This window comes from Centroberyx affinis, unplaced genomic scaffold (genome assembly GCF_046629955.1).
Source record: "Centroberyx affinis isolate AG114_WGS23_722 - 3 ecotype Tasmania unplaced genomic scaffold, CSIRO-AGI_Caff_v1 ptg001895l_1, whole genome shotgun sequence".
Classification (NCBI taxonomy): domain Eukaryota; kingdom Metazoa; phylum Chordata; class Actinopteri; order Beryciformes; family Berycidae; genus Centroberyx; species Centroberyx affinis.
Window position 1 is genome coordinate 16,440 of NW_027280262.1, and position 143,339 is coordinate 159,778.

General features: G+C 41.2%; 11 protein-coding genes across 11 annotated transcripts in view; 10 read left to right on the plus strand and 1 right to left on the minus strand.

The window, feature by feature from the left end:
• The first annotated feature begins 1,009 nt into the window (after positions 1-1,009).
• On the plus strand, positions 1,010-4,938 carry LOC139653198 (acidic mammalian chitinase-like). Its single transcript, XM_071530172.1, has 11 exons — positions 1,010-1,034; positions 1,172-1,198; positions 1,930-2,134; positions 2,287-2,343; positions 2,466-2,631; positions 2,731-2,855; positions 3,354-3,477; positions 3,657-3,839; positions 3,955-4,071; positions 4,162-4,294; positions 4,688-4,938. Exons 1-11 carry the CDS (start codon positions 1,010-1,012, stop codon positions 4,936-4,938), a joined length of 1,413 nt encoding a protein of 470 aa, XP_071386273.1.
• Positions 4,939-9,995: 5,057 nt separating this feature from the next.
• Positions 9,996-13,929, plus strand: LOC139653197 (acidic mammalian chitinase-like). The gene is made up of 11 exons (XM_071530171.1): positions 9,996-10,020; positions 10,158-10,184; positions 10,915-11,119; positions 11,272-11,328; positions 11,451-11,616; positions 11,716-11,840; positions 12,339-12,462; positions 12,646-12,828; positions 12,944-13,060; positions 13,151-13,283; positions 13,679-13,929. Exons 1-11 carry the CDS (start codon positions 9,996-9,998, stop codon positions 13,927-13,929), a joined length of 1,413 nt encoding a protein of 470 aa, XP_071386272.1.
• A 2,889-nt stretch (positions 13,930-16,818) lies between these two features.
• Positions 16,819-22,473, plus strand: LOC139653199 (chitinase-3-like protein 1). The gene is made up of 11 exons (XM_071530173.1): positions 16,819-16,855; positions 17,271-17,297; positions 17,390-17,594; positions 17,752-17,808; positions 18,048-18,213; positions 18,936-19,060; positions 19,167-19,284; positions 20,171-20,353; positions 20,686-20,802; positions 20,898-21,012; positions 22,226-22,473. The coding sequence occupies exons 1-11, from the start codon at positions 16,819-16,821 to the stop codon at positions 22,471-22,473; spliced, it is 1,398 nt and encodes a 465-aa protein (XP_071386274.1).
• A 5,941-nt stretch (positions 22,474-28,414) lies between these two features.
• Positions 28,415-33,292, plus strand: arfrp1 (ADP-ribosylation factor related protein 1). Its single transcript, XM_071530189.1, has 7 exons — positions 28,415-28,782; positions 29,579-29,666; positions 30,279-30,361; positions 30,677-30,758; positions 31,259-31,329; positions 31,461-31,561; positions 32,250-33,292. Exons 1-7 carry the CDS (start codon positions 28,690-28,692, stop codon positions 32,335-32,337), a joined length of 606 nt encoding a protein of 201 aa, XP_071386290.1. The 5' UTR covers positions 28,415-28,689; the 3' UTR covers positions 32,338-33,292.
• A 10,766-nt stretch (positions 33,293-44,058) lies between these two features.
• On the plus strand, positions 44,059-57,423 carry stmn3 (stathmin-like 3). The gene is made up of 5 exons (XM_071530184.1): positions 44,059-44,136; positions 50,973-51,068; positions 52,266-52,441; positions 55,007-55,198; positions 57,100-57,423. Exons 1-5 carry the CDS (start codon positions 44,118-44,120, stop codon positions 57,157-57,159), a joined length of 543 nt encoding a protein of 180 aa, XP_071386285.1. The 5' UTR covers positions 44,059-44,117; the 3' UTR covers positions 57,160-57,423.
• Positions 57,424-59,292: 1,869 nt separating this feature from the next.
• On the plus strand, positions 59,293-80,883 carry LOC139653204 (3'-5' exoribonuclease HELZ2-like). Its single transcript, XM_071530181.1, has 21 exons — positions 59,293-59,381; positions 61,548-62,015; positions 62,409-63,047; positions 63,720-63,903; positions 64,725-64,832; positions 67,883-68,397; positions 68,518-69,150; positions 69,796-70,594; positions 70,779-70,854; positions 71,031-74,409; positions 74,646-74,731; positions 75,615-75,752; positions 75,834-75,989; positions 76,101-76,245; positions 76,339-76,470; positions 76,565-76,757; positions 77,416-77,562; positions 77,711-77,920; positions 78,106-78,262; positions 79,002-79,169; positions 79,446-80,883. Exons 2-21 carry the CDS (start codon positions 61,687-61,689, stop codon positions 79,559-79,561), a joined length of 8,310 nt encoding a protein of 2,769 aa, XP_071386282.1. The 5' UTR covers positions 59,293-59,381; positions 61,548-61,686; the 3' UTR covers positions 79,562-80,883.
• A 4,984-nt stretch (positions 80,884-85,867) lies between these two features.
• LOC139653210 (serine/threonine-protein kinase 35-like) lies at positions 85,868-98,403 on the plus strand. Its single transcript, XM_071530187.1, has 3 exons — positions 85,868-86,461; positions 88,634-89,369; positions 94,553-98,403. Exons 1-2 carry the CDS (start codon positions 85,954-85,956, stop codon positions 89,350-89,352), a joined length of 1,227 nt encoding a protein of 408 aa, XP_071386288.1. The 5' UTR covers positions 85,868-85,953; the 3' UTR covers positions 89,353-89,369; positions 94,553-98,403.
• A 14,988-nt stretch (positions 98,404-113,391) lies between these two features.
• LOC139653205 (CCN family member 5-like) lies at positions 113,392-123,257 on the plus strand. Its single transcript, XM_071530182.1, has 5 exons — positions 113,392-113,462; positions 117,828-118,044; positions 118,565-118,813; positions 120,277-120,518; positions 122,297-123,257. Exons 1-5 carry the CDS (start codon positions 113,406-113,408, stop codon positions 122,585-122,587), a joined length of 1,056 nt encoding a protein of 351 aa, XP_071386283.1. The 5' UTR covers positions 113,392-113,405; the 3' UTR covers positions 122,588-123,257.
• Positions 123,258-123,360: 103 nt separating this feature from the next.
• On the plus strand, positions 123,361-125,469 carry LOC139653209 (P2Y purinoceptor 1-like). The gene has a single exon (XM_071530185.1). It carries the CDS (start codon positions 123,554-123,556, stop codon positions 124,592-124,594), a length of 1,041 nt encoding a protein of 346 aa, XP_071386286.1. The 5' UTR covers positions 123,361-123,553; the 3' UTR covers positions 124,595-125,469.
• A 4,223-nt stretch (positions 125,470-129,692) lies between these two features.
• On the minus strand, positions 129,693-130,979 carry LOC139653200 (fibronectin type III domain-containing protein 11-like). Its single transcript, XM_071530175.1, has 2 exons — positions 130,857-130,979; positions 129,693-130,502 (listed from the first exon to the last, which is right to left on the minus strand). Exons 1-2 carry the CDS (start codon positions 130,977-130,979, stop codon positions 129,693-129,695), a joined length of 933 nt encoding a protein of 310 aa, XP_071386276.1.
• Positions 130,980-134,647: 3,668 nt separating this feature from the next.
• The window catches only part of LOC139653207 (serine incorporator 1), a 10,982-nt gene continuing 2,290 nt past the window's right edge, over positions 134,648-143,339 (plus strand). Inside the window, exons 1-9 of the mRNA XM_071530183.1 lie at positions 134,648-134,925; positions 138,345-138,506; positions 139,466-139,659; positions 140,688-140,767; positions 140,929-141,066; positions 141,205-141,374; positions 141,609-141,699; positions 142,287-142,488; positions 143,091-143,321. Of these exons, the coding sequence (XP_071386284.1) occupies positions 134,887-134,925; positions 138,345-138,506; positions 139,466-139,659; positions 140,688-140,767; positions 140,929-141,066; positions 141,205-141,374; positions 141,609-141,699; positions 142,287-142,488; positions 143,091-143,321 (1,307 nt within the window). The 5' untranslated portion in view covers positions 134,648-134,886. The remainder of the gene's footprint in view (positions 134,926-138,344; positions 138,507-139,465; positions 139,660-140,687; positions 140,768-140,928; positions 141,067-141,204; positions 141,375-141,608; positions 141,700-142,286; positions 142,489-143,090; positions 143,322-143,339) is intronic.

Sequence of the window (143,339 nt, forward strand, 5' to 3'; positions counted from 1 at the left end):
GGTGCGCACCAGAGAGCACGAGAAAGTTTCCTGTGGGCACGAGAAAGTTTCCTGTGGGCACGAGAAAGTATACCGTGCTCACGAGAATGTATTGCGTGCGCACGGGATAGTTTCTGGTGTACACCAGATAGTTAGAGTTTCCCGTGCTCACGAGAAACTCTTTCAGAAAAAAAAATCCTTAAGTTTCTGGTGTGCACCAGAAACAATCCCGTGCACACGCAATACTTGAGCACGGTATACTTTCTCGTGCCCACAGGAAACTTTCTCGTGCCCACGGGATAGTTTCCTGTGCGCACCAGATAATTTTCCGTGCTCAAGTATTGCGTGTGCACGGGATTGTTTCTGGTGTGTTTCTGGTGTGTCTGGTGTGTTTCTGGTTTGAATCATACGGAGCCCCTTAGGGGCTCCGTATGATTCAAACTGATTGACTCAAAATTTATTCTATCCTACCAGGAAAAAAGAATCTCACTAGCAGCCTAAACAGTGGCTAAAACTGGGCCGCCATAAATCAACATCAATCATCAGTCACTTCTGATTTACAGTGCTTATCTATAAAATATTATGACCCAATAATGTTTAATCTGATATCCAACCCACCTCGTGTCATCAAAACAGTATAAAAAGCAGGTTATTACTTTTGCTCACCGGTTCTTCCTTTGGTTGTTCTTAATCTGGTGAAAGTCCCAAGGTAGGCTAAGAGAAGCAATTCAGTTTCTTATTAATTAAAATAATAGAATTGGTCATTTATATCTCTACTGAACCATTATATGTAAAGTCTAATTTTTGTTTTAGTTTCTTTATGGGCCATGTAGTCCATGTTTGCTTAAACCAATTTAATTATTGGTTCATTATGCATGTTGAAGAGATCTGAATGCAAAGGTTCAAATATTACAGAAAAATTAGTCCGAATTCTGTAGAATTTTGCCTCTCTTTGCTAACATGTTTAAACATCCTTCTTCATCTTGTTGTGTTACAGTAAAAACCTGAAGCTGTCAGCTTAGAGATCAAGATGACCAAGCTCACCATTCTTGCAGGTGACTCATTGTTACTCATTACTATAACTTTGATGTTACTCATCTTCTGAAAACCAGTACAGAATTGAACCATCTGTAGAGTGGGTGTATTATTACAACCAGTTTTTGACATCAAGTGTCTCTCTCTCTTTCCATAGGCCTGTGCCTGGTATTATGCCAGCTGGGTAAGTGATGCTTGCCTTACATGTATTTTCAAACAAATAACATTAGTATTCTAGTTTTCACTTTTAGTTATGGATTGCCAACAATGTCCAAGCATGCAAGTCGTGCAACCTCTTCATATTTGTCTGAACATACAGTTATTCTTTCTACTTCAGACATTAATCAGTAACTCAATAAAAAACAAGTCCAAGTTGTGCACCGTCCCACAGTGCATTCATGGTGATGGCATATAGATCAAATTAATGATCAGTTGATTAATTAATGATCAGTTTATTAGAATGTGATCTTCTTTACTGCTTAATAATTGCCTGTTAATATTGAAGTGACTTGTGACAAATCACAGTTGGAGGATTTTCTAAAAAGAAATGTACATTATAAGTAAGAAGTAAGTTCTCCTCATCATCAAATCTCATTTGCATACAAAGAGATTTTATACAAGTTATCTACGGTGTGAAGATTTATGATTCAATTTTCCCAACAATTCATCTTCATTATATCAATTCTATACCTCTCAATAAAGAACAGTGTTGATTTGCACAAAATGACTTTTACCTTTTACCAAACAATGACAGTGTTTCATATTACCCAGCTATAGGGGAAGGAAGCGTCCCACTTCTGGTTGCCCTGGCTGAATTTGGCTGATGAAGACCATGTTGCTGTAGCAGCTGCACTATGATAAAATAGATCTCTGACATATAAATGACCCAAGATCTGATTTCTCCCTACAACACAGCAACTGCCTCCCAGATGGTGTGCTACTTCACCAACTGGTCCCAGTACAGACCTGACCAAGGGAAGTACAAGCCAGAAAATGTGGACCCCTTCCTGTGCACCACCCTGATCTACGCCTTCGCCATGATCAACAGCAACAATGAGCTGATCACCTATGAGTGGAATGATGATGTCCTCTACAAGTCCTTCAATGGCCTGAAGGCTAAGTAAGTGGCCTATAGGGAGGTGAAATTTCAGTTATCATGACAGCACTATCTTAGAGTACACTTTAAAATGTGTTGTTCTACCAGGCATAGAAAACATTTGGTGCTACATAGAGAATGTAATAATCCTCCTCAATAATGTCTTCTGTGTTTAGGAATCCTCATCTGAAGACTTTGCTGGCCGTTGGAGGTTGGAACTTCGGTTCAACCCAGTGAGTATCCAAATGGTGTCAATATCTCTGATTTGCTCTGCGAAAACATAATTTGATTTTCAACTTTTTGTGAATTTACCCCCATATATGGGTCTTATTACAACTGATTTTAATTCCTCCAGGTTCTCCATCACAGTGTCCAATGCAGCCAACCGCCAGCAGTTCATCCAATCTACTATCAAATTCCTGAGGACTCATGGATTTGATGGTCTGGATCTGGACTGGGAGTACCCTGGATCTCGTGGAAGTCCCCCAGAGGACAAGAGGAGGTTCACTCTGCTCTGCCAGGTGGAACATTGACCTTTTAATCTCATGTTGAATGAGGACCAAATTATTAGTACTGAGTGTACTAGAAACTGTCTTATCAACTGCTGTGTGCATTTACAGGAACTTGTCGCTGCCTATGAAGCTGAGGCTGCAGCCACTGGCAACAACCAGCTCATGCTGACTGCTGCAGTGTCTGCAGGAAAGGGAACCATTGATGCTGGATATGAAATCGCTGAGATTGCCAAGTGAGTCTTTTGGAATGGCCATTACTTAAACAACAAGGAATGGAAATTATCAAAACAAATGATATTGTGTGTGGTTGCAATCACTCTTACAGTTTGCTGTCTTTGGTCTGACTCATGGTTGAAAAGTTTGAAGTCTGTGTAACTTCAGCTAAGCTTGATGGACTTGTCTATGCTCTTCTTCTCTGGTGTTCATTCCAGTTAAGAACAAATGAAGAAATAGCTCAATATCCACATCAATCCAGACTTCATTTTGTTATACTAGGTTTTCCAAGCATGAGGAACTTTTGGCTATCATATGTCAACATTCGTCTCCATACACCCATAACGTTTCTTGTTACTGGTCCGGATTACGTTCTCAGTAACGAACCGCACCGCAGAGACAGCAGAGACCTGCATTTTCAGGCATCTCAGTGCAGTTAGTTGGTGCCACCCGAGTTCAAATAAACCGCTCCAAACATGCTTGGTGTGAATGCGGCCTGTGTTTTCATGTGTCTCCAGATATCTGGACTTCATCAATGTGATGACCTATGACTTCCATGGAACTTGGGAGCAATTCACCGGACACAACAGCCCGCTGTTTCGTGGATCCCAGGACAAGGGTGACCTTATCTACTTCAACACTGTAAGGATATATACGAGTGTACTAAACCAATAGAGCAAGAGGCATGAGATGAAGAGATGGAATTGGCACATCTGTGTCATGCATGTCTCATATGTAATATATGTCTAAAACCTGATCACAGTAGGCATGGTCATTTAAACCTCAATTACAACCTTTTTCTCTGTTGATTCTTCCTTTAGGACTACGCCATGAAGTACTGGAGAGACAACGGCACCCCAGTGGAGAAGCTGAGGATGGGTTTTGCTGCTTATGGTCGTACCTTCCGTCTGACATCATCAAACACTGATGTTGGAGCCCCAGCTAGCGGCCCTGCATCAGCCGGACCATACACACGTGAAGCTGGCTTTTGGTCCTACTATGAGGTAAAGTCTAGATACTGAAACGTAACTGGTCCACTACAATTGGTGATGAATCAACCTAATATGTAAAGTATGGATAAATTGTTCTCAGTTTAGTTTTTTTCATTGCCTTTTTCAGATCTGCGGCTTTGTGAAGGGCACCAAAATTCAGTGGATTGAAGACCAGAAAGTTCCCTATGCCACCAAGAACAGTGAGTGGGTAGGATTCGATACCAGGGAGAGTTATGAGATCAAGGTAGGTGGCACATCAATACCATATTTTCCACACATCCAGATCATATCCAAGGCACAGATGTATCATTCTCTATCTGTTTCCACCCCGCAGGTCCGCTACCTGCAGGAGCAGAAGTTCGGCGGTGCCTTTGTGTGGGCGCTGGATCTGGATGACTTTGCTGGACGTTTCTGTGGAGAAGGCAGCCACCCTCTGCTCTCACATCTCCACAAACTTCTTGATATTGGTAAGTCTTTGAGAAAATTTTCCTTGTTCCAATTTTTGTTTGAAAATTGTTTGAACTTCAGTTCAACTTCAGCTCACTGCTGTTTAGGAAACAGTGTATTTCTTAAGTTTCGATTCACCACTTCACTGTGGGTGAAGAAGTGTCCATACCGGACACCAGAATTTCATTTGAGCAAAGCGAATCCCAATCCAGGGGCAAGAGACATTCCTCTCTACTACAGTTTTCCTTTTACGCTTAAGATCATTTATTTTTCCATAAGAATATTGTGTAGTGCAGCTTTGTGTCATAAAAAGGAATTGCTACCGCTTCACATGCACCACAACCACAGTTCCTTACATTCACACAGGCCTCAATGTAAAGCTCATCTTCCTTTCCATTCTTTTCTCTATCTAGAGCTGCCCCCACTGCCCCCTACCACCACCCCCAAACCCGGCGTTAGCACCCCCGCCCCTCCACCCACCACCACCACCGCTACCACACACGCTCCAGGGACTGGCTTCTGTAACGGCAAACCAGACGGCTTGTACGCCAACCCAGACGACAAGACCACCTTCTACATGTGCGCTGGTGGCATCACCCATGTGAGGCAGTGTGGACCTGGATCCATCTTTGATGACAGCTGCAAGTGCTGCGTCTGGCCCTGAGCAATGAGTGGAGAAAATGTGTGACGATGCAGAATGATAAGCTCTTATATCTCCTGTGTATATAACCATTTACTGAAATGTTGTATAGATACAATTCTTGTGAAATAATGTGTGTATATTTTCCAGATTGTAAGCAAAAGAATTAAAGTACTTTTGTACTTATTGTTTGTATGTTTAAAATCTACTGGATTCTACATGTTTGAAAGTCTAGCACAGAAGGCGGAGATGAGACACCAGTCAACATTATTAGCTTCATACTGACACTGGACTCCAAAGGAAAATTACACTTGCCTTTTTATGATCATGAGCCCCGACAAGAACTATCAAATCTGTTCACATCATATTGTTTGAAAGTGATGCTTCAATCTGTAATGTTATCATCAACCTTCAAAGCCCCAATCCATTTTGACCAATAATATATATTGTATATATAAATATTATTGAAAGGTGGGACATAAATTTCTTAAAATAGGTAATACATTTTTTTGCAAGTGTCAACACGAGAAAATGTAGGTTTATTCCAGTGTTCACAAACAATACACATATACTGTAAACAAAAACAATAACAGCTTATAACAAGTTATATACATAGAAGCACTGCCGATACAACGTGATTTATTATAAAATGCCAGAGTATGTGTTGTCTATACCATCATTAAACCAGACCAATGCCAATCTCAATGCAGCAGAGTTTGCAGTGCAGTAAAGTGTGCTGAGGCAAATGTCTTGCATAATTGTGTAATAGCTCAATCAGAGTAAAAAAAAGCATTTCTTTATTTCCCAGTGTGCACAATATAGCTACTAAGGATTGACAGAGATGAACAATTAGGCATAAAGTAAGGAACTCACATTTAGTGCAAATTAGAGGCCTATTGTGCAAGGGCCATATGTTGTAATTGCAACAGTCTTTGAGCTTCTTTTCAACCAACAGCAATATTGTATATTGTTATCGGCATCAGAGGAACATGGTCATGGCCGTTGTGCTGTGATTGCACAGTTACATCCAATAATGTTCCTTCTAGCTTTCTGAATCTCTAGGTGAGCTGCAGGTGAATAAATAACATAAAATTCCTCTTTTGATATACATACATGCCCACTGGGTCAGCAGATCCATTGTCTTTTCTGTGGCACATCTAGCTACGTGTGTATTAAACTAATGTGTTGTGGAGAGTCCCTAGATGCACATCCAAGTTTATATAACAATCATAATAAGAAAGTGGACACCATATGGTTGGTAATTCCGTGACCTTTGTTATACCAATAAAGACAATATAATATGACATGTTACTGATAAGAGTGATTTCTATGAGCACTGGAAAGTTCATTGGACAAAGTCTGCAAAATCACTGGCATAAGTAATTGCTCAAGGTTATATCCCTGCACAACTTTCCCTGCTCAAGTGTGTTAGCCTGGAATGAAATCCAAGAAGAGTACCCATGTGCCAACCTCTCACCCCCTTTCCCGTATCACAGTTTACATATGGCTGTATTACTTTATGCTAAAGTTCGTAGCATGCATAATCTTTCACTCATCGGGATAGGCTAAAGCTAGAGAACGGCTCAATATCTGTAAAATTGATCCCCCGGTCTGGTCTGTATGGAATGTAAGCTGCTGTCCTGTTTAAATGTACCATTTAAATGCCAATAAAGAAAATAAACATGGTCACATTGTATGATGAACGCAAATATGTTGTTTTATAATTATTAGCCATGTTACTGTGTAATAGGTGAAAATGAAGGGTTACCCCAAAACTCAATCTTGTGACCAGGTTCTCCATCGTGGTGTCCATTGTAGCCGGCTATCAGAATTTAATTCAGTTGGCTATCAAATTCCAGAGGGCTGAATTTGATTGTCTGGACTGGGAGCACTGGATCTCTCGGAAGATCATTACTATATTTTCACCAAAATGCAGTGTAATGTTTCTATCCCTTTTTTGCTCTCTAATTTTTACCTCTCTATTTCGCCCTGTAGGTCGACAACCTGAAGGAGATCAAGTTTGCTGGAGAAAAATTTTGAGCAATTTTCTGTACTCTTACTTTACATCAATATATATATATATCATAATATTTTAGCCTTCAGTTACCGCAGCAGCAATTGAAGTGAAAGAACTTAAAACGCTTGAAGTACATCGCTTGCACACCAAAACACCCATTGCTGAGAGTTTAACAACAATGTCAGTGGCAGAGGCACTCATCATCAAGTAAGTGCTTGTGGAGTTTTTGCAGGAAAACTGTTATAGAAAACAAATAAAGATTCCCGCATTCCAAATTCACTTCTGCTGTGTCTTTTATTGCCTGTTCACGTTTCAGTCTTGATACCGAAATTGATACCGAAATTGATTCTATAGGTGATGTGATGGGGATCGGAATCTTTCCCAGCACCGTTTCAAGGAGTGCCTATGGTGTGTATGTTCCATATTTATCATAAAACTAGCAGTTAACCATATGGTCATGGAAAACATGAAAAAAACTCTACTGTTCAAGTAGCAAGAGAAGCAATATAAAATAATGTAAAATATTTGACATGTCCCTCCAAACATCAAGAAGTGTGACACCATTGGTGATCTTTTTACTATATGGAGCGTTGTAAAGAGATATAGGCCATTGGTGTGTCATGAAGATATTGTTCATTGTGCTTCATGTTACATATCAAAGTGACAGTTATTTGACCTACTGTATATTAGATCAAAGTTTGCGATATCAGTTGTTAGTTAAGTAGAAAACAGCACAATGTAGGGCAGTTCGACAAGGTTAGTTAATTCAGATAAGGACTAATCCTTGGATTAGAAGTACCTGGGTTGTTTCCTCATACATTGGACCGACATTATCTATTAGGCAACAGCCACTTAGTAATCACTGATTAGATTAGTCTGGTGTTTTGTCCATTCTCAAACAAATATCCTATAATACACAAGACAACAGTTCATATACATTATTCCAATACATTTTTTTCTATGATGTTGTGTAACAAAAAACAAACTGTTCTTAGTAGGCCTGTCTTATAATCAAGCAAGCTTAAAGGGGAAAAACACTCTTAATCAGGTAGAAACTCTTGGACCTGCTCCGTAGACCCATAGACAATAAATGATGCCCATGGTTCTGAACCAGAACTTGCCACCGCATGTATGTAAATTTAAATTTGCTAGCATCTATCACAATTTGTTTAACTGTGCAAAAATGTTGGAAGAATTTGCCTTGTTTGCTTCTAGCGGAAACTATGCAATATCCAACAACAATCACTTTCATTTCTGCCAGTCTATACATTATTCTAATTATTATCATTGTTTTTGTTGTTAATATTGCTAGTATATAGTAGTAGTGTTAGCGTTATTAGTGTTCAGTATCAGTATCACTTCACAATGCCGGCTACTTTTCCATCTAAGTGGAAACTTGCAAAGATCTTATATAAATCTTTATAAATACTAAACCAAAGACTATTTCTCAAATGGGGTCAATCATCTTTAACAGCAGTGATGTCTGACGTCAGGATAATAAATAGCTGTCAATCGCATGCAACTTTCACTCACATACCTCTTATTAACAGGGTCCATGCCCTTTGTTTTTCCATTGTGGTCAACACAGTTGTAAAAGTTCTGAGTGACATCTATGACCTGAATGGGCTTTGTTCATTCCAAGACCTTGAAGAAACATATTCTCTCCCTGGCTCTGCTTGGTTTCTACATCTCAAACTATGTACAGCATCTAAAACATATGGAGTCCACTGGGATTCACAGCTTTGCACTCATCCTCTAGCTTATATGGTTCTTACGGAGCCCCTAAGGGGACATCAGAGGGGGACACCAGAAACTATCCCGTGGGCACCAGAAACTATCCCGTGGGCACGAGAAAGTTTCCCGTGCGCACGAGAAAGTATACCGTGCTCACGAGAAAGTTTCTTGTGCCCACAGGATAGTTTCTGGTGCGCACCAGAAACTTAAAGATTTTTTTTCTGAAAGAGTTTCTCGTGAGCACGGGAAACTATCTGGTGCGCACCAGAAACTATCCCTCGTAAACTTTCTCGTGCCCACATACCCCTCAGCTACGGAGCCCCTAAGGGGACATGGGCAAAAAAAAAAACCTTTAAGTTTCTGGTGCGCACGAAAAACTATCTGGTGCGCACCAGAAACTATCCCGTGGGCACAAGAAAGTTTCCTGTGGGCACGAGAAAGTTTCCTGTGCGCACGAGAAAGTATACCGTGCTCACGAGAAAGTATTGCGTGCGCACGGGATAGTTTCTGGTGTACACCAGATAGTTAGAGAAAGTTTCCCATGCTCACAAGAAACTCTTTCAGAAAAAAAAATCTTTAAGTTTCTGGTGCGCACCAGAAACTATCCCGTGCGCTCGCAATACTTTCTCGTGAGCACGGTATACTTTCTCGTGCCCACAGGAAACTTTCTCGTGCCCACGGGATAGTTTCCTGTGCGCACCAGAAACTTAAAGATGTCTTTTTTTGCCCATGTCCCCTTATGATTCAAACTGATTGACTCAAAATGTATTCTATCCTACCAGGCAAAAAGAATCTCACTAGCAGCCTCAACAGTGGCTAAAACTGGGCCGCCATAAATCAACTGTCACTTCTGATTTACAGTACTTATCTTAGCAAAATATTATGACCCAATAATGTTTAATCTGATATCCAACCCACCTTGTGTCATCAAAACAGTATAAAAAGCAGGTTATTACTTTTGCTCACCGGTTCTTCCTTTGGTTGTTCTTAATCTGGTGAAAGTCCCAAGGTAGGCTAAGAGAAGCAATTCAGTTTCTTATTAATTAAAATAATAGAATTGGTCATTTATATCTCTATTGAACCATTATATGTAAAGTCTAATTTTTGTTTTAGTTTCTTTATGGGTCATGTAGTCCATGTTTGCTTAAACCAATTTAATTATTGGTTCATTATGCATGTTGAAGAGATCTGAATGCAAAGGTTCAAATATTACAGAAAAATTAGTCCGAATTCTGTAGAATTTTGCCTCTCTTTGCTAACATGTTTAAACATCCTTCTTCATCTTGTTGTGTTACAGTAAAAACCTGAAGCTGTCAGCTTAGAGATCAAGATGACCAAGCTCACCATTCTTGCAGGTGACTCATTGTTACTCATTACTATAACTTTGATGTTACTCATCTTCTGAAAACCAGTACAGAATTGAACCATCTGTAGAGTGGGTGTATGATTACAACCAGTTTTTGACATCAAGTGTCTCTCTCTCTTTCCATAGGCCTGTGCCTGGTATTATGCCAGCTGGGTAAGTGATGCTTGCCTTACATGTATTTTCAAACAAATAACATTAGTATTCTAGTTTTCACTTTTAGTTATGGATTGCCAACAATGTCCAAGCATGCAAGTCGTGCAACCTCTTCATATTTGTCTGAACATACAGTTATTCTTTCTACTTCAGACATTAATCAGTAACTCAATAAAAAACAAGTCCAAGTTGTGCACAGTCCCACAGTGCATTCATGGTGATGGCATATAGATCTAATTAATGATCAGTTGATTAATTAATGATCAGTTTATTAGAATGTGATCTTCTTTACTGCTTAATAATTGCCTGTTAATATTGAAGTGACTTGCGTTTGACAAATCACAGTTGGAGGATTTTCTAAAAACAAATTTACATTCTAAGTAAGAAGTAAGTTCTCCTCATCATCAAATCTCATTTGCATACAAAGAGATTTTATACAAGTTATCTACGGTGAAGATTTATGGTTCAATTTTCCCAACAATTCATCTTCATTAGATAAATTTTATACCTCTCAATAAAGAACAGTGTTGATTTGCACAAAATGACTTTTACCTTTTACCAAACAATGACAGTGTTTCATATTACCCAGCTATAGGGGAAGGAAGCGTCCCACTTCTGGTTGCCCTGGCTGAATTTGGCTGATGAAGACGTTGCTGTAACAGCTGCACTATGATAAAATAGATCTCTGACAAATAAATGACCCAAGATCTGCTTTCTCCCTACAACACAGCAACTGCCTCCCAGATGGTGTGCTACTTCACCAACTGGTCCCAGTACAGACCTGACCAAGGGAAGTACAAGCCAGAAAATGTGGACCCCTTCCTGTGCACCACCCTGATCTACGCCTTCGCCATGATCAACAGCAACAATGAGCTGATCACCTATGAGTGGAATGATGATGTCCTCTACAAGTCCTTCAATGGCCTGAAGGCTAAGTAAGTGGCCTATAGGGAGGTGAAATTTCAGTTATCATGACAGCACTATCTTAGAGTACACTTTAAAATGTGTTGTTCTACCAGGCATAGAAAACATTTGGTGCTACATAGAGAATGTAATAATCCTCCTCAATAATCTCTTCTGTGTTTAGGAATCCTCATCTGAAGACTTTGCTGGCCGTTGGAGGTTGGAACTTCGGTTCAACCCAGTGAGTATCCAAGTGGTGTCAATATCTCTGATTTGCTCTGCGAAAACATAATTTGATTTTCAACTTTTTGTGAACTTACCCCCATATATGGGTCTTATTACAACTGATTTTAATTCCTCCAGGTTCTCCATCACAGTGTCCAATGCAGCCAACCGTCAGCAGTTCATCCAATCTACTATCAAATTCCTGAGGACTCATGGATTTGATGGTCTGGATCTGGACTGGGAGTACCCTGGATCTCGTGGAAGTCCCCCAGAGGACAAGAGGAGGTTCACTCTGCTCTGCCAGGTGGAACATTGACCTTTTAATCTCATGTTGAATGAGGACCAAATTATTAGTACTGAGTGTACTAGAAACTGTCTTATCAACTGCTGTGTGCATTTACAGGAACTTGTCGCTGCCTATGAAGCTGAGGCTGCAGCCACTGGCAACAACCAGCTCATGCTGACTGCTGCAGTGTCTGCAGGAAAGGGAACCATTGATGCTGGATATGAAATCGCTGAGATTGCCAAGTGAGTCTTTTGGAATGGCCATTACTTAAACAACAAGGAATGGAAATTATCAAAACAAATGATATTGTGTGTGGGTGCAATCACTCTTACAGTTTGTTTTCTTTGGTCTGAACCATGGTTGAAAAGTTTGAAGTCTGTGTAACTTCAGCTAAGCTTGATGGACTTGTCTACGCTCTTCTTCTCTGGTGTTCATACCAGTTAAGAACACATGAAGTAATAGCTGAATATCCGCATCAATCCAGACTTCATTTTGTTATACTAGGTTTTCCAAGCATGAGGAACTTTTGGCTATCATATGTCAACATTCGTCTCCATACACCCATAATGTTTCCTGTTACTGGTCCGGATTACGTTCTCAGTAACGAACCGCACCGCAGAGACAGCAGAGACCTCCATTTTCAGGCATCTCAGTGCACTTAGTTGGTGCCACCCGAGTTCAAATAAACCGCTCCAAACATGCTTGGTGTGAATGCGGCCTGTGTTTTCATGTGTCTCCAGATATCTGAACTTCATCAATGTGATGACCTATGACTTCCATGGAACTTGGGAGCAATTCACCGGACACAACAGCCCGCTGTTTCGTGGATCCCAGGACAAGGGTGACCTTATCTACTTCAACACTGTAAGGATATATACGAGTACACTAAACCAATAGAGCAAGAGGCATGAGATGAAGAGATGGAATTGGCACATCTGTGTCATGCATGTCTCATATGTAATATATGTCTAAAACCTGATCACAGTAGGCATGGTCTTGCATTTAAACCTCAATTACAACCTTTTTGTCTGTTGATTCTTCCTTTAGGACTATGCCATGAAGTACTGGAGAGACAACGGCACCCCAGTGGAGAAGCTGAGGATGGGTTTTGCTGCTTATGGTCGTACCTTCCGTCTGACATCATCAAACACTGGTGTTGGAGCCCCAGCTAGCGGCCCTGCATCAGCCGGACCATACACACGTGAAGCTGGCTTCTGGTCCTACTATGAGGTAATGTCTAGATACTGAAACGTAACTGGTCCACTACAATTGGTGATGAATCAACCTAATATGTAAAGTATGGATAAATTGTTCTCAGTTTAGTTTTTTTCATTGCCTTTTTCAGATCTGCGGCTTTGTGAAGGGCACCAAAATTCAGTGGATTGAAGACCAGAAAGTTCCCTATGCCACCAAGAACAGTGAGTGGGTAGGATTCGATACCAGGGAGAGTTATGAGATCAAGGTAGGTGGCACATCAATACCATATTTTCCACACATCCAGATCATATCCAAGGCACAGATGTATCATTCTCTATCTGTTTCCACCACGCAGGTCCGCTACCTGCAGGAGCAGAAGTTCGGCGGTGCCTTTGTGTGGGCGCTGGATCTGGATGACTTTGCTGGACGTTTCTGTGGAGAAGGCAGCCACCCTCTGCTCTCACATCTCCGCAAACTTCTTGATATTGGTAAGTCTTTGAGAAAATTTTCCTTGTTCCAATTTTTGTTTGAAAATTGTTTGAACTTCAGTTCGACTTCAGCTCACTGCTGTTTAGGAAACAGTTTGTATTTCTTAAATTTTGATTCACCACTTCACTGTGGGTGAAGAAGTGTCCATACCGGACACCAGAATTTCATTTGGGCAAAGCGAATCCCAATCCAGGGGCAAGAGACATTCCTCTCTACTACAGTTTTCCTTTTACACTTAAGATCATTTATTTTTCCATAAAGATATTGTGTAGTGCAGCTTTGTGTCATAAAAAGGAATTGCTACCGCTTCACATGCACCACACCCACAGTTCCTTACATTCACACAGGCCTCAATGTAAAGCTCATCTTCCTTTCCATTCTTTTCTCCATCTAGAGCTGCCCCCACTGCCCCCTACCACCACCCCCAAACCTGGCGTTAGCACCCCCGCCCCTCCACCCACCACCACCACCGCTACCACCCACGCTCCAGGGACTGGCTTCTGTAACGGCAAACCAGACGGCTTGTACGCCAACCCAGACGACAAGACCACCTTCTACATGTGCGCTGGTGGCATCACCCATGTGAGGCAGTGTGGATCTGGATCCATCTTTGATGACGGCTGCAAGTGCTGCGTCTGGCCCTGAGCAATGACGTGCGAGGCAAATGCTAATGCAAACATCTAACATCTGACAAATTAAATTACATCAAGTATTAATCTGTTGCTAAAAGGTATCTGGGAATAAAAAACTCTGCTGTATTAAAAGAAAAAAAAAATTGTAGATTCGCAATTAGGTTTGTTCACTTTTTTCACTCTGTTGAGAAAATAAATAAACAGTTTTTCTGCAAAATGTTGATGCAGTCTTTCTTTTAGCAAATTCTAATCTTAATGCTTTAACTGATAAAAAAAGAACATGTTATTACTTTTGGGATATTTTTTCCCTGGACATTTGCATTTTCAACCACTGCACAGTTTCCTTGTTGGGAACAAACAGCCAACAACAGCCTACAACAGTCAAACTGTTACACAGAAATGCAACAAGCAAAGTTAGAAAACCAGGTTTATTTTCTCTTTCTCTTCTTTCACCTTGCAGACTGTTTTGTCTTACTACCAGTCTCTGGTGACAAAACAATAAACCACCTATGTTTAACAGCATGCACAAAATACCGAATAATACAATTGTGTGAATAGTAACCTCTCTGTGAAGTTCTCCATGAACTGTTTTCTAGTAAATTGCCCGGATTGACGTTTGCAGTCAACTGACTGTTTTTCATCTCAAACCAATGGGTGGACATCATGGTCAAGGACTCTTCACTTCTGTCCATAGATTCCCCTTTGATGATGTCTTTCCCTCAGTCTTTCATACCAACATCATCTTAACTACTGGTCCTTGTGAAATCAGCAGAGATATTTCTTTGAGACATGGGAGCCAAAATGATGGGCAACCTAGCATTTTTATACATGATCCTAATCATGATGGGATATTAACTGCTTAATTAACTAAGAGACCACATCTGTGTGGATGCACCTGCTTTCAATATACTTTGTATGCCTCTTTTGCAAAAGTGTTGCCTTTATTTTGCATTTACCTTCATCTCTATATCAGAAGGCCTTGAAGTGATTCAAAATCAACAGCCACTGGCCAAGAATTAGCCGGGTTAGTTCCAAAAAAAACCTGTTTGTTATGTAATTACAGCCATGAAGTTGGCATTTATGAGATATCCAGTAGTCATTGTGAAATAATCACAACAGCCAACCTGAGGCTTCATGCAAAACATGTTCAAACACTGTTCTTTATTTTGCACTTCTTCAAAATATGTGGAAAATCAAACATGTCAGTCTCCTTATGTGTGGAGATTCTTTCATGCTGACATCTAGAAATGTTCATATATGACAGAAAACAATTTGTCAGTCTAAGTGATCAATTATCTAAGATAAGTTTTTTTTCTAAGATACGTTTTTTCAGAAATATTGATTTTGGCGTACTATAATTCCAAAACTTTTGAGCACCAACGGGCTCATGTCCTAGGATTTACTTGTTTGGTCATAAATAATTCTTTCCAGATGGCTTTTAGGGTTGGTATAAAATATCATAAATGTTGTGAGATGCGTCATAAATTTTCTTCCCTACAACTGACTGGGCTTCATGTTTCCAAACTTATTCTCTGATGTTGCATTCTATAATGTTACATGGGGTCAACTTTCATGATGAGTTTATTTAAGCAGTTAATAACTCACGATGGGCATCCAATTGATGTTTCTACATGGCTTTTGCTCCAGCAGGGCCCTTAAGTCTCTCCACAATGTAGCAGTGGCCCATAGAGGTTTATTTGAGGACGTTAGGGGATTCACATTGTCAACACACAACAAAGGGTGTGAGTAGGGTGTGAGAAGTATTCAACCATAGTGAAAGCTGAGTCTCATGACAAATCCTCAGACTGTAGCTCCCCAAGCATCGCTCAAAGGCTCCCAGATATTGACTGACCTCCTCATGACGTCATTCTAGGAGATTTGAATTATGTTTTGCCATTTTGTATTGAACTGAGTTCATGATAGTAGAATTTTCCACCACACAAGATTCACACAACAATTCCTCCTTACTAACAGAATGCGTAATAAGATCAAATGCTATCAAAATGCTAGATTGAACAATAGCTGTTTTTCCATGCATCTTCCATCAGTAGCCTATCCACCCTGTTTTTGCTGGTTGGTCCTGCAACTTTACCCTTGAGGTGAAAGCATGACAGTTTAGTATAACATCTCCTTTTTCTTGCCTGCATACGTCTGTCAAGCACTATGTCACCAACAGCATATCACCATTACACCGATGGATATTAAAAGATACAGGTACAGCGTAGGTGTTGCGTTTCATATATGGGTTCAATGTCACAAGTGCTCTAGGTGAAAATATTAAAATGGGTCACTCTTGTTTCTGTGGACAACATAAAGAATAATAGCAGTCTAATCCAGTCCTTCCTGTTAAGGGAGAAGGGCATAAAGATTTTATCATTATTAACATACAGATTTCTATACATACTGTGAGTTCCGAGTGGCTGTTACAAATATTACAAATATATTTAATGCTTCAAAACAATGGACTGCTGTTTTAAAAATGTATGAAAACCTAAAAAAGTTATGTCATGTAAAGTTTTTTTCAATTTTCAGCATTGTAATTTCATTTTGGGGCTGAAAATAGAAATGAAACCTCTTAGTATGTACGTGTATACCATTTCTTCCTAAATATCACTCTTTTGACGGCTTATGGTTGTTCACGTCACTTTTACATCCGATATGCACTGTCCAACAAAAGACATGTGACTATAACTCTGCCATCACACCCAGACCCAGACACTGTCCAATACATCACACACCTGTCATTATGTCTCTGCAGAGAACAAGTGTATTATAAGGTATGCTGGGTAGATGTTGCAGCCAGTGGAATACTGAGACTCGTAGTAATGTGAGAAGTAGCGCTGGAGTGACGTTACCCCATGTATCCATTCTGTCTCTCTTCCACGGCGTGAGCTGCCACACGATGGGACTTTCCTTATTTGCAGAGCTCAAACTGAGAAGCAAGCAAAGACGACTGAGATGAATGCAGGAATAGCGAGCATAATTGGTGAGAATTCCCTTTGTTGTTTCTATCTTTCCATTAGTCTATTGTGCTACTTGTCTATTGTACTCTATTTCTTAACTTTATTTTTATTATTATTCAGTGGGTTTTATTTTCCATATTATGTTATGCTCATTCTATGTCTATTTTCATGCATGTAATTTCTTTGTTGTAAAGCACTTTGAGCTGCATTTCTTGTATGAAAGGTGCTATACAAATAAAGTTTATTATTATTATTATTATTATTACTTTTTGCAAAAATGAAAAATCAATCTTGTGTTGATGTGCACATTAAAAAAACATATATTTATGCAAATTGAAATACAGCCCATTTGCATTTAATTGAACTTGAATCTGAATTGTGCCTCCTACAGTGGCCCTGCAACTCTTCATTCAGATCGGTGAGTAACATACTTTCCTATTTTGTTGCATATAGGCAATAATGGGAGGTGTTGTTTCATTTAACAACCTATACATTGTTTCCTCAACCCAGCAACCACAACCAAGCTGGTATGTTATTTCACCAACTGGTCGCAGTACAGAACTGGAGTAGGGAAATTCCTGCCACAAAATGTGGACCCTTACCTGTGCACCCACCTGGTCTATGCCTTCGCCATCATCAGCCATGCCAATGAGATCACTGAATATGAGTGGAATGAGAAAACTCTCTACAAATCATTCAATGAGCTCAAGAACAGGTAAGAATTAAATGTTCAAAATGTCAAGTTCTCTCTATATGTTGTATGCCTACAGTAGACATGGTGTTAAAAGCTAAAGAACTTATATATAGTCAACCAGTCAAGCAATCAATCATTTTCTTTCTCTCTTACTCGCACACATGTAACCCATGAGCAGAAACTCAAGGCTGAGGACTTTACTGTCGGTCAGAGAGGGGAGCCATGGTGGATCCCAGTGAGTCTAATCTCTGTTGATAATTCCTTATGAAAGTCTTCCATCTGGTGATGGAAGGGGAGAATGTCGATAAAGTAGTATTATTTTTGTTAAGTGCATTGGTTTGCAATTATAAGTTAGGGTTATGCTGATGTATTGGTTTGTCAATATATTGGGCCAATATTAGCCTTGTATTCAAAACCAGATCTGTTCCAGTCAGTGTCGTCCACCTCTGATCAAACTATTGTCCCATCACTTAGGTTCTCTGTCATGGTTTCCAGTGCAGCAAACCGTCAGACATTCATCCAGTCATCAATTAAGTTCCTGAGGACTCATGGATTTGATGGTCTGGATCTGGACTGGGAGTACCCTGGATCTCGTGGAAGTCCCCCTGAGGACAAGAAGAGATTCACTCTGCTCTGCAAGGTGCTGGAGACTCTCTATTACTTTTCTCTAGAGTCTGCAGGATACCAGCTGATCATTTATGTTCTCAACTAGAGGTCTGATACCTTGTGCTTTATATTTGTCCTCAAGTATTGGATGTTGACTCTTTGCCATAAAACCCAGTCTGTACTCCATAATCTGCAATGACAGTTCATAACCTAACACGTTTACATCTAGCGTGATACGGAACAATGTAACCAAATCTAAAGTTGACTAGTTAAAAGAGCATTTCAGGTAATTTTTTGTATACTGCGGCGCCTAAGGCAGACATATAGAGGCCCACCCTCCTTTGGAAAGGTTTAGGCTATTCCCAATTGAGCAGCCTCAGGTTTTGTTATCTGTGTCACACCAGGCAATTTCCATGAAACGTGATGTTCAACACTTGGACACTTCCTTTCATTCTATTGTCATTCATTCTCAGACTCATAAAAGCCACAAGGACGGGACTGAGACTGGGAGGGGGGGCAGTGCTGGCTTGAATAACAGATTTTGTTGTTTTTGCGTAGTGTTGTAGTGTCATAGAGTTGGATTGTATCCTGAGGAAACCAGGGAAATGGGATATCATAAAAACATTTAAAAGTCCATGGTTTTGATGTCACATCACTATCACTGCTACCTGGTAAACCTGTTTGCATTAAAAAACACCAGCCTTATCCTTTAAGGTAACTTCCTAAATTCTAAAGTGTATTTTCTTGGACTTCTAGGAGCTTTCAGAGGCCTATGAAGCAGAGAGTAAAGGAAGTGGGAACACACGACTGATTCTCTTCGCAGCAGTGGCAGCAGAAACAGATGTTATTGATAAGGGGTATGAAATCGCTGGGATGTCCAAGTAAGGCTTACATTAATAATCAGAATAAAAGTTAATGGTTTTGTCATTAGATGATCACATGTTCTTCCAATAACACCTCTTTGTGTATGTGTGTGTGTGTGTCTAGGTACCTGGACTTAATCAGTGTTAAGACCTTTGACCTCCATGGTGGTCAAGATGGAGTGACAGCCCACCACAGTCCACTGTACCGGGGAACACTCGCCACTGAAAACAATGCCAACATAGTAAGAAAACATTTTATGTAATAAATCATCAGGCAACGCAAAGGGGTGCTCTGCAGGGTTGGGGCTATTCATGAACTGCATGGTAAATAAAAAAAAAAAAATTAGTTCCTGGAATTGGAATTGCTCTAAGGAAACAGAATTGGAACTGAATTGGAATGAGAGGAAACAGAACTGAGTTCCATTAAATTCCATTAAACTCCACTTGTAAGACAATTACAATTACATGTTATGTATCAAATACCACCTGAAAAGAACCATTTCATGGTATTCAATATTGATAATTTATAACACTACATGTAATCTCAGATATGTGGAAAGAAAAAACAAAAAAAAACATGGAATCACAGAATTTCAATGATTTAAATTAAACTTCCTTAAATTCCAATTAAATTCCAGTTCTGTTCCCTGTATGTTTTTTTTTCAAATTCCAATTCCTCAGTTGAATTGGAATTGATGAGTTCATTCATGAACTGACCCCAATGCTGGTGCCCTGCGAAGAGCCTTTCTTGCTATCTGTCAACACTACCCTACTGTGAAGTCCATGGGATCTTCTAGGAGTGGTGATGCCATTTTTCAAGAGACTTGACTGTTTGTTTGGATCCAATAGCTTGCCTTGAACATAACCTGGTCCAGAACAGGTTAGCTGTGCAGCCTAAGTGACCACGGGGATGTACCCCCACTTAAAAGCTTTCCACTCGCATGAGACCGAAAAGTCAGTTATGCTCAAAGTTAGCTCATTAACCCACTAATCTTACCATCTTGCCACCCATTAATTGAAAGTGAGACAAGCCCCAGGTCGATGCTTTGCTAGGTAAGATCATAGTAGAGCAACTCCCCAGGTAAACAAATAACCTCACTAACAGCCCTTCCCCTTCTTCCCTGCCAGGATTCTGTTATGCAGTACTGGCTGGACCGAGGAGCCCCAGCAGGGAAGCTGTTGCTGGGCTTCCCTGTCCATAGCCGTTCTTTTACCCTCTCCACCACACTCACAGGCCTGGGTGTCCCAGTCAGTGGCCCTGCCACCCCTGGGCCCTACACCCAGCTGATTGGCCTCTGGTCCTACTATGAGGTAACAGGAGCTGGGAGCAAGTCTATCCATATATAGTAGAGATATCAACATAATCATATCAATAGCAATATCAACATATTACTACTAGTGCTACTACTACTACTACTACAACTACTACTACTGCTTCTACAGCTGCTTCTACTACTGTTACTACTACTACTACTACTACTACTGCAACTACCACTACTGCTACTACTACTACTACTACTGCTTCTATTACTGTTACTACTACTACTGCTACTACTACTGCTATTACTACTACTACTACTGCTACTACTACTACTACAGAAGTATATTGCCACACATATTTATGCCTGTTGTTTCTTCCCTAGACCTGCACCTTCCTAAAAGGGACTTCAGTCCAGTGGATTGATGGTCAGAAAGTTCCCTACGCTGTCAAAGGCGGTGAGTGGGTCGGCTTTGACAACCAGAAGAGCTATGATGCCAAGGTATTTGACCCTCTTGTGGAAGGGAACACAGATATTTTAAAAAAGCCCCTGTAGATTTGAACAGACACAGTGTCTTTCCCCCGTTCGTTTTCTAGGTGGCCTATCTGAGGAGCAGGCAGCTTGGAGGGGCTGCTGTGTGGACACTGGACATGGATGACTTCTCTGGGCAGTTCTGTGGGCAGGGTACATATCCACTGATATCACATCTAAGAAGCCAACTCAATAAAGGTAAGGCCACCATACAGTCTTATACTGCTACTGAAATATTTATAAATTTATTTTGTTTATAAGCTGTGGATTTCTTATCAGTGTTCTCTCTCTTCATGAACTCATAATATCATCTAAAGTACATCAAATGATCTGTCATGACAAGTAATACTAATATAAATTTACATTTACTATGAGCTGTAAATGCTTCGTTAGCCATACTAATCTTCATACTGATTAAACTGCGATCAGATACAAGTGCAGTATGACACAGTGCATATGCATTTACATTTATTATGGGCTGCAGAAAAACTGTTGCATGACATAATACATTGTAACAGACAAGATTTTGGATCAGGTTTCAACAGCTCCATTATTCACTGTGTTCCTCTGAGGAATTGTATTAGCTCAACTGACAGATGAAAAAAATATCTTTTGGATAATACCAAATACATGAATGTAACACTGATGTTAGGGCTTTAATATAGAGGCTTTGCAGTTGCATCACAAATGTTCTATCAACCATGTCTGGTGTCATCATGGAAGTGTATTGGAGAAGTAGCTGTGTGCAATAATGGCTAAATGTAAAATAACCAGGCTAGAAAAAGAGTGCGAGCTGAAAAGACTGTTGTGGTGTGACTGTAGATCCATTCAGTAACGTTTGCTCCTTTAGACTTAGCTTCCTATAACAGCCTCATAACCTGGCTATACCAGATTCATAATGAATTGTAGCGTATTAAGACATTTTCTGATCCCACTGTGATGTCATTCTAATGTGCTTATGGTGTGTTATATACAGTATGAGCCCCAGTTTTAAATATATTACTTAGAACAGTCCCATAATCTGCTAGTGCCAGATTCATGATGTGTTATAGTGTACTAGGACATTTTCTGATGAAGTTATAATGTAATATGTTTTTATGAGTCACATATGATGAGCAATTCAAGTAAAGTGGTACCATTGTTTTAGATTTTTGACGTCCAAATAGAGTGCCAATTTGGTCTCTACTATAAAGATAAAAACTACAAGATTAAATTTTGTCTCATGTAGGCTAAGGTATGGGAAATGGCATACTTACATACCCAACTGACAGCCATGATTACTCCACAATTAAAGGGAATCAGACCATGCAAACTAACTAAATATGTACATTGAAGAGTCCACTTGATGCATCTCCCCAATATATTTCTTCCTAGACTGGATCCCACAGCAAACAACTCCTGCTGTCCCTCTCCCCACCACCACCACCTCCTCCTCCTCCTCCTCCCTCCCTCCTGACCACACCCAGCCCACACAGCACCCGTCCCAGATCGGCGCAGAAACACCGGGCCACGGCTGCTTCCAAAACATCACCGTCGTGTATCCCAGCGGCGGCTTCTGCGCGCGCAAACTGGACGGACTGTACCCGAGATCGGAAAACCCAAAGACGTTCTACAAGTGTGTGCGGCGCAGGACGTACGTAACGAGGTGCCACACCCTTGTGACGGAGCACAGTAAGGGAGGGCGAACAACGCCTCCGGGAAGATTAGTTGTGGTCAGCCTTGCAATAGCCACGCTATTACAGATGTTAGGTGTGTGGAGTAACAGGTGATTTTGTTTCGTACTGGACAAAGTGTTTGGACACTGGTGTACTGTGAAGGAAGTGAGATGCTATGAGACTGTGGACAATTAGGAGAATCCCCCAAAGAGCATCATATTCAAAAGGTTTTTTTTGTTTTTTTTTTCATTTTATTGTCTCCATTTACACAATGAACATCATTAAATCATAACCATATTAAGTTTGAAACATAAGTATAATTACTGTAAACAAACGAGACCATCAGCAAGAAAACCGTCAGCCTCTACCAGCCTCTACACTGTATTATACATTGTGTGCCACCATGTCAGATTTGGCGGGAAATCTGCTGCACTGCTTTACACAGAGTTTTTTGCTATGAACATAGCAATTAAATAATGAGTTATAGTTGGACATTAAAAGATCCAATATTCATTAAAAAAAAAGATACATTCAATAAAATGGGATTACAGGTAGGTAAATAAACAAGTCAAAGTCACAATTTTGATATGCTTGTATAAGAGATTATTAAATTCACCCCTTCCCCACCGCTGACCGCTGAGTATCACATATTTACTTTTCAGCAAATCCCTAAAGCCACTGGAGATCTAATGGAGTATAATAGATAAGAATGGAGTATAACAAATTCTAAATAAGAAGAATAAATAAGTGAATTAACACATAGGATCAGTATGGATCAGTGGCAATCTGTAGGATCCATGGTTGCATCTAATATACTTGAGTTTCAGGAAATAATAGGATACAGTCAAGCGTGATGACATAAGCATAGTTTATTGGCCAGTCATTTTTAATGTGTTCAGAAGGTATTCTAGTCAACATCACTCTTCATCCAACCTGCCAAATCAATAGATGCACGTCAACGTGAACCTCAACGTGCTTTGGCGGCAGTATCGTGGGATTTCCAAAGAATAGATCACTGGAATGTGAGTCTATGTGTGACAAAGATTTTATAAATCTATGCTGGTTTTCACACAGCGCTTAGCCCAGGGCTAAGTGCCTTCTTAGCCCTGGGCTAAGAAACGATTCACACAGGCAAATTCCAAAGTGGGTTAACCCCGACTTTTCAGGGTATATATATATTACAGATGTTAGGTGTGTGGAGTAACAGGTGCAGCGCACCATCAGACGGCTAGGACCGGCGGCTGATACTGACACGGATATTTAATAATCGTTGAAATCACACATTGCTCTTAAAAAAGTATTCCACACAATCAAAGTTAGTTTCCATGGTCCAACATAAAATAAGATCATAAATTATAGCCTAAATTGTATAATTTTCATGGAGTGTGACTGTATGCCAACCAGTCTACTATTTGAGTAATATAGGCACAAATAAAATAAATGGATATCTGATATATGCCAAGGCCAGCCTGTGATGGATATCAATTTAATTTCAATAAGACATTTAAGACAAAGATGTTTTTTGGAAACGCTTTTATTTGGGTTTTGTTGCCATCTAGTGGACTTCAGCTTGGACTGATAAGATATTCTTCACCTGAAAATACATGAAAGGTTTCTAGGTTTTATAAACAATGTACATTTTAATTTGATGGCCTCATTCACAATCAGGAATTGTCTGAATTTAAAAAAATACAATTTTAATTTGGTTAAGGGTGTTGCACCTATTTCTCATGTTCAAGTGGCAGTATCATAAGAATTATGAGACTTTGGTGCAGTTTTATTTTCACACAGCTTGTCAGGCCTTAGTGAATGGCATGATCACAACAACAATGGGATCTCTGCATGAACCTGGAAAATGAAAAAAATGAAAGACAAGGTTAATTGCTAGGGAACCCAAGCAGGCCTGGCACCAGAGCAAATCTGTAGAGAGGGCATCTGATTTACATGGGGGGGCCCACAAATGCAAAAACAAATACGTGCAATACAGAGCTACACCAGACAAGATGAAAATGAAAATAGTCTACTCATCCACCCTCCGTGCCTCCTTGTTGATGCTAATAAAGCTGGAGATGCTGTTTTCCTGTGGAATGGAATCTCCTCAGCAAATGGTCCTTCCACTCATCCCTGCATTTCTTAGTCAAGTCCCTTTCAAAACCTGGTTGAATCAGGTGGGCTTTGCACATATGAAGCATGCTCCTTCGGTGATCGGTAAAGATGTTTTTTAACGCTGAAAACGAGTTCTCACGTGGCAGTGGAGGCCCCAAACGTTAAAGCAGACTTAAACACCACCATGACAGTTCTAGGCTAGTCTAAGCTACTCACAAACTCTCGAATTGGCCGGGCAATGGCAGTATCACTCAACACCGTTTACCGACCCACCAACTTGCTTGAAAACTCGCAAGTGATGTATTCTGATTTGTGATAGGTCTAAATTTATGTCAATCACAAATAGCCTATATGACACGTATTTGATTTAGTTTAACAATATCTTTATTTTTGGATTGGACTTTGAATCTAAACATCATATATATCATAGCATTAAAAAAAAAATCACTGCAAGATTCCACAGAATTCCTCTTGAAATGCCCCTTTGATGTAGGAAAAATCCCAGTTAAACTCTCCAATTTTCACAGACAGAATATAAGAATATAGAATATAATACATAAGAGAAAATCAATTTTCTCCCAAATCCTCTTTAGTCATGATGTTATCTTTATTAAACAATTCATTAATGGTATGGGTGAAGTATACAACTTTGACGACTTTATAACCAAATACAATTTCTGCATTACAATTTACAATTTCCCATTTGGCAGACGCTTTTATCCAAAGCCACGTACACATGAGATTTGAATACAACACAAGCAAGGTTCTACTCAGGAGACAACAACGAGAGTAAGTGCCATAAAGCTAAGTTCTGGTGCTGCAGGACATAGGTGCTACGAGGCAGTGCATAGAGAACTGAAGCCATCTCTCTTGGTTTGATCCAACTTGTTAGGTTCTATGGAGACACCCCCTCGATTTCTCTACTAGATTTTATTGTTACAATTAAATTAGAGGGAATGGATATTCTAAGCCCTAAATGCAATAACAAATACTTACGGAAACTTACTCTGGATACATGTGTTCCTATTTGTAAAATATACTGGAATCCGGCTTTGGGACAGATTCTTTGGGATAAGGTCTTCACTGTACCAAATAAATATTGTATACTAAACAAAGCGAAAGAAGTGTCATAAACTTAATCACAGAATGTTTCCTGTAAAAACATATATTGTAAAAAGATTCAAAGTTGCCTCTGATGACAAATGTGTATTTTGTAATTCTTGCCCTGAAATAATTGAACATTTATTTTGGAAATGTTGTTATGTTAGAGAACTTTGGAGTGGACTTCAGGACTTCTTATAGACAAAACCAACTCTGAATGTCAATCTCACCAAAAAGGACATCCTTTTTTATTTTCATAAGGACAATATGGCAATGAAATCTCCTTTATAATCAATCTCCTTATTTTATTGGGAAGATACCTGATTCATAAAACAAAATGGTCAGCAAGCAAACCTTCTTTTAGTATTTTTAAAACTGACGTGAAAGCCTATTTTAAAACAATTGAAAAAATTAATAGCCATAAAGCGAAGAAAACAAAAAGGATCTTTAACAAACATGATCTTTCTTTTATGTAGGCTAATACCCCCCCACACACGTCAATGATGATAGATTGAATTATTTGGTTCATGTGTTTTTGTATTGTGTATTTGTATTGTATGTCTACCATTGCATGTCTATCTGATTCATTCATTCAGGATAGTCGTAAACAGGATATGGTGTATGGAACATTTAATATCCTGAATATAAATGTAAATAATGTATTTTACAATTTTCTCATGACAGTCTGTCCATTGCTCTGGTGGTGGATAAATATCAGCACATAAGGGCGTCCCAAAGAATAGGTCCCAGGCCGCTCTTCTGGATCTGCTTCTAGATGCCTTTTTTGAGGTACTGAGCTGTTTGATTCATCTGCTGTTTGATTCATCTGCTGTTTGATTCATCTGCTGGAACCATGACTGCTGCAAGATGCTGAAACACTGCTGTTCTCTTTCAGGCATCAGAAGAGGAAGTCCTGGGTTCAGACGACAATTAAACAATCAGCTCAATTCATTATATCCATTTTATTATATCAATTATCATATTAATCAACCTTATCATATCAGTCATTATATCAGTAATTCATTATTTCATTATTTCAAGTAATCAATAAAGTCATTTCTGCAACAGCAGTGGAGCCTCACATTTTTATCCATTTTCAGCTCATGGTAAAGCAGTGATTGGTCTTTCCTAATCACTGGATTCTTCTTCAAATGTGAGACTGTCTTGTAATGCTTAATACCCCTGAGGATGTTTCACCCATTGAAAACGGAACATGTAGAATGAAACGTATTTTGAAAGAAATGTTTACTTTACCCTACATACAGTATAACAATTTGTCTTGGATCATCTCTTAAAGAAGTCTTATCTGTCATCATATTGTAGTTCATTGCCCTCAGTTACTTTTCTCCATCTTACCTTGGTTATTACATTTTACATTCATTAATTACATGTTTTTCCAGTCACAAGCATAGTCTGTAAACTGAGAATTTCGAGACAAATAAATATAAAATAGTAAGTAGGTGCATAGAACTGCATAGCTACATGTAACTGGTTAACTACAGCAATGTTATAGTGGAGCATAGTCATCATCCCATGCATTTTTCTACTTGTGGGCAATCCTTTATCAACAAGGACAGAGAGCAGAGAGGAAAAGCAGTATAAAGTGTTTGTGCTGCTTAAGCTGACCTTTCATCCTCATATAACTGTACAAGTTGTTCTAGGAGCATTTGATTCATATAAAAATAACAGAGGTGTCCTTATAATCAATCAAAGCTTCCCACAGTAATCCAATATCACTTTCAACTCAAACCCTAACCTCTAACATAAAATGCATCATCTCCCAAACTCTATATTGTTCCACAATATAACTGAACTTTGCCTTGTGTTGTGAGGCAAACTCAAAAGGTTTCAAGCAAAAATGACACTGTTCTGTGATTTTATTGAAAAGGTAAAAGAATATACAACCCCATGATAATCAAAACATGGACCTGAGTGTGGCAGATGTGGATGAAATCAGATTTGGGACAATCTGAACGATATCTTGACCACCATGCAAAGGCAAAATGGCATTGCACTGATGATATTGCACTTTCTGGAACATTCCACCAGGGGGCAGCCAAGAGAAATAGTGCGCAGCTGCCAACATCTTCCTCAATTCTCATAACCAAGGATATCAAAGAGCCAAGAAGTTAGGCTACTCAATAATCATCATGGAGCAAACAAGTCCACAGAAAACTGCAACCACGGCATCTTGATGGCTTCCAACATAACGTGAAAGTAGCAAAAAATCCTATTTAAGCATGTATTAAACTAGGGTAAAACCTTATATACGTATAGGCCTATTCATAATCTTTTTATTATTATTATTTTATTATTATTTGTTGTCTTGCCTATTAGGGCGGTGATGTTAAATGTCATTAATATGGGGAGACTCAGGTTCGAAGTCAGTCTATTTTTCTTGTAGATTTTTATTTTTACCATGGCCTTCTTTGGCTTGCTCTGTACAAAATAAAACATACTATAATTTTCTGTTATATTGTTTACATGGCCATTTTTCCCCACACACAAAATGATCTGTTTTGCAAATCATTAATTGTATTCATTTATTTATTTATCGCCTTTACTTGTTCTAGAGAACCAGTGGAAATAACCAACCTGCTTACGCTCCCTGTAACGCACAGAAACACCGAAATCCTCTCTGGGAAATGTCGTTCTAAGCGAATAGAGTTCATGGTAGACACGAGACCTACTTCATTTCCCATAATTCCCAATTCCTCATTTCCTACCTGGGTAGATTACACGTAGCATCCCTGCCGAAAAGGAAGAGAGAAACGACGTTTAACAAAAAAAAAAAAGTAGCTGCGTTGTTTAGACTCATTTTATGTATCTGCTATCGATAGTCCCTCGTGTTTTTAAAACGTCTCACTCCGGCTTGGTCAGCCATGAGACTTCAGTGGTCTCTCTCGCTCTTTTTGGCCTCGCATGTCAGCTGAGCTACCTAGCTAACATTGGCCAGAGTTAGCAAGTACTTGGGTTGTTTACAATTTCTTTCAAGATGTATACTTTGCTATCTGGATTATACAAGTATATGTTCCAAAAGGACGAATACTGCGTTTTGATCCTTGGACTGGATAATGCAGGAAAAACGGTAAGTTAGGAAACAGTCTGCGTTACAAATAGTACAAATAGTAGCTAGTTGGTTCGCCACCTAGCCCCATAGCCATATAGAGTCCCTTTGGGGCTAGTTCGCCACCATACTGATGCTGACTGTTGCTTGGGCTTATATTGTCTGTGTGGTGCTGCTGTCATCCGTATTTCTCTAGCTATTAACTTAGTTCATCCCGATACGTCCCCTTGTTTTGTATGGAGAGAACATCAGACCAGACCATTCAGAAGTCCGTCCACTCAGTGTTGTCGTTCTTTCTTTCAGCAGTACTTCCCTGCTATAACATGACTTTAAACCTTTTACGAATCTTTATGAGCCACTGTTCAATTCGGCATAGGCCTACCTGCAGATGCACCAACCATAGCAGCACTTGTTCACTAAAATGTCAATTTGGTTCGCCTGTTATTTCCACAATCTCCTTCCACCAGAAAACACCGCGGTGGGAGGTAGCGAGCAGTGTGAACTCGTTTTAAAAGTTGCAGATTTATTGAAATTGAGCTCTTTTTTTGTTGTATTGGATGTATGCCGATTTTACCAGTGGAACCTAACGATTCCAAAAAGGTCTTAATTTATGTTCCACCGGGTATCTATCTTTGCCGATAAGCAAACCCATTAAACTGACAGACTTTTGTTTATTTGGTATGGCGTTCTCTCCACATAGGGCACCAGCAGACAAGAAGTTATGGCTTGTGATTCATTGTAAAATAAATGTGCATACCTGGACTTTTTATTCATAACATCATTGCTTTGCTAAGCCTACTGTTGTCTTTTCCTGCAGACCTTTCTGGAACAGACCAAAACGAAGTTCAGCAAGAACTACAAGGGAATGAGTCTGTCAAAGATCACCACTACCGTTGGCCTGAACAGTAAGGGGTTGTTCCAATCCATTCTCAACTATGCCTCTCATGAACAGTGTTGGGCTTGTTACTCAAAAAAAAAATTCAAATTCTCATTTCAAAAGTAATATTGTTACTGTACATATAACTCCCTGCGAGCTGTAATTGTTAATTCACCGTTACACCTCCAAAATTGGCGATTTTATCCTCTCTTCCCTTCTAAAATCAGGATCAGTTAGTTTCCTCTCTTGTGAGTGATCAGGAAACCAAACAGTGTTGATGTCCAGTGTTCTTGTCGTCCTTTTACTGGACGAATATAGTCAAAGTCAACTTTTCTACCATTTGTTATCTGAGCTAGTTTTCAACTGAAAGAACAATGACTAATTGTGACCAAAACAAATCTTTAAACTGATATTTATCAGTAACTGCACTGTTATCACTGAATTTGAAATAGTGTTACATTACTTGTTACTGGAAAGTCATAATATTTCTGTAACATGTTACTGAGTTATGCGTTACCATACAAAACTGCTCATAAAGCTTTCAAGGCTTTAAGCAGGTTGTCTTATTGTATGTGGGTTAGCTTCCTCCGAGTGCTCTCATGCTCAGCCAAAGTTGTGGATGTCTAACCTTCCTTCACAGTTGGCACAATCGATGTGGGCAAGGCTCGCCTAATGTTCTGGGATCTCGGAGGTCAGGACGAGCTCCAGTCACTGTGGGACAAAGTAAGCAAAAGTACAACACTGTGATATCCTTACTAGGGTGGAACAATTTACCGACTTCACATATACTGCAGCTCTGGGGTGATGGTTCAGTATGTTTTCAGCACAGTGGAGGGAAAAAAGCCATTTCCAGTTTAAATTTAACATGTTCACCTTTCAAATAGAACTTTCCTTTTATGAAATTTTATGGATTGCAATCAGTATTCATATTAACATCAGTGCAGAGCTGAAAGTGTCATTTGTGTTCTCAGTCAGCTGTAAAGTTGATGAGTTTTTAAGCCCAGAACCCTGCTCTGATATCCTGTTCGTATCCTTTAGTACTACGCTGAGTCCCACGGAGTGATCTATGTGATCGATTCAACTGATGAAGAGCGTCTGTCAGAATCCAAGGAGGCCTTTGGTGAGTATCATGCAGTAATACCTTATGCAGTGGCCCTATACTGTGTGAGTATCTGTGTTTGCCACAATGTTCTTTTTGACAGCATTTGACAGCTTTTGACGAAAATGGCATATACATTTAGTCAGATTTTGAAAATGCAGCCACTTCAACATTTCAACCTTAGAACAGATAAAAATACCACACCACATTATACATAATCAGTCAAGTCCAAGTAATAAAAACATTGTGTGAGTGTGCTGTACTGTAGCTCTAATAGCCGAGAACTTTACCTGCATCAATAAACCTTCAAACATTGAAAGAAAAATGGAGTTTAATGGATCACTGTGATGTGACAGAATGGGCAGTACAACTTTCAAAAACCTGGGAAAAAGTCTGCTGTGCTGTTTTGTGTTTCTATGCGGTGAATTTCCAATATCATGGGACAGAATATTTGCTTGTCACAGTCTTTGTTGATGAAACTGCAAAAAGCCATCGTCAGCTCTTGTTCTCGTCCCTTCCAGAGAAAATGATCAGCAGCGAGGCTTTAGATGGCGTCCCACTCCTTGTGCTGGCTAATAAGCAGGATGTAGCGGTACAGTATAGAACTTTTTTTTTTTTTGGTCACTAACTCACCCTTGGTAAGCTAAATATATTGTAAATCAATTCTTTGGCAGGTCCTTGTGCTCTTGGTAGTTAGTCATGTCTTGTGTCTGTCCCTTTCAGAACTGTATGTCAGTGCCGGACATTAAAACAGCCTTCAGTGACTGTGCTCCAAAGATCGGCAAGCGAGATTGTCTCGTCCAGCCTTGTACTGCCCTGACAGGGTAAGACTCTTATACTATTTAATAATATTTCCTGGTATAAAGGTTAAAGTACCTAAAAAAAAAAAATACTGGAGGTAGCCTATTCCTTGCCAGCACACATACAAGGGAATAAAAGCATGGATTCCCCCAAAAAATAAAGGTTAAAGTATTTGAGATTAATTGGCCTGACTTGTCACTTTTGCCTTTGAAACAAAGATGGTGAATTGTATGAATTATCTTCTTATCATGAAAGCTGTATGGTGGTAAGTAGGGCTGCAACAAACAATTGTTTTGATAATCGATTCATCTCATGATTATTATAGCGATTTAGCAATTAATCGGCTCCAGAAGAAATCTAAACAGTGCAGCCAAGTCGCCATCTACGCCAGGTGATAGAAACTGAACTTATCATTATCATTACTGCTACCGCTGTTTAGTCCACACTGGCTACAGTTGGCACTGTGCTCAATAAATGATTACCACATTAATTTTGAGAAATCCTGAAAATTGTTGCAAGCATCAGCCATTTTCAAAATGCAAACAAAAAGGGAGCGAAGACGTGGGCTTGAGTATCTTAGACGACAAATCAACCACAGAAAATAGTTTTGGAGCGGTCTTTATTGTCGACGTGGTCAATAATATTGAATGTTGTGTCATAACTAACATATGCAAGAATGTGTGCGAGCAGTAAAAACCTATTCTGATGCAGGGACGGGGTCAACGAAGGCATCGAGTGGATGGTGAAGTGTGTGGTGAGGAACATTCACCGGCCGCCAAGACAGAAGGACATTACATAAGAAGTCAGCTGTTCAGCAACACCCAGCTCTTGACACTCATCTTGTGACTGTGAGTTTCTCCTTAAGGACATTGAATATAAACCCTGGAGCTGCTCAACTTTCCTCTCTCCTCGTGTCTGAGCCACCGCTGTGAATTTGAGCAGTCAGTCTGGGTCTCCAGTTTTTCTCTCCAGAGTTTATTATATTATTATGCATCATTTGAGATGTGCTTGGACCGGGGCGGAAAGTTGCTACACGTTTTGAAGCAGCGTTTTGTTTTCTTCTGCTTCATGTGTGAGTGGTTTGCAGACCTTTCAGCAGCCACTAAACCTTTGTTTTTAAGGTTCGGTGATATGATGTCAGTTTTGTCATCCTTTATACCTCTGTGTAAAATATTGATGGTCCCATCATCGACCTATATGGGAGGAAAAACTGTTTTCATCACCTTTTTGAAGTGTTAATGTGCAAAGACACTACAGATTGTTGGGTAACTGGACAGGAGATCTATAGTAAGTAAATGCACAAAGAACCTCCTCCTGTAGTCTGCTGGACACATTCAAATACTAACTTTCTAATCTGACCTGACCTGACCTATGTTGGATCACTTTATACTGGCAGTTTAACTTGATATATAGAAAGTGATAACAAATCTGGAAGGGATGTCCTCTTTCTGACATTATCGTAATAAATTTCAGATTTCAAAAAAGCTGAATCTGTCATGTTTGAATTTTACTGTGTCTGCAGCAGAATTGCGCTTTCCATGCTCTGTCACCCCTTGCAATCCGGGATTTTCTAAATTACTGTCAATTACATTTTTATCTAGGTGCAAGTATTTATTGAGGTACAATTTTAAATTCCATATGAAAAATAAACTACCCACACCACAGAAAAGTAAGCAACTGTTCTGTTAGCAGAACCATCACGTAGGAGTCTGTGATATTTTGTACTGCATTTAAAGGGTTTCATTACAAGATGTTGAATTCAATCATAATCATATTCATAGTTCATTGTTCAAACAAAAAATACTGCTTTATGTTTCACAATTTCTCAAATATCTATTTTATATGCCAAGGGCAAAAATAGCTTAACTTCAATAATATCCACCAGTCTGTTTCATGCCAGCAGTGATTGTGTTAGGGTTGATATCAAAGCTCATCAAGTCAGACAATTTTATCTTCAAAATTTTTTCATGTCAAAATTAAACTTTTTAGAGATGTGATAAAATCATAATATTGACAGTTATCAAATTGTACATACAAAGGACAGCCAGAAGAACAAAAGTTCAAGTTCAGTTTATTGTCACATGTAAATAAATACAATGAAATGCTTGTGCTACGGCACACTCAGTTATCCAGCAGTTACCATCCTCACAATATAACACAGACATAGCAATGGCACAGTAGACATGGCACAGTAGACATTAGACAGTAGACATGACTATCCAACAGCTACCCCACAGATACCACCCACACAGTACATGTAGTATAGACATAACAATGGCACAATAAATATGAGAATATACTATACAAGTTATGTTCAGTAGTGCAGTATGTGCAAAAATGCAATAAATGTAAACAGTGAAACCAGTAACTGGAGGTGAAACATCAAAGATACGACATGGATGTGAGCTGGTTGAAATCAAAACAGAGAAATGACTGCAAATATGGATGATGCTTTGAAAGATTACAGTTCAGTATCAACGTTCTAATTTGTCATGACAATGGATCCTGCTCATATGTATGTTCATTTTGGCTTTCATACAGTAGCAATGTGTACAGTGCAGCGTACTTCAAGGTTGTATCCTAGGTTCTGTTTGTTCTCTATATGCTCCCACTTGGTCAGTAGTGGACAAAATATTTCTTTGTTATCAATCATGTTCCATCTTGTTGCAGCATTTGAGAAATATCTCACAAACAAGGTCATTTCTATCCTTTTCTGAACTGAATTCTCCCCTTACCTAAAAAATAATGTATGTAATGTTGTGAGATTTGGAAAGGAAAATATTGTTCCAAAAGCTTAGCTAACCTTAAGATGATGTTTGAGTAATCCATCATATGATGTGCCTCATGTTGAAACAAAAACTATTTTACGGCAAGTGTTACAAAAGTCGTCAAGGTGTCTATGCGTCTGTCCTTGTATTTCACCCCTTCAGTGTCTTCAGGTCCGCTGACGATAGGTGGCAATATTTTGATTTTATGACGCCTTCAAGTCATATGTAAAATAACATGATTATGAGTTCGGCACACATGAAGGAGGAGAATTGTGAGTGGGAAAGTTGGATTTTCAATGCTACGTGATGCTGAGGTGGCGAGTTGTGGCTTTCACCTTTTTAAGGTAAGAGTCACATTCATACAGTTAAACACATTCACAACTGGGAACAAAGTGGAGGTCCTCAGCTCTTGGACAACAGTGGCAGTGAGGAGCTGATTGTGTTTCGAAACAACTTGTCCCGTCTCCACAGAATTCAATAGACAAGGTTAATTTCTGTGTGCTTTTTGACTGGCAACTGATCATCTCACCACTGATATATCTGATTATGTGTTTAGATAAATACATCTTACTTGGGCACTTGCTAGCGTATCTAGTAGAAGCTAATTAGTAGTGGCTAATAGTCACATGTTAACATTAACATTGAATGCTTGGCTAAATTAGCTTTCTAGTTAGCTAGCTAATAAAGCCATAAACCAGCTGTTTGTTCAGGTTAACTGAGCTGACTCTTCTCAAGCTACAACTCAAGAGTGTTTTAGAGTAGAGATTAGGGCTAAAGACAAGACAGTTTACTGTAGATTTGTTTCCCATTTAAGGTTACTGTGACACGAAACTTAAAATTGGAAATAAATCTACCTTAAAAGACTATTCACTTTTACCTATTGCTGAATAGACATATACCCGCAGCACAACAACTGGTTCTTCTGTCAAATCTCCAGTGGACCTCCATGATGGCGCCAGAGGTGGTTGATGTAACTGCAGAGCTTCTATGGATGGCTCAACACAACTCTACTGGAGTAACTGGGGGTCAAGTGCCTTTCTGAAGGGCATTTTAGTTGTTGAAGGAGGGGAGAGTGTTACTCATTCACTTTCCCCGTCCAGATTGTCCCTCGCTTGTGAATTTTATAACTTCTTGTGTTTAGGGTGTGTGCGCCATGTGGCTAATGTGGTAGGAAGCATGGCAGACATGTCAGCAGTTGTTGGTTAACAACATTATTAGCTGATGAGCCAATTCAAACTTTAATTCCTTGTTTCACGCACATTCCCCTCCCTTCATGTTGCTGCTAAAACACCAAATAGCTCTTGAAAATACAAGAAGAGTCAGAAATCAAGCTAGATTTGACATGTGATAATTACAACTTTCACACTAGTGGCAACTAGCACTTTTTATGCACAATAATGCATAAATACTGTTTTGTTGGTACCTGAGTTTGAGCAAGTGTGACTCCAGCTCTTAGCTCTGTATGAGAGCACCATAACACATCATCATTTAAAAGTATGGTTAAAATTTCCCCAGAGTGCATGAACACATGATTCCAATAAAAAAAATCTTTCCCTTGGAGCACAAACAATATTGCCCTCTTAATAGATAAGAAATTCTTTCACACTTCAGTGGTCCCACTGAGTGTGTTTCTGCATCCCAAAACATTTTACACAATTCAAAATTAGCTATAGGGAAATCTGTAAAGCCCACACAGCTTAAGGTTTGCAAAGCACTATCAGACAGGTTATGTTTTATCCCATAAGAACAATCTATTTAGACTCTTGCAGTGGCTGGAGTGGATCCAGGTAATCCCTCTCAGCGATACTTAACTGCTGTCTCCGTGGTCAGCAACACCTGGAATGGTCCGTTCCACCTCGGGGCCCTCCAGTTCTTCCGCTTGGAGCTCTTCACCACAACCCAGTCTCCCGGCTTCAGGTCATGTAGAGGCAGGGTTTGAGTTATGTGGGAGCCAGTGGGAGCTGAGCTCCCATAAGGAGGGGTCTGAGCTCCCATAAAATCATACATCTGTGGGGGTCGCTAATACATTACCAACAACCATTATTTTAATCACAAATAATGCATTTTTCAATGTAATGAGTATTATTTACGTTAACGAGATAATTAGGCTAAAAGAAACATGTTTTCCAAAAGAACTACTCACCATATTCTCTCGTGAATGACAGTATAGCTGCACTTCACCATTTGTTTGTTTGTTGTGTGTATGGGGTGTGTGCGCCGCACACACCATGATAAAAAAAAGTGGGCTGCTGTGTGTATGTGTCTGTGACAGTGTTGGACCCCGTAATGAGCAGTGAAGTCTCTCTCTCTCTCTTGCTCTCTCTCTCTCACTCTCACGGAAAGCACACCCGTTAGGCTATTATTTATTTATTTATCTCCGCCCCTAACGTTAGTTATTTTAGAGACCCCCACAAAGCTCAGATTATAACTCGAACCCTGTGTAGAGGTGTAGTGGTGTGCTGTGGCAGGGCATCCTTGACCTGTCTATGGATAGTAGAAAGCATAAAGGAGAGATTTGCATAATAACACAACATTTCATCTTCACATAGGTCAGTTGTGGGCAGTTGTCTGCCCTGGGGCCCTATCCCCATGTTCTTTTTCCACAGAGTGACCTCCTCTTTTGATGCTTTGCTTTGCAGTTCCTGTAAGTCAGCGGCTGGTGTTACAGGCTGCTCTGACTCGGCTAAGCAAATGGTTGTTATCTTCTGCATCTGCATCTGCAGCTGCATCTGCCCTTGCGTTTCCCTGTGAAACAGAGTCTGTTTGGCTAGTGTGAGCCTCACATTTGCATACTGCGTCCTGTGCAGGCAACTGGATAGCTTCAAGCAATTCAGACACTAGTTTGTGATGTGCAATTCGTTTTCCTGTGGATGTTAAGTATTTTCTGTGTTTCCACAATGTGCCAAAATCGTGCACTACTCCAAAGGCATAACGACTATCAGTATAGATGTTAACTGTTTTGCCCTTAGCCAACACATTGGCTCTTGTTAAGGTCTAGTTTGGCTGCTTGTGCCGAGTAAAATTTTGCCAGGCAGTGGTTCTGCCTCCAGTGTGTCATGTAATGTTACTACAGCATAACCTGCTGCTTTAGGCCTGTGTCTGGGTTGCGAGAAGCTGATCCATCCACAAACAGCTCTAAGTCAGCATTCTGTAGGGGAACTTCCTGCATGTCCGGCCTGGGGGAGCAAACGTCAGTTATTGCTGCAACACAGTCGTGGGGCTCGCCATCCTCTGGAGTTGGGAGAAGAGTAGCAGGGTTAAGTACAGTGCATCTCTTAACAGTTATGTTAGGCATTTCAAGCAGTATTGTGTTATACTTCAACCACCTGGCAGCAGACAGATGTGCGGTCTTTTGTTCAAGCAGTATGATGGACACAGCGTGAGGAACTAGGAGAGTAAGATCATTATAACCCACCAGATCCCTGGATGCTGTGACTGCTGCCTCTGCTGCAGCTACTGCTCTAAGGCATTGTGGTAGCCCTGCGGCTACAGCATCAAGTTTGGATGAGAAGTACGCTACTGGTCTCATTTTACCCCCATGCTCTTGTAGCAGTACTGATGTCATAAACCCTTGTCTTTCGTCTACAGTCTGTATGAACGGTCTGGTCATGTCAGGTAACCCTAGGGTGGGCGTTGTTTGCAACGCCACTTTAAGGTCTACAAAGACTTTTTCTGCCTCCGGTGTCCAGTCAAGTCAGGGTCAGTCCTTTACCGTGGGCTATTCCTGCTAATGGTGCTTCTATTTCTGCATAATTTGGAACCCACTCTCTGCAGTATGACGTCATTCCTAGGAAACTCTTAACCTGTCTTTTAGTTTGTGGTTTAGGCAGCTGTTGTATGGCCTGGACTCGATCAGGGGATAAGGTTTTGCCCTCCCCGCTTATGTCATGTCCCAGGAACTTTATTTTGGGTTGCACCCACTGTAATTTACTCAAGCTTGCTTTGTCTTGTTTGCATGCTTCCTCTGTTGGAGAACACACCATCAAATCATCAACATATTGTAACAACGCGCTTCCTCCTGGCAAAATCAATGAATCTAGACATTCTTTTAACGCCGCGTTATAAATCGCAGGGCTTTCGGTGTAACCTTGACATAGGCGCGTCCATGTCCATGCTTTCTCATTACCCTGAAATGAGAAAGCAAACCAGTACTGCGAATCTGGATGCACTGGGATGCTGAAAAATGCATTTGCCAGGTCCACTACTGAGAAAAATGTACTCTCAGGTGGAACTTGTGATAAGATGGTGTGTGGGTTTGGAACATTAGGTGCGGGGGCGTGCACTGCATCGCTTACTGCTTGCAAATCTTGCACGAAGCGCCACTCCACAGGTGCGCCTTCAGCTCTGATCTTTTTAACAGGAAAGATCGGTGTTCTGACAGGAGAAGTTTTGCATGGTACTATTATGCCGGCTTTCACTAGTGATTCAAAAACTGGTGTTATGCCATCTATGGCTTCTTGTTTTAGCGGGTATTGGTGTTTACATGGTCTATAAGTTGACTTTGGCATTACCTCAACCGGTTGAGCTCCAATTAATAACCCGACATCATATTTGTGCTGGGCCCACAATGTCCGTGGCACACTAGATAATTCAGGTGAATCTGGTGTTAGGGCTTGTAGCATCATCATTATGTGAGGCTTCCCTTCTGGCACCAGTTCAACAGTTCTTTTAGCATAAAAGGTTGTTTGACATCTTTGCCTATAGGTGTAAAAATCCTCATTGTACTGTACCCCAGGTGTTTTAGTGTTTTTCCAATATTTTTCTTTTCTACACCTTTTAACCCATGGGCCAGTGGAATCCCATACATTGAAATTTTTATTTTTCAGGGCGTCTGTCAATATGACCCCTGCTGCACACCTGTTTGGTCCCCAATACAGCCAATCTGTAGTTAGCTTATCTCTCTCCTGTCCTTCTCTGCACCAATCTTTTTCAAAACTTGCGTCTGTTCCTTCTGACACGTGCGCAGTGCAATGTAACTTTTCCTTTTTCATGAAATCTGTTCCCCTTTTGGAAGGCATGTGTGTGTGAGCTTGCTGTATCAGGAAATCATTCACTGACCCAGGCATGTTATCTATCAGCTGCCATTCATAGGCGTGCAATAACGGCCTGGGATCGTATTTTACCATTTGACAAGTTTGTTCTACTCTAGAAATTTGAATCCCTGATTCAGTTGCTATTAAGATTATTCCCAATCGACACGTTAGGTCTCGTCCCAACAAATTGATGGGGCAACATGTGGACAGCAAAAAGGAATGCTTTAAGCGTCCCACAAATTCATCTTCCACAGTTAGTGGTGTGGTGTATTTTTCTGTTACCCCGTCCCCATTAGCCCCAAGTGTCATAGTGGATTGCCCACTAAGTTTGGGGGGAGATATTTGACCCTTTTTAATCACTGACTCGGTAGCCCCTGAGTCTACCAGAAATCATTTGACCTGAGACCATTAGTGTCATTTTGGGCATAGCCTTGTAAGCTGTGTTTGTCAAATGGGTGAACGTTTCCCTGACCAGCGTCACTATTTTCTTTTTGTTGTAAATGTCCAATTGCCAATTGAATGAAGTCACATTCTGGAAATGTTTGTGTCTGTGTTTGGGTGTTCTCACGTGTCCTTGTTTCTGCAGGTTCCTCCCGACCCGTCCCCGACTCCGCGTCCCGTCAATCCCCACCGTTGTTCTTCTCTTCTTTCTTTTTCTTTGGATAGTCTTTGGCCCAATGGCCCATGGAACCACAGATGAAGCAGGCTCCATTGTTGCCAGGCTTTCCTCTGCCTTTTCCACGGCCTCCACCTCGTCCTCCCCGTCCCCCTCGACTTTGACCTCGCCCTCTTCCTCCTCCTCTGCCTGCTGCTCCCTCTAGGAGTGCTATTTTGGCCATTTGGAGGCGTTGTTGATCTTTTGTGTTTTTCAGTATGGACTACATGGGATTTCAATGTCTGTCAGTCGCCCGGTGTCACAGTTCACACAATGTGTGCGAACATGGTTTCGCCCTTCATTTCTGACATTGTCCATGGCCTGTAGACCAACATGGCTGCTCCATCCGAGATGGGGGGAGGCAGGTTAGGTCTGCTGGGTCCATCGTTAGGGCCCCGGGGGAAACCGTAGAATATGGAGGGGGATGAATGTTTTCTTGGTCACCGTAGAAAGGGTTGAGGCTGGGACACACCCTCGTCGGAGTTGGTTCAACACCTCCTGTGGCCCCTTGGTTTTCTTCTGGCTCTGGTTCCTCAGGCGGTGGCGGTGGTGGCTGGGTCCGCGGCGGAGCTGGGTCGAGGTCGGGATCTGCATACTTCAGACAATGAGACAGTTTAGTTTGACCTTTCCCTGCCTCAGTTCTTCTGTCCCTAGTCACAGATTAATTTTGCCACTCCATAAATGCCTTCCGATCAGCTTTAAACGGCTGGTGTTTCTTTTGGGGGGTTTTTTCTTAGACATATTATTATGCGCATCATTACTTTCCTGTTCCCTTTGTTCCAACATTTTCTTCAACTGTATTATCTGTCTCACACTGAAACTTCCCCCTGGGGAAAAAGCACACTGTTTTACTCATAACGCCAACTGTCCACAACTGCCCGGAAAATTATTTTCCATAAACTGGGCATTTGGACCATTTGTATTCTCCCTTAATTTCCTACTATTACTGGATCCCATTTTAGTCTTTTAAATTTGTGGTCTCCTGACCAACCAGTACTGTACCAGGATAACTGCGGTGTCACGGCTCCGTCCTCAGGCTTCAGGTTCCCCTTCTCCACTCTGTTTGTCAGAGGAGGTTGGGTGACAGGGAGTCTAACCCCGACTGTACGTACAGTTTCCTTCCATCAGCACCGGGTCGATTCACTCGAGCTATCCTGCCGACAACGCCAAGTTTGTTGTGGAAATTCTGCAGTAAAGGAGAGCACCAACGAACTTGTCTTTCTGGCTGTTTATTTTAGCATTTGCAAATGGGCTCAAGCATACAGAGAACAGAGGTCTCCACAGCAATGAGCAGTGATCTGCTCTTAACTCAGTATATTTATACATCTCCGTGAGCCTGGAAAGAAACGAACTGCTACCGAGTATGGTCTCTTCCTCCTCACTATCTGTCTGCCTCTGACAGACAGGTTCACCTCAGACAGTCGAACAGTTTCACCCAACTCCCAGCCACAGCTTCCTCTTTTCTTTTATCAGCAAACAAGCTGAGCGCAGGGAGTGTGGGGATCCTGCTCAAACTGGCTCTGCTCATGCAAAAGGAGTTGTGACCTGGTCATGACCCGGTCACACAAGTTATTATACAGACACTCAGTAGTTTTCCACTCCTACAGCACAGTCCAGTCTAAGTTGTATTTTTCCAGCACACACTTGAAGGCAACATCAACTGCAGTGCAGTCCTATCAGTAGTGTACTTGCACCTGAAAACAATTTCCCCTCACTTGGCCATGTTTATTTAATCAGGCAGGTGATTTATTGTACATAATGAAAATCGGTGACAATTTTTTTTTATTTGGAAATGTACTTGTAATATGTAATAAGTAATAGCAAAATAAGCCACTGACAAAAACACAGCCCTTTGTTTGTTTGTGCAGTATGATTATATGAAGCATTAATTAGTAATTAGAAGCCACCTTTGCACATTCTTCTTGTCAAAAAACAGGCGTACGCACAAACGAGACAAGACATTTTATATTTTTAATTTTTCACTCATGAGTTGTGTCATATGTGCTGACTAAAATCGAATATTGTGGACTTCAACATGATTTTGTCTTTAATTCCTAACTCGCACTGATCAAGTGATGGAAAACGATGTAACAAATGAACATGAGTCATTTTTTTAAATGTCAAATGTTATTTATGCTCACTTACATCATTTCATGTCCAAGTAACAAGCTCTTACTCATATAAATAAATACAAGCTATTTTGAAGAAGTTATGAAGAAATTGTGTCAAGACTTTCAAAATCCATTAGAATAAAAAGTTGTTTTCATTGTACCCCACTGAGAAAATCTTTTAAGACCCCCAAGATGGATGCACTCAATTCCTTTAACTCCAATTGACAGCTCAAAATTAGCATGGTGCATTAAACCCATAAAATATAGGCTAGCAGCATCTAAAAATGTTAATTAATTATATTCATCCTTTTTGGTTTACTTAAAACCCACCCTGTGTTATTACAGCCGGCAGGAATCAATAGGCCATTTGAAATGGTAATGCCATTTCTGTCACACACACATGCACCTGTCCTATTCCCTGGAGTGGCTGTAAATCCATGCTGTGTCTGTGGCGCTGTGATATGCGATTAATCAACATTACCATCACTTACCACATCAATAGGGAACCGCTGGGCTGCTGGCCTTAACACATCCAGTGTAGAAGGGAAAACGTAAAAGAGACAAAAACATGATGAAACGTGTTGGTTTTGACTCAGATCTGTTTTTTAAAGGGTGTTAGAAAATGTCCAGTAAGACTCACCCAATGGTAGGATCAACCCCATCAACCTCATTTAAAAATACACTGACTGTACAAAATATTAGGGACTCTTGCTCTTTTCATGATGTACACTGATGAGGTGAATCCAGGTAAAAGCCATTATCCCTTATTGATGTCCCTTATTAAATCTATACTAATCTAGAGGAGAAGGAGTTGGAGAAGGACGATTGAGCTGTGGATTGTGCAAAACGGGCTGCAACTCAATATCAGCAAGATAATGTTTTGTCCATTCAGTGTATATTCAAAACAAAGGTGTTTCATCTCAGTCTGTCCTCAGCCTGACTGCGTATCATCCCAATCTATAGCATTGACTCACTTACAAGAATTGAGCTATCCGTGATGTCATGTCCCGACCCTTCTGTCCAGATCACCTCTGACCTCTGACTCCCTACAGACCCTCTTTACTGTCAGTGTCGGTCTGAGAGGCTTCCCACACGGCCCTCCCCCGCCTCCCCCTCCTCCATCCCGAAAACAAAGAGAAGCATCCCCACAGTTTGATTCTCTCACCTTCCGGTCGCATGATAAGACGCGGTAAGGCCGTGGAAAATAATCTGCTTGATCTGCTTATCCCACAATACGATATAAAATGGCATTACAAAGTGCAAATAATAGAATTTGGATGGAGAGCTTGTGAAACTGTGATGGTCAAGCATCTCATTTGTGATTACTACAGCAGAATAACATGGAGCTGATATCACCATTCATTTTTGAATACGACGATACGTATTGTCACATTTTGGCTTTGCGATATATTGAATTTCGATGTATCGTCCCATCCCTATATAATTATAATTAAATCACTGTAACAATGGATGTTGGATGCAACTATTTCAGGTTCATTTAGATGATTTGCTGTTTAATTTCTATCACTGTATCTTTGGAAGATCCTTCAAAATAAAGGCGCATTTTACTTAAGGCCTTGAAATTAGGAAAAGGGTTATCTTAAGCTTCCATCTCAGGGATTCGAGTGTGTGTGTGTGTGTGCATGTATTGCTCCCATTCCTCTTTCACCCCACCCACCCCTTTCCTTGTCGGTAGCAACTTGCACCCCCCACCTCCCCACCAACACACACACACACACACATTAAGCCCCACCGGCAGCCCATTGTTCACATAGCGGCGCGGTGAGGCTTGTGTACTGCACCATTCAGGGGCACAGACACACGCCCAGCCCTCCCCTTCTCTCCATCTCTCTCTCTCTCTCTCTCTCTCTCTCTCTCTCCATCTCTCTCTCTCTCTCTCCTCCTCCTCCTCTTCTTCCTCTTACTCCTCCTCCTCCTCCCCTCTCACATTCTCTCCTCTCCTCCATCCAGCAACATCCTCCTGCTCTCTCCTCCTCCGCCCTTCAGCAACCATGGCCAGCACTGTATCAGGTAAGAAGACACACGTTCCCACCAGCCTGGCGGTTACATCTGTTTAGTTGAAATGGGGTGGGGGGGGTGTCTGGTGGTTTACATTGATTTAGGGTACAAAGAGGGGGGAGAATTAGTTAGCATCTGATACCAGGGATGGTTTCTATGCGTATTGGGCAAAATTGTCATGGCAACTGGGATTTTCTTCTCTCAGATTGCACTGGAGCTCAGATATAGCTACATGGACACAATACAGTAAACTGCCGTATATAAAAGCAGTCAGATTCTTCCAGAAAGAGCAGATTATTGCGCATTTATCTGAAATTCACCGGAGTCGTTCCCGGTAATGCGAAAGCTGCGACCGCCTCTGATGAAACGCCGGCTCGCTGAGGCAGATCTGAAGTAATTACAAAAAAAAAAAAAAAAAAAGAAAGACGCTGAGGATAGCAGTGCGGCAAACTAAATTTACTGTTGGAGCCACATGCAGGTGGCTCCCTGCTGCAGCACAACGCAACGACTTTCAGGAGCCTGTTCTGTCTCGCTTTGACTGACACCTCCATGATCTTCACATGATATTTTTGTTAGCAGTATACTGGAATAGCTGCTTGTGTGTGTGTGTGTGTGTGTGTGCGTATGTGCGTGTGTGTGTGTGCGCACCTAACTGGTCTACTATGGTGATGTGTGCTGTTCATTATTCAGACAAAGTTAGAATTAGGTGCAAGTCTATGTGATAACGCTCAGTAAATCGCAAAGGATCTCTTTCCCGGTGATCATTATTCTTCTTTGGCTGTGTGTCTCCAGCCAACATCAAGAACACCACGCCTTAGAGGGAAGGGACAGTGGCCTTGTCATTAAAATACATTGAAACGCCACGGCTTTAACATCCACGGTTGCCCTTACAACCCACCGAAAGCACAGCAGCAGATCATTTTGTAGGTTATGATCAAATATAACAGTTGCTCGACTTTACCCTAGCACCGTTATCAGGCCACTTAACAGTTTTCTTTTGTGCTTTAAGGAATCAAAGAGCCTAATAGGGCTTTAAGTAGTGATTTGCAACATGGCTGACACATCCAAGATGAAATCTTACCCAGGATATTGTCTCAATTCAAATCCAAAAAGTGGACCGGAGAGAGGATTATTTTTGTCAAGATTTGAGAGTCCTTTCCTTGCACCGAGCTTGTGAATAATGTATCAAAAGTCTCTCTGGCTCAGTGAGCTCCCCCCCCCCCCCCCCTTTTTCCTTGTGCCACCTCTGTCTCGTGTCGTGTGTACGCTCCGTTTTCCCCTCAGACGCACACACACACACACACACGGCTCGGTATCTGCCGCCGCTTAGCCCGTAAAGAAAAGCACAGCGGGAAGCTAGTTGCTCAGAGGGAGAGAGAGAGAGAGAGAGAGAGAAAAGAGACACCAGTTTGGAGTCTGAACATGAATAATTGACTCGATCGCCTCGCCTTCCGGGCTGTGTTTGAAATCAGCTGCGTTTCATCCACAACGCTTGCCTTGTGGCACACGAAGACAGCCATTTTGGAGGGGCGTCTATGGAGTAACGACATGGCTTTTCAGCAAGTAAAGCTCCAGTGACTGTGCTGCTGTGTTCCCAGCGGGGGGCTTCAGCCGGCTGCTACCTTGCCCTACTTTCCAATGACATTGATGAAATGATGCATGGTGCTTAACAGATCCGAACGCCCCTCTCTCCTGCCCACTCGGAGTGACTCACTCTCCGAGGCATTGGGGGAATTTATGAACACACACCGTTAGCCATATATTATCATGCTACGGCGGCGTATTGTTCGGTATTTCAGCTACCCAGAGGGAGACTAGCGTAAAGGAGACACATGGGTGCATCAAATTAGTCTCTCCGATGCTCTCAGCGGCATGTCAACTCTAACCTCTCGCCTGTGGTGCCCTGAGTGTGTGTATATTCTAATGGATATTGGCCCATAACTTTGATTCTGCATTTAATTTATAGCTCAGGGTCATAAACCCTTCTCGCTCTTCCCTCCTCCGCTTCTTTTTTTACCGGCAGTAGACAGTCGGCGGCTGTACCTTTTAGTATGATGAAGGTTTGCGAGCTGTGGGTCTTATCCGTCCAGTTCAGTTGTGTCTTAATGGAGCAGGGGGGGGGGGGCAATTATATGGCTCGTATAAAATGATAATAAAGCAAGGCAATTAGCTGTGTGCTGTGCTGTTTCACCCCGGGGCAGTCAAATTGTTTGGCAGGAGCATATACGACACTGTTTGGGAGCGTTAATGTACACCTCCAGGACGTTTTGGCATAGCGAGTCTGCTCTACTGTCATAATGTGTGTGTGTGTGTGTGTGTGGGAAAGAGTGAGGACACACGTGGGTTTGCAGGGCGCGTCTAATGCATCTGGTTTCAGCCGAATCCTGATGAGCATCTCAATAATAAATGGCCTTGTGGTGGACGCACAAATCCCCCTTTTCCTGTCCTGTTGGCAAGGCCGAACTCACTTCCTGTTTTAGGGAAGCAACACGTTCACAACTTCGCACCGCGCCCCGCCGCACTGTGAAGCATCTCAGTATCTACATCTGAAGTCCCTGTAGCTGCAAAAACTCAAGCTTTTCTCGAACCTTTACTTGTATAACAGCATCCACCAAAACCAAAGCATACTGTTGATAGGCCTGCTAATATGTCCAAACAGGCAAAGGAATAAATTAGTCGTTTTAACCAGTTGCCATCTGCCTCTATAAACAGCAGAGGGCGTGTTTCAACATCAAATAAACTGGCTGTGGACTTCAAAACAAGGAGATAATAAACAGAGCCTCGATCAGTGTGCTGTACTAAGAGAAAATGGATGCAGCAGATTCAGCTGGATCTGAATCTGCATGTTCACGACTAGCTGCCTTCCAATCCAGAGGTTCTCGAACATTTTCATGTCTCAGACCCCCCAAATAGACACATTAGACCCCACTGACCCCCCCCCATTTGATCAGATTTAGTCCCAGAAACCCACATGGAGAGATTTTAGCTGTTGATTTAGTATTGAACAGTAGAAGTGTCTACACTATACAAGACAATAGTGCTGAGAGTGAAACCTTGGATTACAACAGCCATCCTTATACATTCTCTAATAATTTCTAGAAAATTAAAGTGAAGTCAAACTGTTCCTCGACCCCCTCAGGGACCCCTGGACGGGACCCGGACCCCACTTTGAGAACCACTGCCTTATACGCATTGCTCACTGCCGTAAGGGTTGCCTATTCACCACACAACCCCATGATGTCACCTTGGCAACACCCTGTAGGCCCTTAGTGAGTTTTATTTTAGGCTGATCAACACAAACGTATATGCATGGATGCACACACGCACACACACACACGCACACACACACACACACACACACACGCAAACAGTGCTCTATCTGAGAGCCACTGGTTTTGATTTAAGAGCAGCCATGGTGCAGAGAGTTAAAAGGGGAAACCAGCTGCAGCGTTACAGTGATTCTCCCTTCTTGCCGAGCTGAAACTGCAGTTCCCAGAATGCCCTGCTTTCGCCCACACCCATCAGTCCTGCCACTGCAGAGAAAATGCCTTTAACTACAAACCACCTGAGCTCAGCCATGATATGCTGTAGATCCCATACTGAAAACACTGCAGTCGATAAAAGTATCACATCGACCGATTTGGTTTTGTCCATAATATGACAAACTCCCTAGAAAAGCCTCACTTAGTTCATGTTTGAGGATATGTCATGATTCATTTTTGAATACATAATTTCTTTAAATATGCAATGTGTATTAAATATGTTTCACTATATAGCCTCATTCAGTACCTCATCTCTTTTGTGACTAACTTTTCTAAAAAACACAGATCTTAATAAAGCTACACTTAAAACTGATTAACATGTTGACCACTTGATTGTTCATTGGTTCTAATGCATATGATATAACAGTATGATTACTGAGCTTTCCATGAATGAATGTATAATCTAACCTTTTGCATAGTCTCAGTGCCTGACAAATGACTGTGATTGCCTGTGTTTCAGTTGTTTCTCCAGCCTTGAGTTGTGATACTGTACCAAAACTGGAAAGATCCCCTTGAGAGCGGTCTCCTAGGATTTGAATAGGAAGACACAACAGAGCGTTATCAAGTGATGCTGAATGCAGAAATACAGATTGAAAGGCCTTGCTGCCTTATTCTTAACTAGAGTTTCTTATGCTGAGGCTCAACGGGTTGGCGAGAATTATGGCGAGAACTGGACCACCGCCCTGCCACCCACATGAAGGCGCTGCCAATGGAATGATGCATCCAATAACTTAATAAGCAACATTTATCCACGCTGGCAGCCGTCACTGGAAATTAAAATGCGTGGTGTGTGGTGTCCATGGGTCAAAAACGCAATCACACTAAATGCAGACGGGTCAAGAGAGGCCGTGCAATTGGTCTGACTAGGGCGTGTCATGGCACAGCAGGAAAAAAAAAAAAAAATATTTGCATGCCCAGTGTTTATAATAGGCAGCAGTGTAGGTCATCATGATAATCCGGCAAGCGTTCGATGGCCCGTGACGTGCAGGATTCAACACAATATTTGAACAATATGATATATGAGGTAAACGTCAGGAGAAATGTCACTCTGTGGTGCAAATGGCTGCCGAGGAGCTGAAGCCGGTCTGTTGTCTCTGTGCTGTGTGAGTCTTGTGTTGCAGCATCAGCAGCAGTAAAGAGTCATATTACCTTAGCGAGGAGCCACAGTGCACCGAGGATAATAAATGCGTGGCAGCTCAGGCTATACGTGTTCAGAGTATAGTCATAAAAATGGAAGAGCAGCCTCCTCACGAGCCTGATTACTTTATTGATTTTGGAGGTTTGGAGGCAGCTGCATCCGTTTCCATCTGGCAACATTAGCTACTTCAAAAAGCAACACACATCTGTGAAGAGCAGACCACCCCACAAACGTCCCAGAGGGCCGCAAAGTATAAGAAAGTGACTTTGAAGCACATGTAAATAATTCAGAATCTTCCAAAAGCTTGATGGAGAATAAGATATAAATACCAACTTTTCCTGAAATATGCTTTAGTGTGCCGTGGGTACAGACACGCACCCCACCCTTCCATAGAATCATTAGTGTTAGCGCTGACCAACAGAGGCTACTCCCTTCTGTATTGAACCATCTCCACTCGGACTTGGTTCTTTTGCTTCTTTCTGGGAATCAAAATTGAAAGCTGCACTTGGCAACTTTGCACTTTGGCGGCCCCAAATGGCAGTGAGAGGCAGCTGTTTGAGTTTTGAGGACTTCATTACCCAGAAATCGTGTAAGGTGATGCTGGGAATTACCCGACACCAGAATTTAATTTATATAACCAAACTGGGTGAATCTACAGCGTCTCCATTAGTGGGGAGGGGACGCTCTTCTCTGTTGCAGCCCCACTTGCTGGTCTAGGCTGATAAGACAGGCATATTTTTACATTAGCATCTTGCCTGGTGCAGCATGACAACGACTTTAACCACAAGTTCCTGTTCCCCTGACAGGGGAGAGGGCTCAAACTGGGACAAACCATTTCAGTCAAATTCAAGTTCCCATATTACAGGAATTCAAATTTTCCTCTAAATACATACTTGATCAAAGATGCTTCATAAAGACTTTGTTGCAATTCCATCTTGTTTGAGAGGTTAAAGTTATTGCATTTTCAAAAACCCATGCAGTTTCAGACCAACTCCAGGAAACGCAGCACAACTGGACTTGGTCCTGATTGGCTCCCTAACTAAAGAATCTGCCCAATCAGGGTCAGTGTGCAGCATTTAAACTGGAAAGCCTCCACTCAGCTGTTTTACCTCATTTGAATTAGAGGAGCCGGTGCCGTGGGCCAATCAGGGTCCAGTATTGTGAGGATTTAGTCTTCAAATTAATTGACTCTAATGAATGCAATTGAACTTTTAACTAAACTACATTCATTTGCAAAACATCATGAAGAACATACATTTTATCCTGAGCCAGGGTAGATTTGAAAACAAAATCATGAAAACTGAATAATATAGCACCTTTAAACCTTTTATTCCATGAGGTTGTTAAGTGCCTGTGAGCTTAACAGTAGGATCAATAAACACATTTGTGAAGATTGCTGTTGTTTTATAATGGTTTATTACATATGCATGCGTATAGAAGAGAGTACACAAAGAGCAATAGGGAACCACCAGCATTTATACTGTGGAAGCAGAAGTCCAACGATAGAAAAATGCTCTAAAGTTGCGTCATAAGATTCAGCAATCGAAACTACTGATAGAATTATGCAACAATGGATGTGGGTGGAGGAGCTGTGACCTTGAGGTCGGTGCTGCTAATAGATACTTTTTTTTTTTTTTTAACCTTTATTTAACCAGGAAAGTCTCATGTACTGCTTATACTGTTAAACAATACTTATGAAAGATACTACCAGTTTACTCTTTCTCATACTTCCCATATTTTATTGCTTTTATTGATTTATTGTTTTTATTGTTGATTTTGTGCTTCTGTTTTTCTTTGCCGTATTCTATTATTTTGACTTCATACTATCTTATTTTTGTCATTTTAGACTTATTTCATGCTTTTTGTATACACTCATTTTTTTAATCCTTTCATTCCTACCTGTCCACTGAACATGTTCTAGCGTCGAAATTGTTGGTTGACGCCCAAGTTGCTCTATTACTTTTTGTGTGTGTGTGGTGTGTGTGTGTGTGTGTGTGTGTGTTCAAGTTTCATCTTATCCTGCCTTTCATGACAGTGGACACCCACAGGGATTGGTTTCATCCATGTGGCATGTACTAAATGTCTCACAATCTTGTGTTGTTTTTTTTGTTTTTCATATACATACCGTACCAGTGATATTACTGTTTTGTCTCACCTCTGTGCCACAGCCTATACCGACAAGATCAAGGAGATGTCCATGCTGTCTCTGCTCTGCTCCTGCTTCTACACACAGCCACATCCCAACAGCCTCTACCAGTATGGAGGTATGTCTGCCTGCCCGCCTACCAGTCTCTCTCTCTACCCGGCAAATGGTCAGTCTGCCCATGTGTCTGTGTTAGAGCCGTATACCCGTGTATCCACAGGTCCTTCAAAAGCCTTAAATTGTCTAAATCTAAAGTATAAAAATGCCTTAAATCCAGTTATTAGAGGTCTTATTTTTTTATGTTTTAGGTTTCTTTGTGCTGCATGTCCACTCTTAGATTAATAGTCTAATAGTAATAAAAGTGTTTCAGTGGTACAACGTGCATCCTGTCTGCTTTACTAAACATAATTGGACTCCATGTCTCTCAAAGGCAAAGCAATACTAAATCACATAAGGCAGCAAATGTTGTTGCACTGCTCTATATGGGTTGAGGCCTTCAGGCATGTTCCACTTCTGGCCACACCTCAATACCAAAACAGGTATTTGCCATTATCTACCAAAGGCAAAATATTATCCCCTTCATTACTTCAGGTTAGCTAGGTCGCATTAATTAGGCAGCTTGCATGTTGACAGACGCTGTGTTGCGTAAAAAGCAAAATGATGAACACTCCTTGCTCCTTTTGGCATCTTGATCTTGCTCTCAGCTCCTGTGTGATCGCGGCCTACTTGTAGCTGTTTGTACAAAATGCTGGAACACAGTGGTGAGATGCATCATTCCGTCAAGTGTCCTCAGAATTGTGTGTGACGGATGGACGAAGGAAGGAAGGAAGGAAGGAAGGAAGGAAGGAAGGGAGGGTGGGAGGGAGGGGGGAAGGGAGCAAGGGAGGAAGGAAGACTGGTCCATAGTCTTCCCCCCCGATTTTACTGTGGGGAACAATGAATTCAAGGACAGCAGACATTTTCATTCTTCATTTAGTTAACAAAGCCGTTGATGTTCAGTCTGATGCTATGTGATAGTGAAGAAGAGTGGTTTGCCTGTATGTCAGAGGTGCCTGGTTTGTTTCCATATGCATTTTTAAAAACAATGACAAAGTTATATATTTCACTAAAATGACAACATTGCAGTCAAATATGCAGCATCCATCAATGTTCCAAAACACTGATGCTTTTGATGGTATCCTCTAAAATGTTCCCAGGTTTACTGTACTTGCATGCAAACAAACAACTGTTAAAAAGGCAAATATCTCATTTTAAAACCAAACTGCCGAACTTCTGTCATATGTTGTCGTTCACGTGAATCGGTTCCCGCCTCGGTCAGACCTGCAGGTGAAGAGCTTGAACAAGCGAGCGTCCGGCCAGTCGTTCGAGGTGATCCTGAAGGCCGACCAGTCCCCGGACAAGACCCAGCCTCAGCCCCTGCTCTCCCCCCCGAAGAGGGAGATGTCTCTGGATGAGCTCCAGAAGAGGCTGGAGGCCGCCGAGGAGAGGAGGAAGGTAAGCAGATCTGATGGGTAAGCTGTATATATATCTGACAAGGGTCAGACTAACCAGGCTTATATCTTCAAGGACAGCCACCTGCGAGCCCCCCCCCCCCCCCCCCCTCCTAGTATCGTGATGGGGTTTGTACGGATGTTGTATAAGGGGGTCTCAGGAACAATAGGATCTTGTCTATGCATGACAGTCATAAACCCTCACATGGAAAGCACATGAAAGTACATGATTAACTTATGATAATCAATACATTGGAATAGTACATATTTTCTCTACAGTTATGTACAGTAGTGAGACTAAGATGAGTTCTGGAGGTAGACCGATATATGGGTTTGTTGATATTAATATTGGTTGGCCATTTACCAAAAATCAGATCTGCTCCAGTCAGTGTGGTCCACCTGATATGATGGATATGATGCAGTTTGACTGATTCCATATTTATTGTAGAGTTGATCAATACTGGTTGTCTATGGGAAGACTTGAACCAGAACTGATTCTAATGAGACACTTTGATCACATTCCACACAAGTATGAATGATGTGATAACAACTTTCCTCTTCTACTGAGAGTGTATGTTTGCTATACCATTCAAAGATTATGTAACTCAAGATGCTTTTTGATATAGTCGATATATTTACGAGCACAAGGGTCATTCTTTCTCTTCTGAACTCCCCCATGCTAAGTGTTAACATGCTGCAGCTGTCCCTATCTCTTAGATACTGGGAGACTAGGAATCCTTGGAGAATGAGTGTTTATGAGGAGAAGGAAGGAGAAGGAGTTCCCTTTTTTCTTAAAGTGTACAATTAACAATTATTATTGGTTGGCATACTGAAGAAGTAACCTTTAACCAATGGCAGCAATAGAAATGACTTGTATTTTCAAAAATCTGAGTATTCAACACTAAAATTCTGTGTATTCCTTTCAGAGTTTGAGTTTCTTAGCTCCCAAACTGCAGCTTGAATAAACTTTCAAACTGCCAACCCTGTCATTCCTGTAGTAGTAGTAGTAGCAGTAGTGGTAGTAGTGTTATCATCCTGTTTTCAATGGAGAGTTTTAGTGTCCAATTGTCTAAATACTGTTTCAGAGGCTTTTCCACTCTGACAAGAATACAATTCCTTTGTGAAACACTGAACACTTGTTATTTGGGGGAAAGAAAAGAAATCAGTATCGGCCTTGAAAAACTTGTGTCGGTCTAACTCTAATCACTTCCCGGATCTCAGATTTTTTTGGCTGTGGCTTCTGCTCAGTCATTTCCTCATTTGTTCTTCTGTCAACAACCAGAAGAATCATTCTGCATATTTATAACTGAATGGTCTATTGTTCGATTGTAGTGTTAATCCACTGATTGTAGAGAACGTCTTTCACACCACATCACACGGTTGGATTCGTTTATGTGACTTAAAAATCATATAAAGCACATTGCACAAGAACACAGTCTTCTTCAAACAGCAAGTTTTGGTCTAGACAGAGTTCACCCTCTTAGGTCTGACAACTTCGATGTAAACAGGATTAAACTTGTATATGTGTATTAAACTTTAATATTCAAAACCAATGTGTTTTGTTGTAGAATATTAAAGATTTGCCACCAGAGGGAACTACAAGGATCACCTTAGATTATGGAATAAGGAATAGTTTTATCAGATTTTGTGTATTTGTAATTACACGAGAATAAAAAAAAGTAGTAGCTCTACTTTTTCATTGTGATGATTTAGCTTCAGCCCTGCACCAAGAAGGATGTACGATGTAAGAAGTCTGCTCTTCTTGTTTGCGTTGTATTTTTAATCGCATGTCTTGAGTAAACCAGTTCTGTTGGTTTTTCAGAGACTAGCACAGCCCTCTTGGTTATGTGGTTTGCAGATGATGATGCTAAATGGTATGCAGGGTAGGGCCAACACACATGGAATAATTACAGTGATACCTGTGGATAAGTTGCTTGTTAACGAAACAGAGACAATAGTTTCCTAATCCTATGAGTAGAAGCTGGTTCTCAAAAGGTGGAGGGTCCAGAGATTGTTATGTGATCATCCCCCATTTGCACCAAACAACATCAGGTCGATTATTGGATGTTACATAAAATACTATTAGATTAGATGAAGCTTTCATGATTCCTGTAATAGCAATAGGATACAGCAACAAAAAAGTAGAATATAAATAAGTATAGAGACAATTGGTGGAATTTTTAAGATAACGCCACCTACAATATCAACATTAGAACGTGGTAAGTTGGAAATGTAGGAAAAATGAAATGAAAAAATAGGAGCTACACCATTATGAGGGTGTGCAACAGTAATATAACATAGAAACATAGACCAAATGAATGCAAAATGTGGCCAATATGAAAATATATTCCTAGTTATACCCAAACTTAAAGGTGTTTTATTAAGCCGCGAGGTTGCTGCTGATTTCCCCCCCCCCTTTTCTTGAATCCCTGCCACCGCATGCCACCACCATCCCCAACTCCCATCATTTCCCTGACAACCCCCCCTCCCTCCCTTCCCCTTTCCCCTTTCCCTTTCCCCTTTCCCCTTTCCCCCTTCCCAAACATCTCCGTCTCCCGCTGGGCTGCAGTCCCAGGAGGCCTTGGTGCTGAAGCAGCTGGCGGAGAAGAGGGAGCACGAGCAGGAGGTTCTCTGCAAGGCCCGCGAGGAGAACAACAACTTCAGCAAGCAGACCGAGGAGAAGCTCAACCACAAGATGGAGCTCAACCAGGAGAACCGAGAGGCCCACCTCAACGCGCTCAAACAGCGGCTCCGCGAGAAGGCAAGGCTGACATTCATTTTCCATGACTATTTTCCGTGACCGTTTCTCATTTTTAGTGCTCGTGAGAAATGTGATAGTTCCTTCATTCTTGTGGTCTTGTGCGGAGTGACTCATTGCAACAGCAGACTGAATTGATTGTTTGAAATGCTGTTCAGTTGCTATTCACCCATTGGCCACTTCACCTATAGGCGGAGTCTCTACACCTGTGGACAGTCTTTCCTCTACAGAGCTATAAAGACACTGTCTTTACACATAAGCGTTGCTCTGCAAAATAAACACTGAAATTTCACAGGTGGTGGTGGACCATTTTGTTGAGAGCTGCGGACCATCTCACACATCTATGACTTCACCCTGGGACCAGCACCCCGACCTATCACTTTAACGAAGGCTGCTAGCAGTAGCAGGAATCCAAAAAAGATTTGAATGAATGAAATAAGGACAAAAAACTGAAAAGCGTTTTCTCTCCTTCAAACCTTTTGCCGGTTTCAAAACTTCTTTTTCACTTTCAAAATAAAGATAGGAAAGTAAATCCAAGGTGAGAAGCATAGAAGTTGTTTTTTCTGCCTTTGTAACTTGTTGGTGAAACATTCTAGGCATTTTACCATATATGGGCAATGCACTAAGCAATGGCACAGGACCAAATATGTGTAAATGCTTTCTGAAAACAAAATATGAGGAAATGAAGCCTCAGTTATCACTGTGGGGAAATTTGGTCGCTGCAAATGGGATGGTATCAAACATAAAGCAACCAACAAGAACACTATGTTCAAGAACATATTAAATGGAATAAAAAAGTAGGAATATAAGACCATTGAGCAACAGTATAACTTACTGAGTGAAAATGAACGAGATGATCTATGATGTTAAAGTATTTTTGAAAGAAATGAAATATATGCAGTGTGAAATAAGTGAGAAATGAATGAAAACAGTCCCAGATGATTAAATGGACAGTGTTGAGGCACGACTTTGGACACAACACCAACTTGATTTGCATAACATTTGACACCGATACAGATATGATGCAACTGTCCCTTGTACTACTGAACTGGGCTGAGTGCCAAGGGAGAAACCTGACTTGGGTGATAAGAGGAAATGGTGGCGGCTGAGGGCAGGCATGTTTTCAAGTGATGACAGATTTAGGATTTATTTCACTGAACTAGGGCTGTGACACCTCAGCATTACAGTATATTCTGGCACCCAGAAACATAGTAGTAGTAATGCCCACTTCTGCTTCCAAAAATTGAGCATAGCGTTGGTTCAGGCAGGCCACAAAGTCAAGCTCAGCTCACAAACCCAGCCTATATCAGCTGATAGCAGCTGATCCCAAAGCCAGCCCACATCAGCTGACGGCTCAGCTGATGCCCTTCTATGCATGCAATTGGCAAATCTCATACAGGGTGCCTTATTTAAAGTGGCTTCAGTCTGACAGTAAAGACAGTTTGGATGTGTATAAAACATTCTTTTCATAATCTGATTCCTAGACCGAAACTTTAAGGGTGACATCTCAACACCCATCTGGGCTGTCCATTCATGAGTGGAAATCTATTTATTCTACTGTGTTCCCCCCCTTTTTAAATATAGAATGCAGGGGAAATAGGCCTACACCCCTGTATACAAGAACCAGTTGTCATTATGGAGTTCAGTGGCTGAGAAGAGGGATTAACCAGGCATTAAAGAGTGGTTTCCAAAACCACAGGCTAGTTTCTAAGCAGAGTTCTATTATCATTGCGTAACGTGGCTGGCGTGGTCTCACCAGTTCAACGTTCAAACCTCCGGAAGTGCACGCTGTGTCATGAAGTAGTTTCATCTTGCCATTTACACAGAAGTCCCTCCACCTCTCATTAATTCCTTAAGTTTCGTTTTGTTTCATGTCTGTCTGAGAGATTGTTTATCTGTTCCAGGAAGTCCACGCAGCCGAGGTACGCAGGAACAAGGAACTTCAGGCTGGTCTCTCCGGCTGAAGACGTTTTCTACGCTTTTAGCAAGCCGTCGTCGTCTGCCGAGCTTGGGTTGGGAGTTAATGCCACTTTTGAAAATCTTCTATGTATCAAAACTTTCCTGTTGTTCAGTATTCACCGACATCATCCTCCAGTTCCAGCGCACAAACCAGTAGTCTTATCACCAAATAATGTTATCTCATCTCTGTTTTATTTTTTGGAAGGAAGTGCAGAGATACCTACATATTCTGATATCGGAGACAAGTGTAGTTGAAATAAAGTCCAATTCTGAGCCAAATAAGGTCTTTGTTCATTTTATGCTGTGGTAGAGGTTTTTTGCGTCACATCTCCTATCAATCACATCTGGGTGTGCACAAATGCTGCCTAACATCCGGGCTAGAAAAAGACAGATTCAGAGATTGTGGTGGTGTGGTGTCAGTTGATTACAGGTTGAGAAAAGTTCGCTTGAGAAGAGTCAGCTCACTTTGGTGCCATGCCATTGTTCCGACGGCCCATTATTCCGAAACCCCAATAGTCGGAAAACTCCATGCCTGGCTCCATCCACAACCGTGGCTTCTGACAGCCTTGACCGTAAGCTTGCTCTAACCCTAACCTCAGTGACCCCACGCCTCAACCCAACCACCTCCGGGATGTTGGACAAATGGTCTTTCGGTCCAATATGGAACATTTTTTCGGACTATTGGGGTTTCGGAATAATGGGCCGTAAGAACAATGGGCAGTCCCCGCTCACTTTTAGGTTTTGCTAGCTAGCTAACCAGTCAGTAGGCTCATTCAAAGCAACCGATAATGTTAACATGCGACTACTAGCCACAACTGATGCTAGCTTCAGCTAGATACATAAATTAGATGTTTTAACAACAGGACAGTGATGATTAGCTGAGCAGATACTAGCTAGCTAGCAAGCTGCCATTATCTAAACACAAAATCAGATTTATCACTGGCAAAAAGGTCAGTTCCCAGCCAATAACGGCACAAAAATGAACCACGTCTATTCAATTCTGTTAAAACATCATGACTGACTTTACCTTTTAAGTACCACTTTATTCCATTGTACTCACCTTAGTTGATGATTAGTTGAATGATTGTGGTCTAAAATGACAGTGTATTTTCAGATGAATGTGTCTGCCTCTAATCTGAATGACAGATGAGAAGTTTTGAGTTTAAGAAGTGAGAAAAGAAGGGCCACGGGGCAAAGAGGAGGTTATGTTTACTCACCCACTTAGAAACACATGACTTTTCAGATCTTTAATTAGGATTTGGATCAAAGTATCTTTTGCATAGGTTATAGCCACTACTTCTGCTGATCCAAAGCACTGTTAAATCCATTCTGAACCTCACCTAACAACTCCAGTGTACGGTTTAAGGTCGTTTTGAATAAATTGTGATTACATTCTAGTACTGGCATTCTTGTGTAGCCCAGGTATCATGAGCATACGGACAGGTTGTCTGATCATTGCTATTATTGTTATTTAACTTTACTTTGAACAAATCCGGCCCTGAGATCCTGTTTCAGGTCCCATGTTTGATCTCAGGGCCATCTTAGTGAAAAAGAACTACAGTAATCCTCAGCAAATATCACAGCAGAACTTTAAATCCCTATAGGACACTAACTGGAGATACAAAATACCACAAAGTACCATATGGTCACTATAAACTCACTATTGAGCACCACAGAGTCCCTATATACTGTAAGTCCCTATAGGAACATTATAAGGATACCAATAGAGGATAAAAAAAAAAACTTAATAGAGCCACTATAAATTCACAAATGAGCACGACAAACACACTGTAAGTCCCTTTGGGAATTTAATAATATTACAGTGATACTATAAAAGACAATGTACAATAAGGCTATAGACTCAGTATGACCGAGTCTTTATAAGTCTATAGAAATGCTATTGGAATATTAGTGCAGACGGCCACCATCACAAGGCAGTTCAGTTGTGTTTGAAAATGCACTGAGGCAGAGAGACAGAGAGGGAGGAGGTGTGTGTGTGTGTGTGTGTGTGTGTGTGTGTGTGGGAGGGGGGGTAAAAGAGCGCATGCCTATCTTTTTTTTTCAACCTGGCGCTGACGCAGAATAACACAGAAACGAAAGTTATCCTGTGATATGCAACGGGTGTGACTCCACATAAAGTCCCATAAGCAGTCAGACGTCCCAGCCTGCAGCTGTTCTCCGGTGTCACAGAGGGTTTGTGGCCGCCTTCACTCCTGACTTCAGAGCGGTGAGTCCGGATGATGCCGCGGGTTCGAACCCGCCTGTTAAGATGTTATTATCGATTAATTGCCTCAAGTTAGCTTATCACATGAATTCATATTAGCGATATAGCAACCTGTATGACGTTTACTATTGATTATTTGAATCTCTAGGAAATAACATTTAGCCGCTCCCACACTGACTCCAACAGTAGCCTAAATCTTATTATTGTTGTTAGTAGTAGTAGTCTAGTAGCAGCTGTAATCGTAGTAGTAGAAGTCGTATTTGACGTTTTTGCTACAGGATCAAGTCATAACAGAGTTAGAATTTGCTTTTATTAGCAAGCAACAATAAAGAGTTCAAATTTAAATGTGGTATTTGTTGCTGAAATGCAAATTTATTTGACATAACCGATTTCCTACAATTTAAAACAATTAACCTCGTTTTAAATTATAGGAAATTGGTTATTACACAACATAGCCATTTGATCCGTTAAATTTGAGCCACTGGCTTCCTCTGTGAACGTCCATAGACGATGGGTTCCGAGAATGATGATGTTGTTGTGCTTGTATTATTAAAAAGAAAAATGCACAACTGCGCCATCTAGTGGATCCATCTTGCACGTTTCAGGAAATAAGCAGGTCTGGACCTTCTTTCATGTAAATCTGTGGTCATTTCCATGGTTTGTGACCATTTCAGTGTATGATTTCTATCTACTCAGCCACAACATTTAAAATAATTATTGATATCAATTGATTAGAATGTCACTGCTCTTTATAACACAAACACTATTCAGGATATTGTTCACATGACTTGTAAGCTGAGATGAAGTGTGAATCCTGGTCAACCTTTTTTATATCAAGAACCCCTAATTTAGTACACATTAGAGGCACGGACCCCCATAGGATGAGATTTTGTCTCTCTGACCCAAATTGGAGAATATTTTTATTGTTAGATATGATTTTGTCCAGAAATCCAAGACTATCTGTACTGTAGGTAGAGATAACAGTGAAACTATGATCATAGTCATTCTACATTCTCTGATTGTGTTCACTTTTAAATAATGGTGAAGTTTAACAATTTATCAATTTGCTGGGGACCCCCTGGAACCCTTTCAAGGACCCCTGGTGGTCCCCGGACCCCACATTGAGAACCACTGGTCTAGGCCTTGAATTTTGATGACATACTCTCCAATCTAGAGAGGGATACAGATAAACAAACAGAAGAATAAAATGTTTGTCAAAATTTGACTCTTTGAATGGCTTTATGAATTGAAAGATATATAAAGTAGTCTACTCTTAGGCACACTGGGCCTCATTCATCAACTGTTCTTAAGAAGAAATTTCTTCTTAAAACCCACTTACGCAGTTTTCACGAAGATTCTGACATTCACCAATGTTTTCTTATTTGGGATTTGTTCTTAGGCAAGAACAGAATCTACGCACACTCAAGAGCACACTTACGCACATTTGAGTGCTGACATGTTTGTGCAAAATAAGTGGTTATTGCGTTTCCTTCAATTCTACAGTTGTATAATATTATAGGATTTAAATTACAATAATATTTTTATCATTTATAATATTTTTTAAATAATTATTTTCATTATTTTACAAAGTATTATGGTCTTTTAAAATAAATAAACACTACACTAACACTTCAATTAATATAAATTATGTTAATTGGGATCCCATGCATCTTTTTTTTTTTTTTTTATATCCACTACTGACGCTACTAAATATGACAGCTCGTCTGGTGTTCACTTCCTGCAGCAGTACCTCCACTTCAGAACTATTGAAGTTTTTTTTTTACGTTTGGAGTCCAGTGCTCCACCCTCTTTAGACTTTTGTTTGGGCATTCTTGACTTCTCTCAACTTTTCTTTTCAATTTCTGTGTGTGATTTCTGTGTGCACACGGCCCTGTGGTCTCATGCCCTTTTATGGGGATTGGCGGGGCGTTTACCTATGCTAATTAGGATCACCTGGCACGCGCTTTCAATTTACGAGGACAATGGGATTCATCATTATAAGAACATAGGTGCGAACAATTCTGCGGTTTAAGAACATGTCATGAATCTGACGTAGACTTTTCTTAGGACCTTTCTCAAGAACAAATTTAAGAAAAAACTTAGGAAGATGTTGCTGAATGAGGCCCACTATTCTCATCATGTCTTTTTCTCTGCTGTTATCTCCTTTAGACACAATAAATCAAAGGAGGAATTTTCCTTGGATGCAGACTTCAACCTTCAGATTGTTTTCACTTTACTAAGCCCACGTCCCTAATCTGCAGGGTTACAACACATCCATTACTTTAAGAAGGACTATGTAGTTATCACAATGTCAACTACATGGACTAGTGTGTCCACACTGACCCCGCTTTTATCGAAGCATAACCTCAAACTTGTATGCTCTGAATGCTCTGACAGAGAGAATGAAATCACATACACACTAAAACCAGTCTACCACCAGTGTGCACGTAATCTTCTGATCTGCAAAACCAAAGGCAGTAGCAAATGGAGGCCTGTTTCTAGACGTCCTGAATTTCCAAACCCAAGCCAATATGTGGTATGCTGGTTCTATAAGGAGGGCTCTGGTTGTGCAAAACACAAGAACCGGTGTACCTTTGCCAGAAGTACTGAGGAAGCTGAAGTGTGGAACTTTGAAAAGTGTCAGCGATTAGACCACTTATCCTTTTGTAAACTCATAGCTCAGTCTGAGAGAAGTTCGACTCAACTCAAAAAAGTTGAATCTCTGGATGACCTCTTAGCAGCGTTAGACTTGAAAGCTGTGTGTTCTCAGTGCTCTGTCCAGGAGAAAGAAATAACATACGCAGTTAAGTCAGTCAGTCACCAATGCAGTAGAGAGCTGCTTTTAGCCAAAGACAAGGGCTCCAACCAATGGAGGCCTGTCTCCCACCGGCCTACGTTCAGAAACTGTGGCCGAAATGTCCTTTACCAGGAGTGTATGTTCTTTTCGGAGGACTCTGGTTGTGGAAGACATGGGCAGGAATGCACATTTGCTAGGAGCAGTGAAGAGGCCATTGTGTGGAACTTTGTTAGAGACATGAACATAGATAATAATAAGTTAATCAAACTTGTAACTGAGTCTGAACCCGTTTTGATGCAACCAGAAAACAATGCTGAAAACATATTCGAAGAGTTTTCAGGTGAATTCCTCGAGCTCTGTAAAGATTGTTTTCTTGGTAGTCCACAAAAAATAACAGTTAAAAGGTGGAATGACACTTGTTCAGCAGATGCAGCACACGCCTGGGAACCAGTTGTAGTCCATCACTTATCAGACAGTCAAGGAAAGGAAGTCTACAGCCAGGTGCGCCCTGTTCCCCCAGACTGCAAATTTGAGTACTGCAGTCATGTTAGGGAAAGTAAACCCTGTTGGCACGAGGCCAGCCAGTGCCAGTCTGCCCACAGTGAGGTGGAGATGGCAGTGTGGAAGGCAGAGGGGCGCGGGCTCTCAGTTCGACCGGAACTCCTTCAGCTGAGCCAGCAACAGCAGAATGGACCCAGACAGGATAGCATATACTGCAAAGCCTGCTACGTGGTCCTGTACACCCCGGAGAGCTTCTTCAAGCACTGCGACTCCTTGGAGCATAACCGGATGATCTCTGAGGACACCACCACCAAGTGGAGAGGTCGGCCGCCTCCCCACAACCGCCGAGCAGAGTTCTGGCTGTGTGAGAGGTAAACAATTCTGAATGTTTTTCCACCCTATACATTTATGCACCTTGAAATGATAAGCACGGCCCTTTTCAACCTGGACCAAAATCTCATCAATTGCTTCACTATAGACTTACACTTACGTCAGCTACAGTGCTAATGGGCCAATGGACACTCAAGAAAATCAAAAGCACCCAAAGCATGTCTTTTTCAACATATTGATTGCTCACTCTAATAAGACATTTAATTACATTTTCAGTTTATCCATGACCTGACAACTTTCACTGTTTATTTTGCTCCACTTTCACACAGCGGTACATGTAGGCAAACAGGAAACAAGAAAGTGCGAAAGTAGTGACAAAGGTGACACCAAAACTGTAACAAGGAAGTGCTAAAGGCAAATTTCTCTGTCAGAGAAATGCATGACTAATTTTCCTTTACATCTTTTTACCAACATGTCTCGTTACACAGCAAACAATCAATGTGTTGAAAAAGACAATAGGACCTATAGGACTGTATTGAAGAACCAGGACATAAGTAGCTCTATAAGCAATTGACAAGATTTTGGTCAGAAGCAATCGGTGTGATGAAAAAAGGATGGGAAAATAGGGTCCAGGTTGAAAATGCCCGGAGGTATGCTTCAACAACATTTTTACGAATGTGCCACTGTACAACTCGCACAACATTTCTTCCTAGGCCACAAACCTGTGAGTACGGCAACAACTGTGTGAAAGCTCACTCTAAGGAGGAACTGCAGGAGTGGCTGATGCGTGCCAAAGAAGAAAAGGAGATCAGACATAACATTGAAGCCCAAGGCCTCATGTCCTACAGTGAAAGGCTCTTGGAGGAATACAAAAACAGCAGCAACGAAGTATACATTGTAAGTACGAGGCTCTAATCTTTTGGGGGGGGGGGGTTTGGGTGTTTTTTTTTAAGAGGCGGGGCATCCTTGTGGTTCTTGGCTGAAGTGCATAATGCCTTAGGTTTGAATCAGCCTGGGACCTTTATCGCATGTCCTCCCCCGTCTCTCTCTCCCAGTCTCTGTCAAGGTCAAGGTTAACTTCATCATCTCACAAAGAGAAAATTGTTGTGCTGCCAGGCACAAACCGACACTCAAAAAGACTATACATGAGTACATTTACACAGCATACACAGCATAAAAATAGGGTGGAAAAAAATAAAACAGGATAGTAGTTTCTATAAAGTGCAAAGTGAATAAATAAAATCCCCCCTCTCACTCTACTGTAGACTATCAAATAAAGCCAAAAATGGCCAAAAAATAATCTTGATTTTGCTTTATTTGATAGACTACAGTATGTGTAAGTCGCTTTGGATAAAAGCGTCTGCCAAATGTGAAATTGTAAATTGTATAGCGAGAGGGGATGACGTGATAAAGATCCCAGGCTGGATTTGAACGCAAGGCATTGTGGGTACACGGTAGGCACCTTAGCCTTAGCCAACTAAGCCACCACGACGCCCCCGGAGATGCAGATCTATTGGTGTAATTTAAGAATATATCCTAAATATGAGGGAAAATTATATTGATTTGTAATTTTGCAGGAGCTGTTGGTTACAGACTAAATACAGTAGAATTTTGGAAATATTACAAATGAATAGTTGGCTGAATTTATTATTCACTTACACATCATGCATCCATTCTGATTCATAATATTGTAATTAACTATTTGATTTGTTGAGCAGATGTCACAACATGTTGATGATGTCAGTGTCACTTGTGATGAAGAGTTGTTCGTGGAGTGTGAGCAGACCAATGCAAAACGGCAATGGAATTTCCATGTCAACACAGAGGTAAAGATAAATTCTCATTTTTATTAAGTTAGGGAAGTTGCTTTTCCATTTATGTCTGTGAATAAGAGCTGGCTGTCTGAAGTCAGCTGTGTTCAGTTCTTCAGACCAGTCAAAAGTTACATGGGAGATTTTAGTCATTTTCAGACAGGGCTGTGTGGGTTCTTATCATGCATTCATTTTAAAACAACAAGCACTTACCTTAAATCTAAAACATTGTTTTGAGCCACTGACTGTTGCCTAAATTAAATACACCTAGAATGTAGATTTCATAAAAAAGATTTGACATGTTTGGTCTTTTGATTAATGACCTGTAAACAAGTCAACTAGGCTACTTAAAGGTATTGTGGGAAATTTTGATTCACCTGAACTTGTTAAATGAATGAATAATCAGTATGAAATCCAACGTGTGAATTTGTTAGTATCCATGATAAGCATATATTCATTTATTTTTTATCAACATAGTAGCACTGTAGGAAATAGTGGTGTCCCGAATGAAGAATGTGGTTTGCCCACATTCTTGGTGCACACATTGCACCATTAGTTGTGTTCAGAGCATACCTGTGAGGTCAACGATTGAGGGAGTAGACACCATTAATTACGGTGAACGGTGGAAAGACCCCGAGACAGCTGAACGGCGGTGTATGGAGAAGAAGGAAAGTTTAGGGGAAAACCTGAAGGAGGGATTTTACAACTAGATCCACAGTGGGAAAGGTTGGCAAAATGGCATAAAAGAGGATGCATTGTGAAATGAAGGCAGTTGCTCCATGGACCAGCTCGGTTTACGTATCATATTGAAATCTATTGAATCTGTTTGATTCTTTGATTACTGACAAATACGAAGTGTGGCGGAAGACCTGAAGACATCTGGCCCAACTGAAGGTTTTTCTCCCGCAGTATACTGGCCCATAAGCAACTTCAGCATGGTTAGATTATGAATGATAGGAGAGGATGCATTATTTGAATTTATGACTGAGGTCTATTTTGTCTTCACTAGAAATTGGCTTAGATGTGTTTTCTACATTGCCTCTAGCCTCTAGAGGAAAATTCATCATCATAATTTAGTTACTGGGACTGTAAATTCATGTTGGCCTCTGTATTGGCCTGCCCAGTTTGTTTCATCTGTATGTGTAAAGAACTAAAGCTATTGCCTAATATCAACTTCATTTGAGAGAAAATTGTTCATATGGTTATTCCATGAGACAGCAAAATCCAACACAGATATACAGATTAATAGCCTAATGATTTTTTATTTGTTTGGCATTTCCCACCACCAAATTACATCTTAAATGATCATTAATTTGGATATTTTTTAGGTTACTATCAATATAATCATTTGTAATCATAGTTATTTATAGAAATGTGTTTAATATAAATGCAGACTGCATTTTGTCCCAGAAGGTATTCTGGTGCTATCCAGAATCCCTGGCAGACAAATGCAGTTGCTTGTTGGAAAAAAAAACTTTCATTTTATTCAAACTGAGCATGTCCTGAGCATCAGCCTGTCATTACCCTGTACACACGCACAATTCTTCCACAAAGTTTTTTAGCACCGACAAAAAAAAGATGTGTACTTAATGAATATTGCAAAATGAATTTATGATCAAACAACAATATCAATTTTTGGGGGAAGGACAGCTGGCTGGCAGGGGAGAGTCCGGGAGGTGATTGGCTGAAGCAGGGAGAAGAGGGAACAAGGCAACAGGGCTAATGGGTGATGAATACAGGTGTGTGGGAGCAGGAGGGGGGAAAGGTAATGAGGGGAAGTCCGAGGACATCTGGAGGATGACAGGACTGGGAAGTGAAAGGAGTAGGAGAGGCAGGCAGGTCAGGAGGTGAGGCAGGCAATGGGACAGCCGGTCCCATGACAGTTCAGGATCACACTATATATAACAATATTATGGCATATGATATAACCATTAGCTGTGTGTGTGTGTCTCATTTGGGATGTGTGTGTGTCATTTGGAAATTATAAAAATATCAATTTAATTAAAGTATTTGCTGAGATTTTTATTATGAAGCAACCAAATGCACTTATTCATATCCACAACTTATTTTAGATTAGGGCCTGTTATTGCACAGAAAAATATCGTACTTTATTTCTAAAAGCCACAAGGCTCTCTGGACTAATCTCCTCTTCAGAGCACATAAGTGTTGGGGCTGCAGCTGTAACAGCCCCTGCATTAGAAGTAAGCTACTACTGCTCAGTCAAAGAAGGTAGCTGGCAGCCAAACCTTTTCATACTTTTTTGCTGGTGGATGGGACACTACAGGTAGACAGGAATATTCTCTTAACTGGTTCATTCATAGCAACAGGGAGAATCAATCGCAGGGTATCAAAGGTTCATGTAAACAGATTAACCTGAATAAGACCTTAACCAGAGTATGGCCAACAGTCGGGTTATTCTGTGCATGTAAACACAACCAGTGGAGACCTTGTACTGTTGGAATGTGTAGGTGTAATGTTCACAAAATTATCGCAATCTTTTGGTTTTGGTTCATCTCCATGAGTTGAGGAAAAAATTAACTTGTGGGGACTCGAGTCACATGACTTGGACTTTAGACTTGATTTGATGCATGAAGAGAAGACTTGAGACTTGACTTTGACTTGTACTTTGATGACTTGAAAAGGTTTCTCTTGACTTGAGATCTTGTGTTTGTGTAAAAGACTAGATTGAAAGTGATGAGATTTGTTTCAGCATGAATTTGTATGGAATGACTGATTATAGAAATCAAACTCATGATGCTCTTGTCAAGTTTCTATCCAATTAAAACCATATTGCATTGAAAAGTCCTAGATATTTCATTTTCTTTAAGATATCCAATTGATACTGAACTCTTGATTTGTTGTGACTTGACTTGCTGTTCTACATTTAGACTTGAGACTTGACATTAATCACATGGACTTGACTTAGTACTCTACATTTAGACTTGGGACTTGACTTGAGACTTGTGCCTCAAGACTTGAGACTGACTTGGGACTCAAGCAAAGTTGACTTGGTCACACCTCTGGTTCTGTCATAGTAGGCTGATTACCACTTTTGTGTGCAACAGAGACCACTTGTGCACGTGGCACTGCTGAAGCAGGAACCAGGAGCTTCATTCTCCCTCGGTGAAGTCAGTTCAGAGCCCTGCACCTACCTCTCAGGTGAATGCCTCCAAAACTCAAACGCAACCTGCGGCATCACTGTGTCTTTCACGTCCATCAACCCGGGTGTGTACGAACAGTGGCTGGTGCTGGATTTTGACATGAGACCGGTGCTCTTACGGAAGATCAAGGTAAGAGTAGGACAGCCGTCGTCGGTTAACATTGAAGAACCAACTGTGAACGGCAGAACCTCCTCCGAAAGTGCTGAGCGCTGGCATCGAGGGAACAGGGCTATCATCCCGTGTTCAACCAGGACAGAAAAACAGGAAGAGCTGTTAAAGGAGTACAAGCCTCCTCAGATTAGCTTTCTGTATAAACCCATCAACGACAGACAAACAGCTCTGAATCCTGGGAACTACAAAGAAAGAATGCACAACTTCCTCTACAGTGAGGAACGGGCAGAGGACCAGGTTGTCTCAAGGTAATATGATGATTATCAATGATGCTTTTCCTTTCACAATGTTTGGTATTTGCACGCATTTGGTAAAAAACTAATTATTAATTTAGTTTTTTGTTTTTTCTTATTTACTCTTATTTACAGACTAAATGTTTGTGGAGAAATTACTCTGTCGACCACTCTACAATGTCAACCATTTGGCATAATGATCGCTCCCCAGGGAGAACTGTACTGTGCCATCTCGGTTCCTTGTAATCTCACGACAGACACCCCAGAGGGATTGGCACTGAGGCAAAGCATCCAGTCTGCTCTTATAGCACCACTATCTTCAAGTCAAAACTGCAAAGTCTATGAAGCCACCATCCTACAACACACCGCTGAGAACAAAATACATTTGCAACTTTCCAAAAGATGCTGCTCAGACCTTTCTCTCAAACGCGATGAAACACATCAAATGGAGGTGCAGTTTCAGCTGAACCGTCACAGGTTCTGCCAGATGCACAAGGCTGTAGACCTCCTTCCAGATACAAAAAGAGTGTTACCAGACCTGAAGAGGTGTGGAGTTCCTGTGAATGACATCCCATATGACAAGCTGAATGCAAAGCAGCAGTCAGCAATTGGTTTTATCACAGGGGATTCAGATGTCAGTGAAGCTGTGGCGCCACTCCTCATTTATGGACCATTTGGAACCGGGAAAACATTCACCCTTGCTACAGCAGCCAGAGAGCTGACTAAGCAGCCTCAAAACAAAGTGCTGATCTGCACCTACACCAACAGGTATTTGTCATTAATACCCATGTAAGTTAATTTAACTAGATAAATATTTGAAGAATTAATTCAATTGTCAGCATAAATAAATAAATGCATTTTCAAATAGATTATTTAATTTTAAATAGCAAGTCAATAAAATCTATACTATTTGATTATTTATGTTCATTTATTTACTTCAGTCTTGGAAGGTGTGGCATGAACAATTAAATATTGCACAATGTACATTATCATTGCAGTTGCTTCAGAGAAACCCTCCACTTGCTCTAAGAAATCAGAATAATGACCATATCCATTTTGTCTGATAATCTGAACATCTCCCACTATATCATACAAAATCTCAATAGAGCCTACTCACTGGCATTGATGGATGATTGACAGATATATTTATTTCATTGCACACACCACATCTTGTGATATCTTAATGGATGAATAGATAAAAAAAATAAATGTTATATATTTGTCTGTTTATTCATATATTAAATTATTTATTTAACAACTATAACACTCAATAATATAATCTTTTAAGATTTACTATCCAGTGCTAATCTTCTCTTGTCTGTCTGATTGTACTGGTGCAAAGAACTATTCATTGTAATGATTGTAGTGATGCCAACATGTAGTTTCATCAGTGACATTTTTGTTTCCTCTTAGTTCTGCAGATCTGTATGTCAAAGATCACTTCCATCCATTTGTCAAAAAAGGACACCAAGAAATGAGGCCAATTCGAATAAAGGCAAACAAGCAAGGGACCTCTTTATCTACCACAGATGAGATTACTAAGGAATATTGCCATCTTTCAAAAGATGGACAGCATTTTCTGCTTCCCACAAAGCCTGTCCTGGATCAACACAAGATAGTCATAACTACCACAACAATGGCAAAACATTTTCATGACCTAAAGCTCCCTGATGGGTACTTCACCCACATTCTAATTGACGAAGCCTCCCAGATGCTAGAATGTGAAGCCTTGATCGCCCTTGCTCTAGCCGGGCCAAACACCAGAGTTGTTTTAGCTGGAGATCACATGCAGATGGGACCCAAGCTTTTCTCGGTGGAGGATCACCAGCGCTCCAATCACACCCTTCTCAATCGGTTGTTCCACTACTATCAAGGACAAAAGTGTGATGCTGCCCAGAAGAGTAGAATAATTTTCAATGAAAACTACCGCTCAACCAAAGAAATTGTCGAGTTTGTATCCACTCAGTTCTATGTTGGCAAGAATGATGCTATCAAGGCTGTCGGAAATGTTTCAGCTCATCCAAATGGCCACTCCCTAAAGTTCCACCATGTTAGGGGACAGTGCCACTTGGACAAGGTTTCTATGTCATGGTTTAATAAGGAAGAGGTTGCCAAAGTTGTTGAAATAGTGCAAGACATTCTCCAACACTGGCCATCCACCTGGGGGACCAAGGACGGAAGCTCAATCTGTGTTCTGTCAGAGGGATCTCAGGTAAATTAGGACTCTTTTTAGTCTTGACTCCAGTTATCATTGGAATGACATAAAAATAGTAATTACATCAATGATAAGTTGATCAAGTTTCTGTATGATGCTAATAAACACACAGAATGGTAAGAGCTGTAAAAGTTTTTTTTCTTAAAGCTTAACTCTAATGTTTTTTATGGTTTTCTCACAGGTTCGGCAAATTAGGACAGCACTTGCTAAAAAAGGCCTTGCTCACATCAAAGCCGAGAATATTGCAAATGTGCAAGGTAATTTTGGACTATTGTTTTGAAACTTGCTTCACTGCACTATTGTATCAGAAATCAAGCAAGACTAGGCTCAAAATGGTGACTTGTCTGACTATTCAAATATTGTATTGATATCGACATTGATAACTGTTTTCTTGCCATTTTGCATTCTGAAATTTGTCTTGATTTGTCAACAGGCAAACAGTTCAGGGCAATTATACTGACAGCTGTTCAAACACGTGACAGCCTAAAATCATCTCACTTGCCTGGTCTGGAGCTGTTCAACGATGCCCGTGTGCTCAACACTGCCATGACCAGGGCTCAGTCCCAGGTGGTTGTGGTTGGAGATGCTGCTGCCCTCTGTTGCTTTGGGAAATGTTCAAGAATATGGAAGAGCTACATAGACCACTGCATCAGCAATAACAGTGTTGGACCAAATCATCTTACTAAAGATTTCTTTGAAAGCGATATTAAGGAAATTGCAAGGTTTCAAAGGTCTGAACACGTAGAGGAGAGCAACATGCACAGTGATGCAATTCTTCAACAGCTGAAAGATGAATATGATCAGTTGGAAACAGAGTATAGTTCAGATAAAGACAAGAAGAGTGTGGAATTTGAAGCCTTTGATGAGCGCAAGGCATCATACAATATCACTGATCCTGAGAAAGATAACCTTTTGGCGTTATGTAAAAGACAACCACTGATGTACAAACAAGGAAAGTTGGTCATGGAGTCGTTTGACACAGGTTATGTCATACCATTTGACAGCCCTACCAAACGCATAGGCCTGAAAGGAAAGCACAACTTGGGCCAGTCCTTCGCTGGAGATGAAGTGGTCTTACAAACATCTTTCTCTCAAGGAACTTTAAGTAAGGTGATAGGCATCACCAAGAAAGCAGAATCAGCCCGTGTGTTTGTGTGCATGCTTGAGGATGAAGATCATTGCAAGCCAAAAAAGAAGTCTGAGGACCAATTCATCAGAAGGGTGATGATACCCATTACTAAAAAAGCCCCGAAAATACGCGTACTGCTCAGCAAGCAAAGTCACAACTTAATTCCAATATGGGAGCATATTGATGGAGAGTGGAGGATTGCAAAATATCAACCCCTCGATGAAAACATACAGGATCATGTATTTATGGTGCAAGTGATTGCCTGGAAAGAAAAATGTGTATTTCCCTTGGGGAAGGTCATAAATATCCTTCCAATTGGAAGATCTTTGGATGATGGACTAAGGATTCTGAATGAGGAATTCAAAGTTGTACCTGCTGAATGTGAATCAAATGATTTTTCCTGGGCAGATAAGGACAGGAGGCACAGACAGGACCTACGTGACGTAATCACTTTCACTGTCGATCCAGCCAAAGCAAAAGACCTGGATGATGCCATCAGTGTCAGAGATATTGAAGACCAATATGAGTTGGGAGTCCATATTGCAGATGTGGCAAGCTTTGTGAGTCCAGGTGATAAAATGGATGAGGATGCAAAAACATTGGGTGCTACATATTATTTCAGAGGGAAAGAACCCAACCATATGTTCCCCCAAGACTTGAGCACTGGAGACTGGAGTCTTCTGCCGGGTCATGATCGCAGGGTGGTTTCATTAATGTTCAAAGTAGCAAAGGGAACAAACCAGATCATTGAAAAGCCTACCTTTCAGCTATCCCTGATCAACTCTAACAGACAGCTGTCTTATGAAGAGGCAGAAGACTTCATCTGTAGAAGACATGGGAAGAACCCCAAGTTTGATACAGTAGAAGACTGTGTCGCAGTAGCTTATTGTTTTGCAAAAGCCCAAAGAAAGGTTAGACTTGTGGACTGGGCTTATGCTCAACCTGATGATGATCGATTACCAGGGAAGCGGAAAGCCCATCTGATGATTGAGGAGCTCAATGTATTATTCAACACATGTGTGTCAGACATTTTGATCAATACACAAAACACCAAGAACTGCACACCCCTTCGATGTCAGGCAGCACCAGATCCTGAAAAGGTTGAAGAATTAGAGGAGAAATATGGAGAACTCATACCACTGTCTTTTCATGTGAGGCACAGAGTTGACAATGTACAAAATGGCACAGTACCAAACAGCAAAAGCTTCTGCATTCTCTCAAACGTGTGGAATGACATCCGGTCAGCTGCCAGAGACAATGACATAGACAAAATAGTTGACCTGGTTGCTGCAGATGATATCCACCCTCAACTTCTACCCTTGGTATCTCAGTTCAGAAAGTGCTTTGGTAAAGCTTATGTCATCCGTTCCAACTCTTCCCCCAAAGCAAAGATTGGGCACCATTCACTGAACGTGAAGTCTTACACACAAGCATCCTCACCGATACGGCGGTACCTCGACATTGTCTTGCAGAGACTTTTGCACAACTTCTTATGTGACACCCCAGTGCAATACTCTCCAAGAGACATTGAGATGTTGTGTAATGAATCTGAACAGACCACCAAGACTGCTAAGGAGTATGAACAAAAGGCTGAGATGATCTACTATGCAGTAAGCATGAAGAAACAAAATGCCTCAAAGCTAGCAATTATTGTTAGCGCAGAGCCAGAAAGAGACAGTTTCAGAGTGTCATTTCCTTTTAACAAGAACATATTTCCAGACAGTTTACCCATTATGTACAGAGATTTGAAATTGGAGGACCAACCACTCTATCCAGAAAAAAACTGCATGACTCTCACATGGAGAAGACGGATCTACTCAGCTGGCACTAACCAAATCCATCAAGAGGTGAAAAGGGTAACTGACTGTGGTCCCTGTACTGAGGTTCCACTGACAACATGGAAAGCCATCGTTGCAGCAATTGACAAAGAAAAATGGGATGATGCTAAGTCACTCATAATGGGAGCTGATACAAAGCCAGAATCTGGACATGTTCCTCAAGTTAAGACTGATGATCAACATCATTATGTTGATGTCTGTGTCCAGTTGCATCCAGGTGACACCCTTCAGGTCCAGTTGACATCAGAGACGAAAAGAGGTTATCTGACACCCACTGTTCAGTTGGTGTGCATCGAACCAAGGTTTGAGGTTTGTGTGGATCATGTTCACAGCCCTATCACATGCTTCTCCAGATATGCAAACAATCCATCCAAGAATCGTTATGCTAACCTCCACGAATATGTGGACATCTGGAAACCAATGTGTGAGATGGAGTCCGCTGCAGCTGCAGTAGATGAAAGTGACAACATAGTCATTGAGGACTTGGTGGTAAACTTCCATCAAGAGCGGGAACACACACTAAAAGGAAGCTTCAACCTATCTCTTGCATGCATCAGTGCATGGGCCATTGGATGCAACCTTGCAAAATGCTTATTGTGCATACGGAAAAGAGGTTTGAAGTCAACTTCAACTCTGGACCCTTCTGTAGAAGTGGACCCGAGCAGTTTCACATGGGTGGCCCATGGTGTCACATGCAAAGTCGATGAAGTGCAGAACTCAACAAATGAAGAAACTAAAGTGGAGTTCAATATCAATCACTTGCCAATGGAGACCATTCCAGATTGTGTCTTTCAGAAAGACATGCGTTACACAGTTGAACTAATCCCAAAGCTTGTGTCTGACATGTAAGTGCAAATGTAGCTCACTGTTATTTTAAAAAGGTAATATTGATTACAGTAGAACTGCCTGGTTAAATTTAATTGATTATACCTTTCCAGAATCTGACAATACACATTTAATCCAAATCACAATTTTCTTGTGATGACATGCAGTAAACATGTTCACCAACAGTTTCTTTTTCATTGTTAGACTAAATTGTTAGCACAATTCAAAAACTCTCATTATTTCAACTTTTTCTTAGACGGAAAGAAAATGCTGTTGTCAACATTCTCGCTGCATGCAACCTTGTCAAGAATATAGCACTTGGACAACACATTCCAAGGGAGGGTAAGCCCATTGCTCAGCAGGTGTCAACTATTTACATCCAATTTCAACTAATCATGTACATTTGAAACACAAATACATATAGAAACTTGCTTACGTTCCTTAAAGCTATATTCCACTTAGTTTTAACAAGGGGGTTATTTGGCACTTGACCGCCATGAAAACCAGAATATAAACGAATCGCCAAGATCGGATGCAGTTTGTAGTTTGTAGTGTTCAGATTTTTACTTCCCATTCATTTTAATGAGGCCACGAAAATAACCTGAAAAATGTCGTCTGGACCTAAAACACCTATAAAAAGTATCGATGTTTGTGTATTGTGTGGAGAAACATTTGACTCGTTGCGTCTCAAGTTCCTAATCGGAGTGTAAACAATGACCGGCGCACGGAAGAGGAAGTCTTGCCCCCAGAGTCTAATCGTCGCCAGACTGATAGACGATGGGTTCCGCGATCGACACGTTTGTGAACAGATTCAACAACTACTACCGCTACTGTGATTTGTAATTGACTGTGGGTCCAACATTTTAGAATGTCTTTAGAATTTCGCCAAGTAGCATTTTTATTGATAGACGACAACAGAGCGGAGGGATCTGTTGTTGAATCTGGTCACAAATGTGTTAAATGTCAGTTTTCAGGCTATTTTCGTGGCCTCATTCAAATTAATTGGAGGTAAAAATCCAAATGCTACAAACTCGTCCAGCTGCAACCAATTTTGGTGAGTAGTTCATATTATGATTTTCATGGTGGGCAAGTGCCAAATAACCCCCATGTTAAAACTAAGTGGAATATTCCTTTAAGTATCATGTAAATTTGATTCCATTGTTTCTTTCTAGGCTATTTGTTGAGAAAAGCTATTGCTAATGTTTTCCTAATTTTGTCTTTGCAGCAGTCCAATACAGTGTGCCCAGGGTGCAGATCATGAGAAAAGAGCCTCCAAAAGGACTGCCAAAGCTAAACAAGAGTCAGTATGATGCTGTGGAGAAAGCTCTGAATAACAACTTCACACTCATACAAGGGCCACCTGGTAAGAGCAAGGACTTTTATATACCTTGATGCTTCATATATCATGGCAATTCTTAAGACATTATTCACATCTGTTTCATAGGGACTGGAAAGACAGTTGTAGGAGTCAACATTGTATACTGGTTCTGTGAGCTGAACTCCAAGTACGACAGGAAATATGTTGACCCGAAAGACAGGAACAAGAAAGAGGTTATTCTCTACTGCGGTCCCTCCAACAAGTCTGTTGATGTTGTTGCAGGCAAGTTACTTTGTGTTTCTGCTGAAATGTCAATTACATTTCTTGCTTTTAATCTTTATTCACATGTATGAATACTGGATGTCATGTATGTCTTTGAACATTGGCATGTAGAGTACCTGTTGAGGTTTGGGAACAACCTGAAGCCCCTGAGAGTCTACGGCCAACAAGTGGAGATGCTGGACTATCCTTTCCCAGATGGCACCCTTCAGTTTTCTCCAAGGTCGTTTCGCCAAGAGCGCTCCAAACCAGAACTCAGGTATTGTAATCACAACATCCTAGCTGATGATATTCACTTATCAAATGTTTCCTTAATTATTTCTTATTATCGACATATTATCCATCATTTTAGGAGCATCGCCTTGCATCACCGCATGCGAGAGGACGAAAACCCTTTTTCAAGTACAATAAAAGAATTTGACCACCGAATACAACTTGCCCTTGATAAAAAAGGAAAGGAACTGACTGCTGAAGAATTGAAGGCGTAAGTTCAGATGCTTAGTTTATTTAACTGGCTGAAAAATGTATATTCTTTTAATGTATGCAGTATTGCTGTATGGATTATTTTTCCCTCCTAGTTACAAAGAGGTTCTTGCAGAGGCTCGGAAATATGAGCTGGAAAGGCATGATATTATACTGTGCACATGTACAGTATCTTCCAGCCTAACCTTGACTAACACGGTCAGTGCACGCCAGATCCTCATCGATGAATGTGCAATGGCCACTGAACCCCAGGCCCTAATTCCATTAGTGTGCAACAAACCAGAAAAGGTGTGTTTGTCTTTTTTTTTTACGATGGGTATTCTGACCCTGCTTAACATCAACACTTTAATATGCTGAATGTTGCTTTCAATCCAACAACAACTTGCATGGCGTGACCACGCCTGTTGCTCTCAACATTGCTCTTCAGTATGTTTATGACTGTCTGTGTGATTTGCAGAGATTTAAATTTGGGACATTTTGTCTGAAATTTTGACGTTCAAAGCATAAGGGTTCTTAATTTTAAATCTTAATTTCAACGATCCTAATCTTTTTCACGCTACGTATTGTATTGTTTTTTGAGACTCAAGCAAACTGCATTCACACCAACGCAACCACATCATCATCCTGTACTGTCCACTGTACTGTACTGTAGCGCCACTAGTACATGATTGGCTGCTGAAGAGCAATGTGGCCTAAAATGTCTGCTGTGGCCAATTTTTCCCAGCGGACAAACAAGGAAATGAGGCAACTGTGTTTGACTGTTTGGCAACTGTTTGGAGATGCTTTCGTTCTAATCTTGTAATTGTCGCATAAACATTAATGCCCCATTAGACAATCATCTGTGTGTTTCATCCTGCCGTTCCCCTTGCATGAAGAGAGCAGTGTTTTGGTCATCGTATTCAGATGATGCTGAGTTTCACAATAATGTCTACATTTCCCCTCTCAGATTGTTTTGATTGGTGACCACAAACAATTGCGTCCCATTGTCAAGAACGAGTATGTGAGGAAGCTGGGGATGTCCAAGTCCCTGTTTGAACGCTACTTTATAGTCAACAAGACTAGGGCAGTGATGCTGGACACCCAATATAGAATGGTGAGAACATGAAATGTATACAGTATCATTCAGAGTGTATGTATAGTATAGTAACTATGGCACTTAGCATTAATGTATGGTTGTGATTAGTGTTTTCAGATCACCAAACGCATTCTAATCAACAATTGTCAATTATGTACCTTCATAGCATGAGGATATATGCAAGTTCCCATCCGAGGAATACTACGAAGGACTTCTGAAAACCGAGGTGGAGCGTCCAAACAGTGTCCTGCTTGTTAACCACAAGCCAAAGCCAATTGTGTTTGGGGACGTAAGAGGAGAGGAGATCAGCCTGGTCGTGAGCACGGCAAAGGGCCACGAGAACTCCAAAGCAAACAAAGAAGAGAGAGACATAGTGGTACAGTACTGGGCCCCCTTTCTTTTGAATTGTTCTATATTAAACCTGATTACCGTAACAGGTGAACGAAGGGTCACAGTTACCTTGGAGTCAGATAACCAGACAATACTCAGTTTGTGACATTATTCACTATGTCCTCATCATTATCATTATTAATCATTGCTTTTGGTTTGGGTTTTATGCAGGTTAAGATCGCTCAAAAACTGGTGAAAGAATCCAATGTAGAGCAACAAAGTATTGTGATTCTGTCGCCCTACAACGCCCAAGTGTCAGAAATCAAAGCTGGCCTGCAGGATATCAACATGAGCGGAATCCCCGTTACCACCATCACAAAAAGTCAAGGTGAGAGTATACCTCCCTGCTACCTACCACCCTTGCTCTATCTAGCAGTTGAAGTAGTCAGAATTTTTTCCTGATGTAGACAAGCTGTCTGGCCATGAAAATCCCAATGTTCATCAGTCTTATGATCCCTCTGCCCAACCCAAACCTTTACCTTAACTGACAGGTTCAGGTCAACTCCAACTTTATGCAGTAAAACTACAGTATGCAACTTTTGGCCTTGAGGCAGGAAGTGTATTGTTAGTCCCGCCCTCCTCCCGCTCAGTTGGTCAAGTTCCCGCCCCAACACTTGTCACTCATCTTGATTAACCATCTGCCTTGAACTGGTATCTAGTCTGAGGCTGAGGCCACCACAGGTAGTTTTGTTGTTCTTTCTTTTCTTACCGCTTTCCTCTATTGTTGCTATGACTTCCCTGCTCTGTGGCCGCTAGACTCACCTTGATAGCTACAACCAGCTCACTGCTGACCATACCCATACAACACACCCACAGCAACTGCTGTACGCCCCAAAATGTCCCCAACATTACTGAAAACTAAAGACATTTTCAGGCATGAACACACTTTTTTCACATTTTTCAATGTGAAAAAAGTTGCATATTGCAGCTTTAAGTAAACCTGCTATATTTCAAGCTATCTGAAACTCTCTGCTATTACAGTGCAGGCCTGAAGGAACAAGGGGCAAACCCCCAACAGGGCTGGCTAGCCATGGCTACCATGTAACTAACAACATTTTGTCTTCTAGGAAGTGAATGGCGTTACGTCATCATCTCCACGGTGCGCTCTCTGCCGAGTGTGGAGATTGAGAGAGAGCCAGAGAGAGCTTGGCTGTCCAAACATGTGGGCTTCGTGGGCGATCCCAACCAGATAAACGTGGGCATCACCAGGGCCAAAGAGGGACTGTGCATTATCGGTGAGATAAGTGTAAAGTATGAGTAGAACTAATCTTAGTGGAACTTATCTGTCATTCCTGTCCACAGTCATGACTTGATACTGATTATGTTTTTATGATTGAGCTTAGAAAATAGAAGGATAAAACAACAGGAGATTTCTGCCCTTCTGGCATGTGGTCTATAGTGGCATTCAGTGGTATTTGGGCGTTGCTGAGATCAGTATAACTGAGTTTGTTCTGCAGGTTTCCACAATTAAACATTTCTCTCTCCTCTCCTCCCCACCTGTTCTCTCAAAGGGAACCAAGAGTTGCTGAACTGCAGTCTAGCTTGGAGGAATCTCTTCAGGCACTACAATGCACACGGCTCAGTCACAGAAGCGAAAAACATTTCAGTTCGCTATGTAGCCAAATAGTTTCCTCTGTTGTCTTTAAGAGACCCGGGTTCTCCAGACACCAGGTCAGAGTCCTCGTAACAGCACAACTTCATTAAATATGTTTTCAAGTTTTTACTATGATGTCCTAATAACTTGCCATGTTATATTTTTGACAGTTTTGTAGCCAATTTTGGCAGTGCCGACATTGTAACTGATGTTTTTGTTATGTCTTTTGTACTGTGAATTTCTATCTGTGAATAAGAAATCCTGAATTCAATAATTAATTTTACACATAGAGCAGCTAAGTCTAGCAGGATTTCATTGTTATACATACATGTGCTAATTTAAATTCCAAAACTTCAGGTTCAAAGACTGAGCTGCTCGTTAACTTACCATTTTTTTTGCTTGTTGCTACCAACTGTATTATTTCTCAGTGAAGCACTGTACAATGAATTCATTGTTAAAATAAGGTGTTTATTTTAACTGTTGACACAGTTAATGTCATTCCCAATTTGTTTAATCTCTTATGGTTTTGATCTTTTAAAAGCTTTTTGTATTTTGTTTAAATGTATGGAATTATCACTGTATGAAATCAGCTCTATGAGGCATTTTCCTTGTTTATTGATGGGTGAGTTGGCATTTATTTTCACTTCAGGGTAGAGCGCCCCCAGCTGGCCGTAACTCTGCATGTACCTGACCATTCCAGTAGCCCAGATTGTAAATATGAGTAATGAACAGTGACAATGTCAAACCTAACCAATAATTCAGATTGCTCCACAACACGTAGGTATGATTTGATTTAATGTTGCTTAATTACATTGGGACCACTGGTACTTGGGATTTTGCCGACTCACATTTTAAAAACTATTTCTATTTCTTTTAAAACCAAATCAAACCATTTCTAGGAGCTGGCATATCATTTACCAGTATACCTCAAGATTTGGTACTTTGTAAAGCATTTAATAAATAAATGTAGATGTGTAAATACTGTGTCCTGTGTCATTTAATATGATACTATTCCTAGTTATGAGTTCCCAGTTTCTGCTGTTAGGATTTTGGGACTAAATCTAACCAGTTCTTTCAGATTAATACTCTGCCTTTTTGTCTTGTCCCTTTAAATCAAGGATCATAATCACAGTTTTTCCAAGCTGTTCATTTACATGATTCATCCCACTGACCACAGTGCTTTCAGGTTGAGCAACCAACGCAGTCATTGGGGAAGTTACTGACTAGTTTTAGCACGTATGGTAAACTGAGAGTGAAACTTATTTCTCTCAAAGATGTTAGTTTCATTTTAGCCTAAACTGAAACTGAGGCTCTGAAGGAGACAGGCACAGACTTGAGTCACAGTTTGAATTGCTTGAGACTTGACTTGATGCATGAAGAGAAGACTTGAGACTTGACTTGATGCATGAAGAGAAGACTTGAGACTTGACTTGTACTTTGATGACTTGAAAAGGTTTCTAAAGTCTTGACTTGAGATCTTGTGTTTGTGTAAATGACTTTGAAAAAAATGATGATTGAAAGTGATGAGATTTGTTCCAGCAGACGAATTGTGTCGAATTTAAATTCTGTTTTCTAAATTTGTATGGAATGATTGAATTTATTGGAGTTGAAACTGATTATAGAAATCAAACTCATGATGCTCTTACCAAGTTTTTATCCTATTAAAACCATATTGCATTGAAAAGTCCTAGATATTTAGTTTTCTTTAAGATATTCAATTGATACTGGACTCTTATACTGGACTGAAAGTTAACTTGGTCACACCTCTATAGTGATGCGACCCTTAATAGGACCTGTTGAATGACTAAAGGGAGAAACTGATTATACAGTACAAAATAAAGCCAATGTATAAATTCTCTGTGGGGGGGTTCATGTGTATTAGTGAATATTCACTACTATCCCCTAGAACCAGTGATGAGAGAAGTTTAAAGAGTTGAGAATGAATTAGAAAAGGTAGAAGATGACTAAGAGACTACATGGGGAAATCTTTAGGAATACAGGTACTGCTTGGTCCAGGTTGGTATTAAGTGTTGGAAAATGAAATTGGTTTGGGTAGAAAACTTGAGTTCTGATTTAGTGTCAACAGAGTAGAGTCTTGTTTATGTGTCTCTGTCATTGTTAGTTCTTAAATTGAGCGGTATTTTGCTTTAAATTACTAAAAATTACTATTATGTATCTTATGTTATCTTATATTATGTAAATTATTCCTACATGGGTTATATTGTGTGTCTATGGTATGCAATAGTGAGTTAAGTCTGACATAATTTTGTCGGCTATAAAGTTAGCAAAATCCCTATGGAAAATATGAATGGGATTTGCAAGAAACGCAAAAAATAAACTATGTGCTACACAGAGGATTACTAGCTGTACTTTTTGAAATAAACCATGAAATAAAATACACTAACCACCAACATCATCTTTGTGAATTTTTGTCCTTCAATTACTTTTTATATCAATTGTTGCTAGAGAAATGCTAATCATTTGAGAAAGAGGACTTCAGCAGTTAGCTACCTATCTGCCGTTTTGATGTGATGAGCTAAATATATATGAAAAATCGAATAACTTTTGTTAGCAAAAATTTGAATTAAAAGTTCAAAATTCACAAAGTTGATGCTGGTGGTGGGTGTATTTTAACCACTGGAACAAAATGTAGTATTCATGGATAGGCACACAGCCATTATTTGGGATCAGTCTGTCTGTGTATACTGGACTTAACATCATTCAGTCATCAACATTTTCCCCAAAATCAAGCCTAGTGATAATTGGGGGGAAAAAAAAAAGATATTAGTAGAGGAAAAACTAATGATGTCACAGGAGTGATGGTAAAATGAATCAAGCATGTGGACATTTTTCATGCTGCCTGTATAGTATAAAGCCCTGTTATTGGGAACAGTGCTTAAGATTGTGTATTGTACTGAATAATTGGATGTATTGGTGTATTGGTGTAGGGGTGCAGGGTGTAGTTCTGTGAATGTGCACAAGGGGGTGCATGGTACCTGAAACTGAATATGCAGCATCAATACAAACTAAATATTTCAGTAATGAATAGATGAAAATATTTTTTTTGTGCATGTATGACAGTTAGGAGTATTTTTTTTTTGTATTAATTCCAGATGCAATGTAAATCTGTGTCAATGCACACACACACACACACATCACATGCGTCTAACATTTGGTGGACAAATCACTCTTGGTCCAAGGATCATCTGATTAGACTTCGGTGATGATCCAGATCTAGGATTTCTACCCTTTTGGATGCTTATCATATTTTAGCCATAACTATTATGCTGCGTTCAAGTGCTGATAGGAAAGTCCAACATCCTAAACAGCATTTCTTTCACATGCTATTTTTTGGCCTCCGTTACGGAGGCTGCCGCTTTGCAAGTGGGAGAATTGACATGTTAGCAAACATTCCAGTGTGCAGGAATGAAAAAAGAAAAGATATATTTATTTAGTGGAGTTCTAGACGTTACGGCCCAGACATTCTGTCACCAGGGAGCGACGTCAGAGCGGACAGCTGAAGTCATCTGTACTTTGTTTTATAAGGGATGATGTCAGTGGAGGATAAAGAAAAGCCTGTTCTCTCCCTCTCAGACAGAGGGAAGAAAGGCACAGACACACATGTGAGGAGTCGGACAATAACTGACAAATCCAGTCGATTATATCCACCACCACACTGAAAGAAAAAGGCCTTTAGATTTACTTGAAGGGGTCGATAAGTAAGTTCCTGCCCCATAGTACACAATGACCATAATATATCTAGGGGTTGATAGGGTTGATGGTCAATACCAATCACTCAGTGACTACATGGGCAGGTGCTGAGATTTCTGACTTGCACTCACAAGACTATTTTTTGTGTATTTTGGAAGGTTTACGTGTTTCAGTTGTATGACAAATTTCCATCAAATTGGATGAAGTCGTTCTCAATAAAGTGCAGTATTTTCATGTATGAAGTTGCATTAAATGAAGTGTTACGATTTATGAAACTGACTCAAATAGAGCTCAAATAAACTGAATGAATGGATTTAAATCTATGTGCTTATATTGTTTTCTTAGCATCTAAATGACCGCTTTGCATCAAACTGAATTAATAAAAGTATACCTCATCTGGTTAGATCCAATAACAGTCAGACACTAGCTGATCTTAAATCAAACAAATTTGTTGGGTCTACTTTTTTACATTTTCTGGAAACTGTGTTTATTTGGATAAAATCAACTGAATCTTTTTTCTTAGTACCTAAGAGGATCAATGTTCAGTTTCCGAGTGTCCAGTTATCAATAAAGTATCACATTACCTGTGACTCCTATACCAACAAGTTGTATAGTTCCAACATGATTTTGTCATATCTATCCTGTTTTACTTGTATTCATCCATACATTTAGTCCATTTTGAGCTACATCATGTCGGCTCCATGCAATAGGAAAATGCAAAGCCTGCCCCTTGGACACAGCAACTGGATAATGTCACAATTTCCCGGTGTATAAAAGGTTGTGAGACACAAATATTGTGCTTATGACCAAATCTACACCAAAGCTGTGATTTGATTGTTTTTTTTTCTTGATGTCGTAAGCAGTGAGTTATACTGAATTTATGCTATTTTCTGTCATATATCACAAGCTAAGACTGAATTCTATCATTATTAGAAGATATGAATGTCATACATAGATGTTATAATTTACTAATTATAATTATTCTACAAATAATTAGGGTGAGGGTTAGTAATCACTTGTCATATTCTAACTGATTGTGTGATGGACTCAAGGATAAAGTCAAAGAACATTTTTTTTTAATTGAACAAGAGAAATTTAGAAAATGTACAAAATTATGGGTATGGTCAATATAACAGTAAAGAACACATCACACATCACTGCATTCATTAAAATTACCTGAGAATACATACAAATTAGACATAAATCACAGAAAATATATTTTGCTTACATTTGCACTGAATGTTCAAAATTTGGCATGGTTGAGTGTAATAAATGTGGGCCACCATTTCTGACGTCACGTATGCGCGTGCTCTGACACGTGTTGTCCTCAGTTTGTCCTCGTCGTTTGGTCTCAGCACACCGCGCGCACGTGAAGTAGCATGCTGGACGGAAGGAACCATTCGTTGAAAACTGGAGGGGAGCATGGTGTAAACACAGATGTAAAATTGACAGAGATGACGAATAAATCACTTATTTCACTGAACCGAGTGGTTAGCATATTACAGCACGCGCGTGGGGAATATTTATATGCACATAAGCCTTATCTCAAGTCTAAATGGACACGCGACATGCATGTTATGCTTTAGCCCAGGTGGTCGAACACTGTAGACTACTTTGAGTTTAAAAAAAAAAAAACATTCCTTATGTTCTCAGACTTCGCCAAAGTGACTTCAAATTTGCAAATTGCGGTAGGCCTGTTTATCGAGATATAAACTGTTCTCAACTTCATTCGGTACCCCGTGTTCTTTTCGAAATGGCAGCGCCCGGACTCTGCAACCAGATTCCCCAGAGCTGCGTCAAGCTGCCAGATTGAGCCTGGAAAACACCGGACGTAAACCGATTTTTCCTTCACGAAATAAAAGTCTCCTTTTTTTGCAAAAAAAGAGAGGCATCGAGTGTTGGGTTGTGCATGACAGCAAAACCGTATCAAAATACGCAGTGGAATCGTAATCAAGTGGAATCAGTACAATAAATAGACTATGGCGCGAGGTAATATTGTAGCATAGTGTATGGTAAGCCTATTCATTTTGCCTGGGTCCAGACCTTTGAATCCGCCCACTCCACCGAGTTGACTGATTGTAACGAGTTGACAATTCTGTCTGATATCAGGCAACTATTCCCTGATGTGGCATAGGTCTACAGGCAGGGATTTAGTGGAAAGTAAACCTACCAAAACTCATTATCCACCTTTTTAGGCTGACATGTTTTGTGAGTGTTTTATGAATCATAGTATACATCATAATAAGTAGTATCAAGCTGATGTAGGTTGTATAAAGATAGATAGAAGATAGGTATAGAAGCAAGATAGACGTTTAAGGGGGGGAAGCATTAATATTCACCAAATGGATGTCATCATATACCAGCACTTATTATGGTGCAGCTGTATGTTCATTTACTAGATTCCTCCTCGAATGCACGCTTTATTTTCACTTCTGCACTTTGTTTTAGGCCTACTCAAAAAAAAAACTTGTCAAACGCGTATCAGTAAGGGTTTTATTTTGAAGTTTGTGACCGGACGTTGTGTTGCGAGTCTGACACTGGTTATCCTCAGCTTACTGAAGAGCAGTGACTGGGACCTCGGCAGCCTCTGTGTGATCCCTACATATTTACTTTCAAATCACAGTGAGTGAGAAACCATACTGTCATTGCTGTCGGTGACACCATGTGGACATTTCTCGATTTTATGCTCGAAACGTGAAGGAACGGAGGGACGTATGGATACAATTGGTGGTGACAACCGGCGGAGACGCACGAGGAGCGCGCGAGCCTGCTGCAAACAACAAACCGGAGTGCGAGATGATGAGTCCGCGAGACTGGACAACGCCAGCGTCTTGCGGTGCCTGAGCGTGGGAAACACGGAAGACAATGACATGGAGGAGGACACCGGCCTCTTCAAACACGGGAGCCTGGAGCGGAGGGTTATGGCGCCCCGCTACAACCTGCTGCGGGAGGTGGGAAGGGGCAGCTACGGCGTCGTGTACGAAGCGGTGGCCCGGAGGTCCGGTGCCAAAGTTGCCGTGAAGAAACTGCGATGTGACGCGCCAGAAAACGTGGAGCTCGCCCTGCAGGAGTTCTGGGCGCTGGCGAGTCTGGAGAAACGGCATCAAAATGTGGTGCAGCTGGAGGAGTGTGTGCTGCAGAGAAACGGTATGGCCCAGAAGATGAGTCATGGGAACAAACGGTCCAAACAGTACCTTCGATTGGTGGAGACTTCACTCAAAGGTGAGGCTTTAACTTACCACTAGGCCACTTGACAGGCTCCAAGTACATGTTTTACTAGCCATGCCCTTCTCTGGCATGGAGAGACGCTAGGCCGAACTCAATTCAAAATCAGGCAGCTTAAAGTTTACTTGCTTATCGGCAAACATAAATCCGTCTTGAATATTACTTAAGACTTGTCTGAATCGTTAGGAGTCGCTCCTCAATTCGGCATACAAACGATTCGCCACGTAGCACTTATTTCCATAAATTTAAAACTTTTAGAGTTGGTTCCCCTGCTATTCCTACGTCTTCCACCAAAATACACATTGGTGGGTGGTAGCTAGCAGTGTGAACCAATTCTAAAATGTGATCTTTTTAATTGAAATAAGTGCTGCTTGTTGAATTTGATGTATGCCGAATTGAAGAGCACCTCTTAACGCTTCAGAAAAGGCTATTGTGAGGTTGGCATTTCATCCGGTAAACAACACAACATTAAATTGGCAGATTTTTTTAATGTAGTTTTGCGTTTCTGTATCGCCATACAAAACAGAACGGAATGTACGTTCAACGTTCTTCGTTTGCTCATGCAGTACGCATTTCGGGCGAGCAAAACGGTTTTCTTTGAGTTGAAACAATGTTGTCTTCCCAGAGGTCTTGTCGCCCACCATGACCTATGTCCCAGACAAAGCTATTTAAGACAATGTTATTTAGTCTCGTAATTTATTGTTTTGAGCTGTATGTACGTTTTGGAGACCTAAAGGCAATTTGTATGCTGAAGGTTTAAGGTTTAGGCTAAATGCTAGTTTATGTCGTTTAAATGGCGCTTAATTTAAGGAAAAAATCGGTTGTCAGTAACCAGTGTTAAACAGCCTTTATGGGTATAGTTTAATTTAAGATAAGCACAAATCTAGCACAAAACAAGCTTTAAGATGGGCCCAGTGGCTGTGCGGCCTGTACACCTGTACTTTTTGTCTTATAAAATGTCCTTTCAAATGGAATTGTTATTGTCGCCATGACACAGATTCACTGGGGGATGGGTAGTTTTTGTGAGGGAGGTCCTACAGGCTCACCAAAATGGAGTCTGCTGCAATGGCTGTATTCAGAGAGGTATTTTGCACTCTGTGTTAAATCACTGCACCTTTAACTGAAACACCACTTTAATAAATTTGTTGCTTTATTTTGTAAGGTGTGTCCTTCTCTTTTAGTCCTCCATTTTACTCTTGGTAGCACTATAAACTCACATTATTGGCTATTCTCTTTCACCTGTGCTTAACCAGAGCTAGTTTTATGATCTTTTTTGACAAATTACATTGTGGTTACAATGTTAGTAATGTGAATGACAGTTTGATGCTTAGCAGTCTAAATAGTCAGTGATTTGTTGTTGCCTATCAGTATCTAGCTATGAGCAGTCATACCTGCTTTATGCTTGTGTGTTTTGATCCTGTCAGTGCTATTCGAAATGTGCAGCACCAACAATAACCTGTGTGGTGTTATTCAAACAACATAAGTTAGGCTGACCTTCTACAAATAATAGATGCAACTCCAGGTTTTATTGACTTTTCGCAGTTCAATCAAGATTCGTTTTTTTTTTTTTTTACTTTACTAGAGTCACAGCATGACATTTTGCCCTTGCCAAGAATCTGTGATACATTCCAAAGCACGTTTAAGCTGCTTTAAACTGGTTCCTCAAAGTCTCAGCCTGTTGTCGTTCAGATAAATACTGCCTGACTTGGCCTTTTCTTAGAACACCCAAATAGATAAAGTCTATAGGTCCACTGAGATCATGAGACGTATAGTTGCCATTCTCAACCACACATGCTGCTTTGTCACGCATTCAGCACAGGTATGCCATGTGATTTTGCTCAAAAGTTAAAAAACTTTAAACACACAACTAGTTTGCTAAAATTAGATAAATAAAATATAGAATTGTGTTTTTTGGCTCACTTAAACCCAATCTTTATGAAGTGGCCCACTGTGCTTTCTTGGTGATATTTCCAAGTAATCAATAGTATTTGATTTCTTGTTTTGAGCCATTCATTTTGTATGCCTTCTAATTTAATGTTTTGTTATAGTTTGCCTTGGGATCAAAATGTTTAAGACAGAAAATAGTTTTTTCTTCTCATCACATTTAACTACTTGGACTAATGTGTATCACGCATCAGTGTGTAACTGAGCGGTGTGGATTCATTACAGGTGAGAGAGTGCTGAGTCCTCCAGAGGAGCCCTGTTACCTCTGGTTCGTTATGGAGTTCTGCGAAGGAGGCGACCTCAACCAGTTCATCCTGTCTCGGCGGCCCGACCAGCGAACCAACAACAGCTTCATGCTCCAGCTCACCAGCGCTGTCGCTTTCCTGCATGAAAACAGCATCGTCCACCGAGACCTCAAGCCTGACAACATTCTCATCTCGGAGAAGTCGGGGACTCCGGTCCTCAAGGTGGCGGACTTTGGCCTGAGTAAAGTCTGTGCTGGTTTAGGAAATGCCGGTGAGGGCAGAGAAGGCGAGGACAAGAACAAAAACGTCAACGTCAACAAGTTCTGGCTGTCGTCAGCCTGTGGCTCAGACTTCTTCATGGCGCCCGAGGTGTGGGAGGGCCACTACACAGCCAAGGCCGACATCTTTGCTTTGGGCATCATCATCTGGGCCATGTTGGAGAGAATTACTTTCATTGATGCAGAGTCTAAGCGGGAGCTGCTGGGTACGTACGTGAGGCAAGGTACGGACATTGTGCCGGTGGGCGAGGCACTTCTAGAGAATCCAAAGATGGTACTGAACATCCCGCAGAAACGCAGGTCGTCCATGTCTGACGGAGTGAGGAAACTCCTGCAGGACATGCTGGCTGTCAACCCTCAGGACCGGCCCGATGCCTTCGAGCTGCAGGCCAGAATGGACCAGGTTATGTGTCCTGCATGAACAGGATTATTTTACAGGTACTCATCCCTTTATCTTCATATAATCACCTTTTCACCTCTTTGATGTTTTGGATGTACTTTATGTTTTGTCTTCTGGCTTGTTTATGAATTACACTGCCTCTTATTTCATCTGTCAATGCTGCATGTATATTGTTCATTAGGCTATGTTCACGCCGCAGCTGAAAATGCAGTGTGAACAGCAAAAAGCTGCATGGAGTCACATTTTTTTAAGGCATGCAACCTGCACTGAATATACAAAATATTAAGGACACTTGCTCTTTGCATGAAGTACTCTGATGAGGTGAATCCAGGTAAAAACCATTATTTCTTATTAAATCTATACCAATTACAAAGCATGACATGTAGAAAAAGAGAAGCAGACACGTTGGATCAGGATTTTTAAGCTTTGAGACAGTTTAAGATGTGGATTGTGCAAAAGGGGCTCCAACTCAATATGAGGAAGATGTCCCTGATATTTTATACAATAGGTGTACATGCAACTTGTATTTGAACGCTCAAATCAGAATTTGTCGGTGTTGCCATGGTAAGTAAATCTTGTATCATTCACTTGAGACAGTTGTCATAATTTTGGTGCCACGGCAGCTTGGTTGAGCCAATGTTAGCTAGGGATGGGATGATATGCTTATCTCATGATACCATTTAGGGCTGCACGATATATCATTTCAGCATCGTCATCGCGATGTGCGCATGCGCAATAGTCACATCGCAGGACGTGCGATGTCAAGAAAGGCAAATTAACTCAAACACGTCATGCTACAACTTTTTTGCTGCTTGATACAAAAGGAAAACTCGCACGGTTCTCATTCTCCATGACTAATCTACAAGAGAAGGCTGTCTGATATAACATAATTTACTCTGATTTGTTATAAGAGTAGCGTATGTTATCTTTCCAGCTTTCGTGGCTCCGAACCGTAGTTGGGAAGCCTCTGGTGTTGTGCTAGCCTATTTTAGCTTAGCCTGGCTCGTAGCTGGTAACAAGCTTTTTACTAAGAGTCCGGACCAACTCTGCTGTGGAGAACTGGCACTTTATTTCGGTACAGCAGGGAACATAATGCACGGCCTCTCGGTGATGTTCTATGCTCTTTTCCCGCTAACAGTAACTTTACTTAGCATCCTGCAACTCACTCTGGCTGCGGCTAAAAACACACTCACTTCCTACTACGTCACCCGCGCTGGTTACCCACAAGGCCACCTTCTTAAAGGGGCATGGTTTTATAGAGCTATTCAAGTCATTTGGTGAAAATTCCTGTATTTTTTCATATCGCAATATATATCGCAGAAAAATAAAAATATTGCAATGTCAGTTTTTTCCACTATCGTGCAGCCCTAATACCATTCAGTACACGATATGGGGTTCACTATTCATACAACCACGATACAATGTAATAAATACAATTTCAATGATACCAAAGTATGACTGTGCAGAATTATGTTTCTGAGCCACAAATCTTTCTGGCATTGGCTTGCTAGAATGTAAACAATTTAAATATTTCATTACAAAGTGCAATAATATAATTTAGATGCAGAGTTTGTGAAATTGTCTCATTTGTGATTACTACAGCAGAATAAAATGTAGTTAATATCGCAATTCTTTTTGTCCCGCAATACGTATTGTCACATTTTTGTATTGCAATATATTGAATTTTGATATATCATCCCATCCTGTTTTTAGCGTGGAGGACAACAAAGAACAACAATGAAAAGAAAGCCAAATAGCGACTTGATTGGTATTTGGGGGGACGCCCCAATACCGACAAAACTCAAAGGCACATATTGTCGAAACAAGCGGGAGAAGTGAAGGTACAAGTTCAGTTGGTATCAGATATGGGTGACATCCCAGAATTCATATGAACAGTGATCAAAACAAAATCACATAAGCAGCAATTTGGATGAAGGCCTGCGGTGTGAGCCATATTTGCACATATAGCCATATTTGCACATATATATTTTTTGGTACGTCGCTGCTTTAGATTAGCTATAGCGTAACTTGGACGCAGAAGTATAATTTGAGTGAATGGTAGGGGGTAGGGGGTGGGGGGGGGGGGTGGGGGCAGCTAAAGGCTCAGCTGTTCGCCTCCTGCCCACAGCACATATTTAGTGTCTGGGCCTGCAGTGCAGTCACCTCAGTGTATGTGCTCTCACACTGTCAGTCGTCTTGCCTGGATAAGCTGGTGTGTGTTCTACCAGAGCTAACTAGGACGCCTCTTATGCAACGAAACCTCCAGCCGCTCCTGGCCCTGGGGGCACAGATCCATCAACATACAGATGCTTGTGTTTTGAAGAAGCAGAGTGGATGGTTGCAGGCTCCCTTTGTTCAGTATTAATAATGATAATTCATGTTGGTACATAGTAGTATAGTGTCATGCGTGTTCTTGAAATGAGCCACCAGAATCCTGATGTTACATCATACCTGCCTTTTTGTTACGTCATGTGTCGTGACCCTGTGGGGGGATGGGAAGGAATGCATATGTGCTCAGGGTGGGGGTAGGGACAAGCCACTGGTTGTACAGCTGCCCTACTGACCTTCTCCCTCCTACTCTGCTTACTGCCTGACTGCACCCCCCAACCCCCCACCTCATTCAGTCTTTCCTCCATCCCCCACTTAGCTTCCTGCACGTCTACCAAACATTGATGCTGCACTTTACTACGCTGGCTTAACCCGGAACTAGACATTTCTCTTTCCAGTAGTGACTAGCATGTTTGTAAGAAGACTTCTTACTCATGCTTTGTTTCCCCGTTTGACCTCAAGGCTTAAAGGCTTTAAAGGAAAAATCCACCATAAAACACTGTAACACTGTTTAAAATGGCTATTGGTGACGCACCTTACATTTCTGGATCCATTTTGTTCCCGTGGATATTTGGCCAAACGTAGTGAACATGACGTCATGCTGATATTTTCAGTGCAGCTACAATTGGATAAAAAAAAATCGGAATCGCATTATGAACTTCTGCAATTTCCAAATGAATTGCTTAAGAGAGAGGGGATATTTGGAATTTGGTCCATGGGTCACATACAATATTGGGGAAAATCTTTCATCATACTCAACCTCAGTAAATCATGGACACTGACATTTTGGCCTATTTTTTTTTAACAAATTCACATTGCTGTAAACAATTATAAAGTTCTAAAAGACAAACTTGGGATAAAATAAATCAGAGTTTAAATCGCCATTGCAATATTCTGTCAAATATTCGTAATTCGATTTTTGTCAATATCTTTCAGACCTAGCTACAGTACAGTTTGATAGCAGAAAATTTCTAAAACTGTCTGTCTAAAACATCAAAGATAAATGGGATCAAGACTGCCAACTCTGGCTGTTTGGCCCAACGTGATTTTTTTCAAACATATTTGATTTCATCACTGTGAAAGAAGAATGAGTGAAAGAAGTCTCGAACAGAATTCCTCATGACCTTTATTGTTCTCTAATATTCAAATAGTTATTCATGTACAACCAGAAGGTTTAACTGATTTCTTGGCAGAGTATACAGTGTCAAACTCAAAGACTAAATAACTCTCATATAACCCAGATTTGACCAGAAGCAATCCCATTATAAAGTGCAGGAGAGATAAAGCCTCCCTCCAGAACATAAGCGAGTGTTTATGCTGCATGGCACGATGCAGCATCAATAGTTCATTCCATATAGGCATGTTGTGTACCCGGTAGCCTTGTTATCAGCAGCAGGGCACGGTCTCTTGCCTCGATGTGACAAAGGGTGAATCCAGGCAATTAATCCGACAGCCAAACTTCCCTACTGCACAAAAATGACGAGTCAGCAATGGCTATCACAACATGTTGTCTCTGTGGGCTGCACGACGAAGCTCTAAATCCCCGCCCATGCCTCTTTTAAACCAATTACATAACAGGTTTGCAAAGGAAATCTATGACAACATGGCCAGGCACATACTGTATCTGAAAACAACCCACTCACACGACGTTGGTACTGGCAGATTTAACAAAGGACGATTTGCGCGGCAGAATTCATCAGGGTCTCCAGCTGCTCAGCCGTTCACGATGCCCGATGATAATCCTGGACATAGTGGTTTACAGCGCGACATGCTGTCAGACAGTTAAACACCATACGAGTCTGTTCGTCTGAGGAGGAGTCCAGGACCTCCTGGGCTATTTGTAAATGTTTCTGGCCCTGGATTCAGCCGCTTCAGCTGCCCTCTCAGCGTGATTGATACCAGGCCTGTGACCTCAGTAACAACCTCCTAATGGTTCAGTCTGTCCCACCCGAGCTTTGGCTCGAGTTTCATCATGTCCAGTAAATGCCTGTGCTGCTTTTATTGTGCCAGTTTTAGAGTCACTGTTGGTTCACATTAGTATCCATTAGACTTCCCTGCTATCGGCAAGACAGAATTCCACCGTTTCCAGTTCGACATATACTCTGAGACCTGGGACAACTAATAGGCTATCTTTTGCTGCATGCAGTGAGTGTGACTATCAGTTAGCGTGTGTGTGTGTGTGTGTGTGTGTGTGTGTGTGTGTGTGTGTGTGAGCGAGCGGCAGACGGAGCACACTGCAGTAGATGCTGCTGTAAATGAGTCAGACATAATGTACTGCAGCAGAGCACTGCTGCACTGACTCACTCAGCACATCTCTAGAGAGAGTTCACAGGCCGCTGTAAATCTCCGGTCCTGACAGCTGTGCAAGAAAGCTTCAGCTGTTTCAATCAGCCTGTAATGTTCTTATTTTATATATAATTAATGTTGGTAACGTCTTTCCATCTGCCTCTCTGTCACACACAAGGTTTTGAGGTTGTGTAAACCGGCTGGCCGCTGAGTCAAAACCCCCATGGGGAGTGGCTGGTTGTCCAGGTCAGCTGGCAACAATGGCTTCACTAGGAGGAGGCTGGACATGTTTGTTTATACCTGGGCTGCAAGCAGAAGAACCAGCTCTGTAGGCAAACGCAAGCAACACTAAACTACAAATAAAGATCATGTAATGGCAAAAATACATGCTGCTACTGTTTGTAGGAGAGTGTTTCCCTGACCACTTTTTCCCAGCTGGTCCAGTGATTTGACCCGCAGTTTGTGCTGTTGCTATTCAAGACTTTTAAAATACAACGTTAAACCAGTTTAGCTGAAGGCCAAACATCATCTTTGTTTCTCTCTGGGAACATAATTGACTTGTTAAACACTGCTGCTGACTGGTGTCTCTCTTCTGTCTCTTTTCTAGACACGTGTTACTTCCTGGAGCTGCTAAATCGGTGAGACTCTCCCTGTTTTAATCTGAAGACTGTGAAACTTCTGTCAAGATAAATGAGAAGCAAAGGAATTGACACCTCTGCAGTTTGGATGTTGAAATGGAAATTTTTTTTTTCTTTGATCTTGTTTACAGTGTGGTCATCTGCCAATTTTGATAAAGAATGTTAATCTTGCCCTAAAATATTGTAATAAAGCGAGAAATGACTATCTGCTATAAGTTTTGTCTGCTGCTTGGTAGGCTGGTTATGTTTGTCTAAAGGATAATTCCGGTTATTTTCAACCTGGGCCATGCTTTACTTGTCTTTGCCATCATGCCGATAGATTGTGATCAACATTTTGTTAATTACTTGACTGTAGAGCTATGTTCTCCCCAGTTTGCAGGGAGCGTTGTTTCCAATACGCTGTTAGACGAAACGCCCAATGGAGCAGCTATTAGCATCATGCCGTAGCAAGACAAAGATGTTTCCATCAATGAAAGTTATACGTTTTTGCGCAGGGTGAGAACATTGTATTTCCACTGCACAGTTAAATAGATCTTGTGATGCAGAATGGAGAGTTTTCAAATTCTCTGATCAAACATGCAAAAGCTACAAAGAACTACAAGCACATTGCCTGGTTTCAGTAAACTTCCTTCATACAATGAAGTGAGCAGGCATTCGCAGATTCGCAGACCCAAAAATCAATTAAAACATGCCCTTTCAACACAATAACACTCACTGCAGTTACACATATCTTTAAATAGCTGCGATTGTACAGTTGTCACACAACATTTCAGTTATAATAGTCCATTTGATACGTTTTTAGCGTTCAGCTCACACACTTCCTTGTTTGACGGTGTCGTCTACAGTCTAGCACTACCCCGCTCTCGGTATACTTGAACTCTCTACTTGCTGACTAGCTTACACTAACTACAATGGCTACAATGGCTGAATATTTGCCAGACTTTTACGAAGACATTGAAGACTCGAACAGACTCTAGTGAGTGTTATTGTGTTAAATTGTCTTTTGGATGCTTTTGGGTTCGACTGTTTGAGTTTCTCCTGCCCCATTGGATTGTATTGGGGAGAAGTGGCATGATGGCAAAAGCTAGGAAAATAAGGCCCAAGTTGAAAATCGCCGGAATGTGTTTATTTTGCTTTGGTGGTTGGTTTCCACCCCTTTCAACCAGAACAATGCACAGACGGTGGCCTTGCACTCTTAAAAAGGAGTTTGATTTTCAGCAACTTTCTAGAAACACAAATGTGGGTAGTTGGAACAACACATATTTGAGTTACTAGTCAACACAGCATAAAGTGAAAATGTTATTAACATATATTGAAAAGTCAAATGCTGTTAAAGTAAATTACAAATGTATCTTTTCCCAAACTAGACACACAGGTGTGTTGGCACTGACATCCTTTCAACAGAGCGTGTCTACAGACTCTGCTGCTTTTTACACCTTGGGCTCTTTTTGGATTGTTTAGACGTGATTCTCCACCTGCTATTTTGCCCCACCCTCCATTTTGGAAAATGAGTTCCCACAGGTTATTCATGATCCATGTATGGGTTTCATATCAAGGATTTGATACTTCTCTACCTGAAAAAGTAGAAGGAAGTGTAGGTCTAGAGTTAAGAGCAGTTAGTTGGCAGAGATTTGAGAGACCTGAGATTTGAATTTAAAATGACATAATCAACATCTTTGCACCTCTCCCCCTTAATCAAATTCATTACCTATGGTGCCTTGGAATTGCTGATCAGGTAAAAATTGGGTCAAGATTTGCCGTTTTATTTCTCTTTTATTTGGCTCTCCAAATATGTATGCAGTGGAAACCCCATTGATTTAGCTTCCAAAACTGTGCATCCAAAATGAATTGGTGCCAAGTAAAGTGTAAATAAGGATAAGGAGTGGTATAATTTCACCTGAGAAAAATTGTTTTGCTGTCCTACCTGTAAATTCCCACATGGCAGTTTTGAATATGACTCATCAATAGAATGTTCACATTGTTTTTGCTTTTTATGTGGACCATTTGTTGAGCGATGGCCTAGCCCGGTAAAAAGCACAGTCATTCTAATGCTATAGCTAGTTATGACATCTATTTTATTTGGACATTACTTAATTATTTCTGGTTATTACTGCGCAATTAATGGCCTGTGATTTAAAGGGTTACCATATTTTTATATTCGAATTGGTGCCATTTTCATTCATGTTAAAGGAGTAATGCCATTGAGTTATTTAATAATGTTAAGCGGCGTTATAATTTGTAAAATATTATGCACAGAATTTGTTTCTTGTTGAGACATAATTGCTTTTACTCTTAGAACACTGCTAAAATTAGTTGCAGGTCTTCATAAGCTGTAATTCTGTCTGTGGTCAGAAATCACAAAAATATATAGGCTATGTTTTGTTCTTGGAATATGGAAAATCTTAGCGTTTTCAAGCATGTTGGAACGTACAAAATATGGCTGAATATTATTTTCTCTATAGATATGTTTCCCTGTAAGCAAGGGTTGTAAGACTGCGGGAATCTGGATGAGGGTTTTGCCCAAGTCTGTCTTGTGGTTTACTGAAAGGGACCCTGAATGAATTGAATGGATCCTCTTGCTTTGTATTATACTACCTCATGTCTTTCTGCACATTTGCATACACTTTTCCTTTACTGAGCCATTGTCTCTATGTTTCCTCAAACGGCAGATATTATTTGCTGACATTCCTTGGTTAGAGAAAAAAAAAAACATGGCAAATTCTAGAGTAATTGCATTTTATTTGATGTAATCACACAGTATTGTTTTCTTTTGGTTTGTGCAGGTTAACTTCTTGTGATAATGGGCTGTAAAAGTGTTGGATTGTAAATGCATCTGAAGGGTTTTGAATAAGCAAGATTGCTTTTGACTTCTGCAAGTTACTGGACTGTTTCCCTTTCATTTTTTGACACATTGCAAGATGTCTGTTTACATTTTAGCAGATGTTTACACACCTTTATACTTAACACAGGTCATAATTTACTTAGGTTAATTTCTTGAACTTCTGTGAAAAACATACCTCAATTCCCTACCTTTGTTCCACTAATATAAATGATGAGAGTGAGCTCTAGATCATATTTTATTGAGTAGGCTAGAAACGATAAACATGAACTGGAGATGAGCCAATGGGAAAGCCATGCTTAAGATGATCAGGTATTGGAGAGAGACAACTTGTTGTGTGATTTTATTTTTTTTTTTTTTCCTTTTCTTTTTGTCCTTTAATTCTGAAGATTTGTTAGGATTTCTGAGGGATTAGTTTCATTTCCTTTTCATTTAGAAGAATGTATTTATTGTAGTCTTGGCATTTTAAGAGAATTAAACATACAATATGACATGTTTTCCATTGTGTTTGTAGGACAAATGTCCGCGGCACAGTTTCCATGTAGCCGCCTCTGTATGGTTTCTTTTGGTACCGGGTACACTAACATCCCTGCCTGCTGGTTCTAGTTGGGTTTTTATGAATGGCATGATGTCATATGTACCTGTTGATGTGTGCAGGGACGCCATGTTTCAGTAAACTCTAATGAGTGATAGATCACTTGTTTTACACGCAACACTCTTCTATGCAACTCTGCCTCACTGGATACACTGTGCGACCATCCAGGTTTGGTTGTTGTGTTTTTTTTTTTTTATTCTGTGCTTGTCATCTTAATAGGGATTGTAGTGGACAGCTAGACCTCGCTGTTGTCATGTGAATAACGTGTCCCTTTTTTTCAATAGAGGTTATAGTCCTTGGTTGTACATGTTACTAGAGCCGTTAGCTTCAGTGAAAACATCTTTTTTTATTGCTGACTTTGTACATCCCAGATTTCTGTTTCAATAAAGGTTGAAAATATTGCTAATCTTTGTGGTGTTTCGGTGTGAATTCTGATCGTTGTGCGAGAGTCATAGGAGTGTGCAGCCGGCCGGGGGAAAGGATTCAGTTAAGGAAAGCATTTAAGCATTTTTGTTTTCATGACGGTTGGCTGGGTGTGCCTGCTTTGCCCTTCCTTATGCCCAAAGGACATCGGCAACCGGTTGTTAAATGGGAACAAGTGACAACAAGCTGACAATAAATCTCTTGAGATTCCCAGTGGCGCTTGTTATTACATGGTTGACTTCTCCACTGCCTCACCACAAAATGGGCTGTCAGAGCTGACGTGTGAAGTGGTGCTGACTGAGAACGTGCAGCTTGCAGCCCAAGGAGCATACCAAGTTTTGGGTAGACCGTCCCACAAAAAAATCACCAAAATCATCCATGTTTCCCCAGTAGATCTTTGGCTGCATACTAACACTTTAGCATACACTATGTTGACTGATAGTAGACTGCTAGCATTATCTCAAAAGTGAGAAAATGAGAACTAAAGCTAAATAGTAAGTAATCTTAAATGATATGCAGCCAAGTATAGTAGTTTTTTGTAGAACAGTGATTCTCAACCTTTTTCATGTCAAGGACCCCTAATTTAGTCCACATTTGGGCCCTGGACCCCCATTTGATAACATTTTGTCTCTCAAACCCAAATCTGAGAATATTTTTATTGTCAGATACGATTTTGTCCAGAATTCCATGACTGTATTGCAGGTAGAGAGATAACAGTGAAACTATGACCAAAACAGTCATTCTTCTACATTCTCTAATTGTGTTAACTTCTAAATGACATAATGGTGAAGTTTAACAATTCATCAATTTGCTGGGGACCCCCTGGAACTCTCTGAAGGACCCCTGGTGGTCCCCGGACCCCACGTTGAGAACCACCGGTGAAGAAGATTGCTCAAATTTACATTTGAATACTCAGTTCTGATTGGCCAATGAACTCATTCTGAGGTCTGTTATTTCTGAGTGACAGGCTGCTGTTTTACGTTGCTATGATTGCAGTAATGTTGGGACTATTTATTTTTTTTGGCAGAAGTTCATCAGTTACTTTATCTCATAAAAACATTTTAAATCTGTCAGGCTTATTTGATTTGTTATTTTTCATTTGACATGAAATATTGTTTTAAAATGATTTGGGGTCTGAAAAACCAACCTCAGAATGCGTTCATTGGCCAATCAGAATTGAGTATTCAGCATAGCCGTGTAATAATACAAAAATAACGTACTACTTTCCCTGTTTCTACTGTGTACAGCTAACAATCAGTGTGCAGCAATTGAATACATGGTTGCTCACCTGAAATAGTTCCAAAAATAAACCTGGCTACAGCTATACTGAGTTAATGATATTTCATTTTTTAAAATAATGAATCTACTGGCCATTTGATAAAAAAAAACACTAACAACTTTTTATTACTTAAAGGTCAATGTTCTTAGTTTGGATAATGCTAATGGCCTACTATCACTTATCATGCAGTGTATGCTGCTGTGTTAACATCAAGGACCGGAGCCAACAATGATGATTTTGGTGTCTACTGTATGTTCTTATCACTAAGTTGACCAACCGGACAATCTACCAAAAAACTGTATTGCTTTAAGCCTTTCCAGATATCAAATAATACCTAAAATAATTATGAAATGAAAAAGATCATACAGTCTTTGCAGACCTCTGAATACCATGCATGTGGCAATACAATAGTTTGACAGACTGTTTGTGATTGCCAACAGCTGTTGAACCCGTTGTACCCCCAACGCAACATGTAACATGACAGACAGCTATTCCCTTTAGGCGTGTGATGAACACACCCCATGCCAGCTGTTAAATGAGGTGAACTGTGTTGTTCACCTGAACACCGTGGTTCATGAAAATTGGAGGAATAATAAACTGGCAAAACACTGAACTACCTCTGGAACAGGGAGAAGAAAATATACATACAGGAATTAGGTTAGGGAGCTTATCTATGTTCCCAGGGTCCTATGTTCCCCAGTTCAATATTCTGTTAACACACATTAACCCATATCAACCATATCCGTCATAACAGAGGTAGACTGGCTGATATCTGATATCTTTCAATAATAGGAAAATATCTGCCCCATATATCGGTCTAACCGCTCCAATTATGTTGCTGCTTCGTGGTTTGGGCAAGACCTCCCTGGGGAGGGTCATCCAGGAAATACCACCCCCCCCCACACACACACACCCATTAGAAAGCCCAATGTGTACCCAACAGTGTGTTAACATGGCTGGACAAGCCAGCATCACACAGCCCCACCACAGGAAACACACACTGTAGGGATGCTGGATGCTGAATGTGACAAAGCTACGAAGGCATACCAGCTCATGTAATGTTCTCTTCTCTTCTTCCATGTGTTTTTAGGCTGTGCTGAGATGCAGGGTTACTGAATTATGCATTGTTGCCTCGTGCCTAGAATGACAAAAGAGGCTGTGGCTTGGCAGGATTTCTCCCCTAAGAGGAATTGTGGCAGGAAAATCAACTCACAATGAAGATACAGCGCAGTGGCGCAGTAAAAAAAAAAAAAAAGCAATGCTCGTAGAAGTCCAGCAACTGTCACGAGTCTGGTTTCCAGTTCTCAAGTCCCTTTTCCCTTCACAGGAAATGAAAATGATTCTTGACTCAAGCAGCTCTAACAGGGGGTGGGTGGGAGACACTATTTGTACAAGGTGTTTGCTCCCAACATGGTGGAAAGGCATTGCCTGTGAAAAAGAACACAAGTACATCATATGTACTTGTGTGGAATCTGATCAAAATGTCTCATTAGAATCAATTCAGGTTAAGGTCTTCTCATAGACAACCAGTATAGTATTGATCAATTCTACAATAAAATATGTAATCAATCAAACTGCATCATATCCGTCATATCAAAAGTGGACGGCACTGACTGGACCAGATCTGATTTTTAATAAAAGTTCAATATCAGCCCCCGTATATCACTCTTAACAGTGTTCGTGTGTGTTGTCAGTTATGCCTACTCGGTGTTGTGCCTCTGTGTGTGTGTGTGTGTGTGTGTGTGTGTGTGAACTCAGAGGAATACAGTTAAGAATGAAGGCGGGTTTGTTTAACAGCTCGGTGTGAACAAGCAGTCATCTGAGACGACAAATGTTGCATCAGCTGACTGAGGCTCTTCAACACACACACACACACACACACACACACACACAAACACACACAACAATACGACTCCGTTAAGACTGTGAGAGAACGCTACAGTGTACAACTGTGTTTTTCAGCTGCCTGTGAAAAGAAGCACAGTTCTGTTGAAGCATTTGCTAGAAATGACAGAGTATTGTGGTGGGATAACAACAAAAATGCCTTTTAGTGGGACAGAGGTGTGAAGCATTCCCACTTGGTAGAAAGTCAGCATTGTGACGGTGAATACATGTTGATATGACGGCCTGCAGCAACATTGAAAACCAGTGTAGATATAACTCTAAAATGAAAGTTAACATGACTTCCTTAATCGGCCATAGCTGCTGCCTGCATCGGGACTTAAACATCTTTCTGATATCAACTCAAAATACTTTCCAAAGCTAATGTGAATGTGAAAGCTTAATATGAATATTTACCGTCCCATAATATCATATTGTGACAATTTTGTGCTTGTTTGGGCCGATGTTGAACTTGGCCATCCTGTGTCCTCATGTATTAAAAAATAATTGCGGCTGCTATTCAATTCTTGGGATTCGCTGTCTTCATAAGTGGGAACCTTTATGAGTATTGTGTTATTGTGTATTCTTGCATCATATACAGAAAGCAGATGAGGATGACATGCGAAAATGGACATTGAAGATTGTGTCCCATCACCACTGAGACACCGGAGACACCCCCACAAACTAAGAGGAAGACATTTAGGACGAGTTTATTGATGTCACGTTACATGATTTCTGGGTAATGAAGTCCTTCAAACTTCCAAAAAAACCTGCTGCCACTTGGGGTCACGAAAGTGCTCAAATGTTTTGTGCAGTTTTAAGTGTTTTGTGGGGGGAAAAAATGGTGAGTTTAACCTTTACCGCAGACAACACAGACACTCCTTTTTGGTAAATTTCTTATTTATAGAATTTTACCAGGTAAACAAAGACAATTCAGCCCTCCATTCCTGTAAGTTGAGCGGCGCAGGTAGGCCCAAAGTGAACTGAGATACACTCAATTTCAGATAAAGGAGGGCACAGAAAGGACAGTCGTGCAAATCGTTTCACTACCGACCTCCATGCCCACACACAGAAAAGAATTATGAATAAAAGTAACACATAAAAAAGGAAAAAAGAGATCGTAATAACAAGGAGAATTCTTCATCCATGAGGTTGGGAGTTGCCTAAGAAAGAAATATTGTTATGCAGTCTGTAAAGTTGGAAATAGTGCTGCAGTCCACAGCAGTGGCAGTTGTACAGTTAATATAAACAGACCAACACAAAACGCGTGAGTTCAACTCGGAACTTGGAACTATCTCCCATCACACACCTCAGTGCAAATCAGCACGCCTGACTAATCCACAAGCACAACAGAACGCCCCATTAAACCTGTCCTATGTGTTTCATGTTAAAGAGATGGTTTAAGGTAAAGAGACGGGTTTCAGTGGCTGCCTGGAATATCAGTGTCATAACAAAACTGCCGCTCTGCCCCAAGATGAATAATCCAGTCTAACCAGGCATACATGACCTCTGACACCTCTGGCTTCTGCGTGGCTTCAAATAGTTACACAACACACTCTAAAATGAAGCGTGTCTCCTTTCACTTCCCTCCAGCGTCTGAACTCGGTGGCCTTTCACATTAGCTTCATCACACAGCTAGCTTCATCCAGCTAAACCCATGAAGTTTCTCATGTAACACATGTGTCCGCCCTGAACATGCGACACGGGTCTGCCTGCTTTGTGTTAAGCCGGTCCGTTTCCTAGCTGCAGGGTATACAGCTCTGTCAGTAGTAGGCTGCTGTTTACAGACACAGGTTGTGTTTCAGGAAGCCAGTACAGCCTGAATACCCAGCAAGAGCATGTGAGGAGGCTCTTATTTAGCAGGTCTACTTATGTCAAAGGCTACCTGTTACACAAGAAACAGGAGTGAGGCTGCTTTATTACAGTATTGGGATTCCTTGCAGTCAAGAAAACAACTGTTAAAAGTGTTTGGTCACTGTCAGTGGACAGATTACACCGTCTCACTTCAGTAGAAGTAATGTTACTGTGATGAGAGTTTTACTCAAGTAGAGGTACAGTGAAAGTTGTAAAAATCTACTTAGTTCAATTAAAATGTAGAGGAGTTATAGACATCATTCCATATGATCTTTGTAAAAAAGACACAGAGTTCAATGTCATATTGTGCATGTTGATAAGCATTGTGAAGAGTTGTAAAAATAAGATTGTGAAATTCACATCATTATATGGATCTGATAAAAGAAAAATAAACAGAACATACTACACTGTTTCTTTTGCTATTAGATATCCAGCTAGCTAGCAAAGCTAGTGAACTAGCTAGCAACGACTAGGCAACACAAAATAGGCAACTGTAGCTGGATGGATGTTAACTAAACTATCATCATGGATACATTTTACCATTTAATGATACAGTTAGTTACTTACTGCTTCCTCTACCTGGTAGTGCAGGTTTGAGGCAGAAGCTGATGCAGTGCTAACACTACTGGCCTGAAACTAATGTGGCTTAAAAAGTAGTGAAGTATAATACTTCAGTCAAAACCTATGGTCAAAACATAGCTACTTAAGTAAAAGTAAAATGACAAATTACTGACTTCAAAGAAATAATAAAAAGATGCTGCTCAGTTGCAGTAACAAGTGTTGTAAGACTAGGTGTGCAATAGATACTCCCCATGGGGAGGCACGCACATGCAGTAATGCCAGAACACTATTCAAATTAGTTGATTTATTCAAATGAGTTCATTCTAAATCTATAACCAACACAATGGCCAACACACCGTATGCTGGCTAAAGATCTGGAAATAAAATGAATCAATCTGAACATTATTCTGGCATGCCTGAATTTGGCTTCTCTCTTGACTCTCTGCTCAGGTGTGTTACATAGGGAGTGAATTATTTGTTTTTCAGACGTCATTCACAGCAGCTTTTCCTACTTTACAACAGTCATCAAAGCATTATGTTTTACTTCCTTGTGCAGCGGAGGCCTCGTGCTGACTGGGCTCTGCTGGGGCTGAACAGAAATTGGAGATGACAGGCCTTGCTCTGTGTAATTAAGCACCAACAATACTGGACTCATTTCCCTGAGAGCTTCCCAGCACTGAAAGGATGCACACTTGGAATGTGACATGTCCAACATTATCAGGCGATCGACACGCAGAAGCATATGTAGCGCTGCAGCCTTCAGGCTAGTAACACCAGGATGTGGGAAATACACCCCTTTCCTGTCCAATTGTCCTGGACTCTGGTTCCTTCACTACCTCACTGGGACTGAGGCATCATAATGTGTATTTTTCTCCAGCCACTCAAGCCAGGTTAATCCAAAGCCCAGGGAGCAATAAGGGATCATTTACTCCAGGCAGTTCAATATGTTGAAACTGAAATACTTGTCCACCATCTATGACTGTGTTTTCCTATATTTTAGTTCACATGTGTAGTGCTAGAGCTTGACTGTTCACACACAATAAATGTCTGCTATTTACCCCGACATGCCTTCCACTAGAGGCCATAGTTTCCATTGCATGCACATTGCATAACTGGGTTAAATCCACTTAAGGCATGCCCTCTCTCTGGTCAAAAGTCCTCCAAGGTCTTGAGTTGATCATCAGGTAGTATAGCATTTGCTAGTGGATTACCTACCTACACAGAGAGAGGGCTGTGGCTACAATGAGATTATCCTGAACACATCCAGGTCTGAGTGAGAGCTGTAAAAAGACATTTACCATAAGCAATCAATCATGCAATAATCTTGCAGTGGCCAATCAGTCACCACTGATAAGCAACACTGTGTCATTATCTCGGTTTGTGAAGATTAATACTGTATGTTTTGAAGCTGCAATTTACAGTGTGGGCCTATGCTGATGCCTTGCAATGAGTGTAACTGTAGAAGAAGTCAGCGTTAGTGAACTCCACACAAAAATACAATGCTTACTAGAAAAGAATTGAGGATCTTTTATTCAGTTTTTGAAGTAATGATACCATATCCTTAATTATTTGATCCATTAATTCAAAGACTGTCTATTAACCAGTCAAGTTTCACACACTATTTGCCACATTAGTTTACTTTGTGGAGGTTGTATGTCAGACGTAAAGATGACATTTCACATTTTACTGTATCCCCAGCACAGGATTAAGGAATTCATTTGAATGTTCCAATGAGATTAGTTAGATTTATTATCTAACCTGTGATCAAAATCGACTGAATAAAGGATTACAGACAGAGAGAGGAGAGAAAGCCTCTGCATGTACACCAACAGTGCAAACAGAGGGGAGCTTGGCCAATCCCCTCTCGTCATTAACATGCAAAAGAGAAGAATTAACTGTTGGGAACACCTCCAGAGCAGTGACTACCTCAGCTATCATCACTAAGCCTTGAAATACCAAGAGGACAAAGTGAAGTCAGCTGGTTGTGGGACTGAGCACTGGGAGGGCACTGAGGCATCTCTCTTTGACTTGTTAATGTGATGTCAAATTTATTTCAATATTTCCATATATCTATCTATATATGTCATCAATTAGTCTATCATAATCACAATCATCATCACAATCTTTGCTTCTATAGCACTTCAAGCACAGTTACTCTGCTACAAGTAAAAGAACACATAAAATCAACAGCAAAAGCTTTGGAAGCAAAGTAGGTCATATAAAACAAAGGCAAGAAACAAAAGGGAGGTCAAAAACAATAATAAAATATCAGTATATAAAAGCAAGTCTATAAAAATGAGTCTTAAAACGTGATTTAAAAGATAATACAGATTTACCAGCCTGAGCTCCTCAGGCAGCTCGATCCCAAGTCTAGGAACCTTGATGGTAAAGACCAGTTCACCTCTTGTTTTATGAAATATAAGCTAATAAATACATGAGAAGAATGAACAAAATTAGAACATAGATGCCTATGTGTCACATAAAGACACATGGGAACGCTGCAATTAAATTTATCTCTTTTAGGTTTCAGGGAAACGGCAAAACAGCTTAGAACTTCCTGTTCATCTCCAATTTATTCCCCATTTAAAATGATATCTGAGATGTTGTTGTCAGTGATGAAAACAAAGGAACTCAGAGGGCTTTGTTCAGGGCAAGTCAGGAACAAAACATCTTCAACACTGACCCCTAGTGGTGAGATCTCTGCACTGTCGCATACAACATATTGCTCCACTCTGGTACAGTGAGAACAAGTAAGAAATTACTCTGATGCTTGAAATCGACCGCAAAATCAGATACTTGAACATAATATACTGTCTCATCCATTAGAAATAAACGAAGAGACAGCGATGCTCAGTGGCGTAAGAATAATAGCATTATGTAAGGAAAGCTTATGTAATGACCCGTCTAAATATAGCGCCCAAGCTGTCAGAGATACTGATGTGTTTTAAAATCTAAAATACACTGGTGACATAAGACATGCGTCAATCACACTGAATACCGTTGTCGTGTCTCATCTTGGGTGTCTTCTCAGGCCATCAGTGTAACATTTGACAGATTTAAAAACCTTACTCACGTTGAGACGGGATCCCTATCTCGTGTCCTTAAGACCTGCTCTAGTCAGCTATCGTATGTTTTTACGGACATTTTTAACCTGTCATTGTCACTCTGTGTGGTTCCTACATGCCTCAAGGAAACCCTTATTGTGCCTGTACCTAAAAAGAAACACCTGTATTCTGTCTTAATGATTACAGACCTGTTGCTTTAACCTCAGTAATAATGAAAAGCTTTGAAAAATTAGTTAAGACATACATAAAGCTTAACATCGCTATAGTTTGCTTATCGGTCAAATAGATCTGTGGAAGATGCTGTATCACTGGCTGTGCATACTGTGTTAAAACATCTTGAAGGTAAAAACGCCTATGTCAGAATGTTGTTTATTGACTACAGCTCTGCAATTAATACCATTGTACCTTGTAAATTGGTGTTAAAGCTCAGGGACCTTGGTCTTTGTAATTCCATCTGTGAGTGGTTATATGACTTTCTGACAGGCAGACCTTAGACAGTGAGCGTAGATACCAGCTACTCTTCTACCATAGTTCTCAGCACAGGAGCACCGCAGGGTTGTTGCCTTAGTCCCTTACTCTACAGTCTGTTCACATATGACTGTGTTGCCAAATATCATAATAACAGCATTGTGAAATTCGCGGACGACACCACAGTGATTGGACTGATAAATGACAACAATGAGGACGCCTATAGGAAAGAGGTGAGGGACCTATCCATATGGTGTCAAGACAACAGCCTCTCCCTAAATGTTGAGAAAACAAAAGAGATAATTGTTGATTTTAGGAAGTCCAAAACTGTGCAGCCACCAGTTTACATCAACGATGTCCCTGTTGAAATTGTGAATAACTTCAGATTCTTAGGCATTCAGATCTCAGACTCCCTCTCCTGGTCTCTAAACACCAGTTGTGTCGTTAAGAAGGCACAACAGAGACTATACTTTCTGCGATGCCTTAAAAAATGTGGAATGTCCACAAAGACCCTTGTAAATTTCTACCGGGCCACCATATAGAGCATCCTTACTGGAGGCATACTGGTGTGGTTTGGCAACCTGACTGAACAAGACCACAAACACCTAAGGAGGACAGTAAAAACGGCTTCAAAAATCATAGGAATCCCACTGCCACAGATTCAGGACATTTACACCTCCCGCTGTAGAAGGAAGGCCCTAAGTATTATGGAGGACAGCAGCCACCCAGCACATGGTCTGTTCTCATTCCTTCCCGCAGGAAAATGCAAACGCAAAGACAGTTTTTACCCCCAGGCGGTTAGATTACTGAACAGTAGCGCTTTACATAACTCTTAGTGATTATTATTTGTGGGATCTCTTATTTATTGTTTTTGTTTTTTTATTTATTCTTATTTATGTATAGTTTTTAAGGGCTGAGATAGAGGCAGGGCAGATGCATTTCATTGCATTTGAATGTACATTGTACTTTTTAAATGTATGTGACAATAAACTTGAACTTGAACTTGAACTTGAACTTGAACTTGAATATTTGGCCTCTCAATGTTGCAAGGCAGCAGTTATAGATACTGGCTGGGTTGTGTGTAGAATCCAATCTGATGCAACTGCAAACAGGACAATCCAAAGAAACTGGAAGGGTGTCGAGAGTGCTAACATCTTTTACCAGGATTACTTATGTCATATCTGTTACATGGGAAACAGGAGTGAGACTGCATTAATTCCCTGTATGGGTTTGGATACTAAAATATATGTATTGAAGTTACCGATGCTCAGTATCTTTTTAGGTACAATTCCCCCAGAATTGTATTCTTGTCAGGGTGGAAAAGCCTCTGAAACAGCATTTAGACCATCATGGGACTCTAAACCAGACTAATGAAATTCTCCACCACACCTATTCAATGATTGGAGAAACTCTGGGCTACTTTAGGCCTTTAAAAGAAGAACATACATATAGAATAATTAAATGAATAAATGAAACGTGAGAATCAGATTTCCCGGACTGTTTTCTGTAGCTGTGGTCAGTGAGGAACCTCCATTATATCAGAGGTGGACCACACTGACTATACAATTACAGTAAGGAGAGGAATTGTAATTTCAAAAAAAGTTCAGGATGTTCTGGTTTTGAGGTGATAGGCCTGCAGAAATGTAAAGCTACTAATTTCATCAGTATGGCTTTCAATGGAGAGTTTTAGTGTCCCATGATGGTCTACATGCTGTTTCAGAGGCTTTTCCAACCTGACATGAATACAATACCGGGGGTTAACACTGAATACTTGGAATTTTTGGGCAAAAGTATTGGCCTCAAAGGGATGGGAGCAGGTTGCTTTAGGCCAAACTACATATACTTTATAATCTTAATTTCAATATTGTAAAATGGATTGTGGATCTCTTACATGCAGGCCCCCAGAGGGTTGGTGTCTTATCCAAGCAGCGCTCATCTTCCACAGGCTGACCACAAGGGGGCGTCCCGTCCCCATTAGTCACTTGGAGGAGAGACTATTGGCGTATTGTCAGTCTGCGAATTTGTCAGCATGGGGAGCCGTCACAGCATGGGCCTGTGGTCGAGGAATCAGTGCAGCAGGGTGTGATGAGGTTAAAAGGTGTCAAAACCAAAGCATATGGCTATTGATTTTAAAGGTACACCACATCCACCCTGCCAATTATTAAAAGTCAGACAGTGGAACTTGTTCAGAGCTACAAGCATCTTAGACAGTACAGTATTTTGACAGGAAGCTGATGGTATTATTTTTTATCAAGTCAGTCCTAACTTTTCCATTGATTTCTTGTTATGGTAACTTGAATGTGCAAACATGAGACCGGCCATCAGGCATTAGGGTGGATAATCCAGTCCCTCTTTGTCAGGAGTTTCCCCCTCAGGCTCCCATAGATACAAACACTCCATTATCTCATGTGCAATGAATACACTTCATACACAATGCTTGTTTGTGTACTTGTACTTTCAGGAGTATGTTTTAAAGTCAGTCATTTTAATTTTGCTTAAGTGTGTTTTCACTGAAGTGTTGTACTTCACTACGTTTTAAATCCCACCCATTACAGAGGACAGATTTTGTGTCTCTCCATCAGCAACAGAAACTGGACCATTGTAAATTGGCCAACCGTGGAGCCATTTACAGAGAACGGTCAGCAAAGAAAACAAGAGTAATCTGACTTTACTTTGTTTGTGCACTTTATTTTTCGTTTGAACTCTCTCCTCTTGTCCTCTCTCCTTTTAGAATCACATGGAAAAGAAAACATCTAACAACGGTGGCTTTTCTACAAAGTAACTCAGTAACTTTTACTCTGAGTCCATTTTAAATGAGCTACTTTTCACTTTAACTTTTTACACCAGTACTTTTACTTCTACTTAAGTAGAATATCAGCAAAGTAACAATACTTCCACTTGAGTAGGATATTTTAGTACTCTTTCCACCACTGGCAAGCTGACTTGCAGCAAGGCTGAACCACTTGATGTCACTATTGTTGTCTTCACACTTTCCCCGCCCTATTCACTCCCCAGCCGCACTCTGCAGCGTCCGCCCGGTCCTGCTTCCTTCCCTAATTGCTGATAAGTTTTAATGAACTTCCTCCCTGTGCCCTCTCCCTCGCAGTCCCTTTGCCACCCTCTGCTCAGCCCTCCCTGCTCATGCTCACAACATCCACACAACATCTCATCAAAAGGAAATAATAGCGAGTAATAATATAATACAGGAAGGAGAGATAAAAATGTACATTTTGCAAATGGGTGTGTATGTGTGTGTATTTGTGGTTTCCTGCAGCTAGCTTAGCTGCTACTCTCAGATCTCTTTTTTAGATGTGTTAGAAAGGCTAAACTGATATAGGCTGATATGTCTTATGACAAGTCTTATTACTTTGTGCTGCGTTGGGTAATGGAATCTTGTTTGTCTAGATGTGTAGTACCATAAGAATGTTGCCTCATTCACACATACTAATGAACAATTCTCATTCAACACTTTGCTGCAGGGAGAGATGGTCCAGCAGCACAGGAGACTGGACACCATGGGTTAGAGAAGCTGAACACTGAAGTCAGAGATAATCCATTTGCACACAGAGCGTTAAATAATTGAATGAATGTGATTAAAAATTGTTCTAACATAACCACTTTTTATAGCAATGACAAGTGGCACTGTACCAATGACCACATTGTTATTGTTAACTGGCTGCCAAGGAGAAATGTCCTACAGGAACAGCATTATTGTACATCCAAGTGCTGTCTGGTTTATCGTGTATATGATACAACTCGGACAAAAGTACATCCAAAGTGCACATGAATGCGGCATTAGTAGGAGCAAATACTAAAATGGAACACTTTGCAGGATTTTCCTCATAGTTTTGCCCCTTGTGTACCATCGAAATTGTCTCGACGGCCCGCAAAAGATCCTGGCACTGAACCAGCTAACGCCGCTACCCAGCATCATGGTGAGGTGATATGAATAAATAATGAAAATAATGCTACGAGCAATAATGTATAGTTTTACATGTATGATGGCTAAAGGTAATTACCGCCAGGACGTTTCACCTGTGATTTTGGCTGCTTGGTGTACCTAGACGTTGCTGCCAAAAGTCTATTCTGGATTGTTGAGAACCAGTTTTGTTACTCTTTGGTACAAGGATTGGCTATAGAAATGTCTAATGAGTCTAATGAGTCATCCACAGCTATGTTAAAATATCCACCAAGTATAGTATATCACCAATTATAGTATATGTGTGTTTGGTTCCTAACAACCATTGAATCTTCAGTTCAATATGCTTGAGGTAGAAGGAGTTCTCTCTTTTTGAATTGTAGCCACCAAGAAAAGTAAAGTGCTTGTCTTGGTCACAAATAGAACATATCACAAAACCATTAAATTTGTTTTTCAGTAGGCTATCAGAGTTCCACCATTTGGAACTATGTGAAAACAAATATCATCACCCCACTGAAATTTCCTGAAGGATGTTAATGGAATGTGACTCTTGTAATGATAAACACGCATGGTAACAATTTCTATGAGCACAGGCGGAGCCATCTAACAGGGCTCTATTAGTTTAGCCACATCTAGTCGCCTCAGCGCACTGAAATTTGCATGCACATACTCTGCTAATCAGGATGAGCCCACTCAAGCTGATGGCCTATATCCTCCCCTGATAAAAGGAGAGCGTACCACTCTACATCCACTTCAGTGACTCATGGAGCAGCAGGGTGACTTGTTAGAGGGCTCTGCCTGTAATCATAGACCTAGAGTTACCATGCGTAACGATTGTTCTATTTTACACAGACGTCACCCTCTATTGGCTTGCGGTGGAAAGCTGATTACTCCAGCCACTGCTGCAACACTATGTCGACAACATGCCACATCACAGACCTGACTGACTGCAATTGTGCAGACAAGTATACCAGTCGTGGTCAATCTCTCTTACACACTAGACAGTGGTAAGGTAACAAATGTCATGCCATGCCCCTGTTTGGCATGTGGGTCTACAGCATGACCAGCCCCTGACTTCCAACAGATAAAATCCAACCTAAATGGATAGCAAAGGTAACAGAGAAGGAATGAAGATACTAAGCCTATATAAGCCCTTGTCTGCTAAAGCGGAAACGCGTAGGGGCAAGGAATTCATCTCACACATGCATACGGCTGTCTAAAATTACAATATAACCATAATACACATGTGCAAAGCGGGAGCACCTACTAAACGAAATTGTTTTTTACTTACTTAAAAGATATGTCTGGATCTCACATTGCTATCTGCAGCTTACCAAGACCTTTGCTTTGTTTTGCCTAAATGAAATAAGCCTCTATTAGTCTAAATGTGAGACACTCTCATTGACTCCCAGCCAAACCGGCAGCAGTCTAGTCTGCCTAACAGTGAGAAGTGAGAACTATCGCTTCACCTGGATAGACACTAAAGCCAATTTCCTACTAAAATTAAATTTCACTAAAATGTGACAGTAGTGACAACATTTTCAAAGAGCCCACAGGTTAATCTGGTGTCCGGATCAGCTGAAGTGACGTAGCCTACAAGATCTCCAACCACTGTCTAAAGCAGGTTTCCACAACACAATTAAATGTGTTTGGAATTTCAGTCTAAGAAAACAGTTGCAGGAAAAGCCCCATCCAGGGGCAGATGGTGGTAGAGGAAAAGGTTAGTTGCAGGAATGTGGAATAAGGACTATTTTTGATTCCTGTCCAGTAACTATTTACATTGCAATCCACCGCCTGTGACATCAGACCCTAGACTATATAAATGGATGGACAGGGGCAGCTTTAATAATACATCTTCGCTCTGCTGAGGAGAGCAGCAGAGGAGGAGAAGAGGGAAGACGGACTGAAAAAGAGAAAGAGCGCAAAGAGCTGGCAAAGATGGACCGAAGAGAAACCATGCTGGTTGGCTCCTTGCTATTGTGCATCGTCACTCAGGTGAGACCTAACTTATACGTTTCCAATTGTAATTTTTTCTGATTTGATCACCAGCCAATGTGCTTATATCATATTAGGATGTAAAATCGTAGGCTATATCATTATCCACAAATTTGGTCATTAAATCAATTCTCTATCAGTAATATAGCCTTCAACGCAGTATCATAGAAAAGGTCAGTGTGGTTGTGGCAGAATCCAAGTTCTCTGTTCTCATAGTAAAGTGGGAAGCTGTGGTCCGAGCTGGGAGCTGGATGTTCTGTGACATGTGATATGGCTGAAATGTGAATGGCTGCTTTCTGTACTTATCACAAGGATTCTGGGGTTGGGCTGTTCCTGCTGCCTTTCATAACAAGGTAAATTATGACTACTGCAGCAGACTAAGTACCTGAGGCACAAGACTTTGAGTCTGGTGTTACAAAGCAAAGGCCATGAGGTTGAATTAACGCTGCCTTATGAGTTGGGATGAATGGAAAAAGCATGGGTCTAGAATAGATGTGATCACAAAACAAGATGATTTGGGAACAGCCATCAGGAGATCATTTTATTTCACCTGCAGCCCCCCTTTGGACCTCAGAGAAAATTTGACATGCCATCAAGTGATATGCCAGTGCGATGATGATCATAACATTAGCTACAGCCAGAAAGTAGGGGGTGAAAGTCCTTCACCATGGCTTTACATGGTTTTTTTTTCTGGGACCTGATTATCACACTAAAACTAGTCCAAGATCATGTGTTTTTGCTTTGGTTTCGTCTCGTTCTTCTTGTCCTTGTCGAAGAAACAACAGGCTTGAAGTGCTGCGGCCTGATCAACATTCAGAATGGAAAACTCCATTGTGTTTGAAGGAGGAAGCTCACTGCGCTCTTGAATAAACAACTGCAGTCTAAAGTATTGTACAACTGCGGTCACTTTCACAGCTGCCATCACGTTACTATCGAAATACAGTGCTGGTCAAAACAAACACTGATCAAAACACTACATATGTGTTAATCTAATACTTGTATTTTTTATTTTAGTTGCACTATTTGTACTCTACAAACTATTTTTTCTCAGATGATCCCTTAACAACATACACTACTGTACAGTATGTTTTTTTTAGTGAAACATGGTCTCTAATAATCTGTGCATAAATCATGTGTTCAGGATGTAGAATACATTTTCTCTTCCTCTCTTCCGTATGACACTTTCTTCTACTGAAACCTCAAGTCGTTCTCATCTTCTCTCATCATGCCTGTTGTTACAAGGCAACCAGCAAATTAAGGTCAAGGACACAAGGTTTAGAGCTAACTACTGTAGCATTCATCACAGGCATGCTTACATATTTACTCATTTAAAATGTTATTAACATTTACTAACTTTATTAAGTTATTTATGAAGCTGTTGGTAGAGCTGCATATCCATATATATATATATATATATATATACCGTACAATACAAAATTGTACGGTATCACTTGCAAGGGGAAAATGTCCAGAGACAGAAACTAAACTAGATACAAGAAGGAAAAGTACATTTCCAATTTCCCATTGGACATACAGCAGTTTGCTTGCAGTCAATCTCAGGCATTGGCACGTGATTTCCGTCTTGTAGCATGTGCACTGTAGTCTATACCCTTTGTCTAGATCAAGTGTTTTGTGTGAAACCACTTTCCTGTTTAAGAACACCTTCACCTTGTTGAAACTCAATGTGGTTTTAGAATGCACCCTCTTCCTGTCTGCTCCTCTCAAGATTTTGGAGCATTTTAGCAAAGCGTCATGCAAGTTAATTGAGGTCATACTGTAAAAACAAATCCCCTCCAGTAACCCAAGCATGTGTACAGCAGACAGCTCAGACAGCAAGGTTCCAGTGCAGCAGTGAGGGAAGGAAAGAGCACCAAAACACCTTACTGAGGTAGAGATACTGGTACATTGCTGCAATTTTCCTTTAGTAGAGGAAAAATTACTGGTGTAAAAACCCACTTAAGTAAAAGTAAAAAATGTAGTAAATTACTGAGTTACTGTTAAAAAACAGATATGATCTTTCCTATGCAATGTAAAAAGGACGAGACGACAGACAGTTCAATATGTGATAGGCCTACTGCATGCTTTTATACACTATGTTAAGCATTTTAAATATAAAATTCTATAATTCATGTTATTACTAAAAAAATGCCCATCCGTTACTCATGTTACTAACTTGATATTTCTATTGTAATTATCTACCTAACTAGCTAGCAAGGCTAGTGACCTAGCAACAACTAGGCTAACAAACCTATAATACTGTAGCTGTATGGATGTTAACTATGTTGGATAAATTTGAGTATTTAATGTTATAGTTAGTTAACTTAATGTTTCCTCCAGTTTGAGTAGGTTTGACACAAATTAAATTAACTATTGGCCAATTTCCGATGCAATGCATATAGAGACGCCAAAATGTGTTCTCTGTCATGGATGTGATTTTAACTGTAGTGAAGTACAATACTTCAGTCACAATGAAAAGGCATTTTGAGAGCAAGGAGGTTTTATAGTATCTTTTTTTTAATTTTTATTTTATTATTGATTTTTAAATTTAACAAACACATACACACCTCTCAACATAAACAACAACAGAAAAACGTACAAAACAGAAAAATCCCACCCCAAACCAACATCAGACGCTGCAATATGTAAAAGTTAAATTGAAAGGAAAAACAAGTAAAAAAAATAAATAATAATAATAATAATTAAAAAAATTATAAATATACTGTACATAAATTGTACAGGAATACGACAAGAAACAAGTTAATAGCACATACAGATGGAGCAATCAGCCATCCAGGGACAAACAAGTAGGTCAAAGTCTCTGTAGGAAAGAATGCAAGGGTCCCCAGAGCCTCCAGAATTTGCCCGATTTATGGTTAAGATCATGAGTAAATTTCTCCAGAGGGAGAAGGGCCGATATCTGTGATATCCACATGCCGACTGTAGGGACCTGTGGTGCGGACCAACACAGCAAGATACACTTTTTAGCCAAAAATAAAAGAATTATTAACAGAGATTTGGTGTCTATATCAAAAAGATTGTCCGGAGTATGGTTCAACAGCTAAAAAGAAGAAGTCAGCGTAAACCGTTTACCGGTAACCTCCTGGGTCACAGAATGGACCTCTTTCCAAAATGTCTGGATGCGGTCACAAGACCAAAACAGATGGATAAACGTACCTTTGTGTGTTTTACATTTATAGCAGAGGTTTGAGCTGTTGGGGAACATTTATGCGAATAGGCGTAAAATAAGTCCTATGGAAAAATTTTAAATTTTGTTCATGTATAGAAAGTGAAGTACATTTCGGGAAGATCCCAGTGCAAATCTTGAACCAATCTGCAGGACTAAATGTTACCCCCAGATCACACTCCCACAATGGCTTCAGAGAATCATAAGCTGAAGAATCAGAGTACAGTAGTGGTTTTATAGTATCTTTGATGTGATGTATTTTCAATTGAAACAGGATATTAGGGCGGGACATAACACAAGGAGGGATCATTCATAAGTGTAAACCACTAGGATATCAGTTAGGGAGAGAAAGGCAGGTTTATTTGATGGGAGGGGCGGGACTGTTAAAAAAATCTGTGATGTTTTTATTTGGTGGAATTTTTATGTGCACCTAACTGGTGCACAATGAGGTCACCACTAAGGTCACCCCACATCCCGATTTGGCCCCTAAACACTCGGCCTGGACGTTACCAAGTGAGCCAGATGAAGCGAGGGCGAGTGGCTGTTCAGCCCTCTGACGCTCCCTCGAAAACGAGGCAATTAAAGTGCTGGCTTTAAAAGCGTGGGCAGTCCCAGCAGGCATTGCAATACCAATATGAACTCCCACAGAGCATGGCAGGAGGAGCCAACTTCCTGCAAATGTATTCAAACAGCTCTAAATTAAGTGGCTATATTCAAATTAGTGCAATATTTAATGATAAGAAATAATGTCAATTTTGTTTTTGTTTGAAAACAATTACAATATGCTACAAAAACATGGATAGGAATTGAGCTATTTTCACTGGACTGTCTGACATGAAATTGTAGGTGAAAGGTTTAGGTCCCACGGGTGGGGGGGGGTCAGAGCCTAGAGGGGAGGGAGAGCTAGTCAGAAAGAGTTTCAACAGTTTCAGCACTGTTTCTGTTTCAACAACATGAAGTGAAACTCCATGTTTTTTGGGTTTTTTTTTTTTTTTTAAAGGAGCACAGACCGTTTTAATTTCCCCAAAAACGTACAAATACACAAAAAGCTGCTCATTTACATCAACAAGAGCAGCCGTTACTCGTTACTCCCACTTAACTTGACGGCAGTGCGTGTTATGTATATATATATTTTTTTTTACCTGTGCTTCTGCCGTTCCTCCTGCCTGTCTGTGAGCTAGGCGTGGTGCCAGCTGTGCGCCGGGCCCTGCCGCTGCCCGCCCGCCGCGCCGCGCTGCCCCGCCGGCGTGCCTCTGCTCCTGGACGGCTGCCGGTGCTGCCAGGTGTGCGCCAGGCAGGAGGGCGAGGCCTGCACCGAGCGGCTGCCCTGCGACACCCAGAGAGGCCTGCGGTGTGACTACAGCGCCAGCTACCCCGGAGGTCCCGGAGAGTGCGTTGGTGGGTACAGAACGGGGTTTCGGGTTTTTTGAAGGCTGATTATACCGGTATAGCTCATTCTGGATCGAAGCTGCAAAGAACTGATATTTGTGTAGGAGACAACCAGTATAGTATTGATCAACTGTACAATAAATATGTAATTAATCAAACTGTCATATCCATCATATCAGAGGTGGACGACACTGCCTGGCTTGATTTAATAAAAGGCCAATCTTGGTGTGTACAGACACCTATGTAGTTTTAAATGCATTTAAAAAGTTTTCAGTAATTTGACATATTACTCATTGACTCATTGACTCATACAATTCCTGAGAACACTGTACCAAAGAAAAGAGCTACTGTTTATAGTAGCAGTTGCGTGGAATAGATTTAGTGTTGCTCACTGGTTATCTGTCCACACATGCCTCACATGCCGTATCTGTCTGCACATGCCTCGTCCTGGACTCGGCACACCGGTAGTACTCGCCACTTCACAGCAGAAACCTTTTCTACTCGCTCTCGCTCCCTTTCCTGTGAGCAGGTCAGAACGACCTGGGTTGCGAGTGGAACGGCGTGAGGCTGGAGGAGGGCCAGACATTTCAGCCTTCCTGTGCCCAGCTGTGCCACTGTCTGGGCGGCGGGGTGACCTGCGTGCCCCTGTGCACCGATGACCTCCAGATGCCCGCCGCCAACTGTCCCAACCCTCAGCTGGCGCGCCTGCCGGGGCGCTGCTGTAAGGAGTGGGTCTGTGACGGCCTGGACAACAGCATCTACCCAGATCCCTCAGCAGGTAATGGCTAAAATGCCATGCATAGAGGAATACATGAATACACGACACATACCATTTCAGTACATGAGTTACTGCGATGAACAGGGCGGTGGTAGCCTAGAGGTTAAACCTGCAATAAGTGATCTTCAGTCCAGTCCGTACAGTGGCTTTTCATTTTTTTAAAACTAGCTTGTCTCCTCCCTCCCTCGTTTGAAAGAAGCGCTCTCCCCCTCCCATTCCTGAAAAAAATCTCGTAATGGCGGAATCCGTGAAGCGAGCAAGTAGGCTAAACTTGTTAAACTAGTAAACTTGCTATCTGCCTCTTCACTTGTCATATGGGACATGTAACCTTTCAGCGAGAGAAAGATCTGGCAAAGTGAGACTGTTAACCGGCGAGACTTCTCAGCAGGTGCATTTAGCTTAGCTGTTAGCATTTATCCTTCTTTTGTCCTTCGTAGGCCTCCGTAGCGCAGCGGCTTTGCTGTGCTTTATTTACAAATGTGTTGCGGTTTCTATCGCCCTCTAGCGGTCAGAAAAATCGCTTATTGCAGCTTTAAAGAGGTGGGCTTGTAGCTGGAAGGTTGCTAGAAAGTGAATTAGTACATGCAAAGAGACTCCCGCACACCATCTTTACTTGCAACTAAAACATTTTATTGAAAAATAGCAACGTTTCGGTTCTGAGACCTTAGTCAGGCAAAAAACTGCCCGCCTTTTTTTTGCCTGACAAAGGTCTCAGAACCGAATCATTGCCAAGTCCTCTCCTACACACCTGTCTCCATGGTATAGGAACGTAGTTTTCTGAAATGAATGAGTAACATTGCCCCCTCCCTCAACAACTACAGTCAAAGTGCCCTTGAGCAAGGCACTGAACCCCAGCTGCTCCAGTGGAGAAGACTGTGGTCGCACTGGGCAGCTCTCAGTGTGAATGTGGGTGTTGCTGGAGAAGAGCATGGAGCTCGGTCGACTTTGGATACATAAAGGTTCAAAAATGATTAGCTTGTAATGATTTTCTATCAGTGAGTCAATCAGTAACGATGGAGTCAAAAGGGAGAGTTAACAGGACTATTTTGAACACTGTGGAGAGATTTATTGCATGTTTGGCAGGATAAAACTACTTGAGCAAAACGCAGGAGAATTTGGATGATTTTCAGCTATTTCCTGTGAGGCGCATGAAGCTGCTGTTAAATCAAAGCCAGCACAGCAGCCCCACAGTCAAATAACAGAGTGGTTTAGGGTCGTTTTGGGGTCGTGAAGACACAGGTGGACTTTTCAAAACAGAAGGGGCGTCAGGATCAAACAAAACGCCGCGCTATTCTAACCACAGTGACCTCACCTCAGCAGCAGTTTACAACATTTCAGCCTGAGCATATAGGTTCTGAACTTTCTGATACGTAACCTTTGATCGAAGCCGTCCAGTCCAAACACACACAACTTTCAGCTGGATGCGTACGGCAAATATTTTCCCCATTGCTGTTCCTTTCCAGGGGAGAGAATGGAGAGGGCGCGCCAGGACTATGGGGGCGGGCTGTCGGGCCAGTCCGCCGGCCTGATCTCCAACTGCATCGAGCGGACCACGGACTGGAGCCCCTGTTCCCGCAGCTGTGGCCCAGGTGTCTCCACCCGCAGCTCAAACAAGAACTGGGCTTGCCGCCCGCAGACCCAGACCAGACTGTGCCAGGTCAGGCCGTGCCAGGCTCCGCCCCTGGTGCCCCGCAGGCTGCAACCGGTCAGTGGACAGATGCTTTTAAAGGAAAAATCAACACTGTTAAAAAAGACACCTATTGGCGGTGTGCCATGAAGTGGCCAAACATAGAACAATGTGACGTCACCTTGAGATATTTCCAGCAGCTGCTATGGAGTTTGATAGCAGAACATCAGGTTTTAGAATCAAAGAGAAAGGGCTTCTTTCTAGAGCCGCCATTTTCCTTCTGAAAGGCATTCTGGGAAAAGATAACAAAATAACTTAATAATTAACTATGATTGATGATATATAACAATGTAACAGCGTCTATGGGTGGAGTTTGCCTTTAAGGTACTTGTAGTGATGACAGACTGCAAGAGTTGACCTTGATCAAATAGTGAAAGTAGGACAAAGAAGTGTTTTATAGTCAATGGTATCTTTATGTGGCAGGATGTGCAATCTAGCACTTTACACATTTCAAAGTTCATAATTCAATGTTATAATCAAGGGCATCAATTCACTAAATCAACGCAAAGACCCTGCACTTATCATTTGTCACCAAACCTTCCAAGCCTGCTTATATGGACTAGGTTTCAGGTTTAGAATTGGCTTCTGTGGGAGAAAAACCTTCAGTTGGGCCAGATGTCCTCAGGTCCTCAGCCACAATTCTCAAATACTGTCATCCAATAATTCAAACAAGTGCAGTAGAGTTCAATATGATAAAAGCTTACTGAAAAATCAACACAGATACAAGTACTCCGAGTTGGACCATGGTGCAACTGATTTGGTTTCTGTTGTTCATCCTTTTATATTCTTTAATACGCTCCACCTTTTGTGGAGCTTAATAACAGGTACCTCCTTCCATAATTCCCCTAACTTTCCTTCACCTTAATACACCATTATTTTTAATTGCTACTTCTGCTTTTTCCATAAATAATGGTGTAATCGTGACCTCAAATACTGATAAAAATAATGGTGTCTACATGACTTTAAAGGTTTTTTATTAAAAGGTTTGATCTAGAAATATGTACACAACATATTCTCATTATAAACACTGACATCATATGCTTGTTTGCTATAATCATCAACATCCCTGTACTGGATATCATACTAATTAAACATTCATGCAGGCCTTCTCGGGCCTTCAGGTGAGTCAAAATCTCCCACACTTCCAAATAGATTCCTTTTTTTTTAGGCTTTTTTTGGGTTATTTTTTGCTTGATCTTTGCGCTGCTTTGTAATGATAAAACTGGAAGATCAAATTTGTAGGCCTACTTACTTTGGCTTTTACCAATACACAGGATTTGATGTTACAATCCTTTGTGCCCAATTCAGAAGTCAAAAGAATGATGCCACACACATGGTGACTATAGAGCAGTGGTTCTCAACGTGGGGTCCGGGGACCACCAGGGGTCCTTGAGGGGGTTCCAGGGGGTCCCCAGCAAATTGATGAATTGTTAAACTTCACCATTATTTAATTTACAAGAAGTTAACACAATTAGAGAATGTAGAAGAATGACTGTTTTGATCATAGTTTCACTGTTATCTCTCTACCTACAATACAGATACTCATGGAATTCTGCACATAGTCATATCTAATGATAAAAATATTCTCAGATTTGGGTTTGAGAGACAAAATCTTATCAAACAGGGGTCCGTGGCCCAAATGTGGACAAAATTAGGGGTCCTTGATATGAAAAAGGTTGAGAATCACTGCTATAGAGGACATCAGGCTACACCGCCATAAATCTACAGAACCATCAGAAACCACCAACTTTACCACCCCGACTGACTCCATGGCTGTCCTCCGCTGTGCATTTCAGGGGTCGGGGGCGTGCGAGAGCAGCTACAGCTCATCGCTCTCCATTCGTCTCGAACACCAGGGCTGCTGGAGCACCCGGGCCTACCGCCCCAGGTTCTGCGGCCTGGCCTGTCCGGAGGGCCGCTGCTGCAGCCCCTACCGGACCCGGACGGTGCCGGTGGCTTTCCTCTGTCCCCAAGGCAGGCTCGCCCAGCAGCAGGTCATGGTGATCGAGTCCTGCTCCTGCAGCGCCTCCAACTGTCTCCTCCAGGCCCCGGCCGCCGCGGCCTGGAGGGCCCTGCCCTGGCTGTGAGGTGGGGGTCCGGGTACGAGACGGATGGGCAGGACCCGTCAGCGTGGAACGTGGATGATAAAAAAAAATGACCAAACGTTGCGCGCACAGTCATGTGGCGGCGCAGAAAGTAGGCCCAGTGTTTCAAAAACATTATTCATAAGAGGAGATATGTTGTTTGTTTAGCCAAGGAAACACTGCTTAACTGTTTTTCAATTAAATGGACTTTATTATAGCGATAACAATGTTTTTAAGTTGCACATGTCAGATTTGAATAGGCCCATACCATATAATGGCATTGGCTAACTACATTTTATATGGTATTGTATATTCCACCTTGTTGTAGTGAGCTATTACACAATCTGTGTTTGACAAGGAGGTGTGTGTGTGTGTGTGTGTGTGTGTGTGTGTGTGTGTGCGTGTGTGTGTGTGTGTGTGTATACAGTACAACTGATGCAAAGGCTGATAATCGGTACAGGCCCCAAGGAAGTCATCTTTATTCCATTATCTGACAGTAATGAGTCTGACTTTGTAACAAAATTACACAAATAGCTTTAATTCAATTAAAAAAAAAAAACTATTTGTACAGCGGTCTGCATGTGTGTATTCAGTGTCGGGCATGAATTCTGTGCACGCTAAACTATTTTTCAGCCATACATTTTTAGTTGTGCTTTGTTAGTTTTTTTTGTTGGTTTTTTTTTTTTTTGCCCTATTTCCAAGCATATATGAACACGTTTGCATGTGCATCACACTAAAATCAGGTTAGGAAGTGGGCGGACGTTTTTTCCTGCTTTCACATTCGGGCACGTACAGATGCGCGGCTTGTTTTTCGTCAGGCACAGACACGGGCACTGTCTCGGTGTGTGTGTGTGTGTGTGTGGAGGAAATAATGTTTGATAAAGTCCGGGCCGGTGGCTGATATTTTCCCCGTCGTCAAAAAAAAGAGCTCAGCCTGGATAAAAAACGGGAGTGGAAACAACCGGGGAGATGTCTGAGCATTCCGGACGCGCGGCCAACCTGTCCGCCTGCGAGAGGATCAACCTGCCCTTTACGCACGCCTTCCTCCCCGCCGTGTTCGTCGTCGTGTTCGTCGTCGGCACCTTATCCAACTTCTGGGGCTTGCGGAGCGTGTGGACGGGCTGGACGAAGATCGGCAACATCAACATCTTCATGCTGAACCTCGGGGTGGCGGACCTGCTGTACCTGTTCACCCTGCCGTTCCTGGTGGCCTATTACGCGCAGAGCAGCAAGTGGGTCTTCGGGCAGACCTTCTGCAAGGTGACCCGCTTCTGCTTCAACCTCAACCTGTACGGCAGCATCGGCTTCCTCACCTGCATCAGCATCTACAGGTACCTGGGCATCGTGCACCCCATGCGGGTGATGGGCAAGATCACCAGCGGACACTCCGTGGCTTTAAGCGCGCTGGTGTGGCTCCTGGTGCTCGTTCAGATCCTGCCCGATATGTTCTATGACAAGTCTCATCCGAATTCATCGCACGCCTGTTTCGACACCACTTCGGACGAGTTCATCAGAAGTTACCTGCCGTACAGCATCGGCTGGACCATCACCGGGTTCGCCATACCCTTGCTTATCATTTTGGTGTGTTACGGACACGTTATAGTGGTCCTCGCCACAAAAGCCAACGTCAACCCCCTGCTGAAGCAGCGGTGCCTGAAGCTGGTCGTCATCCTGGTGCTGCTGTTCTCCGTCTGCTTCATCCCCTACCACGTGTTTCGCAATCTCAACTTAAACACGAGGATTCTGAAGCAGGACGGGACTTGCCACGCCAGCTTCGACGACATCTACATCGCCCACCAGATCAGCCGTGGCCTGGCTTGTCTGAACAGCGCCATTAACCCGCTGATATATTTGGTCGGGAATGATGATTTCCTCATGAGGTTTCATCATTTCAGTAAACGGGCCCGGTTGTCTGTGGCCGGCTGGACGGGCGCTATCCGGTACCGCAAGCCGACCGAGGGAGATGCGGAGTCACCGACGAGTCCGGCCAACTTCCACCAGCTCAACTGACAGTCCCTGCACCTAATGGCACTTGCGCCAAAACTTTTATAAATAGACTAATATTGTGGGGGCAAAGTGGAGCAATGACTGATGACTGACAATATTATTATTTGATGAAGGTCATCAAACTGAGAAGGAGTGTTCCAAATGCATTTATTGGGATGTCTGTTTGATCTCTGCTGTAATTATGAAAACAAAACAAAGCAAGTGCCATATTGCCCTTCCCAGCTGATGTCCATGGTATTGTACCACAAACTGATGTTAATATTTTGCACTTTCTGTATTCTCGCTGATTATTATTGTCATTGTAAGCTTCAACGCTGATATCATGTCTTTAACTACCTATACAGTGCAGCCCCCTTTTGGGGAAAGTAAAATGCAACATATTGCGGTTATGCATTGCCAGGCACTTTTTTTTGTATAATGATTTGTGATGTATTGCACTATATTTGCACTGTAAAGAATATGATATATTTTGCAATGGCTTTGTTATATCCGTGGATTATATAGTAGAGGCTCAGTGTTCTGAGGACTTATCTCTGGTCTTGTTATCTGGAGGAGAGCAGCATTCCATCCTCCTAGTAGTGTTTTGAATTAGTGAGAGAACTTATCCTCCATTTATCCATCCTTAACAAGAGCTGGGATTCAAACTCATGTACATATTGACTATGGAAAGCTTGAAAAACACACAAATCTCAACTACCAGGGCAGCAGAAGTGTACTCAGTATTTGAAGTGACAAATGTAAGGTCAAAATGTAATAAATGCTGCTGGGCCATAAAAAAAAAAAAAAAAAAAAAGGATTTTACCTGTTCATATTCCATAATCTAAGACGAGACACTCTGGCATTATGTTGGGAGATGAGAGCTCAACCAGAAATAAACGCAACGGTTAGGAATCACAAATGATTTCTGACGTGTTGTAAATAACAGCTTGTCTTTTTTTTTTTTTTTTCTCAAACACTGAGATAAGTGTGTGTTGACCAACTGTTAAAGAGGAAGGAGCGCTATGACTGAGCGTGACGTTCTACTCTCGATAGAAATAATTTACGCTTCACTGATGAGAGCAAAGTGCAGCTGCAAGAATCAACTATACCGTTGTGACTGTTCAACATACGATAAGATATGCTCCTCCTCATGCTATTATCAGATCTTAGGCTGTATTTGTAAAATGTAGGCCTATGTAGAAAGCCGGGGGAGGGGGAGGGGATACAAAATGATCTAAAATCTGGATGAAATGTCCAAAAATGAAGCCGAGAGGAAAGCTGGATTCTTCTGTTGATATTTCTCTCTCCTCTGCTAACTTCACAGGCCGCTGCCAGAATTCCTCTGGACGCTGCCGCTGGTATTTGTGCCAGTCTCTCTAAACAATTTATGTAGCGCTTGTCCAGTGTTCTAGCGTTCATTTACAATTTATTGCACTTCCCCCCCCCCCCCCCATTTCCTGAGTCGAGGCTCGCGGGAATTGATTCCACGGCCCGACAGTTGTAGGATATTTCTTTGTCAACCGCAGCAGCATTCTGCCATCTTTTGAAGTCCAGGTCTCTCCAAACAATTTGGTGAAATCTGGTAACAAGTTCAAAGAATGTCAAAGAAAAGCTTTCAGGAAAGGGTGGGCTGACCACAAACATGCAAATTTATCAGCGTGGCCTGAGCTGAACTAAGTTGAAAGCTAATTTACTTGCAAGTAGATTCGAGAAGAGCCTTTTTTGAATGGCATTTTGTAACAGCCCGTTTAAAACATTGAAACTTTACGGACTGTGTGAGGGAGAGAAAGTAATCGGTTATGGCCAAATCCTATATCTTCCTGATCCTGGAAATTCCACACACCTAGCCAGGACCGGGAGCCTATGGTGATGGAAAGTGGAAGTTAATGCCTGATTTCTTGTCAAAACGCATCTTTCCCGAAAAAATACCTGACATCATCTCCTGTAACCTCTGAACAGGTTTCCTCTGAACTCAAACAATAGCGGAGCTCGGCATCCTGTCCTTCGTAATACTACTAAATGAAAAATGAAACAAGACTGGAAGGTGGGATGTCGTGCCTGGAGCTGATCAGGGCAAGAGTTCAGTTAATGACGTTCTTGAACCCTCGGCCTGCTGTGTCATTGTGGCCAATGTGCCGTTTCCAGGCTTGTTAGGATTAATGAGTCATTATAGCAAGGCTTCCTCTGGCTTGCAAATCAGATCAGGATTGTGCTATAAACAGGAAAATCTAACACAATAAGGATTTACTGCGGGGCTGCAGGAGAGTCCAGTGTTCCCTTTGCCCATAGGTGTCACCTGGTTGGACTTCAGGCAGAGGCAGCAATTTCATACCTTTTGCATTAATGGGTGATATTTTGTGCATAAACCTTTTGAGTCAGCACACTATGCTGTAAGCCAGTGATTCTCAACCTTTTTCACACCAAGGACCCCTAATTTAGTCCACATTAGAGCCACGGACCCCCACTTGATGAGATTTTGTCTCTCAAACCCAAATCTGAGGATATTTTTATTGTCAGACATGATTTTGTCCAGAATTCCATGACTATCTGTATTATAGGTAGAGATATAACAGAGAAACTATGATCAAAACAGTCATTCTACATTCTCTAATGTGTTGACTTCTTGTAAATGAAATAATGCTGAAGTTCAATTCATCAATTTGCTGCGGACCCCCTGGAACCCCCTCAAGGACCCCTGGTGGTCCCCGGACCCCACGTTGAGAACCACTGCTGTAAGCAACACTGCTAATATCCTGCAGCGCTGCAAGTCTTTCCTACTAAGGGGAACTTGGGCAAAATCTCAGCAACATGCAACATCATCGGTCCTGCGTGGTTGCAACATCAATTCACGTACATCCTGTAAAGTTGCCTATTGTGACATTCACTAACGTTAATGAAGTTGTTGTCAAACCCTCTTGGATGTCGTCCACGTTCTGATGTAATCATGACTTAACTGTACTGAGGCACATCGCACACAAATGTCCATGTTGTTCAATAGACCTCAAAGCTGAAGGTAGACATTACGGAGCTCCTCCTGCCTTGTGTGTCAGTGGGTTCCCTATGCAAATGTATATTATTTCAGCATATAAATGTTGATATTTCACTGATTTTCTCTCCCACCCGTTCTCTGATTCTGTAAACAAAGTTTGTACTAGTAAAGCGTAAAGTGGCTTGATGAATGAGCCTAAGCACTTAGATGCAGTACCACAAGCACCTGTATCTATAGAGACCATCCAGTGGTGCCACTCTATCTGTCAAGGAAAAGGGAACAAAAAAATCAAACTGAATCAACGGATTTAGCCATTGGAGAAGTTCCACTATTCACTGCATTCACTGCATTGGAAAATTCATTTTTTTTTTACATATGGTTTGGCCAAAACTCCACTATCGGGCCCCAAACTATTCATCAGTGAACAGTTCTGCCTTGATTGTGATATCCTGGAAAACTCTATGGAGGGTGCTGTTTGGGTTAATCTGATAACAAAGTCACAACTCCACTCCAATCAGGTTTTCGTGGTTACAGTGTGCTATCTTCCCTCTGCTAACTCCACTACTCAAGGTGATGTTTCTGATTTTTATGCGAGCCTCCATATGTATAGATCCCAGGGGCTCGGTCCTTTCTGTATCATGGGGGACTTTAACAGTAGATGTGGAAGCACACCAGACTGTATTGAGGGAATGGATGCAGTAGGAGAGAGCGATGTGGTGGATTCTCTGCTAATTCCTCCAATTGCCAAGAGCCAATTGTTGCATATTACATGGAAGAAGTGACTTAACATGCATATCCCACAAGGGACTACCAGTTGTGTTGTTGACTATGTAGTTTCATACGAGGACTGGACTGGACTGTTTTAGTAGCTTTTCTGTAATACGAAGCAGAGACCTTAGGCAGCATTAAAGAAGCAAAATGTGTTTATATGAATTATCCATAGCCATAGCCTTAACCGTAAACCCCTGGTTCTAGGTAATAATAAACTGTACATTACATTAAGTTCAATTCCATATAATTCAAACATACATAAATAACAATTTTACATATGCAGATATCAAATAACAATAAAATAAATAAATAAATACAACTACATAGGTAGAGGTGAAGTAGATAGATAGATAGATAGATAGATACCTTTATTGTCATACCTTTATTGTACAATGAAATGTTGTTTGGAGCAAGCCTATAGATGCCTAATTAAGGATAAAACTATAAGAAAAAATAAACACTATAGAGTATAAGATACAAAAATATAAAATAAATAATAAAGTAGTAATAAAGTATGTAGTTTTGGGAAAGTTGTCCATTTCAGGAATCCATCTGTTCTTCAAACTCTCAAAATCTTTTCTTCATATTTTTACCTTTTCAGTGTTACACAAAGTTGTTTAAATATGGTTCTCCCTATCCCTAACATATGGGGCAGCGGTGTGGGGTTAAAAAAAACGGCTCAATGCTGTTTTTAATCGTGCATGTCGCTACTATCTGAGAGTAAGGACATACACCCCAAATGCTGCAAGGAGATATGGGCTGGAAAACTACATGGCACTGCCAGAGGCTATGTATTTTCAACAACTGGCAGATGTTGTGTAAAATGTCTGATAACAGACTTTGCAAGCATGTATTTTTATGGGCCGCTGAGCTGGCAAATACAAAGAAAAATGAATAAATATGCATTCTGTAAAAGCCTTTTTTAGAACCATAAATATGACTCACTGACGGGTGGTACTCCCCGAAATTTTTGAGATTTTGAATATGCCTTCGCCCAACATGAGGAGCAGAAGTGGTATGAGCAGATCAACAAGCTAGAATGTAATAAACCTACTGACAACATACTGACAACATACTGTCTTTTTAAAAGGTCTTCTGCTGGCACTGAAAATGAGAAGACAAAAGTTCCCTTCCAGATGTGGCGTTGTTCCTCTTGCAGTTGAAACCAGTATACAAATGCGTGCTGATTGTGTCAAAGCCTGCCAACACATTCTTAGCAGTAAACAGCTCTTTGTGAATGTCTGATTAATGACAAGAACTGCAAGAAATCCTGAAAGCTCTTTTATTTGCAATAAAATATAAAGTCAAATATATTTCTCTTTGTCGATATAGGCTTTGCATTCTCTGCACTCTCCATGCATTCTACCAGGGAAGCATCCTCTTCTTCCTGCGTCCATGTTTGGAGCCTGTGGAAACAGCCTTGGTGTCCAGGATCATGGTCTCGATCCACATCGCATAGACCAAGTTGTAGTCATCTACTCTCTTGACAGAGAACTGGTAGGACCTGCCGGGGGTCAAGTTGGCGATCTGTGTGCTGTAGGAGCTGCAGGTCACTGTCCCAAACTCGCCCTGGTCAGCAGTGGTTGGGCGGAGGATCTTGAAGTGGATCTCGAACTCCGTGGCTTCGCCCTGAGGCTCCTGACTGGCGATCGCCCAGTGCAGCTCCGCGCTGCTGGAGGTTGTGTACGACTTGAACCTGTCAAACATCACTGGCTTCTTGATGGCCAGTGACAGGCTGATCTCTGGCGGCGGGATGTTACCAGTGTGGGGGATGAGCTTGTGCTTCATATACAGCGGGCCGGGTTTCAGCCTGTCGTCGAACTCATTCAGGGCCTCATGAACTTGCAGGAGCTTGTCCTGCATGGCGCGCCGGGTGTTGCCGTCCGCCAGACCCGGCTCGCGTTGGTTGACGAGGGCCCCCAGCTCCTCACAGTCCTTGATAATCTGTATGTAGAGCTCATCCAGCAGGGCGATCCGGAGCTTCACATGGTCGCTGGCAAACTTCAGCATACGGTTCAGCCTCTGGTGGTCAATCAGAGCCAACAATGTCTCGTTGGACATACGCAGAGGCTGCTGGACCTGCTGTCGGTCTGCAGGCGGGGGCAAATCATGGTGCTGTATTTCCAGGTAAAAGGAGCTCTTGTGCATGAGGTCTAGTTGGTTCTGGAGAACCTTGAAAACACATCAAAGCAATTTGAGAAGAATGTGTTAGATGTGAGAAGGATGTGTTAGCTATGTGTTCTGCTATACCACTAATCCTTCACAGACTATCCCTCAGACACCATACACATTTCAGAGGAGCGCTGGGTCTGCCATGTGCCTTGAAGGTTTGTGAAAGGTTTAATTGTCTTGCTTAAAGGTAGAACTGCTGTAGGACCGCAAACTGCAGCTCTCCCACGCTCAGTTAATTTCTCCTATGATCACAAGAGGCCCAGCTCTTATTTACAATATAATATTAATACTTTAGTACATGACAGCTTTACATGGCTTGTACATGTTGCTAGCTCTACATTTTGGTCTACCTACCTTGATGGAGTAGTTGCTAAGCCTGGTGGAGAGAAGCTGTAGCATTTGGGCTCGGAGGTTAATGTTGGCCTCCTGGCCATCATTCCTCGTCTGGCCACTGTCACCGCTACTGCCGCTGTTCATCTTCGTGGGGTGCTGCCACCCACAGTCATCTGAGCTTGAGGAGGCCAGCTTGACTTTTCTCTGTGACTGTATGATACATGCATAGCTGTCAATCACAAACATCATGACAGACGCATGGCCTTGAGCATGTGGGCCATATGCCACATACAGGCAGTAAAACATTGTGCGTCTCATCTTTCAGAGTTAACTTGAACTGAAGGATAAACAACAGGCCGGTTATACTATATGTTGTACTTTGGTGTATTTGTGTGATGTGTGCACCCTTATGAAATCACATATAGGCCTATAACATTCCTGTAATAAGCAGAAAGAACTGCCTATAATGTGGAACAAGAAGGACACGAAGTTCCTAGTGAACTTGTTATTCGCTATGCTAACATTAGGCTAACGTTTTGCTACGAGGGGTTAATAGCTAGCTAGCGTTAGCTATCATTAATTTCAACATAACCTTATCATTTTCTGTCAGTTAGAATTGCGAGCCGCAATGACACCCACCGTTTATACAAAAATCATTTAGCTTACCTCTTTTTCCACGTGTCCGCAGTCTCGTCTTGCAGTCTTGTTTCAGTTCTGTTTATAGTTAATTTGGTTTTTCTGATGTCGTCATGGTTACGGGATGATGAGCTGTCATGTCGCTAATATTGCCTTCAATGGAACTCGTCAGAGCAGAGTACTTCTCGGGAAATGGAACTGGAAATGCCCCGTGAGACTCCCTTTCCCACACTCTTAATGGAAATCTAAACAAAAAACATTCCCACACCTGCCCCCACACATGCACACTCCACTGCGTCATCTCAGTTTGGTGTGAAAGTTATGATGGAATCCATGAATAGATGTACATTGTAAGCACATTCATTGTCTATGCAAAAACGCATTTAAAAAGTAGTGCCCAGGTGTGGGAACGAAAATCACTTTCTAGCCACTTTTTCTTAGTTCACCTTATGGCCTATATTGAGTGAGTTGAAAATGAGCTTGGTTTAGCTGTAGCCTATCTCAGTGTGGTAGATAGAAGGTGGAAAAATGGCACGTTCAATGACAAATTTGTTTTCCATTTCAGCAGTATAACTGACGTTTCGATCCAAATCTCAATTTTCCCTTGATTTAATGTTGTCTAACTCATATACACACAGAAAGATGGAAACAACTGACACCCCACACTTCCCTTTGGCACATGAGTAAAGAGCATCTTATACTACATCAGAGACTGGTGTCCTGGCCATTTTGTTCATTTCATTTCAATGTTTAGGAGATCCCCAGGTGCTCCCAGACCAGCTGGGAGAGTCGCTCAAGCGTGTGTGTGTGTGTGTATAATGTATGTTCCCCACCAATCAAGTTTTCTAATTAAACTGAAAATATTAAATGAATGTGAAACAGATGGGTGTGAAAATAATCATTTTTAAGATTACAATAATTATTCAAGTTTTGAAAATCAAAAAATATTATTTATATAATTTATTTATCTTTTGCACAGAAATACTAACCCTTTTGCACAGAAATACAGAAAAACATCAAGACTTTTATTTTGAAGGCTAAGAAATTCTACCGGAAGTGATTTTCCTTTTTATGTGACACAAATGGGTGTGAAAAGAATCATTTTTAAGATTACAATAATTATTCAAGTTTTGAAAATCAAAAAATATTATTTATATAATTTATTTATCTTTTGCACAGAAATACTAACCCTTTTGCACAGAAATATAGAAAAACGTCAAGACTTTTATTTTGAAGTCTAAGACATTCTACCGGAAGTGAGTATCCTTATTGTGGCTAGCTTCACTCTAAAGAAAAAAGGGGGCGCGGCGTGAGGTGGGCGTGGCGTGAGGTGCGACCCCAAAAATGGTAAATAGGATTTTTTTTCCTACTTTAATGTTATTTATTTTATTTATTTAACCTTTATTTAACCAGGTAAGTCTCACTGAGATTAAACATCAAGAGACTGCAAGAGAGACCTGAGGCCAAGAGGGCAGCATGGAGGACAAAATGTACATAAAAGTTGCTTACAAGAACAACACACTAACAAACAACAAACAAAACACTATGCATAACACGCATAACACTCATCAAGATGCCATGATTGCAGTTTTCTGTAGACTTTGTTTGCTCCTGATAATTTATTCCCCCAGTTTTCTGCAATTACGTTCTAAATAATAATGATTCAATTGCATTGGATTTGCATATTTATACATTCAAATTATGACCAATATTATTGTCTAGCATATCAGTTGCAGTAAAAAAAAAAAAAAAAACCAACAACATCTCAGTGTTATATTCAAAGGTCAGCTTGTTGTCTATCGTGGTGCCGAGATATTTGTAATTGGCAACAGTTTTGACCTCCTGGTGCTCTGGTGGAGATGGGGTTGACACCTGAAATCAATACACATATATTTTGTTTTGGTCACATTAAATTGCAGGAATGCACTGTTGCACCAATTCAGAAAAAGCTCGATAACAGGACCGTGACTTGTAAGTTACATTGCAGCATCCTCGAAGAAAAAGTGAAAATGCCTGTAATGCTTTAACATCCTCACCTTTAATAGGTGTCCAGTTTAAAACTTTATCCAGGTAAGCACAGGCAATTTTATGTTCGTTTCCAAAATGCTGTTTGAGTAACTTCTTGGCTCTTTGATATCCTTGGTCATGAGAATTGAGGAAGATGTTGGCAGCTGCGCACTATGTCTCTTGGCTGCCCCCTAGTGGATTGTTCAAGAAAGTGCAATATCATCAGTGCAATATGATTTTGCTTTTGCATGATGGTCAATATATCGTTCAGACTCATCCCAGGTCTGATTTCATCCACATCTGCCACACTCAGGTCCATGTTTTGATTATCATGGGGTTGTATATTCTTTTGCCTTTTCAATAAAATCACAGAACAGTGTCATTTTTTCTTGAAACCTTTTGAGTTTGCGTCACAACTTCATCTTGAGCCAAAGTTCAGCAAAGAATCATGCACGTCTTTGGCTTCATCATAGTACTTGATGGATTTCACAAGTTTCAGACCGATCGTTTACATTTTCGTTTGATTCCATGAGAGCATTCAGTTTTTCCATGCACATTGCACCTTTGCATTTTAACCTCCTTTCCTGACAGTTTTCAATCTAGAATGCCAAGCCTTTAGACATTTTGTGCGCTTCCCATTTGAGGCACGCGCATCAGAAAACAGCATCTGAACACACAAACTGTCCCTACAAAGAACCGCCACACAATAACAAAGACAGGTGTTCTCATCATATGCCCTTCCTGGCTGTATACCCGCCCCACACACCTGTCCTACTAAATACCTATAGTGTTAACACATAAAAAACAACAAAGTGCAAAAAAACATAGATTTAAATAAATCCAATATTCAAAATGAACAAACCGCTCCTACGCCGTGTCAACTGCGTTATTTTTTTTTTAACATTTCAAATTAATTTTCACAGCCCTAAACTTAACTAAACATCGAATACATGCCTGACGCGCATTTTTTTCATCCTCATTCCGCCGCTGCGGCAATAAAACAGCCACCAAAAAACACCTTTGTCATTATATCTGAAAATCCCTCGAATGCGCGAGTTTATGAAGAGCACCTGAATGCAGCAATGTGGTACAGTTCCGTTCATAGACTGTACAGTTACCTCGACGTAATGACATCATCCTGCATGACGCACTGGAGAAAAATCATAGGGAAAGACACGATTGAGCACCACAGGTTGACGAAGGAAGTAATACACTCACTGTACTCACATATAGTGGGCTACAGTAACTGTTGACTATGTTATTTGTGTCCTGTTTAGTTCTCTGAAAGTTGAAACATTTGATTTTTCCTGTATTTACGGTTGGAATCCAACCTGGAGGGACAGAGAAGTAACGGGAGGAAGAAAACGGATTTAGAGACTGTCCGCTTTTGCACCGAAACTGGACAGTCATGGGAGCTGTTCTGGGGGCCTTTTCTGTCGCAAGCTGGGTACGTTCTGCTTTAGCAAATACGATGTGTGTGGCATTTACTGTCATCTAGTTTTAAACAGACCGAATATTGTTCGTTAAGATTGCAAGATAGGGTGATGTCATGAGGAGTAAGCAACAGGTTATCTCCCCACAACCTAGCCTCGACACGCGCCGTTCTCTCTTGTATGGAGAGAAGCTCCATTCAAAAAATCTCGCGATTTAGTTTTTCCTTGCTTATCGGCTTATTAAATGTGATTTACATGACTTATAACGTTTTCACCAATCATTAGGGTTTACTGGTGAATTCGGCATACACCTGATCCACCAAGCAGCACTTTTTTTATTTTATTTTTTTTACTTCTATTGAATTGATTCACGCTGCTCATTACCGCCCACCATAGTGTGTTTTAGTGGGAAAATGTTGTGGGAATAGCAGGCGAACCAATTCTAACGGTTGACATTTTATTGAAAAGGACCTGTTAGATTAATTATATTTATGCCGAATTGACTATTGGAAACTAACACTTCAGAAGAGGTCTTCAATCATGTTTTACAATGCATGCATGCATGCCGACATGCAAGGCCACCTTAAATAGACAGATTTTAGAATGGAGATTGGCGTGATTTTCTCGCCTTGCAACAGTAAACGCAACGCATTGGGTCATGGGTGGCTGAAGATGGATTTAGGCTAATAATTATTGATGAATAACTTTTTGATTGTTGTCTGTGCTACTTAAAGCAAACGCTCGTTAACTATCAGCTTATTCACGTTTCATTTTTCGAAGCCTGTCCTGTATCTATCTAATTTACAGTGCTGGACTTTGTTACAGGAGCACCTTGATAGATTAAGTTAACTACTGAACTCGGTTAAATATGTTGGCCGTTAGAAGTGTAGAGTCCAGTATATATGCCTAACATTTAGGCCAGTAGTCACACCTTGAACCCACAGCAAAGGGTTAATAACACACTTGGTCATCTGCTTACACGTGATTAATTGGATTAACTCTGCTTTGTTGCCTTGTCATAATACCAAAACAACTGCTATGTTCAGAAAAAGGTTTAGTCAACAGCATGTATTTATGTGGAACATTATAGAGTTTGGGAGATGATGCATTTTATGTTAGAGGTTAGGGTTTGAGTTGAAAGTGATATTGGATTACTGTGGGAAGCTTTGATTGATTATAAGGCCACCTCTGTTATTTTTATATGAATCAAATGCTCCTAGAACAACTTGTACAGTTATATGAGGATGAAAGGTCAGCTTAAGGCCCTTTGTGCCGGCAGCACACATACTTTATACTGCTTTTCCTCTCTCCTCTCTTTGTCCTCGCTGATATAGGATTGTCAAGGCTCAACACCCACAAGTAGAAAAATGCATGGGATGATAACTATGCTCCGCTAGATTTTACACCAAGTCATTGCTGGGGGTTTAGTTTGGTTTTGTTTATTTATTTGCACGTATAAAATGATAAAACAGAAGAGACAAATGTGCAGGTTGAGTTCAAAACCTATGGGCCTATGGGAACAACACTCAGCTCATAGCGGGGATTCAGATGCACAAACATAACAGTTCTATGGTTAATATAGTCTATGTATAAACTAGCCCTGGTTCTAGCTGCCTCTTGATTCAGCTGGCCCAGGTTTTAGGTCAGGACCGATCACAAGCATGACATGTTTGGTCATGTGCTAGCTGGATGTTATGTGGCACACATTACCAAGGCCTAGTGCCTGGTTTGTACTAAGCTGACCTTGCCTGTCTGTCGGGGGTATTAACTTGTTTACAATCTTCCAGGCCGGCCTTATCTCTCCACTCAAGTCACAACGCAGCGGAGGGACACATTTGGAGCAGTGTAGATAGCAGCTAATTTACAGGAAAGTGAAACTTATCTCGGCCTTGGTCTTACCTTCTGTTCTTTTCTAAAGGGGAATACCACTCAAATTAAGATTTCCTGTCGTTCCTGCAGTCTAGGACAGTCTAATCAACATTTGTGTATCCAAATGTCTCCCTCCCACATAGTGTTTCTTGTAGAACTTTTTGTAGATGTGGTGGTGGTAATTTGGTTCGCTCCTGGGCCATTTCCAGGATCAGTTTCAGTAGGTGTTGCAGTTTGAGAATGGCTCTTTTATGGATATGTGTGTCACGATATTTGGACAAGTGTGCTGTAATTACAATGGTAAATGTTATTTCTTTTGGGTGTACAGTAACACCAGATGATGAACTTTCATTATGTTGTTGTGATATTTTTTTGTTTTTTTACCTTCAGGACTCACAATGTGTCTTATCTGTATCTTATTCTCTGCTGCTGCGATGACCCAGTTTCCCCACGGCGATCATTAAAGTTTCATCTGATCTAAATTGCATCTTTCTCGCTGCAAGGGCAATTTTCCACCTGTGGGGGGGCACCACAACTAAATGAATAGGCTATAAAGAAAACACTGCTCCCACAGCCAGAAACCAAAGAACCTGTAGCTGCTCCTTAGACAATGACTGGAGAAGGATGGTAAAGGAGCCCATGAGGGATTGGCTAACGTTATCAGGTTCATAACTGACAACACTATAGAATAAAGCTCAGACAAAAAAATCTATCTCCATTAATTGTTAATGAAGTAGTAGCTGGGATATTTAAAACTGTGGCAATTTCGCCTGGTGGTGGTCCCTAATTGTAATGAGAGGTGGTGTTTGAAATTTAAGGACAGAAATCATGTAACATGGTGTCAGTTCACTGCACACAGCACGCTCATGTGTACCAACCGGCCGGTCTGTGATGCTTTATATCAAAGGAAACCAAAGAGACGAGAGAGGAAAAGATGTAACCTCGGTGACTCCAGCTCACTGCTGTTTTCTCTTAAGTTTCGATTCATCACTCAGAAGATTTTCAGCTAGTGTCTGTGGTGTCTCAGTTAGTGGGGATGAGACGCTCTTCTCTGTCGCAGCCCCACTCAGTAATTCCGGCTGGTGAAACAGATTCCTTTTCACATACAAATCTTGCCGTGTGCAGCTTTAAGTCGATTCACGGTTTCTGGCTTTGTGAGAGAGCTGAACAGCAACATGAAGGCTCAGGCTCATTCAAAACAACGTGTTTTCACATCAGAAATATCTGCAGGTTTCTTCTCCTAGCCCAAGTATATGCACACCACAAACCACAAACGTCCTGGTCTCTCTATACTGGTTTCCTGTAAAGATGTGACTTGTGATTATAAAGTCCTCTACTTATATAAGGCATTACATGGCCTTGCGCCTCATTATATCACCGATTTAAATACTCCCTGTAAGCCTACGCATGCTCTCAACTGTCAGGATGCAGGAGTCCTTATCATTTCCCTCATTTGAAAGCGCGGGTGTCGGGGAATCAGACGACCGGGCCTTGCGTTACCCTTGTCTTTGCTGGAATTTGTTTTTCAGACGGTGGCTTTTGTGTGCTTTCGCCTCTCCCCCAGGTGCCGTGCCTGTGCAGCAGCGCTACGTGTCTGATGTGCAGATGCTGTCCGAACAGCAGGAACTCCACGGTGACCAGAGTCATCTACGCCTTCATCCTGCTGCTGGGGACCGTCATCGCCTGCATCATGCTGTCGCCGGGCGTGGATCAGCAGCTCAAACGGGTACGGATCTGTCCCGACGGCGTGGACGCGCAAGGGGGGGGGCGTGACGAGAATGAGTCACTTTGTAGCTTCATATTTTAGGTTTTTTTTTTTTTTTTTTGCTCAAAACGGTGACTCACTCGCTTATGTTTGGCCTGTTGAACGGTGAAAGTAAAGAGAACGTTCTGAAATGCCTCCGCTTGATAAGACCGGATGAGAAAATGAGAATGATGATATTAATATGTTTTATTTGTGTAGCACAAGCAAGTAAAAACAACAAGGCACCGCCTGAAAAGAGACTTATAGAGTAATAGGCGGTGAAATGAAAATATAATAGTGAAGATAATAGGATAAAAGTAGGGCTGAACGATTTTGAAAAAATATCGAATTGCGATTATTTTGACTGATATTGCAATTGCGATATGATTTGCGATATTAGAGGGAATGATAATTTTTTACATAATTATTCTCATTTTCATTGAAAAACGTATTAAAATGATTATGGTGTGATTTTTGCGGGGATCTGCACCAAACAAAGATGTTTTCTTAAGCCTGTAGAATATGATATGTAGGCCAGGACATCTCTGCAGCACCACAATATTTCATTTAAAATGCTATTTTGACACATTTCACCTTTAACAAATATTGCGCCTCCTGCGATTTGAAAATTGCAGTAGGCCATATTGCGAGTTCGATAAAATTTCGATTAATTGTTCAGCCCTAGATAAAAGACATAAAAGCGAGACTAGAAAAATAAGATTTAAGAGGAAAGAAAATCAGGTAACATATGGGTGTCGTTTCAAAGCGAAGCCTAATCCGCAAAGAGACACAGTGTATAATCTGATCTGGTTAACGCAATCCAATACTGCACGCTCAAAACCCCATGAAGTGAAGATCCTCCTCAGCTTGGACCATGTTGACTGATTGAATATAGATATAGACATATAGATTGAAATGCTCATTCCTGTGATTTACCGTAGATCCCGGGCTTCTGTGAAGACGGTGCCGGCTCCTCTATCCCCGGCCTGCAAGCTGACGTCAACTGCGAGATGTTCGTGGGCTACAAGGCCGTGTACCGGGTGTGCTTTGGCATGGGCATGTGCTTCCTGGCGTTTGCCATCACTATGATTAACGTCAAGAACAGCAGAGACCCCCGCGCCGCCATCCATAATGGGTAAGCACTGATCACCAGGTCCTGTATATGTTTAACCTCTATTTATCAGTATTGCCCACCTATTATTTGATTAAAAGATTTAGACCTATTCCCTCCTAAGAATGACATTGGAGGCAGTTGTCTTAGATGGTAAAAAAAAAAAAAAAAAAAAGTGCTATGATCAAAGACACCTCAGCACTGGTAGGACAGTGTGTAATTCATTCACTTTACCCACATACACTTTCCCAGCATGCCCAGCGATTCAAGTTGGCTTCCGGTCCAAAGCTCTTCTCTAAAAGTGAAATGTCGAAAGTGAAACGTCTCAACCGCTCGAAGGAGCAGATTTCAAAATGTGACAGATTGCAAGCGTGTATGTGGCATAGTCACATGGTGAACCTTTTGGATAGATTTTGTGTGACTAATAAGATCTGGGAGGTAGACTTATAACCGATTGAAACTGGTTCAGCATGCAGAACACATTAAATCTTGCTATGGAATATTCTCTTGTTTTTTGCCATTTGACTGTCAAATGACTTTCAGTGCTCTGCATAGAAGAAATGCTTTGGGAATTCTGTGTGTGTGGGGGTAAATAGAAAAAGATATATAACAAGCACCATAATTACCTATGTTTTATTTTTTAAATCACATATATTGTTTATTTACTGTGGCAGAAATGAAGCTTTAATCATTTATATGCATTAAGTATGTACTTCTTTCTTTAGTGTATATCTTTTTGTAGTATGGAAAAGTACTGAATCTTTCATGCAACTTGTTGAGCACATCTTTGTGTTCTGTTCCTGTCTTTATCAGAAAGTCAAGGACATGTGAAACTCACACATAGTACCCCAGTTGGTACATTGTTCAATCCTCTATCCACTCCTTGTCTTCACTATTCAAATAAAGAGCTTGTATCTTTCTTCTCTCCGTGCGCATATAATACACTTTTTTGGAAAGACACAGACCTTTCCTTGAATTATTGATTACTTGCTTCAGTTTATACTAAATTCTAAATTTACATGCATATGTGTTTCACAATTTGTTCCCCCCAGATTTTGGTTCTTTAAGATTGCTGCCATGGTGGCAGTGACAGTCGGTGCCTTTTACATTCCAGAGGGGCCTTTTACTCAAAGTAAGAATTTAACATATTTATTTTCATCAAACAAACAATTCATTTTTAATTTTTCTTAGGTAATTCAGAACAAAACATCCAAGTTTTGATTATACATGATAAACGATGAATTCCCTGTGTGAGTGTGTACTGTGTTCCCTGACCTGCCTCTGTTGTTGCAGTATGGTTTGGAGTGGGCATCGCTGGAGCTTTCTTCTTCATTCTGATCCAGCTGGTGCTGCTGGTGGACTTCGCCCACTCCTGGAACGAGTCGTGGGTGGACAGGATGGAGACGGGCAACGGCAGGGGCTGGTATGCAGGTCGGTCATTCAGACTCTGGATAAGACACTGAACCGCTTTGTTAAGGGGTGTGTGTGTGCGAGAGATGTGACTCAGTCCCCAGTGGGAATCAAATAAGTTTATATGATGTTTACTTTATTCTGCTCTCTATTTTTTAGCGTTGCTGGTGGTAACGGTCTTCAACTACATCATGTCGTTTATTGCTGTGGTGCTGTTCTTCGTCTTCTACACCAAGCCTGAGGGTTGCCTCATCAACAAGTTCTTCATCAGCTTCAACATGTTGCTGTGCGTCGGGGCCTCTGTGATCTCTGTCCTGCCTAAAGTGCAGGTACAAGACAGAAACTACCTTTTCAATATTGGGGATTTCTTCATAGATTACAAGTATTCACTCCATTGAATCAACAGACTAGGATTGTTTTTCCCTGCGCAGTAGTGGTGCATGAAATAGACAAAATGTTTGTCTATTGTGATTATCTCTATAATGGGTAAATTGTTGGAATATCTCTTGCTGGACTTCCAAATGAGGACCAATCTGTCTGCATCAATCTGTATGTGTCCCCAGGAATCTCAACCACGATCAGGTCTGCTACAGTCCTCCATCATCACCTTGTACACCATGTATCTGACCTGGTCTGCCATGACCAATGAGCCCGGTAAGAGCTTTTGCTGTTTGCTTGAAATATGTAAAGTAATGATGCATTTAAAGACTCTGAAAGAATAGATTCTGTTAGCCTCATGCAAGAAACACGCCTAAACAAAGATGCGATGTTCAAATTGTACCTACCAAACAGACACAGTTTCTGCTTTTCAAAATTCATTGGCTACTATTTGACTCCATTGAGAGCTTATGGCAGACACTTAAATCTTCAAAGGGCTACAGCTCAAAACTGTCCCACAGCACTGCAACAAGCTCTAGTTCATTCATTCCCCCATAGACTGTGAAAAAAACACAAAAAGCATCACTGTTGATATGGAACGGTTTAAATATCATTTTCAAGCCAGTTTCACGAATGTCACGTCTCGTTCTTGCATGCATTTTTCTCAAGTGGGAGTATTAAAGGCATGTAAAAGAAAGTTAAGAACGCATCCGCGCGAGGCCCACATGTTTCATATATTTTCTAATAGAATCAATACACTCTACCACCATCCCAGCTTAAACACTGAGCTGTGAATTCAAACATTTTGCATTTTTTTCCCCCCACTCTCTCCCATGGGGGCGTCTACCCCTCCACGCCATCAGACCGGACATGTAACCCCAGCCTGCTGAGCATCTTCCAGCAGATCACTGCCCCCACACTGGCCCCTCTGGAGATGGAGAACCAGACGGCCGTGGTGATCATCGGCACAGAGGAACCCGTCCTGACGGCCCCTTACCTGCAGTGGTGGGACGCCCAGAGCATCGTAGGACTTGCGATATTTGTGCTGTGCATCCTCTACTCCAGGTAGGGTTCGTCCCTTTGGATGGGATGGACTGGGAGCAATCATCTGAGAATTGATGTTATGTTTCTTGTTCTATTGGTTGATTTGGTTGATTTTAGTGTACATATATATATACACCTTGTCAGTAGGTGAAGTCGTGCCAGAATCCCATTTCATCAGAATTGGCTGTGTGCAAATTATGTCTAAATATATAACAACAAGCCTCAAAAAACAGGGATATCAGAAAAAAGATTGAAGCCATGGGTCTGGATCCATACAGGAACATTCTCCTTAAAAAATTAAATAGTCTGATAAGGTTTCCAAATGTATGTTACTGTGACACAGTAAACTGTCTTGTCTAGCCCTAGTCTCTACTCCAAAACACTCTGAGTTGTAGCTTGAGAAGAGCAACTACTAGCCACTACTAGCTACTAGCCACATAACATTAGCTACTGTATAAATCAGATGCGTTTACAGCAAAACAGTGATAGTAACCTGACCAGATACAATGGTTAGCTAGCTAACAAGCTGACATTATCCAAACACAAACTGTATCCGATGCATCAGTGAAGAGATGGTCTGTTTCTAATCGGACATATCTATTTTGTTCCTGTTTTCGTCACAGCATTCGTTCATCCAACACCAGCCAGGTGAACAAGCTGACCATGGCCTCCAAAGATTCGGCCATTCTGGCTGAGAGCAGCTGCAGCAGCTCAGAATTATCAGAGGAGGGGAGCGGACCCAGGCGGGTGGAGGACAATGAGAGGGACATGGTCCAGTACAGCTACTCCTTCTTCCACTTCATGCTGTTCCTGGCCTCGCTCTACATCATGATGACCCTCACCAACTGGTACAGGTCAGTACTCGCCCCTTC

Bases quoted from the DNA above. Each gene is read 5' to 3' on its own strand.
- LOC139653198 (XM_071530172.1), top strand. From the start codon at position 1,010: ATGACCAAGCTCACCATTCTTGCAG. The intron at 1,035-1,171 runs GTGACTCATTGT...CTCTTTCCATAG, and splicing joins CAAGCTCACCATTCTTGCAG to GCCTGTGCCTGGTATTATGC. The intron at 2,632-2,730 runs GTGGAACATTGA...GTGCATTTACAG, and splicing joins GGTTCACTCTGCTCTGCCAG to GAACTTGTCGCTGCCTATGA.
- LOC139653197 (XM_071530171.1), top strand. From the start codon at position 9,996: ATGACCAAGCTCACCATTCTTGCAG. The intron at 12,829-12,943 runs GTAATGTCTAGA...TGCCTTTTTCAG, and splicing joins GCTTCTGGTCCTACTATGAG to ATCTGCGGCTTTGTGAAGGG. The intron at 13,284-13,678 runs GTAAGTCTTTGA...TTCTCCATCTAG, and splicing joins CCGCAAACTTCTTGATATTG to AGCTGCCCCCACTGCCCCCT.
- LOC139653199 (XM_071530173.1), top strand. From the start codon at position 16,819: ATGGGACTTTCCTTATTTGCAGAGCTCAAACTGAGAA. The intron at 16,856-17,270 runs GCAAGCAAAGAC...TGCCTCCTACAG, and splicing joins TGCAGAGCTCAAACTGAGAA to TGGCCCTGCAACTCTTCATT. The intron at 18,214-18,935 runs GTGCTGGAGACT...TTGGACTTCTAG, and splicing joins GATTCACTCTGCTCTGCAAG to GAGCTTTCAGAGGCCTATGA.
- arfrp1 (XM_071530189.1), top strand. From the start codon at position 28,690: ATGTATACTTTGCTATCTGGATTATACAAGTATATGTTCCAAAAGGAC. The intron at 29,667-30,278 runs GTAAGGGGTTGT...CTTCCTTCACAG, and splicing joins CACTACCGTTGGCCTGAACA to TTGGCACAATCGATGTGGGC. The intron at 31,330-31,460 runs GTACAGTATAGA...TGTCCCTTTCAG, and splicing joins CTAATAAGCAGGATGTAGCG to AACTGTATGTCAGTGCCGGA.
- stmn3 (XM_071530184.1), top strand. The intron at 51,069-52,265 runs GTATGTCTGCCT...CGCCTCGGTCAG, and splicing joins CAGCCTCTACCAGTATGGAG to ACCTGCAGGTGAAGAGCTTG. The intron at 52,442-55,006 runs GTAAGCAGATCT...GCTGGGCTGCAG, and splicing joins CCGCCGAGGAGAGGAGGAAG to TCCCAGGAGGCCTTGGTGCT.
- LOC139653204 (XM_071530181.1), top strand. From the start codon at position 61,687: ATGTCAACTACATGGACTAGTGTGTCCACACTGACCCCGCTTTTATCG. The intron at 70,595-70,778 runs GTAAATTAGGAC...GTTTTCTCACAG, and splicing joins TTCTGTCAGAGGGATCTCAG to GTTCGGCAAATTAGGACAGC. The intron at 75,753-75,833 runs GTAAGAGCAAGG...TCTGTTTCATAG, and splicing joins ACTCATACAAGGGCCACCTG to GGACTGGAAAGACAGTTGTA.
- LOC139653210 (XM_071530187.1), top strand. From the start codon at position 85,954: ATGGATACAATTGGTGGTGACAACCGGCGGAGACGCACGAGGAGCGCG. The intron at 86,462-88,633 runs GTGAGGCTTTAA...GATTCATTACAG, and splicing joins GGTGGAGACTTCACTCAAAG to GTGAGAGAGTGCTGAGTCCT.
- LOC139653205 (XM_071530182.1), top strand. From the start codon at position 113,406: ATGGACCGAAGAGAAACCATGCTGGTTGGCTCCTTGCTATTGTGCATC. The intron at 113,463-117,827 runs GTGAGACCTAAC...TCTGTGAGCTAG, and splicing joins TATTGTGCATCGTCACTCAG to GCGTGGTGCCAGCTGTGCGC. The intron at 118,045-118,564 runs GTGGGTACAGAA...TCCTGTGAGCAG, and splicing joins AGGTCCCGGAGAGTGCGTTG to GTCAGAACGACCTGGGTTGC.
- LOC139653209 (XM_071530185.1), top strand. From the start codon at position 123,554: ATGTCTGAGCATTCCGGACGCGCGGCCAACCTGTCCGCCTGCGAGAGG.
- LOC139653200 (XM_071530175.1), bottom strand. From the start codon at position 130,979: ATGAACAGCGGCAGTAGCGGTGACAGTGGCCAGACGAGGAATGATGGC. The intron at 130,503-130,856 runs GTAGGTAGACCA...TGTGTTTTCAAG, and splicing joins TTAGCAACTACTCCATCAAG to GTTCTCCAGAACCAACTAGA.